The sequence below is a fragment of the Talpa europaea genome (assembly GCF_964194135.1).
Source record: "Talpa europaea genome assembly, chromosome: 9".
NCBI lineage: Eukaryota > Metazoa > Chordata > Mammalia > Eulipotyphla > Talpidae > Talpa > Talpa europaea.
The window spans coordinates 64,343,672-64,487,850 of NC_140076.1; the positions used below are offsets into that span (position 1 = coordinate 64,343,672).

General features: G+C 43.6%; 1 protein-coding gene across 1 annotated transcript; it reads left to right on the forward strand.

Moving 5' to 3' along the window:
* Positions 1–9,590: 9,590 nt before the first annotated feature.
* On the forward strand, positions 9,591–86,101 carry PLPP3 (phospholipid phosphatase 3; the record flags this gene model as incomplete). Its single annotated transcript, XM_084242214.1, has 6 exons — positions 9,591–9,729; positions 48,440–48,597; positions 62,383–62,663; positions 63,053–63,110; positions 74,047–74,223; positions 85,976–86,101. The coding sequence occupies 6 exons, from the start codon at positions 9,591–9,593 to the stop codon at positions 86,099–86,101; spliced, it is 939 nt and encodes a 312-aa protein (XP_084098340.1).
* Positions 86,102–144,179: the final 58,078 nt, after the last annotated feature.

Genomic DNA, 144,179 nt, shown 5'->3' on the forward strand with positions numbered 1-144,179 from the left:
TTCCCCTATGCACTTTAAAACAAGACAAAGTTTATACATCTCTGGCAACTAAGTGGTATCTTCAAATTCTTCATTATCAGACACTGCCAGGAAACCCAAGCTTAAACAGATCAGAGGATACTTTGTTTCATCCCTTCAGGAATCCAGAGTCCTCACTCACCAGAAAGCTCAACTTTCAGTCATCCTGGAATCCTCACCTGCACAGCCATCACCCTGGAGGGCTGGGGGGCTCTGACCCGTGTAGGGGAGTTTGGATGTGGGCACCACCTCTCTCCTGCTCATTCTTAATTTTAAGACATTTCAATTTGTATGACTTCTTTTGTCATTCATACTTTTTATTCCTGTAGAAGAAATCTTTGTCTACCTCAAGGTCATGAATATGTTCTCCATTCTAGAAACTGTATTTCATCATTCATGTTTATGTCTAGGATATATTTGGGGTTAAGTTTTGTATATGGTGTGAAGTAGAGACATTATAGTTTTGTTGCTATATACTCAAGTTATTCTACAACTTTTCAGACTTTCTTATGTTGCTATGACTTATCTGTTCTGTTATGACTTTATCTTCCCCAATGTAGAGCTTCTAACTCTCTGTTAGTCATTCACCCAATGTAGGGTAAGGAAAAATGTCAGGCTTTTCTGCCCTCCCGCCATCAGGATAGAGGATGGATCCTTGCGGTCCTGAATGCATGCCTGATGGCGGGCACCTGGAATAGGGTGTGGGCATAGGTAGATGGGATTCACCTGGGCTGAGACTGGGCTTATAAGGGCAGCGTCACAGGGACGCCAGCAGAAGCCAAGAAGAAGCCAAGAATGAACGAAAGCAGAGAAAGAAGCAAGAGAAGCAGAAGCCGAGAGAAGGCTGGAGAGCCCAGAGTGAAGATCTGCTGAGGGCTGGGAGGCCTGCCACCCTCCTGGCCCCCCAGTACCCCTGCCTGCCGTGTACCTGGTAATCCCAATAAAAACCTGCAAAACCACTGAGGACTTCTGACTCCTCCTTTACCCGGTCTGTTGGATTTTAGAAAACCTGCTGTAGGGTAAGGTAAAAGGTATCAGGCTTTTCTGCCCTCCTGCCATCAGGATAGATGAGGGAACCCTGTGATCCTGAATGCATGCCTGATGGCGGGAACCTAAGTGGTTACACCTGCGCTAAGACTGTGCTTTTTAAGGGTGGCGTCACGGGGACGCCAGTAGCAGCAGAAGCCGAGAGAGAAGCAGAGAACACCGGAGAGCCCAGATAGAGTGAGGATTTGCTGGGGCCTGGGAGGACTGCCAGCCTCCCGGCCCCCCAGCATCCCTGCCTGCCATATGCCTGGTGAACCCCAATAAAAGACCTGCAAAAAACCACTGAGGACTCTGACTCCTCCTTTACCTGGTCTGTATGGGATCAGAAAACCTGCACTGTGGCTTGTCTGGCCCCTACATCCAACAACCACTTTCTGAAGGTCCTTTATGAACTGTGTTTGGCACAGATGTTTGGGTTTTGTCTGAGGCAGATTGTGGTCTTCTTGAAGAAAACGATTAAGTCTTTACAATAAACTGTCATAAGAGCATGACAATTTTGCAAATACTTGTTTTTCTTGTCCTTAAAATACAAGTCATTTGAAAAAAGGGATTATACACATTAATTTGATTATCTCTAGGATCTGATATTAATTTTAATACAGAATAGGGGCTTATGAAAATTTAATGCATGATTAACTACCCATACAAATCTCATGAATAAATGTACACATATGTATAGGTGAATATGTTCATAGAATAATTATACACATGAATTCAGTGTAATAACACATATAAATGTACACACACTTTGTATCCCTTCCTCCCACATGCACACAACTCGAGTACCACTTGAGAAACTACTAATCATCCCCTTGTGCACCTTAAAAAGAAGACAAAATTTATTCAGCATAAATGTATGACTCAGGTCTTCATGGCTCTTTTGTCAGACCGCCTGTCTTCAAATCCAGGTTTGCTATTTAGCAGCTGTGGAGTCAGACCAGTTAACCTCCCTTTGGCCCAATAATTTCATCTGTAAAATGGGAAAACCTTCATAGGTTTGCTTCAAGTATTAAATGATTAATAGATATTAAATAGAGGCCTAAAGTCTCAATGAGTCTAGGATTTTTTAGTCTGCCTTCTTCACTGTTTTATAAATGATAAATAAATGCCTTAATCAGGGAAACCTCAATTACTGTTGGCTATTATTATTTCATGTAGGATATAAAAATTCTGAATTTCCATTTCATCCATCCCTACCCCTCAGTTAAGATTAATTTCGCTCTCTGGGACGCAGAGCATTTTTCTTCTATGCCACGAGGTGGCAGCATCAGACTCCTTTTGAGTTATGAGCCAAGCTGGTTTTACCCGTTCAAGAGGGAAACTCCACATCTGTATTTGCAGGTTCCTCCACCCATTCTTCAATAGGTCCTGCTTTTTTTGATAATGAGCAGCAACTGAATTATAAGGTTAGCTCGTCATTGCACTAATATCTAGCTAAAGAAAAGATCTCTGGATGTAGGAAGGTAAAAATATTGACTTTGTAGTAACACTACGATTTTGTGTTTTGTTTTGTCTTTTCCTTCATTTTATTTCATTATTCCCACCATAATAATGACTCCTTTAATTTAAACTAAAAACCACAGAAAGTTCCTGAAAGGGTGAGAGCCTAGGAATGAAGGTGCCAAAGACTGAGAGAAAGGTGGAGTGGGAAGCTGCAAATCCTCTTGACTGAACCCCTGAAGTCGCTGGCTACTTGGAGCTGCAATTGGTTGATGTTCTTGAAACTTGAGTTTTTGTAATAAATAATGGCTTGACAAATAATGAATCCAGATCTTCCCTTTCAGTAACACAAGACACAACATGTTGTTCCTTTCCCAGATTATACCAAAAGACAAAAGAAAATAAAACTTAGGGGCCTCCCCGGTGGCGCAGCGGTTGAGCGCTGGGTTGCGAAGCTGCCTGCGGCCTCTGCGGCGCCGGTTCGATCCCCGGCTGCTCCCCGGCCACCGGAGGAGGATCCCACATGGTGCGCAGACCTCTCCTGCCGCCCGCTGCTCCCCTCAGCAGTGTACTTCAGTCCCTCTGCCTGCTCTGCTCCCCACTCTGGCTCTGGTGAATTCTCTCACCTTCCCGCGCTTCTGACTGTGCCCAGTGCATGTATAAACAAAACAAACAAACAAATATAATAAATAAATAAAAACATGCCTCTATTAAAAAAAAAAAAAAAAAGAAAATAAAACTTAGGTGTTTTTAATAAAGATGCAAAATTAAAACCTGCAGTTCCTAAAAATTGCTTTGTGAAATGCCTACTGAGAAGCAGGCACTTGTGAGCACATTTGAGGGTAAGTTTTGTGTTGTAAAGCCAAGAATCTTGGTTTAGAAATTAAGAGGCTAGGATTCTAGTAGTGCTTCAGCAATCTCCTTCCCTCCAACTTGATCAAATATCTAATTTACAAAAATCAGTACCTTTATTTCTAAAACAAAGATAAAAATCTTAACCTTGTCTAACCAAAATGAGGTCAGTGGCTGCAAATATCTTTTTAGCTGTAAAGGAGTCTCTTTTATACTACATGAGCTAATGTTAGAATCATTTCTATTTAAAACATGGGGGAAACTAGTTCTAGCCAGTTAAATGGGCTTGCCTCAGTTTTTTCATATATAAAATGGGGCTAATGATAGCAACCCCACCTACTTCAATGAGTTGTAAGGATAAAATAAGATAATAGATGTGAAAGTGTCTTCAAAATGAAAGTGTTCTTTGTGATACAAGATGATTATTTTAAGCAAATGGCTTTTCTTGAGTTTTACAACAATCCTGAGTAAAACAACATGTAACAAAATTGAAAAGCTACCTTCAGAAACCTCAAGTAATTGCACATTAAAAAAAGATAGGAATAGAGAGGCTGAAGGCGTTATTGTATTTAGGGAAGGATAAATATAATTAAATGGTATATTCAAAGTTAGTACTTGATAAACATTTTTTAAGATTTGTTTTTATTTATTTATGCATAAAAGAACTGGGGCATAGGCCAGAGGGTGGGGGCGGGGGTGGGGGGATGAGAGTATTCACCAGAGACAGAGTGGAGAGCAGAACAGGGGGGTGTACTGAAATACACTGCTGAGGGGAACAGCAGGCAAAACTAAGGGGTCATGCTGTGCCATGTGGGTCAGCTCCATGAATGGGGATTGAACTCATATGGCAGTGGCTGGTGATAGCTTGATAGCTCTGAGACTTTAACCTCTGTGCCACCAGGGAGGATCCTTGATAAACACTTTTTAAATACCTGTATTTAAATTAGTTGTATTGACTAAAATCCATATCTAATAAACCAATTTACTTCAATAATTTTTTAAAAATAAATCAGGTATATTGTAAAAACAAAGTGTTCATTAGGAATATTAATATTCAGCTGATATTTGTATACCAGGTATTTTTAAATGTATTATTTAATTTTTTAGTACCCAAAACTGGGGTAAAATGTAAGCCCATTTAAAAGTTGAGAGAACTGAGGTTCAGAAAGGCTGTTTACCTTGCCTCAAGTTAAACAGCAGATTCAAGATATTCAGATCTCAAATCCCCTCCTCCTTCCTCTCTTTTCTCTGGAGTGTTACTGAGGAGGCCTCTATTCAGTCCTTGGGGGGATACTGAATCCAACACTTAAACCTGTCAGTCAGAGATTTTTGTTTAGTAAAAACCAGAGGTGGATTGCAACATTTTTAAAGAATATGGATAAACCAATACCTCTTAGCCAAAACTTACTGTCTCATGAATGAATTTCAGTGGCTTCAGAAATTTGGACTCTGACCTTTGGAACATACATTTAATGTAAAGGGACTAGTTGCCTTTTCTTAAATGTTTCCATAGCCAATTTATTCCTTTCCAGAGAGAGAGAGAGAGAGAGAGTTAATTATGAAATGCTAAGGGTTAAAATAAGAGAAAAAAATTGAAGTATTATGAGATCTTAGAAATGAAGACCATTCAGATCTCTTGAGAAGTATCAGTTATTTAAGAGTGATGTATGGTTGTTGCCACACATAATGCGGTCATCTTAAAAAACTTTTATCTCTTGTTGATGTTATAATTTTTATACAACCTAGTTTAATGAACTTGGTGTCATTTTCAGGTTTGAATTTTGGTCAGCTCTGTTTACCAGGAATTTTAATTACTTAATTACTTTGAAATCTAAATTATCAAGTCTGTTTCATTGCCTTTGACATACTGGTAAGATTGTTCAACATTACAGTTTGAAGTGAAGAGACCTTCAAATTTACATTTCTGATTAGGCTGTTTTATTTCCCATTATCTACATTGACAGATATTTCCCAGAATGACATTGACATGCTACTTATGACTTGTCAAGTAAGTTTTAATGAGTATCTGTAGTGTTCTGTTCTCTTGAAGAATTATCTAGGTATCATACTTGTTTGCATACAGTTACATGCATCCATTAAACTATGATCTTTTCATGATTAGAAAAGTAGCATTGTGGATGGAAATATGAAACTCTTATTTAAACATCCATTTATTTTTCCTTTTATTTGCTCCTGGAGTAACAGATTTTTATCCTTCTTAATAAGTAGCTGAGTTTAATCTTGAGAATCTTTAAAGCAAACTAGTCTCCCAGTGTTCAATCTAATGTCAACTGAAGTTAACTATCTAACCCAGGAACTTTATTATTTTTTTCTTAGCAAGATTCTCTCCAAGAGAATTCTTTTTTTTAATATATATGTTTTTTACATCATTTTTCAATTTTGCACAATGTATGCATTTTCATCTTAGTTATCGTCTCCATATAATTCCCACCCCAGCCCCCCTTGTTTTGATCCTACTCCTCCTCCCTTCCTCCCCCCCAATATGTCTCTGGTTTATAGTTGCTTGTTGATTTTGATTTTTACTTTATTATAATTAGTCTTTTTCTTGGTCCCTTATTTAGGTTTTCTAAATTTGTGCTATGAATGAGGCCATCTGGTATTTTTCTTTTTCTTTCTGGCTTATTTCACTGAGCATGATCCCTTCTAGCTCCATCCATGTTCCTGCAAATTGCATGAATTTATTTTTTTTGAATGCTGAGTAATATTCCATGGTGTATATATACCACATCTTCTTGATCCACTCATCTATTTTTGGGCATTTGGGTTGTTTCCATAACTTAGCTATTGTAAAGAGTGCTGTTATAAACATAGAGGTGCAGGTGCCCTTTGGAATTAATGTTTTTGTGTCTTTTGGGTAAATACCTAGGAGTGGAATTGCTGGATCATATGGAAGCTCTATTTTAGTAAGTTGAGGAATCTCCACACAGCTCTCCATAGTGGTTGGACCAGATTGCACTCCCACCAGCAGTGCAGAAGAGTTCCTTTTTCTCCACATCCTCACCAACATTTGTTGTTGCTAGTTTTTTTAATATGTGCCATTCTCACTGGTGTAAGATGGTATCTCATTGTCGTTTTGATTTGCATTTCCCTGATTACAAGTGATGTGGAACTTTTTTTCATATGCCTCTTGGCCATTTGCATTTCCTCTTTGGAGAAGTTTCTTTTTAGCTCTTCTGCCCATGATTTTACTGGATTATTTACTTTGTTTTTGTTGAGTCTCATCACCTCTTTGTAGATTTTTGTGATCAGTCCTTTATCATTAGTGTTGTGTGCAAAAATTTTCTCCCAGGCCTCCTGTGAAGCTGCCTGCAGCCTCTGCAGCGCTGGTTTGATCCCTGGCTGCCAGCGAGGGTCTCACATGGTAGGACAGACCTCACCTGCCACTTGCTGCTCCCCTCAGCAGTGTACTTCGTCGTCTGCCTGTTCTGTTTCCCCGCTCTGGTTCTGGTGAATTCTCTCACCCTCCTGCGCTTCTGACTGTACCCAGTGCTTGTAAATGAATAAATAAATCTTTAAAAAAATACAAAAAACAAAAATTTTCTCCCAGTTGGTGGGGTGTCTCTTTGTTTTTAACCCAGGAACTTTAAAGAGACCAGTGATGATTGCTGAGTTATAAGATCATTTTAATACAGTAAAAGTCTGGCTTTTAAAATGTTTATTCTTAAATTAATAAAATTCATTTAACAGATGAGGAAAAGAAGACAAGAAATGTAAAGGGAGGTAAATATAAAATCCAAATAATACGACAGAGTAGTCCAGGGTGGAAAAGTAAACGGCCAACTGAGCTCCACAAGATGTCAAGGACTTTTGGAACTCAAAAGAGGGAGAGATCAGTTTCAACAAGGCTTACAGTTTCTTGTACATTGGAATTTCAAAGATAAGGTTTTAGTGACTTAGAACTTCAAGATTGGTTATTACTACAGAGGGTTGGTGTGCAAGGGAAGAAGACATTGGAATCACTAAATTTCTTTTAGAAGCTCAACAATCATAAAATTGGCCTTGTATTGTTTCTGCTACTTTTAATATTTTAAGACAAGCTATTCTGAAAAACTATCTAAGAAATCTATTTTCTTAATCACCCTGGCTTTACTTGCTTCTTATCTGATCAGTACTGGATGCCTCAGTTCCAAAAGCGCTCCAGAGGACTGCAATTTTGCCTTTCTTTGCCAATCCCATTTGTCATCTCCAAGCTGGACTTGAGCTTAATTCAGCAGGCACCAAACCCTGTGTTAGTTTTGAGGAGATGTTGTGGAGCTGATAATCTAGAAAGCAGACTAGTTTTTACTAACTATAACACCAAATCAGACTGTGGTAAGTGCTACAAGAGTGTTATAAACAAAGTGTTGAAGGTGAAGTTAATTCTGTCCAGGGGTCAAGAAAGGTCTCAGAGAGAAGGTGACATTTCAGAGGACCATAAAGCAAGAGAAGTATTTTGCTAGCTGGAGAAGGATTGGATGTGATTACAGGCAGGGGGAATAGATGCTCAGGGTTATGGAGTGGGAATGGACTGTGGGAGAAAGGGCAAGTTGTTGAAGGTGGTTGGGTATAGGGTTACTGAGCCCACTAACAAGTCGGTGTAAAAGAGAACACAATCAATATAATATATCCCAAAGCTGCAATTATTACAAGTTTTAGATGCACAAAAAGAGACATCTGCAAGAAATGTTTATTTTTTTTAATTCATTGTGTACCCAGTACTCTGTTAGCCACCATTGAAGATACGAGGGAAACCCTTACCTTGGAAATGTTTACATTTTATCTGGAAGAAAGATTAACTCATATAAAAAATTAAAATAACATTTGAAGGCAAGGCATTAGCGTGCACCAAAACTCAAGTTAAAGATAAGATACCACCAGAGAGCATTTTGCAGCCCTCACACCCCCCTCCCCTCCCCCCCATATTGGTACAGGCAGTCTTGATGCCAGGTGAACTAGCAGAGGGGCTGGAGACTTGGGATCCAACCACAGGAACATGAATAAAGCTAGTGACAAATCCTTATATAGGACTTAATATGTACCTGGCACTGTTTGACGCACTCGCATGTATTAACCAATTAAATCTTCAGTTTCTCTATTTGGGAGAAACAGTTATCTTCAGTTCACATACGGGGAAACTGAGGCACAAAGTCACAGGCAGGACTCAAACCCACGAGGTCTAGCTCGAGTCATGCACTCTGGTCATGTTTGTATTCCCAGAATCTAGCGCAGTATCCTGTGCTGGATGTTAAGATTTAAAAAAAAAAATTAAAAAAATTAAAAGAAACCTAACACACCTTTCCTTGAATATTTTCAGGATAACACGATTCAAATAACATGAACGACTTCGAGGTCCACATTTGCAAATGAGAAGCAGCGCCCTGAAGTGCACAGCCAAAACTTTTGCCTGACCCAAGGACAGCAAGAAAAATGTTTTTTATTTTTTTCATTTTGTAACAATTTGGTGTTTCTGAACGCTAGGGGCTCCCGGAATCTCTGGTTTGAAGAGTAACTTTTCCTTTTAGGACTTTTTTTTTTTTTTTTGGAAGGGGGTGGGGGGAAATGTGGCCTTAATTATCCTACGTCTTAGGCTGCTTAAGGAAGGGGCTGTGCTTTCGGAATCTCTTCGGAGCCAAGTAAGGAGGGCCCTCTGTTTCTCCCTCTCCCTCCCCCTTCTCTCTTTTTAAAGGACCTCGTGAAATAAAAGTGCAGAAAACAAATCCAGGCGATCACAGCAGCAGCCGCAGCGGCAGCAGCAGCAGCAGCAGCGGGAGGAGGGGGGAGGAGAGGAAAAGTAGGAGTGGGGCCGGCGCTGCGGAGTGGCTGAGCTCAGCGCAGCTCCCATTCATTAACCAGCTGCGGAGGAAGGTGGCGGAGTGGCCGCGCTGCCCACTCGCGAGCTCGCGCACACAGACGCGCGCCAGCCCAGCGCGCCCCGGGCACAGCAGCTCTGCAAAAGTTTCTGCTTGGGGCTTGACGCGCTTCTCTTCTTGGACTTTGGCACGATTTGGAGTTGAGGAAGGGAGAAGCAGAGGAGCACGCGGAGGGCTGAAGACACCCCTGTCTGCAGTGGGAAGCAGGCAGCAGGGACTGCGCTCTCGCCTCCACCTCGCGAGCCGCGGCCGACCCCCACTCTCCAGAGCGCCTCGGCCGAGAGACAGCCCGGGTATCTGGGTGTGTGACTGCTGTCCCGGGACGACTTCGCGGGGCGGGAGGCTCGCGGCGCAGCCAGCGCCATGCAAAACTACAAGTACGACAAGGCGATCGCTCCGGAGAGCAAGAACGGCGGCAGCCCGGCGCTCAACAACAACCCGCGGAGGAGCGGCAGCAAGCGGGTGCTGCTCATCTGCCTGGATCTCTTCTGCCTGTTTATGGGTGAGCCCCGTCCCGCCGTCCCTCCGCCCTGGGCGCCCCGCGCGCGCCCCAGCCCGATCGGTGCTTGCGCGCAGGGCTCTCTGCGTCCTCGCTGGCGCGGGGCCCGGGGCTGGACGCGGAGTCTCGGGGCAGCGCCGCGCCGCGCCGCGCTGTCAGCCGCGGGAGGCCCCCGAAGCTTTCTTCGGGAGCCTTCGCGCCGCTTCTGACCCCGAGGCCCCCGCCCACCCCGATCCCAACGCCGTCCTGGCCTGTAACTTAGTGTTTGGGTGTGCCTAGGCTTTCGCGGGCAACTGGAAACCAACTCCTTGAAAGCCGTCTCCAGTTGGAAGCCTGGGCGGAATCCCTCGGAAGGTGTGTAGATTCGTTCTTTTACACCAGGGGAAGCTGAACCCTGACCCAGAGACAGCACAGAACTTGTTGCCTTGCATCCAAGTAAAATGGATCTCCTGGAGCGCAGGGCTCCCGCCTGGAGCCGAGCTGCCTTCCCCTCGGCTGTATGTAAACATCCAGCCCTTCCGCCGTTGCTGCCTCGGCCCGGCCAGACTAGTAAACTGGTCTTTTCACTTGTTTCTCGCTGAACCTCCCCGTCTTCCACCCTGCCCCAGGGTGCTCTCTAGGGGCAAGATGCCAGGTGGCGATTAGGCAGGCATTTTCTTAGGCACCTACTATGTGCCAGGTGATGGTTTTAAGTAACCCTGTCCCTGAGTCGGTGCAGATCGAAGGAGGCGCCCCATTTCACCGACGGGGAAACTGAGGCACTGGAAAAACAAACCACCCGTCCTGGTTTTGGGGAGCACAATCAATTGGGCTCTCAGCAAGATGAGGCGATAGTGCCCTTCTGTTTACCAAACTTGTTAGAGGCCACAGCTAGAAAAGAGTGGTGGGAGTTAAAGGAATTGCAAGAGGGAGGGTAAGGAGGATTTATGAACTCGGTGGGGGGAGGGAAAAAGCTATTGACAAGAATCCACAGGAGTTCCAAGGTTGAAGTCAGCGTAGAAATTTTTTTTAAAGCCAATCTTGGTGTAATGGGAAGCCTACGGGACTTGTCATCAGAAACACTGCCACTCTGCCCCTCGCTGGGTGTGCCACCTAACTGCCTGGCTGGCCTCAGTTTCCTCATCAGTTGAGTGAGTGGGTTTGAACTAGATGCTCTGGAAGGCCCCTTCCTGCATTAAGAACTCGGATTTGGTCCAGGAGCTGTTCTGCCAACTCTTTAACTCAAGAAACATCTGTGTTCCCAATTCAGTTCCCTTAAAATAGAGCTCCTGCACGGAGTCTTAAGTCCCTTGGAAATGGATTTGTCTATGCAAAGCATGGACATCTTGGGCTGGAGATCTACACCTCTTGGGCTCCCCACTCATTCTGTGGCAGGGCCCTTCCTGAGGTCCATCTGTCCGTCACTTGACTGTCCATGGTAAATTTTGAGAGTCAAAGAGGGGTGTGATTCTTAGAGTTTGAAAATGAAAATGGCCCCTTTTAGATCAGGAGAGTTAGCCCAGGTAAAATTGTGTGGAAGGGCAAAAGAGGAACAGGAGTTCTGGTAGCAAATCCCTTCCCCACTTCTTATAAATTTAGCATTTAGATGCTATGTAAAGGATTTGTCACTGGGGGGCCTACCTTCCTGGTGGTGACTGGCTTATTATCATGCACAGTGGGAAGATTAGTACTGAATGTCCTGCTGCCTGCTATTGAATTTTTAAAAGACCGTCCCTGGTCCTGGGGGAGTAGGTGGAAACACTAAACACGTTGAAGCTGTTTGCTGTAAACTTGCCTGGGGCTTCCAGCAATCTTGGGAGTTGGGTGGTGGGGAAGGCTCTTTCTAGACTACCTGCAGAGAGTGGCCTCCTACCTCCTCCTTGGTGATTAGGAAAGCAGAACGTGCTGGACAGCCTTTGCACAGTTTCATTGTTCTCCTGCCCCCCTTCCACACTTTGATTCCAGAAGACAGTCCCAAGAGATAGTGTATTCCTAATAAAGAAAAGGAAGTGTGGAGGGATTTGCAAAAAGACACACCGATCAGCTACAGTGCAGCCGGTGATATGGAAACCCTCGGAATCTCTGTTGTCCACTGAGGGTGTAAGTAAGGTGTCTGTTTACAAGTTGGTCATCTGCCTCGCTCCCCCAATATTCTAAGCCAGCATATTTATATTGTTTACTCACTGTAGGTTTATTTGAACAAATGGCTCTGTTTACCTCAAAAAAGTAGTAAGATGACAGGACTCTATATTTTATTATAAGAAGCACATAGCTGTTCATTTTAAGGGTATGTGCCATGCCTTTATAACTTATATCAGCAAAGTCATTATCAGTCTCCCCTCTGCACAGACCAAAACACAATGTCACAAGTTTAATACCTCTCTCACATGTTTAATAAGAAGAACTGTAAGGTAAATGTTTACTTGAGAAAATTGTGCAGGAGAACTCTATTTGGCATCCAAAAGAAAATTAATAGCACACATGTGATTTTAATATTCCACACACCACAGTCCTAAAAAATTGTTTCTACTTGCTTTGCTTTTTGCTAAGATTGTCAGTATGATTTAATTTTCTATATAGTTTATTGATCATATGGTCTGGATTACATGGCACTAATATATTAAAAAGAGACGTAGCTTTCTGTTTATTCTCTCATAGGAATATATACCAAGCTTCATCTCCTTGTATCTGGAAAAAATAAAAGCTGATGTGCTATATAAGTGTTATATAAGTGGAAATATGCAAGCAGTCTAACTTATTTCACTTACCTCTTTGGAATGTTAAAAAATTGGTGGAAAAAAGCCAAAAGTCCTCTCCTGTTTGAAGACCAAAAAAATCTGGTATCAAAAAAACATCCATGGGAGTTTGCCTCCCATCTTTGCTGACTAATTGCTTTTATAAATACAGTTATGAATCTTTGCATGGTATTTTTTTCTGGTGTTGATTTTGTTTTCTCTTCCATGAAGTAATGTGCCTTGACCTCCTGTCTTTTGTGCATTGGCTCTAGGTCAGGAGGCTCAGAACCACAGCATCCACTATCTTTCCAAGCTCTCTTGGCTTCATTTTATTTTTTTTACTTAAAAATTATATTAAATATTTATTAAAGCAACATAGAAAAAACATAGACAACATAGAAAAATTATTCTGCTTAGGACACACTTGGGAATAAACCATTGTATAAATTATTGCACAACTGAAACCAGAGTACATAATGTTTGCCCCTTTTTAATGTTAGTTTATATACTTGTCACTGCAACTCAGATGAAGAGATTATCTCCATTTTATAGATGAGGGAAAAACTGACATAAGGCAAGGCTGAGGTTTAAGCTGTTGATTTGGGTCAATCCCTGGTTTTCAGCAAGCATGATGGAGTCCATCCCCCTTTCCTTTCCTATCTGAAGAATCCTGAAACTAGATTCTCATCAGAAAATCCTGAAGCTCAGTTCACAAAAAGCACTGCTTCTGCATTTCCTAGTTACCCATTGGAACCAGAGCAGATGGACAGGAATGGTCCAGTTCTTTCCTGGTGAGTGACATGGTTTCCTTGCTCCATGGCTTTGTTTTGATTTGGGGCTACTTCTGGTATTAAGTCATTCCCAGGTTTTGAGAGTGTCTCTTTACTGCAGGGGACATAGCCCTTCATGGGTGTAGCAGAAAGGCGGAGATTTGGTCAAACATGCTGACCTCCTATCCCTGCCTTCCACCTTCCCTGTGTCCATTTCTGGATGTTTATGCAGTGCCCTCTTCCATCCCATGCACTTAGATGGGACGGCAGTTTTAGCCAGGTCTGGCTCTGGGTCCTGTGGACTTTGTTCAAGGTCCTTCGTCTTCTGAGTTCAGTTAGCTCATCTGCCAAATGGTGATCAGGGTGACCACTTTGTTGCATTCCTGTGAGGAGAAGAAATATTGGATGCAAAAGTTATTTGTCATCTTTCAAGACTTGGGCAAATACAAGGGGTTTAGAATCTGGATCCCTGGATAAAGGTTTTATGATCTGCTTCATATATTGTGTCTCAGAATCATAGGTAGATGAGGGCATGAAATAAGTACTTGGTAATCACGCTGCAATGAAGACCATAAACCATTCACCTCAAATAGGAGAATGTCACATTTGCCCAGTAAGTTGAAGACATGATTTCTATTCATTGTTGATCTAAATGTTAGCTGGGAGAAGGCAGCCCATAAAATTCATCAGACTTCTTAAACCCTGAACCCTGTTCCTCATTTGACTTTCGAGGGTGGAAGGATTACAGTCAGGGTGGGAGTTATTTAAGGAAGCAGGTGATGGTCAGGTTCGACCTGAATGACCTGACTCCTATCCCATCAGAGTCAATGAGGCAAAAGGAAAGATGCTCAAACGGGTAAAAATATAGAATTTGGATGATCAGTAACCCTGTGGTTCCAGGATGTTTGTGACTCCAGGAGGTTTTTGGACATTTCTTAACTTGCAATGAAATCATTGAGATAAAATTCTAGAACTCTTTCAGTGTAATGGACATATAAGATTGCCGTGTGCTATTATGAAACTTTTCACTTTCAGCAGCCGACAAGGGGGAGGAATGAGGTGTAGTGAAGAGAATGGGAGGCGTGGAGCCAGAACCTTCAGGTTCCAGGCTGCCGTTGCCACCACCCTCTAGTTGTGTGATTGGTAAAAGGAGTGGTTGAGTGGGATCTTGAACATGCTTGAGGCTGCCACGTGACATTCTGTGGCCGATTCCTAGGAATGATACTGGTTGAATGTCTCCTTCATGCATGCATTCTTGCTTATTAGTTAGCTCTTTCTCATCTCTTAGCTCAGTGAGACTTCACCACAGTGAGGAGCTTGCACATATGAGTTCTGGTCTTGTATTGCCATTTTGATGCTGTGTGTCTTGGGGAAAATTCACTTGAGTTTTCTGGGCCTCACTTTCTTTATCATTGCAACAAAGGGAAGGGATGGATCATCTCTGAAACCCATTCTGATGCCAACAATTTTATGAATCTTTGCTGGAGATACTGTGATAGATAAAAGCAAGTCACTGCTTCTCTTAGATCAGTTGTCATCAATTGAATTGTTACATATTTTTTTACCAAGGAAATAATGCGGACAATTAGCTTGTTAAATTTGTTCATTTTGGAGGAAGCGCAAGTACCCTGTTTTACTGCATGGAGTTAATTCAGTATGCTGAGAAAATGGCTAGATTTTCTCTTGGCTAGTTGTGTCCTTTCACCTGCTTCCTGAAATGTGGTAATCACAAGCAGGCAAGTAAGCAGGCATAACCGGCAATTTTTCCCTTCTTGTGGCTGTTATTATATTCACTAAGCATGTGTTTTTAATAACTCAACATATATTGATAACCAACTCTACCATGTGAACTGCAAAATATAGAAACAAATTTTTCATTAGTTAACTGGTGAACCGCTTAGTTTACTAAAAAGGGAACCTCCATTTAGTAGGTAAGGCCTGCTGGCTTTTCTTAGATGGTTGAAAACCTCATTGTCCAGAATGGCAAGTTATTTTTTTTTTTTTTCTCTTTGCACTTTCCTCCCTAACCTTCTCTCAAACTTTAGAGATATACCTTAGGGGTATGGCTGCCTTTCTTGGTGAGTGCTAATGCCAGGGTTGGTGGCCTTTTCCACTTTTCCACTTTTAGCCCTTTTGATCGCCTGTCAATTTTGGCCTCTTTCTCCCCCAACCCCCCCCCTCCTGGGCAGTTGTTTGGGATGGCAAGCCCAGCTGGTCACAGCATGATGCTAATGAGACTGTAGTCCAGCTTCTTCCCTGTGAAGACAGTTATATTTATGGAGAAACCCTACCCTTGTGTCTATTCCACCCAGTGCACATTGTTTGAGGAGTTAAGAATTTATTTTGGGGATGCCTACTATGTCAATATTTCACAAGGTCACCTAATAAAGAGACCCCTCTGTGTGAAACACACAGATTCTCCTTCCTGGGAGATTCAGATTCAGTTTTCCTTGGGCCAGGCCCCGGATTCTGTATTTTATGAAAGCTTCTGGTGATTCTTATCAGGGCTATTGGAGAACCACTATGCTGTTTATTATATACAGTTCACATCTTCAGGGCAGTTGAATTATATCTAGGGCTTTTTGTCCCTGCACTGAATGTTCTGGCACTTTCCACATTATCAGGTTGTCTGTTTGTGGCCAGTGCACCTGTCTTTTTCAGTAAAGATAATCAAGCTTGTTACAATTCTTTCAAGATGAAAAATTACCCCTGGTGCCGGACTGAAGGTCTGTGATTTTTAGTGCAAGGACTTGGGTGGTGTCTCCTAATTGCTGGAAGGCTAGGACCCGTATTTGTTTCCACATTCCAACTGAGTTCTCTATAGTTGAAGTTGCCAGTGAAGTGACTACTTTGGATAAACGAGGTGCTAACTCTATAAATATTTTCTTCTGAGATATTGACGTGTATGTGAGTGAAGAGTGAAAGGAATACATTAGATTCCTCAATGGTGCCTTCAAAACATCAAATTCAGCTTGGCAAAATATTGTAGAAACAATACAAGCTTTGGATTTACCCAGCTCTGATTTGAATCCTGACTTAAAACACTCATGCCCATAGGCGACAGCAGCAAAAAGTATTTAACCATTGAAGACTTCAGTTTCCTAAAGTTAGAGAAACTGGTGACACCCTGGTGTGGCCTCACATGAGATCATAAATCTGAAAGCAAAGTTAGAAAGTACTGTCATTATCAGGTATTATGTTGTTATTATTGTGCAAGTAATAGTGTTCTTCAATGGTTCTATGAAATCCTGTTATATTTTCGGCAGCAAAGGTGCCTGAAACACATTAGTAGAAAAAATGGTGAAGAGACTCTTAAGAAAATACCAGGCAGAGTGAACACAAATGTTTTCCATTAGCTGAAGAGAAGCAGGGGCGGGTTTTCTGACCCTGTCTGGAAAAGTTACAGTGCAGGAACCTCAATAGTCTTTGGTGGCTGGATTCTTCCTCTTTGAAAGGGAGATGTCCGTATCATCTTAAGAGAAAGACAAATACACCTTAGGAAGGGTGGGAAGGAATTTGGACAAATGGTGTGATTTTGGGTCAGTTCTTTTTTGTGTCTTGACAGCCTAGCGAAAAACCTACTAGAAAGAATAGCTCTGATTGAGAATGATCACAGTGTTTGTCATCTAGGGCACTCTATCTTTATTGAGGAAGGACTAGTTGTGCTAGTAATTATGTTTACTCTTCGGGCCAACCATGTGATATAGATATTAGATACCGTAAGTAGATGAGGAAACTTACAGCTCAGAGAAGTTAAGTAACTTGCCAAAGGGTACCCAGCTAATAAAGTAGTCATGGAATTTTCCAGAGCTCTTGTTAACTTTGCTTGCTGCCTACTTTTTAATTTAGTGCCACATAGACTCACTCTTTTCTATGTCATTTATTTTAATTTTGTAAAGTTTGAATAGGGACAGTATGTTCTGTAGAGCTCAATATAGGGCACAGATGAGTCTTAACTCACCAACTATATTGGTCAGTGGAGGAGTCAGTGTTATACATAAATAAATGCAGAACAGCATAGCATATGTTGAATGAACCTCTCTATGGACATAATAAAGAAAATACCACTGGAGCAATTCTTCATTGTCTAGATTCATGGAATCTTTAGAATTTGAAAGTGCCGTGGAGATTTCATTATCAACAATACCAAGGTCATTTTTTATCTCAGTCAGAAGAACAGGCCTCTTTGAACAGTGGGGGTTTGGGTGGGAGGTCTGAGGAGGGAAGCACAGTCTTCTGAGTCAGATATGGGAGTTTGCCTACATGTATTAGCTCTGGTAGCTGACGCAAGTTACTGAATGTCTTTGAGGTTTGTTTTCTCTTTCATGAAATGATGGGATGCTGTGTGCTCTGAAGTTATGATGCTATGCCAGGTGTTTGAGGTATGTAGACAAGCTATGTCCTAGTCAGTACTTTGATTTGCCTCTGGGGAACCTGAGGTTTGGAATGACTAGTGCTTGTCCAGTGATCTGGGTCTAGAACCCAGGTCTAGAACAAGGTCTAGAACCCAGGTCTTATCTTTATACCATTTTACTATTCTGGTTTTTGTCAGTTTGAAATTTGTTATCATCCGTGAAGTAGAGTTCTCCAGAGAACTCCATTCTCTTCTTTCTCTTGTCTGTGTCAATCAAAAGAGGAACAAGTTAAACAGGTTTAACTTTTAATCCAAATCAGTTGATGGTTAGTTGTGTGAGGGCAGAGATACATGGGGCATGAGATACAGCTTTTTGATATATTACCTTTCTTCAAATTGGCATTTGTTCTAGAAAGTGCTTACTACCAAAGATCACCGCTGACTGATGTGGATGAAAACGTGCGCCATCTTTTTAAAATGATGTATCCCGGCAGAGAAGAAAGACAACATACATTTTAAAAAGTTTTGTTTTTTAAAAACCTCCCAGTCACTTCTTGAGGTGAAAATTATTCCCAATTGACGGAGGAAGAAACTGCGCCTTGTGTTAAATAATTTTCTAAAGCATTAATTGGCAGTCCCAAGTTCAAAGGCAAGGTCAGATTCTTGAATATCCTTAGAAAACTATTCTTCCCTAGATCTGGGTTCAGTTATAAATTATGATCTGCATTAAAATACCCAAATTTCAAACAAACCAAACAAACAACACACATAAGTCTCAGTTGGAAACTTTTGAAAGGAATTTGTTGATTTTTGTATGCTTTGAAAGTATACATTGCAATCAGAGTATTGGTGGTGTGTTTTTGAGGTTTGTCACAAATTAACAAAATTATATGCCTAGAGAGTTTTGCAGACAAATGCAAATCAATGTAAGCGCCTTGTCATAATAAGCAGTATGCTTTGGTTCCTGTTTATGTGTTCCTAAAGCGCATAGAATACACATGATTACATTGACACAAAGGAAGCCATTCTCATTGACAGTTTCTTTGTACCTGGCCCCCAGATTAGCCTGTGGTATCAATCAGTATAATTTCTAGAGAACCCGTTTAATTAGGTCTATGTCTATACCTGTCTTTCAAGTATAAGTCTAGTTTTCTGCTATTGTTGCTTATGCACCTACTATGTGCTGGGCCCTTGGAGTTCCTTGCCCTTTAAGACTTCCTAGACTGGTGAAGAGGAAACAGACTTTTAAATCATCACACACTGTGATGTTGACTTTGGAGTGGTGAGGGCAGGGTCTGTAGCTACCCTCTGTAGAGGGATGAAGTTTGCCTGAGGGCATGGAGCTGGGTCTTGCTAGAGAAACAAGAGTTATAAGCTGAGGAGAGGGTATTGCATCAGGTGCTGAGATATGGAAAGGAGAGCATACATGGAATGGTGAGTAGTTGGAGGTCAGGGTGTTAGTATTATGCACTTGCACTTGTGGGGGAGGGGCTGTAAATGAGCAACTGAGAACATGAACTGCCTTTTGGGAGGATCAACCAAGCAAATGAAGTTGTATTTTGTTTTGGCTTTATTATGGAAAATTTCATATAGAAAGCAAACATAGTATATTACTAGGAATGGACTTGCTGGGTCGTACAACTCCATAATGAACTTTCTGAGAAACAGCCAAATTATTTTTCTGTAGTGGCAGCACTGTTTTATTTTAATTTTTTAAAAGATTTATTTTACTTATGCATACAAGAGCTGGGTTGTAGGCCAGAGGTGCTGGGGAGAGGGGGTTGGTGGTTGAGAGAATTCAGCAGAGACAGAGTAGGGAGCAGAACAGGCAGATCAACTGAAATACACTGCTGAGGGGAGCAGCGGGCCAGACAGGAGAGATTTGCTGCCCCATGTGGGTTAGCTCCCTGGCCGGGGATCAAACTCATATGTTGCAGTGACTGCTGATAGCTTCATAGTGTTGAGACTTAATCCCTTGCACCACTTAGGAGGCCCTGCAGTGTTTTAGAAGTATCGTAAGATTATTTAAAATATGTAAGGGAAAAATACAGGTTTTACAGATGATTTTGGAATGAACATATTTGTCAAAAGTCTTTAAGAGGGTACAAATCTGATTTGTGGTTTGAGATTGTTGGGTTTGGAGGGAGGGAAATTGGAGGTGTGAGGCAGATGAGAGCTATACCTGCGGCACTGGGGACCTGAAAAGAAGGATGGGTAAGAAAGATTACAGGTCGTTGCTCTCTCCATGGGCATCTCTGAATGGTGGTGTGCCACTGCCTCCACAGACATTTTAAATAGTGTCTATGGAAGAGGTAGGAAATCCATATAATAGAATAGTAAATGCCTTTTTTATTAGTCTTATTAGAAAATGAGACTGTAAGCTATTGTTATTTTCTTGCTCTGGAATTTAAAAATTTCTCAAATGTCCCTTAAAATAAATGGAACATGGTGCCATTTATTGTTTTTTTTTTCCTTACATATTTTAATGAACCTGAAGATATGTCTAAAATGGTATAAGCCACTGTGGAAAATGGCTTGTCAGTTTCTTAATGAGTTAAACATAGAGTTGGATTAGATAGTTTTTCTTGGGTTGTAATGCCATATCAAAAAACAGCTATGGTGAGATACAATTAACCTACCAGACAGTTCATCCACTTAAAGTGTACTGGCAGAGTATTTCATCACTGCAAAAAGAAACTGACTCCCAGTAGCTGTCACTGCCTACTTCCTACTGCCCTCCAGCCCATGACGGCCATTAACCAACTTTCTGTCTCTAGGTTTGCCTGTTCCTGACACTTTATGTAAGAGTCAGCATATAATCTGTGGTCTTTTGTGACTGATTTCTTGTACTCAGCATCATATTTTAAGGTTCCTCAGTGTTGTAGCATGTGTCAGTATTTCATTTACTTTTACTACATATCCACACAAAAATCTGTACCAGAATGTTCCTGGCAGTGCTATTCCCAGCAGCCAAATGTGGAAATAACCCAAATGTTCATGAACCAATCAATGTATATATAAACTAAATGTGGTATGTCCATGCAATGGACTTTAGAAGGTCTGTACCATAGGCACTGAGTTAATACAGAATTTCTAGGGTCTGGCTGGGAAATTAAAATACACTGGGGCAAAAGCATTCAAGAAAAACAGGGCTTTCAATTCCAGCAGAAAATAAGCCACTTTGGTTTTAGATTAAATTTTCCTAAGGCTGTTGATGGAGCTCGAGAACTTCAATTATGATTTTGCCTTAAATTCTTCATTTGTCATTATGCTGTCCTCAGTGAAGTCCAAATATTTATTATTAACTAATAATCCCATTCACTGAATAGTTCTTACTACCTGTGTGCATTTCAGATTTCAAATTTTAATATCCATTTTTGCCGCAATTAATCTTTCTCATGCTAATCTCCAACTCCACAGCCCTGAAAAGCCAACAAAACAATATTCCAAAACCACCACACCCAGAGTATCATTTTCCAAATGTCAACCGGAAAAAGACTGGGAAAAGAACCTTTTTGAACTCTTACACTGTAGTCAGGCACATTCACTTACCTCACGAAGACCTTGAACCTTGAAGGGTAGAGAATGCTGTAACTGAATAGTTGGCTGTGGATTCTGCAACTGGAAAATGGAGCATCTGGGATAAGAACCAACCAACAGCTGTGTCTTTTCTCCAACCATGGAGAGTGGTATTGGAATTTGTACTGACTTGCTATTTTGAATAATAACCATGTGAAGCAAGCTAACCAGTTTTAAAATGAAATTGAGGGATTATAAAGCATTCAAGTTTGATTTGCCCGTTTTAAATCCTTTACCCATTTTAGTATTGCCTGCTTCTTTGTAAATTTGTAGAGGCTAGAGATTAGATGCAAAACCTGTCACCTACAAGAAGGCAGGGCATGAACTTTCCTGAATACCTCTCTGGCAGGCAGTCATGCAGGGGCCTTTACATGCATTATTAACTTACTTGAATTTCACAGCAACCCTATGAAAGAGGAGGAGGTTGAAGTTCAGTTCAGTTTTCTCAGAACCTGGTCAGCCAAGCCGTTCTCAACCCTTTTTGGTGGGTGGTGACACACTTTATTAATAATTCAACTAGTTAATCATTAGCAGAGATTGTTTACTATGACTCCAGGGCAAATGCTTTGCTAAAATCTGCCTTGAGCTTGTGACTTGGACTGTGCATCCACATTCACTGAAAATATGTCAAGGAGAAGCTCAGCTCCAATTCTGTAGCATCTCTGAAGAAAGGGGCAGTGGGCGTGGTGGAAAATACTTGGCCAGTTCCATATAGAAATAGAAAGACATTTCTGCAGAGGGTAGTAACCTCAGATTACATTGTTAATTCTTCTTCTCCAAGCGAATTAAAAAGCCAGGAGAATGCAACGTTTTTAGCAAAGTAGCCTACACTTGGGTAAAGGCTCTGTGTATTTCCCAGGCTATTGTAAGTCTTCTATTCAGTAGGGATTTGAATGGTGGTGTGATTAGCATGAGAGCAAGTGTATAAAGTAGGCCTATTTTCCCCTTTCGTGAAAGAAGTTCTGAGGCATTTCTTTTTCTGACAGAGCTGGCATGGAGCTTTGACAAACACAGACCCATGGAAAAGTTAAATAGGAAGGACTTAGAGCAGGCCCATTTTGTACAGATCCTTCACACTTAGAATGCAGAGTAGTGAAGCAGCTGGCAAGAGGCACCTCAGATCATGGGAGTCATTGCAAAGGCCGTTTGTCCCCTGTGGCCAGTGATGAATGGAAATACCCATTGACCAATGGGCAAGTGTGTCCTTGGCTATTCACCATTCCCGCTTGGCAGAAAAATACAGATGGGGACATCTTATGGATCCCTCAGTATTTATTGCGATAGATACAAAGCACTGAGGGAGATACAGGAAATACAAGAAGTGGATCTTGCCCTCAAAGGGGCAGGTGAGCAGATGAGCAGATGATCCATGGCTAGAACAAGACCAGGTGTCTTGAGCTGACAATTAAGTGCAATTTAAAAAAATACAGAGTTTAAGAGGCAGCTTGATGCTGATCTGGGCCCTGTTCCCAGCTTTGCTGTATTAGCGTGGTGGCCCTCCAGCCAATCATGGCTATGTTAGGAGTGATAAAATGGGGATGATGAGTCATTTCTGGCCTATATCATAGAGCTATTAGGCCAAAGGGTCTGATAGCACATATCTATAGAAGAACGCTTTGGAGCTATAAAGTCACATGTATTCAATGGAGGGTGTGTGTGTATTTTTTGTCTTTTGAATCCACTCTCCATTCTCCACATTTCCCACCCATTTTCAGTGCATGGTCGATCTGAAGACATTTGTGTACATGTTTATTTCTATGGTGGTAGTCTCTCCCCGCCCATATATCCTTTAAGCAATTCCGAATACTGGAGTCATTTCTCAAAACTGCAATTCTGATCTCATCTGCATAGCAGGACTTTAATGGCTCCTCCTTGACTAGTGAATAAACTTAGCATATTTCACATCCTTCAGAATCTGGCCCCAACCAACCCTTTCCACTCCCTAGTTCCTTGCATCCCATCCTCTCCACTCCCTGCTCCATCCTCTTGTTCTAGGCATCTCAGCCCTGTGGCTATTCCAGGCACTTCCCACCTCATCATTCCTCTCTTTGCTTGGTATGTGCTACTTACCTCTTGATACTTAATTCAAGTGCCATTCCCTCTGTGAAGCCTTTCCTGATTTCCTCTGGGCAGAATTAATCCTTTGGGCTCCCATAACACTTTGTGTTGACCTTTCTTAGGTCAACATTTTTGGTTTGTTTTATAGTTTTGTACAGTTCCATCTTAATAGATTATGACTTCCTTGTCTATAATAGATGCTCAAAACTTTTTATTAGAAAAAATGTCAATAAAAGGTTATTTTAGAAAATATAGACTAGAAGCAAAATTAAAAAGAACATTTTTGTTGCCCATATACACCCACAATCCCGAGGTAGCCACTGGCACTGTATCTTTTTCTTTCTATAAATAACTGAATTATTATTAAGTATAATTATGAAGCTATACACTGGGTGCTTATTAATACTTCCTGCAAGTCAGTGTGATGAAATGGAAAAATCCTTTGCTTGCTACAGTTTGTAGTAGCCCATAATAAAGTATTTATTAACTTGAGGGGATTAGGAGTATGTAACAAACTTAAGAGCAGCTGGGAATTTAAGTTCAATTTTACATTCACTTGGTATTTTTAACTTGGTCAGTGAACTGAATTTGTGCTATGATAATTGCTATTAAAAATAAAACAATTTAGTAACTTAACCTGAAAACTAGGGCTGTATTTTGAAGAAGTGATCTTTCTCATCTTAGTTTTGCCTTCTCTGAACCGAAAGAACAGAAATCTCCTATAGGGGAAAGTTTCCCAAGCTCTGGGAGTCAGAAAATCTGGTTCATCTCCTCACTCCTTTACTAACTACTGGCTCACCTTGGCCTGTGACTGTTGCCTCCTCTGTGAAATGGGACAGAGACATTTTCTAGCTTAACAAATTCTCTAGTTTTTTTGTCCAACCAGGTACATCTTCTGGAATCTTAGTTCTTGAGGGGCCTCCCTGGCGGCGCAAGGGGTTAAGCACAGCACTGTGAAGCTGTCCACAGCCTCTACAGCACGATTTTGATCCCTGGCCAGGGGGATGACCCACATGGCACAGCAGACCTCTGCTGTCTTGCCCACTCACCCCTCAACAGTTATTTCAGTCCATCTGCCTGTTCTGGTCCCCACTCTGTCTCTGGTGAATCCCCTTACCCCCCACCCCTCTGGCCTGTACCCCAGTTCTTGTATGCATAAAAGAAATAAATCTTAAAAAAATATTACAAAGTTCACACTGAAAGGGAGGAAGGGAATGGGAATGATTTTTTTCTTCAACCTTTTCCTATTTGATGATATTGTTACACTTATTACTCTGTCAGTTCAAAAGTATAATTCATTACTATTTACCTATTTGAAAAACTTTTAAAAGCAATCCCTCAGCATACTAGGAGATTGCATGTTTGTCTTTCTAGATATTTATTTGGATTAAACTTGCTTCTCACAGTTGTGAGAGGGCTGATTGGCCACCCAAAATGTCTGATTCAGAAGAAAGAGAAACTTAACCGTAGAGTCACAAATATATTCCTGCTACTTCAGTTGTTCTATTCAGTCCTTGCTATGACCTTGTGGAGTATTAAATTGTTCCAATTTTATAGATAAAGCTGAAGCCTACAGAGATTAGGTGTTAGGAATCCCTCTCAGAATTTATACATCATATTTTAGAATTTAGGCTTCAAGACCATTTAATCATGCCTCATCCAGGCATGTCCTCTCTAAACCTTTTTTTTCTTTGGTATCAGGTCAGTATTTGCTCAATATTTCCAGTGATGGTGAGCTTATTTATTCCTTAGAGGCAATTCTGGCTCTTCTAAATGTTATGTTAATAAAAGATTTATCTTCCTATAATTTTAGACCAGTAGCAGCTCTTTGGGCAAGTAATTAATAGCATTAATAACAGTATAATCAGTTTTATAATTAAAAACACCTGAATAAATGGTGATGATGAGTCATTTCAAGGAGCATTTACTGGGCACCTTGAATGAACAGATACTGGTCTAGGTATTGGGATCTAATGGTGTTTCAGGTGTGGTCCCTGTCTGTGAGATTCTGGAGCAGACATTGGACAGGATCAGTTTAGAAATATAGCATGGACACTGTATAGAGGTAGCAGAATTCAGCTGGGAGCCCTGGGGGGAGGGCTAATAGCATTGTTGTTTAGGTGGACAAATCAGAGAATGTTTTCAGGCACCATTGTCAAAGAAGGCTTGGCACTGAAGCTCTTTAGCAAGGGGTGACTCTGCCCAACTAAGACCACTACCAGTGCCCGTCCTTCTTAGAGGATTCCCCTGCCCACTTCCAATTTATAGATAGAAAAAATGAGACAAAAAAAAAACTATCTTAGAAAATGGGTAAAAGTCAGAGGAAATGAAACCCTTTGTGTGGGTTCAAGTTTAAATCCAGTAAATATCTTCTTTTTAAAGCGTCCCTTCAAATAGTGGATGTGATTATTCTGCAAATCAAATACTGGCCCTATCTGTTAGTAATCTTCAAAGCCCTTTAAACCTTAACAGCATCCTAGAGAGTAGTAATGTAGTCTTACAATAAAAAATCTTCCAAAAATATGAATATATTAAAAGGGAATAGGCACTTTGACCATCCTCCAAATTTCATTCCCCAGTGGCATCTGTCCTTAACAGTCTGTAGTTTCTACCAGCCTTATTTTGAATCTACAGGTATTCTCACAGGCATCCACCTTCATCTGTATTGGTCCCAAGACACACCACACAAATGTTTGCCTTCATGCCTTCTGTCTTGCTCTTCAAGGTACCCACCCTACTGCTTCTTGGCTTTTGGTAGAGTTTCCATTCTTAAGGCTGGTGTTTGCTCACCCCATTCCCTCCCTGCTCCAACCTTTGGCTGCTTTTACCCTTTCAAGTCATTCCTACTCTGGCACTAGTGAACCTTCCACAAATCACACTCCTTTGGCCTATGTTTCCTAACCCAGGTAATGGGGCAGTCACATTAGATGGTCTTTAAGATCTGCTCCGGTCATCAGATATAAAAATCTCTTTACCCAGGACAGTTCTTGACAGTTGGAGTCTTGACCGTGTTGAGTTGCTGAAACCTGCATTTAATGAGAGGTTTCAACATTTGATGTGAGATCAGGTGGCTCACTGTCAAGTTTGCACAGTTTGAGCTTACAGTCAAAAAGTTTTAAACTTTGAGAGACAGTGGGATACAATGGAGAGAGGATGTCAGGCAGTCTGAACTGAAGTCTTGGCTCCATCATTTGCTAGTTTAAACCTGAGGCAAGGGTGGTAGCCTCTTTGAACTTCTGTTTCCTCATCTGTAAAATGGGACAGTGATTCCTATCTTTAGGTTGCTGCAAGGTTGGAAGGTGTCTGACAGACAGTAGGCATTTCCACCTTCATCTCCTCTGCCCCCTAGCAACTTTTTGTGGCAACTGTTGCCTGTCATCAGTAATTGGCAAGCTTCAGAACAAATAGGTGCATGAGAGATTTGTGGCTTGTGTCATATACAAAGGGTGGATCCGATGCTGTTTACCTGGTCTTTGGAAAGTCTCTCTGGACCACTTCCAGGGAACTCTAAGGTAGCTGCACAGATGTGTTTGCTGCAGGAAGGTGCTTTCCAATTGGTAGAGAACATGTTGGAAATTTGTCTTTAATACATTCCAGGGTTCTGAGGCAAAACTTGCCTGTGAGATTGAGCAGAGCATATTAACCAATATCATTTAAAGTTGATTAAAACTATCATCTTAATTAAATACAAGCTAACAAGAAGTTCTCAGTCTTTTGGTAGCAATTAAAGACTAAAGAGTCAATTTGAAGTTGTTTTTGCAACTCTTAAAATAATACTCCCTCTCTCCCCCTCCCATGAAAAGAGTTTCTTAGCTATAGACATGCCCTCACATTGAGGTTTTTGAAAGCTGTTAGGACCACAAACCTGCTGGCAAAGCCTTCTGCTGCCAAGGCATCGGAGTTCTCAAAAGCAAGAGGGTTCAAGCTCAGGATACGCTGATTTGGAAAGAGAGCCCAAACAAAGGGCCTTTTGAGGCAGGAAACTGGGCTTTGGCTTCAGCACAGAGCGATGTGGGATTGGAAAAGCGCCCTGGGACTTGCTGAGGAGAGGAGGGACTAGGAGATGGATGAAGGAAGTATAAAGTTTCTCCATATAGTGAGAGTTTATTTCAAAACCCTCGAAAGTTGGTTTCAGAAGCTATCTTTCCTCTGTCAGTTGATTTGGCATACGTCTAAAATGTGGACTTAACATTATGTGTCTATGAGCAGAGCAGGGAAACAACCCACGAAAGTCCACATAGTCATAACCATTCCAGCAAAGATGCCCGAGCTAAAGACCAGTGGTTTCCTTGCAGGACCCAAAACAACCACATGCATTCATTCTTTCATTCACTTACTTAATCATGCAACATTTACCGGTCACCTGCGTTATGCTTGGTTGATGTCGCCAAGAAGTTAAAAGTATAATTCCTACACAAGGGATTCAAAATCTAGTTGACCAAAACTTGAAGAGCTGAAGTGAAGGGGCCAATCTTTCTTGATAAGTACTTGCCAGTGTGTTTACATACACATGACGCTCATCCATCCAAACCAGGTTTTATATTTGACCTTCCCTGAAGTGAATCTTCTAATAGTCACCCTCCTAGATGGTCTGAATAACAGCAAAATGACCAACAGAAGGAGTGTGGAAGGGGCACTTGAATAAGAGATATAGGCATAGAAGAATACATGATGATGTAACTCAAGGAGGGAAAATAATTTAAATTCTGGTGGATTCTATTTTTCATTCCCCACTCCCACATTCTTAATGTTATAGATCTAAATTTCATGTATTAACAAAACTTCTATGACCAGAAAATACCCACTTTCTTTCAATCTTTGGTAAGATTGAGAGGAGAAAATAGAACCATAGAATCTACAGGAGGAAGAAAAACTTCTGACAACAGAGCTTATGCTGGAAGGAGCTGGGTCAACCCAGCCCGTCATCATAGAAGAGCATTGGCTTTGGCTCACACATTTAGCAAACTGATTCTTCTGGAACAGATAGGGCTCAGAGAAGTGAGATAAGAAGGAACACCTTTTATAAATTAGTGACCTTAAATGTATTCTCTGTGTCCCAAATGTTTATTGTTCATGTAATCTATACTGACTGTCTTATAAGAGTCAAGAACCTAAACTAAGGTTTTTCTGTCTCTGCCATGTTGTGTTATTTAGATATCAGTTAACTATTATTATTTCTTTGTGGCAGTTTTACAAACATTTGCTTGATTAGCACATGCAAATACACTTGAATGCAGAGGTGACAGGGCCTTTGAATCTGCAAGCAGTTGACCCTAACATCGTTTAGGTGATTGTCATGAGGTATAGGGATGGCTTTCCCTCCTCTTTGGTTTGCACTGCTGATGGAGTTTTTGACAATTGTACCTAACCAGAGAAGTTATAATGACTGATTGAAAACAACATTTAGAAGAAATGCTTCTGTTGTGCTCATATAATTCCTGGGCCACACATCACATGCATCTTTATTCTCTTTTTGATTAAAGTTTGGAGGAAATACTGTAGTTCTATGCATATTTGGAGAGGTATAGCGAGTAATAAATAAAGGTTTATGTAGAATCCTGATAGAGAAATCTGCAGCAGAGATGTGATCTTTTCACTTCTAGTGATTAACTACAGGCCTGGTACATACAAGATATTCAGTAAAAATGGAACAGAATTTAAAACCCAAGTCATTTTTGATATTACTGTAAAAATTGTAGTCTTTTCTCAAATTGGTAAATTTGTTTTTCATTTTCAATGTTTTCGACAATACCATGCAAAACTTAAGTAAAGGGGTGGGGGAAACCACTCATATTATAGGCATTATTACCACTTGTGTGTGCTTCCTCTTGGTCATTTTTACTTAATTTTCTTTCAGTTTTTAGATATACGTACACATTATCATTTTCGATGTTACTGGTATTGTTGTGATTAATTTTTATCTTTACTCAACTAAATGACTTTTACTGTCAATCAGAATTAAGCCAACCATTCAATCACACACAGGTTTCTCTTTTACTCCTTTTTGTTTTCCTTTGTCCTGCTCCCAGACATTAAAACTCTCTGGGGCAGATACTATCGCCCCCTGTTTGCAAGGGCTGCTGTGACAAAGTACTGCAGACTGGGTGGTTTAAAGGCAAGAAGCTTCCTCTCTCAGCTCTAGAGACTAGGCGTCAAGGAGACGCTAATAGATTTCTTTGAGGGTGGTGGGGGAAGAGCTATTCCGGTCTCCCTCATCAGCATGGAGGTGACCATCTCCACATATCACATGGCATCCTCCCTAAAGGCCTGCCTGCCTGTCACTGTCTCTAAAATGTACCCTTTTAATTATAGGCCCCTGTCAAATCAGACCCCATCCTAATGACCTCATTATAACTTGATTACCTTTGTAAAGACCCCATTTTCAAGTAAGATCATACTCTGAGGTACTGGGGATAGAACTTCAACTTAGGAATGGTGGTGGTGGTGGTGGTGGTGGGAGGGGAGGCACACTTCAGATAACCCACCTATTTATGCAAGGAAATTGAGGCCCGAGCCAAGTAGTTTGGGACTTAAATTAAGGCCTACGTAACTTTGAAATGTTGCATTTTTATCACATCCTGTTTTTGAACCATGAATTGAAAATACCATGAACAAAAAAGGGTCCTTCCTTGATCTGAATTTAATTAATGTGAGACAATGTTTGATGGTTATTTAGTGCTCACTTGAACTGTGCTCACTTGAACTAAGTTTGACCAGAAACCTGTATGGTCATGTTATTTAAAGACAAGGTTAAGTATAGCACAGTATGCTTAGTTGAAACTTTTTATTGCTTTGACACATGTGCTAAGCCTGTTGCACAGATTGTTCCATTCTTATTGGAGGGTTACAAGAAACACAGTGACCTATAGTCTATTGGACATCTCAATAATTCCTTGGTAATTAGATCACATTCCATAGCAAAACCAATCGTTATTAGGTATTGCTCCTCTATTTCTCTCATCTTTGTTAAATAGATTTCTTCCAGTTTTTGTTTTTTTTTCTCCTGCATAAGTGACTATGGCAAACTATACATGCACTCACACACACACAGAGAAAGAGAGAGAGAAAGGCCTCTGGATAGGCTAGAGCCAGTATAATCATAATCAGCAAATGTTGCCAACCATGGTCCTTAGCGTGTCCATGTTCACACTTAAAATAAAAACTCCTACTGAAGCTGTTGAGCAGAAGAGGTTGTGTGGTGCCTGTACAACCTTCTCCAATACAAAGTAGTGAAAATGGCAATGGCCTTAGTTTTAGCCCCAGCTGAAATAGAGACTTGTGAGTAGTCTTCCCTGGAGTAGTGCAGGACATAAATACCTATGTTCACTTTTCACTTTGTGCCCTTGGGCAAGTCACCATTCTGCCTTAATTTCCGTTCATGAATACAAAATCAACAGTTTGACCTCTCTGAAATGTTTACAAATGTGATGTCTGAGATAGCTCCAAAATTCGGGGGTAGGTTAGAAAGGGACACGTAGGTGTCCATAAAAAGGAAAGCAGAGTTGATCATGGGTTATGAACTGTTAAAGCTGAGTAACTAGAATTATCATTCTGTGTGGAGAACTATACTGTGCTTCCACTTTATGTTTGAAATATTCTAAAAGATGTCCAAACACTTTATTTTTTTTTATTTTTTTTTTTTTTAAGATTTATTTATTATTTATACAAGCACTGGGTACAGTCAGAAGCGCGGGAGGGTGAGAGAATTCACCAGAGCCAGAGCGGGGAGCAGAGCAGACAGACCGAAGTACACTGCTGAGGGGAGCAGCGGGCGGCAGGAGAGGTCTGCGCGCCATGTGGGACCCTCCTCCGGTGGCCGGGGAGCAGCCGGGGAACGAACCAGCGCTGCAGAGGCTGCGGGCAGCTTCGCAACCCAGCGCTCAACCGCTGCGCCACCGGGGAGGCCCAGATGTCCAAACACTTTAAAAGGGGATTTGAACTATGATCAATGCTGTTCCCCATAAATGTGTGCTTTGTTTATTGCAGCTGCTTAATACATACTTATTGGATAAAAGGTAATGACCAAAAAGTGGACAAATACTATCATGGTGCAGAGATGATACTGTTATTTTTCTTTAGCTGAAAATAACCATACAGTGAAAAAAACATTGATATTTAAAAAAATCCAAACAAACTCTAGATGCAGTGTTGCTCTTGCCTGCTTGCAGGAAAGGAAGAACTGTCACTTGGGGCCAACAAACCCTAATGTATCTCTCATTCTGATGTATCTTATAGACGAGGCTGTGATCATTAACAGTAGCTTCCATGGATTTGAGGCACTTAATATGTTGTTCTGTATCTCTAACCTTCACAGAAACCCTTCAGGACTGACTGTACTTACCCCATCTTAACATGGTCTAGAAAGGTTAGCAGCTTGCCAGAGTCACAGGACTAAAAAGAGGCAGATCCAAGCTTCAAATGCAAAGCATTCGACTTCTAAGCTTGTGCTTTTCCTGAAAATTCCTATTGTCAGTCACCCTCCTTCTCAAGTCTCATGAAAAAGCTAATGGTGTGATGACTGTTATGATATATAATGACTATATGTGAAGTATACAGTGGATTTTTTTAATGAGTCGAGATAACACCTGTCTCTCCTTCCCATAGAATATCATCCCATATTGACCAAGGGAACTTTCACTGACCATCTTCTGTGTGCTGGGCATGTGTGTGAAGCACCTTTGCATACGATACCTTCTTCCGCTCCATCACTGCGAGAGGGTAACCGACTTATTTAATTAAGGAGGAGACTAGGACCCAGGTGTGTCTGACCCCAGTCCACACTCTTAGGGTGCCACCATGCCTCTCTGCTTCATTGCCAACAGATGGATTATCTCCTGTCGTGGCTCAGTTCTAGAACCTAGCCCTAGGTGTGCTCCTGAAGAGTGCTATGTGTTAAGATAACCTGAGCGAGGGGCCTTCCTGGTGGCACAAGTGGTTAAGTCTCAGAACTGTGAAGCTAACTGCAGCCACTATGGCACAAGTTCAATCCCCGGCCAGGCAGCTGACCCACATGGCGCAGCAGATCTCTCCCGTCTCACCCGTATTTCAGTCACTCTGCCTGTTCAGTTCCCTACTCTGTCTCTGGTGAATCCTTTCACCCCTGCCACTTCTGGCCTGTACCCCAGTTTTTGTATGTTTAAATAAAAATAAATCTTTTAAACAAAAAAGATAACCTGAGAGAGTCTGAATAGGGAGACCACAGCAATCAGTTTCAAAGAGGTGTTTGAAGCGGAGGGAAACAACCCCAGGTTTTCCTGGGGACCAGGGAGTGTTTATTTGAGTTGTGCTGTCCAGGACCAGGCTTGGCGTCATGGCTGTGAGAGGCCTTAATACATCTTATTCAGACTTGATGGGGATGTGTCTGCAAAATGCAGATGACTGTTCCTTGGGAAGCTGGTTGGTCACACCTCAATGAGCAGGGAGCTTTGTATAGAACGCCTCTGTGCTGTGGTCCGTCTTCCACATGACTGCCAGAGTGCTCTTTCTAAAATACAGCCTGGCCACGTCACTGTCTACCCCGGACACATTCCTTTATTTTAAGTCTCTGCTGCGTAGCCAGTGCTATATAGAGGATAAATAAAAAACATTGTCCCTGCTGACCGGGAAATCGGTCTCGTTTGAAAGCCACACACACACGTAACCTTGTTAGAGCTGGAGAGAGATCATCTCAGCCAGCTTTTCTTAGAGTGTTCTGGAGAATGCTAGTTCTCCTGGGTCGTACATCTACCTGTTGAAACTTAACAGTGAACTTTGATGGAGGCTCCAGGGAGAAAGCTCTAGGTTGAATATGCTTGTGGAAACCAAATAATCCATCTTCCTCTCTGATAGATAAGGAGGCTCTGCCAAGAAAGCATCTAAGGAATCTAATCATGGGCTCCCCTGAGACCCAGCCTGAAGCCTTTTCTGCTGCACGGAAGGACAAAGAACCCCACTAATTTGACTCCCCACTCTCAGTTTCTGTCTTGAAACCAGGCGTTCCTCAGGCATTTGTTTTCTCCTGTATTGTGACCCATACATTTTTCTGGCTTTTCCTCCCCTTCTGTGATAGGTCTCTGATGTTTTGCACCTGAATGAACGTTTCTTTTTTGGAGCTGTCCAGGCGAGGATATTGGAGAGCTAACTCTGACAACCAGGCAGAAGAGAAAGTGTAAGAACTGCAGGTTTGAGTTCTTATAGGACTCCTACACAGGAAAGACTGGCTTTTCTATTAGAATTTTACTACACCTTCTCCCCCTCCCAGACAGGGAATTCTTTGTGGGCAGGAACCCTGTTTCATTCATCTGTTTCTCGTCCTCAGAGTGCAGTAAGTGCTCAATAAAATTTCTGATACTTGGTGTGGCTTAAAACAGTGTTTCGTAGTGTATGCGTATGTAAATTACATTTTATGCCTCTTGTACATCAATTTCTTTAAAAGGTCCTTGCATTCAAAAATGAAATTGTTTTTCTGTTTAGAGCAGTAATTCCCAAATTACCTCGGCATAGAGTTGCCTGATGGTCCTGTGAAGGATGAGAATTCTCAGGCCCTCGCCCTGAAAATCCTGAGTAGGTCTGGGCAGAGCCTGGAATGTATTTTTCAGTATGTGCCCCTGATGATTTTGATGAACTGCCAAATCTGAGGATAACCTTGCCCAGTCCCCAGTTTTACCCTTAAAGATTGACCTCAACATAAATACTGATTGTCAGACCTGGAACCTTCAAACAATGTGCCTAGGAATGCAGAAGGGATGTGCTAGGAGTACCAGGCCAGCATTCCTGGTGTCCAATTGACAGGGACATTGGGGAGAAATGATGTGCAAGCCTAATTAGACCTGCTTCCCAGTTCTCAAACCTGCAGCTCTCAGCCTCCTGCTAATTGGCAGTCCCTTAATAGATTAGGACTTGGCATCAGGTTTGCATGTTATTATAAACCACACACAGAAAAACCCAGTGGCCGAGGAACTCCTGCCAAGCTCAGGCCTGGGTTTTTGTGAGGCTTTTGAAGTGCATTGGTCTTTCAGTATTTTGTATAGTTAGTGTACTGAAAGGCATCAAACCATTCCTTTGGATGGGATTTGTGAAGGGTGAGTTTGTTGAATAATTAATTCCCCAAGACCCATTCTGTCATCTTGATGGACAAAGCAGGAGACCACATATGCAGTTTTGTTCTCAGTGCTACTTGTAGCCTGATAGGAGAGATTATTTCTCACGGATCCTGTCCTATTCTTGGGAATCCACCCCCCGCCCCTTCCTGCTTTGGGAGAGAAGGAAGAAACTCTGGATGCCTATGCTACTGATTCTGCTCTTTAACATGGCATCTCAGGAGACTGCCATGCCCCTTCAGGTCACAGGGCCTGTTTTGCCCATTGTGGGGGTGGGGATGATGGCTGAGAATGTATTAGTCTCATCATACATGCCACACCTGGCAGACATGGGAGGGACTCATACCTGGGTCTGCTCATTCCAAACTCTCACCAGGCCAAACCCAACCCACAAAAAGCATTTTTGATTTTTCTTGGTGCTCTGTTGATGAATGTGTGCTATGAACCGTGTTTCTGCTGTTTACATCCTGTGCAGGGGATACCTGTTTGCGTCCGTGGATAATATGTGTACTGTAAGTGCTCCCCTCCTCCTCCAATTATACACAGGTCCCTACTCTGAGGTGAGGCTGCCCATTACACAGGGCTGCATTGTGCGGGGCCTGGAGAGAGAGAACGTGGCTTTGGAGAGTGTGTGAAGACCTGTTCCAGGCTGCCAAAGGCGCAGTCAAGGAGTCCTTGGGCCTTCGGGCCTGCTCTTGTCTGCCCAGTTAGCTTCCAGTTGGGGATCCTTCCATTTCTTTCCAAGTCCATTTCCACAAAGGGAGAGCTGTCATGGAGGCTGAGATTTTTTTCATGAAAACCTTCCATTTTTTTTCCAGGCAAACATACCAGGCAGTTCTCATGGCAATACCATGGTGAAGGGGAATAATGTTATTTGGCATTTTGCCCCTAAAAAGTGTGTGTGTGTGTGTGTGTGTGTGTGTGTGTGTGGTGTGAGGTGGGCGGAGGAGGATGGTCACAGAGAACAGTCCCCGCTTTGTCATTTACTGCAATAGCGAGGTCAGGTGGGCAGGGTCATGGGGGAAGGGGTGCAGAGAGAGCCTGAGTTCCCCCTTGGGCTTCTATTCCCTCTTCTCTCCCTCTGCCTGATCACACATCTTGAGAGGTTGTAAAGGGGAAGTTGGGGAGTTTTTATATTTTCATTTGGAAGGACTCTACACATTCTGTCCCTCTGAGAGAAGCTGGCTCCTTGCTGCTTCACAAGGATTAAGGGCCTGGCTTCCAGAATCACTGAAGAAATATCCCAGGAACTACCCTTTTCTCTCAACAGCTGAAAAATGCATCACAAGAGCAGTGGCTTCCTGGAGAGTTTTGGCAAAAAGCGCTTCCCTTTGGAACAATAGGGTTCCTATAGCAAACCTCCCAGGAGTTATTTACTGCAGCCAGTTTTCCTACGTGTTTCTGAATGCCCACATTTTGTTTTCCCCAGCCTGATTCTGGAAGGAAAGGGGTTGCAAAAACAACTGAGGGTGGGCCTGGTGCAGTGGGTTTCTATCCACAGGGGCCAGCCAGTTTATAGGAGGCGCTCCTCACGTCCATTTAGGCGCACCGAAAGAGAGGGAATTGGATGACCGCACAGGACCTAGGAAAGCCAGCCTGACCCAGCCAGGCCGCTCTGCTGCTCTGCCACCTTGCTTCTGTTTTTAGTTCTGGCCCTTGCAAACTCAGGCTCTCACTGCATACCTGGAAGGGATTACTGGGAGGAATAAACGAGGCCCAGTTCTAAAGCACCCAGGGTAATGCCAAGTTTACAGCAATCTCTGATGTTAACTTCCACCTTCCTCCCACCTACACCACATTTTGTCTACACCTCCTCCTTTGGCAGAGTCGAGAGCTGCCATCATTAATTCAGTTTCTAGCTGAAGGTCTGTTGATTTCTGGAGTTGCTTTATAAAGGAACAGCTGGGAGGGCTTTGCATGGCCCTTGGCACAAACTTAAAAGGTAGTTGCGTGCTCTTCAGTTACCCAGCCAAGCCAGTGGGCACAAGGTGAAGCCCATGTGCTTGTGAGGATGCCATGGAAATGAAGCCTTCAGTTTGTTTACAAAACACTCTGCACTCCTTGGATAAAGGTGAGAACTCTGAAAACTGGAAGAGACTATTCGATGCCTGTACAACCACCGCTTTCACGTGAAGAAATAGAGTCAGAAAGAGCACACTGTGATTTATATAGTTATTGGCAGAGGTCACACTGGTGAATACAGGTTATTATTATCAATAAGCACTGGTTAATATTTGTTTTTTAAGGTCATCTTATTGGGGAGAAAGCTTTGCTAATATGCCCACGTTGCTTGTGTTACCGTCTTAGTGGTGTGAGGCGTTACTTCACTGAACCAAAAGCTGGTGTTGAAATCATTTTACTCTCCAGGATACTGGGTGAGCTGATCCAGGTCATACTACTTGACACTCTTTCTTACACAGCAGGTGAAAGGGTGGCTAGTTGGCTAGAACAGACGCATGGAATGTCAAATGACCCCCTCGCTCCCAAACCTGTATGGCTTCCACATTTTTCAATTTATAGTAATCCCCGTGAAGATTTAAATTAGAACCTCTTTTTTCTCTAAGTAAGGAATTTCTTCTGCATTAAATACACTTCTAACAGCTACTCTTTCCTTCTTAGCATTTTTTAGGATTTATGTTTTAGAAATCAGATGGCTCCCTCAAACTACTTTTCTCATTTTCCCCTCAGCAGTAAAGTTACGTAGGGGATAAGGGTAGAACACTGAGGGAAGTTTTGTTAACTTTGAAGAACCTAGGAGGTACTTACAAGTTCTGGACTCTTCTTTTACAGCCTTAAATGTGTCACAGGCATCCAGATGACAGCAAGGAATCTTTGAAATGCATTTACCTACCAGGTAGTCAATAAACTGGTATTGCACACCTACTGGCTGATGGGTCAGGTGCTGAAGGGCGTCCTCTGCTCTCCACATTCTAGAAATGCCTCTGGAAGTTCCTGTCACATCACCTCATGTAGCCTGACGGTAGTTGTCCCCTGAGTATGAATTCTTAGAGGGCAGGGACCACATCTTAATAAATTCTGTAGCCCATAATTCTCACAGCAAATAGTTTCCTCCTTCAAAGCAGCCCTTTTTCTCCTTTCTTGCCACCCAGTGCAATTTGGAAAGCTCAGTGGAGCATGGAGCAAGCCTCAGATGTCTGGGAAAGAAGTTTGACTTGTACTTTAATCAGGTGTTTTATAATACCATTCACTCCCAGGATACTTCTAAAATAAAAAAATGTAGCCTCTCAGGACAGCACATCAAGAGGAAATAAACTACAAATTAAAAAGTGATTAGTGAGCATTTAGGCAGAAGGTCAAAGGGACTATTTTGGACTTAAAACTTTTCAGCTTTCAGGGGCCTTGTATTCAATTACAAAATTACATCCCCGAATTATTTGTGCAGGTGGCAGCTGTCAGATTTGAAGAGGGTTTCTGTGTTTTACAAAAGGAACATTGACAGGGTTGGGAATGGGGAGTGTGCTCCTGGAGTGAGGGTTGTCTTCTCCGCAGCACACTGCGATTGCTCCAGTCTTGCTCAACTCCAGTGACAGTCCTAATCTGAGCCAACGCGGCCCTGTCCAGGTTAGCCCGGCCACGGTCTTGAGGAAACCAGTCAGGCCAGTTGATTGGCATCATGTAAACAGCTGGATAGTAGATTTTCAAGACTGAAAGGGAGGAGGACTAATCTTTCAAAATACCTACTACCAGATGATATATCATCCTCACAGTTCTTCAAAGTGGGTATTGGCGTTTGCTTTTTACAGCTGGAACACAGAGAAGTTAGGCAGCTCTCTGAATGTGGCATAGATTATAAGTGGCAAAACTGGTTTTCAAACCCACAGGTCAGAGTTGGTTGTTTTTTTGAGATTTGTGCTCTTCATTTACTGGAGCTTTCTTCATGGCAGAGATTCCCAAGAGGATCTAAGCAAATGGGCTTGGAGTGTGCTGAAGGTGATCTTACCCCTTGGACAGCTGGACAGGGTGGGGCATGGCAGCTGAGTGGGTGGGCAGCAGCCACCGCCTCCGTGTGCCCAGCAGTGCCCTGCAGAGGCTTTTCTTATCATTTCAGCAGGTCAAAAGGCTGGGAAACTGAAAATTATTAAGGGTTTTAAACAACCCATCTGAGACGGGAAGCTGGTTTGGTTCTCCATATGTAATTTCTGATGGAATTGTCTGTTTTTCATGTTACTTTGAGGGATTGCATTAGAAAAACAGTGGTTGAGATATGAGATTAGATTAAAATTTCGAAAGAAAAATAAGGATCCACAGGTCATGGAATGTAGGGGGTGGAGTCAGAGCTTCTGCATTTTCATTTGTTCCCTAGATATTTGCTCAGCACACATTTGTCGAGAACTTATTAAGTGCCAAAGCATTATTCTTTGTGCGAGGGAGGTAGAGATGAGTATAATATAAACCCTTTTCTGTCAGCTAGTCCAGGAGACTTACAGAAAAAAAAAATAGTTACAAAGCAAGAGTGTAGTCTCAGTTCCCATCTATTAAATGGAGTAACTGACATCTAAGATAGCTCCAAAATTTTATCATCCCATTACTGAACATACCTAGCTCCCTTTAACTTGTAATACCAAGAAATACCTGATGGATTTTAATTCTTTAATTTCCTTCTCACTTGTCTTTTACTCTTTAGAATTAATGAGTTTCTTTCAGAAGGACACTGCTTTGCTTTTATTTTAATAAGTTTTACTTAAAAGAATAAAATTCTCTGCTATATCCACTTAGTGTTACATAGAGGTATGTAAGTTGGGTCCGTTTCTTTATTCTAAAGTATAACTATGTAATTTATTAACTCACATTGTTTAACTGGCAAATAAGGCAGATTCGTTCTGGCCCCAGTGCCAGCCTCATGGAGTGAACTTGCTAAGGGTTTTGTAGTTCCACAAGCCTTGGCTTCAAATCCTCAGTACTTTCACTACCTATGAGATGCTGGGTAAAAGTACTTTACAGCTGAGCCTCGGTTCCCCCTTATCTAAAATACAAATATTATTAACTGCCTTTCAGTGGTGACCTGACACAGCCTTTGGATTTATAATTGAAAACATCGAGAGGAAGCACTCTTTGGTTAAGAGTGAGATCTATGCATAAATGTATGCACGTAGCCATATACACAACACACGTGTGTCTAATGTGGCTATACCGTGGACGTCACTATTAAACCACGAGTTAGTTATTTCTGTTTTTATGATTTCATTCAAAGACTTCCATATTCTCTAGAGCAGAGATAGAAAACTCAAATATCTACCAGGGCTGGGCAGTTAATGTGAATGATAGAACTAGAACAGTTATAGGAAAAATGATGATTCTCGCTGAATGAGAATGCAGCTGACATGCAACCTTGGTGTCAGGGAGACCTTGGGGCAGGGTGGCACCCTGGAGAATGTGTGCGGCCACAGTTACCACTGCCTTTACTGCCGCAGGGTGTGAGAGCTGGCTTAAGCAGCTGAAAATCTGGATTTTGTGAGACCTCCCGTTAGTAAATGTTAACGAGTAATTAAAAAATTTTTAAACACTAGGTGGGCCAAACAGAGCATCTCTGCAGGCCAGATTTGGCCCTGGGCTGCTGATTTTGACCCTTGACCTAGAACTTGGACTGTGTATCTTAATGGGTTACTTTGGAGTGCTCTGATGGCCTCGCATGCCTACCAGCACCATTTGTTCTCACAGGGCCTCCAATAATGCTTCATCTCTTCATTTTTGGCACTGCAGCTGGCTGCAGTTTAGGCTTTTGACTATCTCGAACTTTGGCCCTCCCAGGGTTCTGATGTCCTGCCAGTCCACATGTTGTTTATTTTACTGGCTTGTGAACCTGGGGCTTTGTGTACACCTGGACAGCATGGCTTGGATGGGATCATGCATGCTGACAAATGTATGTTTAGCTGTCAGAAAAATAAAAAGGAATGCTTGCTTTCACCCTTTTTATAGACTTATCTCCTATTCAGCCTCGTGTGATCTTTTGCGAATGCATGGCAGGGTGCCTGTTGTGATATTTCTTCTCTGCATCAGGGTGTCAGCCTTGCTAACCACTGTCAAAATCCATCTGTTTACACAATCCCAAGAAGTCCCTGGAATTATAGGATTTTATGAGCAGGCTTTTCTCTTGGGATCAGGTTGCATCTGGGAAGTGACTGGCAGGCACGTGATTGCTTGAATGCGCTTTTGACACAACTCCGATCATATGTTTCCCTGCTTAAGCTTTCAGAGGCTTCCCGTCACACACAGAAGCAAGAACTAACATTTATGGAGCTAGGCAATTACTGGATATCTTATAAACTGTGTCATGGTTCTCACTCTATCTTGGGAACTGTTGTGGAGGGTCCTGTTGTACAATGATGGAAATGAAGTTCAAAAAGGTAAAGTGACTTATCCAAGGTTGGACAGTAAACATAACAGCTGGTCGAAGTGGGATGTGAAATCCTGGCTGCCTGGCTCTAAAGTTCAAGGGTGAATTGGAAAAATGAATTCTGTCAGAGGGGGTTATGGCTCGTTGAATCCTTGGTAAAAGAGATATTTAAGTCTTAAAGGATGAATAGGAGTTTGCCAGTGGTACTTTAATCCTGACATTACTTTATAGAGTTTTTAGGAAGATCAAATGTGATTATTACATGAGCGCTATAAAACCCGTGCATGTGACTTTTTCTGTGTCTTAGTTCCGGACAGCTATATTGCAAATAACATATTTGGGTCATCAGGGAGACTATGTAGGAGAGTGACTGAATCTGTCTAGGTCCACACCCAGGGAGGAGCTTGCCTTTTTATCCTGGCTCAAGGTCCGTGTACACTTTCCAGAGCTTTGTAGGTTTGTTAATATTACAAGACATAGGTCATGCGTATATAGCTGAAATAGCTAACTTACCTCATCTCAGAGTGAAATTAAGAGTCACAGTATTTTATCATATATCCCAATTATGCCTCTTATCAGCAGAGTTGACACAGGTAAATTATAATCCTTTGATCCCTGGTTCTTTGGCAATAATTAATTTAGGGGATTGTTTGGAGAGTTAAATCAGTTAACATATGCAAAGCTCCCAGCACATAATAAGTGCCCAGTGAATGCAAATTTACTCTCGTGGTTATTTAAAAGAGGAATCAAAGAGAGGAGTGAGGTCTTGGGAGATGACCCAGTTTTACCTGGGGCAGAGGAATTCTAAGACCTGTTGGTTCTGGTAGTGTGTAAGACTAGAAAAAAATACCTCCTTTGTGAAATATGAGAGAGCGGTCTGGAGCTTTTCACTGAAAGATGTGAATCAGGGACTCCTGGGCATTTTGTTTTTCAGTTCCTTGGTTGTTGGTGGTTGTAGCAACTCGGAAAACCCAACTGAAAGACAAAGCAGTCTAAGCTTGGGAGGTTTATTTTATTTTATTCTTTTTTTAAAGATTTATTTATTTATTTATACAAGCACTGGGCACAGTCAGAAGCACGGGAGGGTGAGAGAATTCACCAGAGCCAGAGCAGGGAACAGAACAGGCAGACTGACGAAATACATTGCTGAGGGGAGCATCAGGCGCGGCAGGAGAGGTCTGCGCACCATGTGGGACCCTCGCTGGCGGCTGCCGGGGATCGACCCTGCGCTGCAGAGGCTGCGGGCAGCTTCACAGCCCAGCGCTCAACTGCTGAGCCACCAGGGGAGGCCCGGTTTATGGGTTTAAAATGATTGATATTAACTTTTTTTAAAAAATAAAATGTTTTCACTTCAAGAAAAAGGCAATCTTATGTTCTTTTTCACATTCACAATTAGAATAAAAACAGACTTCTCTATCATGGAGTTCAAGTCTTTGCAAAGATAGAGAACCCCAAAACAGCACTGACACAGCTCATGATACTCAGGCATTGTACCTACTTGTGGAACTGAACTAAAGACCCCGGACATGAGGATCAGGAGACCCGGGCACAAGGGCTATATCTGGCAATGATGTCTTCATTCCTATCCTGTAGTTGCCTTCAGTTCTGACAGTCTTCTTTGTGAAGAAAGGATGTGAACTTTCTAGTCCTGAAGAATGAGCATTTGTCAAGGGAACCTCAAGCCCGGGAACATTGCATGTTCACACCAGCCAACAGCAAGTGTTTTTCATGGCAGCCCATTTCAAAGGTGGAGAAACGCCTTCATAGTAAACTTAGTTTTGTCTCATCTGGATTGTGTCCAGTCTAAAAATCTGGACAAATATCATAAACCAAAGAAAGTTTGCTCACTTCTAAGACCAGTAGCAATTAATTACTTTAAATAGAAACCCTGTCACTTACAAGCAACATAAATATTTATATTTTGAACCTCTAAGTAGTAGCTGGGTTGACCATTCTGGCCTTAAGTGATTAAAAAAAAAAAATCAGTTGGTCATATTTTAACAGTCAATACATTTGTAAAGAAAGGGAAGGTCAGGTCATGGAGTAAGAAAACATGTTGCAAAACGAAGAAAGACCTGGATTCAAATCCCAGTGTGCAATCAATTCACTTGAGAACCTTGAATAATTTATATAGCTTCTGGCCTCTGTTTCCTTTTGGGTGAAAATAAAAATAATAACATGTAACTTTTAAAAACTATGGTGGTGATTAAGATACATTAATTCTGAGCCTCTCTGGTGGCACAAGGGGTTAAGTTTCAAAACTGTGAAGCTATCCATAGCCACTGCGGCATGAGTTCGATCTCTCGCGCATGAGTTCGATCTCTTGCCGGCCAGGGAGCTGACCCACATGGCGCAGCAGACCTCTCCTGACTCGCCCGCTGCTCCCCTCAGCAGTGTATTTCAGTCAATCTGCCTGTTCTGCTCCCCACTCTGTCTCTGGTGAATCCTCTCTCCTCCTGCACCTCTGACCTGTACCCCACTTCTTGTATGCATAAATAAATACATCTTAAAAAAAAGATACATTAATTTCTAAGCAGAGACTAAACTCCTTGAAATTAGGAGCTCAGCGTTCCACCTTCTCTGTTTCTACATCTGGTTTAGATTGTTTTTTCCTAGCTCTGAAGGTCGAGTTGAGTAACCTTTCTGAGCCTCAATTTTTCAATCTGTAAAGTGAGCAAGACACTAAAGTGAGTAGGACCCACTACTGCAGCAAAGGTGTATATATTCCCATCACAGAGTCCCAAGAGCTGCCTGGTTTTGGCAGCTGTGCTACTCTCCATACCTCTAAACCTTGCTGGATACCTATACATGTACTATCCAGTATTATCCTGTGGGTACATGTGTAGGCTTTCTGCTGATATAAGTTTAATTATTACTCTCACAGATCCTGTACTTTGCTTATTTTAAAGTAATTACAGATCAGGGGAAGCAGACAGTTGGGCATTTCTGGGAAATGCACTTAAAGGTCTTGGTACCTGGGACCTCTGGGAAGCCACTTCCAAAGCACTGATGTCCAGGATGCAAAAGTGCAAAAATTTCTCATTCACCCCCACTCTTCCCTCCCCTCACCAAAGGCTTTCTAAAAATCACTTGGCAAGCAGGAGGCTGTGTTTAATTTTGTGCAAATGTGAAGCTGTGGCTGGAGGGAGCAGGCTCTAGGGCTGGGTCACTTTGCTAACACTTCCCACATGACTTTATCAATGGGTGGGCCACGAAAACTTATCCTGTGTTTTTTTACACCCACCCCCAGCTGCCCAACCTGTCCAAGTGTTAGTTTTTCAAAGCCCAAGAAGTTTCAAAGGCCTGAACCCAACACAGAGGCCTTTCTTCATGCTTTGATTTTCTGCCCATTAAGTGTTTGTCAGTGAGTTCGTATTTCGCCTCCTCTGCAGCCTACACATCCCAAGAGGTCCCTGGAGCTATAGGAAGTTAATTGATCCTTGATTAAAAGAAGGAGAAGTGTTTGAATCTGGGGATAGTATCACCGTGTGTGTGTGTGTGTGTGTGTGTGTGTGTGTGTGAGAGAGAGAGAGAGAGAGAGAGAGTGTGTGTGGCTTTTGGTTCTGCTTTGTAGAACGCTTGTAATGTACCTCATTATAGATAAATCTAAATTCCAGAATAGTGGGTTTAGTTTTTTGATTGAATTAGATACGAGCACGTGTGTGGTACACCTGAAATTTCAGTGAACATTATTAACCAGCGTTGTTACTTGACTGTTCCTAACAAAGCAATTTTTTCTTCAAAGGCCACGAGATTTTGCTGAGCTTCAATTAATTGATTAGTACTCTTGGGGCTTTCTTCTCTTTTGGGTGACTCACTTACCTTAGAAAGCACCCAAGAATCAGATCATTTGATTCCCAGCCAGCTCCGCCATTTACTTACAGTGACTCTAGGGAGTCGCTTTAATCCCTTTGAACCTTAGGGTGACTTAACATGTAAGTTCTTAATGACTGTTTCTACCCTTAGCCTTGAAGGTTGGGACTTAACCTTCTTTATCCCAGTAGCCCTGTCAGTGCCAGATTGTCACAGCTTATGTGGGGACCCTCCACACAGTCTGTGCGCATAATCGTTGTGTAGTAAGTGCTAGTAGTTACCAATATTCTCAGTTGTTTTTCTCTTTCTTCCCTCCGACGTGTACCTGGGTTTCTCTTCCAGCTTTGTAGCAGTTTAAAACTGCCTTCTCACATGACCATAAGTTTTGTTGACTGCCTTGTTGGAATCCCTACACTCCTGGACTTTTTCATGAATGTACTTAGCCCCTGGCGCCCAGGAAGGAACCTCAAGCTCACATGAGAATCTGCTCAAGCTGCCCGTCCTCTGTGGACATTGTCAGTGCCTTGGCTGTGCCCAGTGCAGCCATCTAGTCTCAGGCATCATACTAGAAATAGTTGTGATTTTTTTCACAATGCCTTGAGCCTCTTAAAACAGGTACTGTGTTGTTTTCACCTTTAGATTCCCAATGGCAAGTGCTGGGAAGTTTCTTGAAATGGAATGATGGGGGACCACGGTGGTTGGTAATAAAGATGATGCCAATGTTGGTGATGGAGGCGCTGCTTTGGAAAAAACATCCTTTTCTCTGTCCTGGAGAGGCAAGCCATGGTTTTTTGTCTGTTGAGGACTTGCTGCTCCATGGGGGGAAATGTTTATGCTTCATTCCCATCAACTGAAGGGAATCTGAGGTTATTCTCTTCCTGGAGAAAAGCCAAGATTTGACTGGCATCACCCCCAATAATACCACAAGTTAGTAGGGGAGACAGAAAAAGCCATTGGGTTTTCTAAATGCTATCTCCATGCCTTTCAAGAAAATAAACAGAACATATTCAGATCCAACTTCTGGTCTCTTTGTGGTCATCATCCACATAATCAAAACCGGAAACCTCCCCAAGCCTTAGGCAAGGAAGGAAGAAAAGGCACTTGGATGACTCCCAGGTTAGGAGATGGCAAAGGGACTGATGAGACAGATTTTCTTTCCTAGCCTTCTCTGTGGGACTTTCCCCCTTCTTCCTTTTTACATTTTCTGCATGTCCACAGTGCGTGCTAGGATCTTTGCTGACCTTACCCAATGCTGTTGCCTGGTTTCTTCCAACTAAAGCAACTTCCTGTACTGATTTTATTCAATTCTATGAGTCTTCGTTTCCTAGATTGTGAGCTTCCTGGGGACAGGGATTGTGTCATCTTCGTATTGCTTGTACTTAGTGGGCATGGATAGCAATAGATATTGTTAGATACATGAATGCGTAAATACATTAACTTATTTTACATCATCCCAGCAACCCCAAAGCTAGATTTCATCTTTCCCACCGAGCCGCTGAGAAGGAGAGTGGGGAGCTGTGACATCACTTGCTCAAGTAGTAGGGAGCAGAGTTGAGATCATTAACCTAGTTCCGGCTAACTCCACAGCTCTTTTATATGTGTTTTATTGTCCTTAGAAACATATGTTTTACAGGCCTATCATGTGAACACTATTAAAAATAGAAGCCGGGGGCCTGAGCGTGTAGCACAAATGTAAGGAACTCGGGGTCTGTTCCCTTCCTGAGTTTATTAGCAACGCTTTGGCTCCGAGGCACCGCAGAGGCTGTGGCCGGGCTCCGACACCACGCTGAATGTTTTTATCACGATGTGTGGAACTTTAAAAGTGGACTATTAATATCATACTGCTGGCTTCTCAGCTACATTTCATAGCCAACTTGGCCACATTTCAAAATGTTTCGGCGGTGAAATGAAGATGGTGCGGGACTTTCTCTCCCAGCCCCCATCCCTAGGTCACTTAACTAGTCTCCTCGTGTCTAAGACAGGACGTTTACCCACTGCCTCCCTTCACCCACTTTGCACCATTGCAGAGACAGAATTTCGAGAGCTAATGGTTATTGCCTTGCAGGGCCCTCTGTTTACTTTGAGAAGGTCAGGCACAATGCCGTGGTGTGTTGCTGTTCTTTCTTTTCAAAGCACCAGTATGAATTTGATAAAGTAAATTGTTGTTCTAGCAGGAAGCAGTTAGGGGTCACAAAATAAATAGCCGTAGAATTCAAATAAATCCAGAGAATAAAACCAAATAAATCCATGTGTGTATGCACAGTGATACATAAATACACTTTTTAGAAAGTGAGCATTTTTATCGCTGCCGGTCTGGACCAAAGTAATTGAAAAATTGTGGAGTTCATGGTACATTTTTTTAGAGGCGGTCTGGGGCTCTGAGCAATGTGACATGAATTTAATTCTTTTTGAAAAACACGAAAATGGAATTTTATCTTTTAAACAACTGCTTATCTTGGGATTTTTCAGCTAATGAAATTCACATTTGGATGAAACCAATTTGCAAAGTTAAATTAGGGATTGAGGCATTTTGGGAGTGGACTAAGACTCTGAATGGGCTAAATAAATATTTTGAGTCCCTGTTTTCCACTTGAGCTATGGTAGTGCTTAAATGATGCTTGAAAATGACCTCTCAGCTTTGTTGGAAGATTCAATGCAAAAAATGGATATAAAATACTTATATGTTGTTGGTGCACATCTCTGGTGACTAATCACTAAAGAGGTGTTTTGGTTGGTCTCCTAATGGTCTTAACATTTAGCGGCTCACCTTTTCTTTGTGAGGTGGCTTTGGAGTTGGTATTAAACTTGGGTGAGAAGGAGCAGGTCAACCAGTCTAGAAGAAGAGCATGAACTAAGTTGGAATCTCTGGTATTGTTTTTTTGAGGGTATGTCTGGTGTGGGTAGCAGACCATGATTCTGGACAGGGGAGGTCAGGTCGTTGGACTCCACAGGTCATACTTGGAGACATACCTTTCCTGTTCAGTGGGGAGCCACTGGAGAACTGCAAGGCAGTGACATGCTCATGGCCAGAAAGTAAACTGATGGGGATGTGGGGATGGGTGAGAGGCAGTGAAGGCCGGGAAGCTAATTTAGAGGCTACTGTGATGTCCGAGCAAGAGATAGTGCGGGCCTTCACTTTTTGCTTCAGGGTAATGAGGCAATTTTCCTGGCAGGTGATGGAATCCATTTACCATGACCTTTAAGGGAATGACATTTGAGCAGGCCACTGATAAACCAGTGGCAGCTGCAAGAGCCTCCTAGTGCTCCTAGATGCCCTTGGGCTCCCTTCCAGGCCTCTAGGCAGCATGGGCCTTGCTCTGCTCTGCTCAGTCTTGTCAGTGACCCTTTGAGCAGTAAAAGAAAGGCAGTGAAAATAGCATTGATTGAGCAGCTACTGTATTCCAGGTGCAGTGCTAGAGGTTTTACGTGCTTTGGTTGGTCATCACCTCAACTCATTTACCTGTGGGGAAACTGAGGCTTAGGAAGTTGGAGTGAGAACTAGAGGTCACTGTGCTAGGATGTGGTGGATCTAGGATTCCAGTTCAAGTTACCTGACACCCAGGCCTACACTCCCTGTGGCAGAGTCTTGGTTGAGTCTCACACTGGAAAATGAACAGGAAGACATAATGAGACATCTTTAGATTTGGGGCTCTGTTAGTAGTTATTACAAATTGGTCTTTAATTTTTAGCAGGGTCTTGTTGAGCATGGAAAAGCTGTTTCCTGGGCTCTTCCCCTGCCTTCTTCTGTATTCCTGGGCAAGGTCAGAGGATGATGCTACTGTCTTCTGAGGGGTGATGAAGGGGGGGAAGGGGCTGCATGTAGTGAGAGTTCGTGTAGGTAATAGATGATGTATACACGAGGAATTACTATCACATCGGGCTTGTTAATTGGGGGAGATTCCTTGCTGTTCTTTGGGCTCCTTTCCTTGCATTGATGTTTTCTCCTTTGTCTTGTTTATTTCTGGTATATGTGATGGTTCCATCTTGACCAGCGGGCCTGCCCTTCATCATCATCGAGACCAGCACCATCAAGCCTTATGAGCGAGGGTTTTACTGCAATGACGAGAGCATCAAGTATCCACTGAAAACTGGGGAGACGATAAATGATGCTGTGCTCTGTGCCGTGGGGATCGTCATCGCCATCCTTGCGGTAAGTGTCCAGGCTGCTGTGCTCAGCCTGTCTGACTTCCCCGACCCTCACCCCAAAGCCTGCATTCTGAGCCCCAGAGGAAGGAGTCAGGCATTTTCAATGCTCTTTTCATACCATGGCCATGCTGATATGATCGTGGTGATGCTGAGGTGTCTGCTTGTTGATTTCTCTCTCCCAGAGACTGTGGTGTCAAAATGAAAATAAGATGGGACTTGGAATTCAGAGATCTGGGTTCTAGACCTGGCCCTCCACTAATGAACCTTACATCTTAAAGACCAAGAGCGACCATATTGCTTCACAGCACTAAAGGGAAGAGTAAAAGAGATCATGAATATGGAAGCACCTTGAAAACTCAGAATTGCTGCATATATTCCTATTCAGGTGTAAAGTTCAGACTTACTTCCATGTCTTCCTTTAAAGGATAAAGTCCTTGTTAAGAAAGCAAAATGTGTCATTGACTTGGACAAGGTCCAGAATTATTTTGAGCAATGGAGTCTCGTGGAAATTGGGTTTAGCCTAGCTGGGCCCCACTTGGAAGTTCACTGCCCTCTTTTTGATGCATCCATTTGGGGCACGGGAGGGGAGCAGTAATTGAGGGTAATCCAGTCTTGTAATTTGTGACTCATATATTTTCACAGCTGTCCATTCCATACCTCCAGCATTTTTTAACTTTGCTCTCTTTGCCCTTGAACCTGAGCCACGTAGGTGAAAGGGATAGACATCGTGTCCACTAAGATCATATATTCTTTCTCACCAGTCCTTGGATTACCTTTGTATTTGCCATCATCTGGAAACTGACCTATATTAGCATGGCAGAAGAAAGGAAGTCCAAATTAAGGAGCTCTAAATGTGAAACAAAAACATTATCTCCATTGTACAAATGGAGAATCAGAGGCTCACAGGGGTTAAATGATAAGCTTAAAGGCTACAGCTACTAAAAGCTGGGGTTCAAGCCTGCACCTGGTTTCTTTCAAGTGCTCTTGCCGTCTTGCAGACTTGACTTCTGATTGGCGCTTGGCTTCCCATCCCTGTGACCTGCTCCAGGGGATAGGCAGTTGGCTAATCTTGCCTGCTCCAGATCAAACACGAGCTACTGATGGCACAGGAGCCACCTTTCATGAAGTTTTTCTTTTGACTTCCCCACTCTGGGGGTTAGTTGTAAACTTTGAGACCCCCTCTTTGTTTTTTAATAGCATCGTAAACCAGGCACACAATCAACAGTCTGAAATTGGGGAGGGGGAGGGAGGCTAGTAGAATTCTTTCCAACCTTTTAAAGAAAAACAGGCCATTTGGCAACTGTAGTCGTTTCTTAAAGGTGGACTAGGGATCTTTGTGCTCAGAAACTGAGAAATATAAGATCTGATTTTACATTTTCTTAATTTTTACTCCAAATTGACAGTGAGGTTGAACACACTAGGAAGAATGACTTTGTCTAGAAAAGATGTTTGGAATGGAAGGCAATTAATTGCACAGTATCTTGCACTAAGGTTTGAACAGGTGTTTTTGTCCTCTTCAACTGTTAACTGGAGGATCAGTTAATTGAATGGTTTGGGGAAGCCTCAAAGTGGTTTAGATAAGAATAGTACAGGGATAGGCATATCACATGCTCTTCACACTCTTGACCTGGGCATATTCCCAGCTCGCTGGTGGACTGCTCCCAGACACTGCAGTGAGGACTCTTCAGGGGCCTTGCCACTCCTTAGCTCTATACATTAGGTGATTCGCTGGTTTTCCCACCTCCTTTTCCTCACCTGTAAAATAAGAGTGTTGTCTGCACAATAAGAATTAAATGTTGCCATTCCTGGGAATGTACTTTGCACTGTTAGTCTAGATAGATTTGGGTTTTCTAGATAGCAGAGGACCTAGTTTCCCCACCTGGTCCCAAGAGGGGCAAAGGAAAGTGCTAAAGTAGCTTCTTTAAATCCATGCTTCTCTTCCATTCTCCACCAGAACTCCTGGTCAGCAACTCTTTTCCTGTTTGTAAGAGCCTTTTCTTCCTCCTCACTAGATGCTGGCATTTCTAAGAAAAATCTGCTTTTAAAAACAGCCTGATGTGGCTTGCCTCTCTCCTCCTGTCATGTTGATGTTTTAATTAAAATGTTCCCTGACCTCTCAGGTTTCCTTGAAACAGTCATGTGCCATGACATTGGATATAATATGAGCATTGCTTCTCCACCCCATATGGTGTCAGCAAAATAGCTTGGATAGCGCTTTCCTGTAATTCTGAGAAAGACTAGGTAAGCAAATAGCATAATAATTGGTGTCCTTTGTCAGGTGTTCCTGTGTGCCCTAGAAACATGAGAACCACGTAGAAGCATTTCACCCTCAGAAAAACCCCCCGATAGCTAAGTTCTTCTTAGCATGGTGTTAAAAGCATAAGCCCTGGTTCCTGCCTGAGGTCCTCTGCTATGGGACACGTCACCAGTTAATTGGCCTCATTCAGCCTTAGTTGGCTCATCTATTAAGTGAGGATAACATCTACTTACTATAGTTTTCAGAATTAAGTGAGTTAACGTATATAAAGTAATTCTGCCTGACACATAAAGTCTATTCAGTATATGTTAATTATTTTTTATTATAAATGAATTAACAGTCAAAAAGTGAAGTGACTTATCTGAGACTTTCTGTCTGGGAAAATAGAAGTGGACAGAACTCCACTCCTCTACCCTTTGGACTCATCCTATCATCTGTTCTTTCCTTGTAGTTATTTAATTAGAACCCACGTCTCTGGACTCTCACTCCTATGTTCTTTGTAAAAGGATTTTTCCCTCCCTACTCCTCTGGCCTTGCATTTCAGCTGGAGACGTGTGGGATGTGGGCATCTAGTGAGCCGGCTGGCCACTTAGCTGCCGTTCACTACCAGGGCTCACGGGAGAAAGTGAAAGCTGAGTATGCTTTGTTGTATTCAATTCTGGAAAAGCTGCACAGCTAAAGTAAACAGCAACACCTTTTCCACTTTGCCTTATGACTTGTCTTGAGAACCTGGCTGGCTCCACCCAGAGTCTGCTTCTGATCAGAGGGCGTGACTGGCAGTCTGGGAGTGGCACCCAGAGCTGGAGCTAATCGTTTCCCTGCTGCTTCCTCCTTCTCCTGCTGAATGTCAGGTTTGTTTAAAGCAAAAGAAGCCTTGGCCAATGTGGATGCCCTCGCTCCTGTTTGAATAGTCCCCACAACAAAGGACTAGAATGTCGTGGAGTGTAGAGCACCATTTAGAGATGCAAAGCATCAGAGGTTATGGGGAAAGCAGACACCTTTCTGTGGCAGGAGATATGGAAAAATCTAGTCATTTTGACCTCTTTTTCAGATGTATCTCAGATTCTGGAATTATAGCATAATATAAATTCCTTCCAAATCCACAAGGCAGTGGTTCCTATGCCTGCCTTGTAAAGTCATAATGACTCTAGCAGCAGTGATATTAGGAGCAAACAGTCAAGTACCATCCCTATCTAGCCTCCTCTCAGTTGCTTGCACTGCGCTGTGAAGACTATTAAGAGCAATGATTTCAATATGGAAAAAATGCGCAGTATTCTTTCTAAATAAACATGTACTCAGGGCTTGCCTTGATCAGACCCTGAAAGGGGTTTATACAGATTCTCAGTATCTAGGAGTTGACACATGGATGAGTCATGGGTCAATCCCCTTCTCTTTCTGGCCATAAAAATGTCACTTTTTCTCTCAGATCCTATTGAATCTGGCCTCTGTGATAATATTTCTACATGTCAAATCTCAGACTTCAGCATCATCTGACCTAGGTTCATGTTCCAACTTTTCATGCTTATGTGTTTTTAAATGTTAAGCAAACCATCGATCTTCTTGGAGAAGAGCAATACTTTCGTTTTTTTTAAGTTGGTGATCAGAGTCCACCCATTCCATAGATTTCTTTTGGAGGTCAGGTCTAGCTACATTCTGTGTGACATCAGTGAGAAGCATCCTTTTCATTTCTGTCGTGTTAGCCAGTGCACCCAGTGTCTTCATTGCTTGCTCTCTTCATTGTACCAGGTTGTTATCCTGGGAGGTTGACTGATACAGCTGAGCCAAAAGGAGCTCACGGATATTAAGTGACTTTCCCGTAACTAATTAGCGGCTGGACCAGCCCAGGAGTCCTCTGATTCTAAGGACAAGGCTTTTAAAATAATGATATCTCTACAGCCTTGTAAAGCCTACCTACCTTGCACAATTATTTATGGAGCACCCATGGTGCAGCAGGTGCTGGACAGAGTGGTGAACCTCAGCCCAACTAGCTACACGGTGCTCCGATTTCAAGCAGACAAATACACTTTTACTACAGTCAGCATTGTAATGTGATGTGTGTCAGGGCAGGTGTTGTCTCTTCATGGAAGGCTGAGGCCAGGCCTTTTCCTCTTGTATGTACTAAATAAACCTTCTGCATCTCCTCTAGGAAGACTTCCTTGACTGCCTTCTCCCCCACTTCCAAATATTACAGAGAACTTGGGGCCACCTCTCTCCTTACAGTCCCTGAGCTGAATGGTTATGTCTGTTTACTTGTCTATTTATTTTCTGGTTACCCTTTTGGTCACATCAGAGCAGGGACCAGTCTGATCTGACTGTGTATATTGCTGTTACAAGGACAGACTTTGCAGCTCAATATATATTTTTAACAATGACAGAGAGGCTGTGCATTTGGGGCAGAAAATTATAAGCATTAGGCTAAAAGGTGTCAGAGGATCTATGGAGCAGGGAAAAAATAACCTGTTTGCTATCCTAAAATCTTAAATAGGGCCCATGATGTACATGGGCATATGCTCAATACCACATGCAGATTTTTTGCTGGAGAGACAAGAAGAAGAGCTTAATGCTGCCTCCAAGACTTGTTTATTCAGGCTCAGGCTTCGGTTTACCCACATCTGGACTTCATTACTTCTCCCCTACCCCCATCTCCCTTTATCTGAGAGCACACTGCCAAGAAAACAAGGTTCCCCAAGATTGCCTCCTCATTAAAGGTTAGTCAAGTTTTCAACGCTGAAAAAAGTGAAGTCGTGCTGGCCCAGCAGTGCCTTAGTGGGAGACTCAGTCCCCCAGTTTACAATCCCCTACATCTGTGCAATTACCAAGACCACCAACAGAGTGGCCACGTTATCCTTCAATGGTGTCATCCCCCGATCGGATGGCTACATAGTTCTTTGAAGACCTTCTTATCCCTGGGGGATGGTGGAACGGGCATCTATGTGTGATTTAACAAACACAGGCATTGAGATTACGCTGTCTAGGATTTAGCTAGTTGCCTTTCCCTACCTCCCATATTCTCAAGTCCTGGAAAAGTAAGAGTTGCTTGGTTTTCCCCAAGTTACATGATTGTCAATGATATTTGAAAAATAGATCTAATTTGAAAAATAGATCTAATACAAAGGTGTAAGTATTCCCCATTTTTGGTGATCATGCTTAGGAGGCTGAGAAGTCAATTCTGTGCAAGTTAGTGTGTATTAGGAGATGGGGGAGGGGAGGTGGGGCTACGGAGTTAGATAACATTCATGAGCTACCTAATGGGCTAGAAATTAATATGACGTATCTTAAATCCTCTTCAACAGCCATGTTAGGTGGGTATGACTTACCCCATTTTCCAAAAGAAGGAGGTCCTGAGGCTGACAAGGGTGATGTGACTAGTATGAGGTTACTCTGCTTAGAGATTGGGGGAGCAGGAATTAAAACCTAGGTCTGTGTGGCTTCAAAGTCCTAGCACCTGGACTGACATTTATTGAGGGCCCACTCTGTGCTAAGTGCTTTGCAGTGTGTTCTTTATTTATTTAGCTATAAAAAGCTTTGGTTCCTAGCATGGAGAGGTCAGTGTCTGGAGGAAGATAAAACATCTACAGACCACTGGGCAGATGACCACCTAAGGTTATGGTGAACAGTAGGGGTTCATGTGAAGTGGTTTGTACAGATGGCCGTAACCTGCTGTAGGAAGGTGCTTGGGTGACCTCCCTTTATACGTGCAGACACTGTGATGGGCACCTTGGCCTATACGCAAATGTATAAACACAGATCCTGTCCTCAGAGCTTATGGTATAAAGGGGAAGCAGAGCAAGTATAAGTGGGACTACATTGTTAGACCCTCAAGGAGACTAAATAATTGCTCAGAGTCAGGATTATACAGTAAGCCCTAGAGAGCCAAGAGCTTCAAGAAAAAATGACTCCAAGTGCTGTTGATGGAGTGAGGTGAAATAAAGTGTTACAGGAATTCAGAGGTACATCACTGAAGGTTATTTACATTGGCGAAGGCTTCATCTTTATCAGCATCCACTGAGTGCTTGTCCCAGTAATTATTGCAATAGGCCTGGAGCTCTTGGTGCTGTTGTTATCCCTGTTTATGTAGCTGGGGAAACTGAGACTTGCAGAACTCAGTTACCCAAGACTCATAAGTAAAAGAAACAAAACTCTCACCCAATATACTTGTTGGCACGTGAGGCCTACTTTGAAGGATGGGTGAGATCTTCATCAAAGATCATGACATTCCAGAGAGAAGGGATTATTTCAACAATGGTAGAGATGGAAGCAAAGTTTTCAGAAAACTGGAGAAATAGAGACTAAGAGAATAGATGAAGTTAAGGTAGGAAAAGATTATAGCAAGTTTCTGAAAACCCTTGAATACTGAGTTTTCATTTCAGCTAGTTGACTTGAGATTGATGAAAGCTTTTAAAGCTACCTTGGCCAATTTTTATAAAAAGGTAAGGATGAGACCTGAACCACAGTGGCAGATGTGCAAGGGGAAGAGAGAGAAAAAAAAAAATGGATATGAGACACAGAAGCAGGATGAACTAAAACTGATAACAATGGAATAAGGGAGAAGGAGGAGCCCAAGATTTCATGCACTTACAGGTCGTCCACTTAGGATGGGATACATTCCAACAAACCATCCTAAGTTGAAATTAAACAATCCTAAGCTGAAAATGCATTTAAGAGGCCTAACCTACTGATTGCCATAGCTTACCTAGCCTACCTTAAATGTGCTCAGGACAATCATATTAGCTGACAAGATAGGCGATATCATCTAACACAAAGTCTATACATAACACAAACATCCAACAAACGCTGGCAACGTAGTTCACTGTAAAGAATCACTTGTTCACCTTTCATGGTTGTGTGGGAGACACAGCGTATGGTTTCTACTGAATATTTGTCACTTTCCCACCATTGCTAAGTAGTAAGTCTGGACTTTCTGTATATATTTGGTGGCACCTTGATAAGAAATGAAGGGAAGAGAAGTGAGCTTTGGGGTAGAAGTTGGAAAGAATGTGATCTTAGCCTTGGTTTGGTTGACATGCTAAATAACGTTGGTTTGATATCCAGTTGGGTGATTGGGAGTAGAGCTGATAAGGGTAAGGAGTAAGCTGGAATTAGACAAGGGTAATGCCCTTTTGGAGGTCTTCTCACAGAGATAAGACTTGAAACTAGTCACAGATGAGATCATAGCAGAATGCCAAAGAGACAACCCCAGGGAAGACCTGTATGTATCTAGTAGAACCCAGAAGTGGAGCCATTGGAAGGAGAATCAGATGTTTGAGAAATGGGGAGAAAAGTATGATTTCATGTGAAATTAAGAAGTTCAGAAAATTTGAATCTGATTTTTTGGAAAAGCATGGTGGTTCCTGGTTCAGACCATATTCTTTATAGTTTGTAGGCATAGGGCGACCACTATAATTTCAACCATAAAGACTTTATGTGGCTTCTGTCTGGTCTCTTTGCCATCCATATGCTGCACATAGGAGTTTTGACTTACTCATAGAGTCCAGAAACTCTGCTGGTGACCTTGGACAGACCTAGATCCTCACTGCTTTTCTCAGAATGTGAGGCACTGACCTTCTGCCAAGAGGTTGAAGACAACCAAGTGACAGAATAATCAAAGATTAAGTTTCTCATCAACTATATGTCACTAAAGACACTGCATTTTGTTACAGTCCATAGAGCATTCAACTTCAGAGCAAATACAGTTTACACTCCCATTCCCATCCTTACAAGATTACTTCTTCCTTTCCCTTGTGACTGAGAAAAGTGATTCACCCTTCATTACTCTACATCATCAAATGTTTGTTGAACGAATGTCTTCTGGGCTGAAAGAAGCTCATTAATCTGTGTAACTGAGAGGTGAAAGAACTATGTGGCTCTCTGTGGCCAGCGGGGCCTTAGGTGTGCAAGTGCCTTATAAGATTGCATAACCTTGCCAGCGCTCTATGAACTTCTATATCCCCGAAGACACAGATCCCGTGGCTGGCAGCTCTTTTAAGAGAAAGCCAGCTCTGTGCCCTCAGAGCACATGATGAGGGGGTGCAGGCTTCAGTGACCAACCTGCCACTGTCCTATTTCTGATCATGGGTTATTCACTGGTCTCTCTGGCCTTCACCATACTCACTTACAAAGTGTTGATAATAATTTAGTAATTCATAGGGTGTTGTGTGAATCAAATAGTACAGTGGATGTGAAAGTGCTTTTGTAAGCTGTAAAGTGTTATACAAATATTATTATTATTAAAGCAGATCAAATATATAGGGAAGTTTGTCCTTTGAACTCGGCAGGGGGACATGATGACTTCCCAGTCTCTAAAAGAGGGATTGTTGGGACACTGCAAAAATCTTACTTTTGAAGGGATAATTTATAAATAGCGTGGAATGTTAAAAAATAACATAAACAATTCAGTAGGGATGCCTGTGCTGCCTTGGGTTTAGACTCCTGCTTCGTCCCCTTGAAGAATCTTAAATAACACGGGCAACACCAACATCCTTTGACATATTTTCTGTTTCTACCCTGGAGGCGGCAGCACTTCCAGATTCTGCAGTTTGGAGTGTTCACTTCAAAGGAGCTTGTGTCTTGGAAGTGTCTTGGAAAATGTATTCTCTAGAAGCATTGGTTAATTTTTTGTTTTCTTTTCTCCATGGAAGGAAAGAAAAGTTAACTTTTGGAGGGTTGCTGGACTAGGGGATGGGTATTCAACATATCACCTTTTTGAGTTCCCTGGCAATCCTAAAGGTAGATATGATTAAGCTTATTTTTTCCCAGGCTTTAATTTAGTAAAAGAATCACAGGTTAATATGATTAAAGATATAAAAGTGTTAAATTCAAGATTGCTCATCGCAGCATTTTTTATAATAACCAATATTTAGAAATAGTATCAATGGTCAAAAACTAATGACTCATTTCAATCAGAGTGTTGCAGATTGTATAGCTGTTAAGAAACCGTCAAAACAATCTTAGATGACAGAAGCAAAACACATGCTTTATTCTCAATTTAAAAATAATTTGTGTGTATTTTCCTATGTATCTATAGAGATGAACGAATATTTTATTTATAAATAAACAGCAATATTTTATGTATATTCTTCTCAATATCAAATATATATTACTATAATATGCTTTTGTGTGCTATATTAACATGTAATATATACTTACGTGTGATATATTACATGAAAAGCATAATAGATTTTATATATAGTTCATGTTGGAAAAATATATGTAAAATGTTGCTAAAGTCATTTTTTTATTCAATTTTTTAAAAAGTTGCATTGTTTTTGGTAAGGTAATGTTAGCTTACAACACTGTATATGACTTAGGAGCATAGATTCATACCTCTTCAGATATGTGTTACCCCATTAGGCTCACCAAACCACCAGTAGTTCTCCCAAAAGAAATCCTAGGAATATGACTGATTAATCTCATTGTATAGACAAGAAGACCTTAGCCCAGAGAGGTGCAGTCACTTGTCTAACTAAGGTAACAAGTGGGATTCAGATAGGTTTTTCTAGCGCCAAAGCTAGTGCTTCTTTGGCCATCCTATGCGCTCTCCTTTCCAAAATGTCTATCCTAATCTTTCTCCAAATTTCTTCTCTGGAACTGTTCAATATTTGTGAATAGATGGTCAGTTGAACTCCTTTTTCACCAGAAAAGACAGGAAGGGGAGCTGTCTTAGAGAGGAGACAACCTTGCTCAGTTCTTAGCAGTGCTCAGGCAAGGACTGATCCCTTTCTGTCCCCTCATAGCTTAATTGCAATGCTTTCCCACTTTATTAGTTTCCAGATTCCGTGCCAAGTGCTTTAAAAGGCAGGTAGGGGAGAATTCTCCTGTGTTCGCCTGGCAGCCTGCCATCACCCCAGAATCTGTTGCTTGCTGTTTCAGAAAGAGATCAACATTGAAGGCATTTTTCTCAGCAGTGAAATTTACATATCACAACCCTGCTGACTGAAGCAGAAATGCTGGCTCCAGGGGCTGGGGTCCAGGGGTGGGGACAAAGCCTTTGTCGGGTGGGGGCAGGGGGAGGAATGGAGCTTTTATTTTATTACTCTGGAATAAAAACATTGTGAGTAATGAATAAAATCCGAAAGCAGTAAATCTAGGACTCCAGTTAGGTGTGTAGCATGTCGGAGAACAATTTAAGCCTTCGCCTCTTCTGCAGAGGTGAGGCATTTGGACTGCCTTTCACAACCAAATTTCATTAAATGGTCTTTTAAGGGTTAGGATTACAAGAAGCCAAGTCCGCCTGGTTCATAATGATGATTTATGACTGTGTTGTCGACTCCCCGACCTTTCTGTACAAGGGGATGGAGAAAATACATAATTTGTTGCTCATTAACTCCCAGATCTGTCAGGGGTGCCCCAGAAGCCATGTGGTCCTAGAGTCATATGTCTGCTAAATGGCTTCAACCTGGGCCTGCCCTTGAAAATATGCAATTGGTATTCTACAGTGGAAATTGCTGTTAATAACAATAGAAATAATAAAATTATCACGATGTCGTCCCCTGTGGGATTTTGAACTTGAGACTCAGACTGTCTGAGCTCCATGCTCTAGCACTCACTAGCCTTGAATCCTCCAGATATCTTGAGATACCTCTCAACCAACGTTAGTACCCCATCTGTGGTAGGGGTACATCTTCACAGAGTTGCAGATTAAGGGGAACTGAAAAGAGCAAAATAAATGTATAAGATGGCTACTATTATTAGCATTGTTCTTAGGAATTTGAGGCACCATCTCTTTATGGCATATGAGAAGAGGAAGCATTTAATAATAGCAATTTACTCTTTATAATCTGTGGCATTAAAAACTCGAAGTTTGAGAAAGAAGGGATATTAGAGCTAAAAGGAGTTCCTGAATGTAATCAAATCCTTTCTCCCTAAACCATGATTGTACCACAAGGTACTTGCAATTAATCAGTAAGTTCTTGTAAGAGATGCTAACTTGTAGTGCAAACCCACATGTTCTCGTTTAGCATCAAACAGGAAGTCACACTCAAGTCAATTTAGAAAGTTTCAGAGTCTGTGGCCGTGGAATGGCATGAGGACTCAGGAGCAGTGCGAGGGCAGGGCTGTGCAGGGGACCTCCACTCTGCTGCTTGTCTGGGGTGTCCCTGGGGTGTCCTCTCCGAGGACTCTCCCTCTGCTGCTATGTATTGCCTTTGGCTGCAAGGCAAGTGGGGAAGATAGCACAGAAGAATTGAGAAGAAAAGTCACAGCAATTTTGAAGGCTTGTATCATGGAGTCTAGCACCCTCATTTTGCAGAGACTCCAACTCATCAACCACATTCATTTAGTCAGTAGGTTCTCCAACTCTGGCCCTTTGACACCTAGTTAGTTTTCTCCCCCCTGCATCTGAAGTCCTGTGAGCATGATTTATATAATTTTTTTTATATAAATAAAGAAGAGTAAAAAAGAGAACATAAACATTTGGTAATAAACATTTGGAACTTGTTAGCCTGTGAGGTTATATAGGGTAAAAATATAAACAGGTTCAAAAGGGGAGTTAGACCACGAGTGGTAGGAAAGAATGCTGGGCGGGGAGTCAGGACACCTGTGTCTAATCTTTAGCTGTGAGTTAATTAGGACCTCAGTTTCTTCCATGTATAATGGCCCCTTTCATTTCTTACTTGCTCTGCTTCTCAGATTTTAATCTCTGTAACGTGTTATCAAAGGGCTCTCGGTAATGTTTAGAGGATATTTCCAATTTTGCAATAAGGCAAAATTGCTCTCCTGCTCCCTTTCATTCATTCCTTCATTCAACCCATGGAGTCTGAGCCACCCCTGCGGGGCCAGCTCCTGTTCTCTCGGGGAATGGCCAAGCCAGGGTGCTAGACCCAACGGGCCCGTGCCATCTCTCTCGAATCCAGAACCATGCTGAATATGATCTGGGAAAACAAAGTGTAGCATTAGGAATATCAAGCATTTGTAAGCACAGAATTACTGTATAAACGTTGGCTGTGGTGGAAGCTGGTCTCCCTACACACCTGCTCATCCCCTGGCTCTGCTGACACTTCCCACCTGCTTGGCCAACCATCCTAAGCCCAGACTTTGGAGCCCCCGAGGACTTGGATTAGACTCCACACCTTGATGCCTTCCTCTGTTGTCAGTGAATAATGGGGGACTTAGAAAAAGGATGTCAGGATGTGTGAGTCTGTTGCTTCCCTTGTGCTGGGGAACATGCTCTTTGCTCCCTGAAAGGGCAAGTGTGGCTCATCATCCTGTGCTGGGAGGAAGGGTGAAAGGGGCATTGTGGTAAGTGATGAGTTGAACTTCTCGGTCCCTAGACTGTGGTTGCAACCAGGAAGTGGTCAGGCTATGCTGTGGAGTTAAGCCAAGGGCAGCAGGCCATGTGGTTAAACATCGTCCAGCCGGGCTGGTCATCTGCTGAATAGACATTGTAAGGGCAAATGTAAGGGAATTTACCTTGCATTTTTAAGTGCAACTGGGCAGTTTGAGTTGCGGTGTTTCCCCTCTATGAGCCTTAATCGTTTGTATCTTTATGGCAGTTGTGAGGATTTCAGGAAATCAAGTCTATAAAAGCATGCCTAGTATGCAGTAGGTCATCAATAAGTAACAGCTTTCTTTTTTTTAAGTAATAATAAATGTCCCCTAAGCATCGAGGAGTAGACACAAAGAAATGGAGAAAGACTCACTTCCTGGCACTCCCTATCCTTCGGGATCAAGGAGACCACGCAGGCAGGCTTGGGGAAATTCGCGAGCACTGAAGGCCATTGTGTTACAGGTTCCTTGATTTTTAGACCAGTGTTCTTTTCATCATCCCACACTTTTAGAAGTAAAATGAAAAGAACCCTTTTCCTAAGCCAGGTCATTTCCCATCCCCGGTACCGCATTTAAGCCAACAACTCAGCAAACATGGTAGCCTCCTCCCGTGGAGGGGACGCTGAAGCTTGGAGAGGTTTAGTCACTGCTGACGGACACCGGGTAGGAGTCAGAGCCCACTCCAAACCCACAATTTGGTGTGTAGCATTCACTGTTTTCTACAGAAACTCCAGCTGGCTTAACATTAGCACAAGTCTGGGGCCCTTTGTAGAGTTAGATACTTGTTGGTGATCCTTTACTCCAAATCCCAGAAGCCTCAGATTTGCTCAGATCCTGTCATCCTGGCCAATTGTAATCATGTCCTTGATTCTTCCTCTAACATTTTTTTCTGTAGCTAAATCCTTATTTGATTCTCTCTCTCTCTTTCTCTCTCTCTCTTGTGCGCGCGCGCGCATGTTTGTGTGCGTGTGTGTGTGTGTACATACAGTGTATATCTACATATATTTGATTGTATATTTTTCTTGTTGCAAAGGTACTAAATGGCTATGCAGGACTTTTGAACAAAGGAAATAGTGACCATGTTAGCACTTTTTTCTTTTCTCACACGCCTATTTGTATACTTCTTAAATAGAAATTGGGATTTTATAGACTATACTCTGCAGTTACATACTGAACATTCTCTTATATCAGTAAATACCCTATAGAGCAGCAAGCAGTTTTGATGACGGGCCTTGACACCGCTTAATTCCTTTATTGGTTTCCTTTCAGATCATCACAGGGGAATTCTATCGGATCTATTACCTGAAGGAGAAGTCTCGGTCTACGATTCAGAATCCCTACGTGGCAGCCCTCTACAAGCAAGTGGGTTGCTTCCTCTTTGGCTGTGCCATCAGCCAGTCCTTCACAGACATTGCCAAAGTCTCCATAGGACGCCTGCGTCCTCACTTCTTAAATGTCTGCAACCCTGATTTCCGCCAGATCAACTGCTCTGAGGGCTACATCCATTCTTACACGTGCAGAGGTGATGACAGCAAAGTCCAGGAAGCCAGGTGAGATACCTCCTCCCGTGGCCACCCCTTTGATTCGGGTAGTTCAGTGAGCATGTGCCTACCATGTGCCAAGCCCAGTGCTAGGCGCAGATTTACATGGATGAATAACGCATAGTCCTATTCTTGAGTTATGGTCAAATGAGTGAGACAGATATGTAAATAAACAATGATATAGCATCGATAAGTCTGTCCATTCATTCTTTTGTTTATTCATGCATCCAAGGGTGCCTGCTATGTTCCAGTCAGTGTGTCCAAAGCACTACCAAAGATGCAAAAATGCACACAGCAGTCAGTGCTGCTCTCAAGGTCACAGTCTAGGGAGGGAAAACAGTCAGACGTTTATCAGGGATGTGAATGTGGCCCTTCATGGCCCTCTCTTGCTTTTGCAGGAAGTCCTTCTTCTCTGGCCATGCCTCCTTCTCCATGTACACTATGCTGTATTTGGTGGTAAGTACCTTCCCTCTGATATCGGGAGTCCAGCGTCCAACCCCAGCTCAAATCCCCTCTGTGCCTAGAGCCCTCAGAGTGGTTAGGGACAGCCTTCTCTGTGAAAACCTGGAAAAAGAGATTAGCTGGAAAAAATTGGTTTGTTCTGAGCCTTGCCACTGCCTTAGCAGAAACTGTTTGACTTTCCAGGCTTTTCTCATTTTTCAAATAAAAATAATATTTACTGTGCCTACTTGGTAAGAATTGTGGCCCATTTTGAAATTATAAAGTGGATAAAGATCCATGATGACATTTTAGGATATCAAGCACTGTTTTCTGAGAATCCATCAATTCAGTTGATCCTTGCAGGAACCTTATAGTCTAAGTCACATTATCTCTACTGTTGGAAAGGATTACTGCAGTGAGGCTCAAAGAATTCAGGTGAACTGCCAAAGATTACCTGAACCCCAGAGCTGGCACTCAAATCCTAGCCTTCTGATCAGATTTCTCTTGTGATCACCACACCAGTCCTCCTCCATACTCCACTGGTGAAGGGATTTGGAAAATCATCATTATCTGACTACACCAGGTGATTTTGAGTTTACAATTCTGCATCCGTGAGCACAGGTGCCTTGTCATCGAAGTAGGAAATCCTCATCTCTCCATTTCTCACATGCGGAGCCCCAGACCCAGAGAGGCTGAGCAGGGTGGTCTTGGAGGCCTTTCCCTAATGGGGAAGCTATGGCCTCCCCATGTTGCTGTGTCCACTCTGACTTCCTGAAGATGCTAGGGGTGCAGGTGATGTGCTCTGCGCTCCCCTCTCTCCTGCCACGGACAGTGGCTGACCACTTTCTCTTGTGGGTGCAGCTTGGTCCCCCTGCCTTTTCTCTTTTTTTGAATGAGACCCACGTGCCAGTACTTCCTGCTTTCGGCTGCCCTGGTAGAGTTCAGAGCGAAAAGGCACTGAGAGGTCAGACATAGCTCAGATGAGCATAAGCTGTTTGGAAAATGAACGTTTTACTTTCGACTTACTTTAAAAAATATAATTCAGAATTGGAAAAAACAACAGTGAGGTTTCTTGTTTGTTTTCCCCCAATCCTTTCCCGTTACCTAGGATGCCTTCTAACGCAAGGTGGGCCGGACCTACACAGGGATGTCATTTATTTACGAATGGGACTTTCCTCCTTTCTCCGTTTTTTTGGTAGTTGTTTTTGTTTTTGCTTTGCTCCTAGGATGGGTAATTTAACAAAGATATTTAGTTTCTTGTTCCATTTTTATATTTTACCCAGGACTGGAAACAATTTTGCAAATGTTACATCAGATTGCTTTGTAAAGGTGCTGGGAGGAGCGGGTTCCTTTTTTATCATGTTCCTTCATTTTCTTCCAAGAGAAAAATGCGGGATAATTTGGAGCTAGCACCTTGCACTGTGTGCCCCCGGCCACCCAAACCGTAAAGGCTCTGGTGTGTTCCTGGTGCTTTCTGGGTGCCAGGCACTGTTGAACTGTCACGTTCCATTTTCTTCAACATCCTGATGAGAGGTATTATGATTGCCCTGTTTCCAGCTTAAAACAACCAAGTGTAATCTAAGAAGTGAAGGAATAAAAGTTCTACATCCCTTAAGAGACAGCAAAGTTACTTGAAGATTAGTGTGCATGATTCCAGCATTGTTGTGCATTCTTTACATTGTAGTGCACTATAATCAGCAAAACCAAAGAGAAGATCTCTGCAGGGTAAACTTCAAGAATGGAAGCTCCTGAGACCATTTTCAATTTCACCTGAAGGCTGCCTGCCTTTCTTCAGATCTGCTTTAATGCAGGAGATGCCCCCCACACCCACCCCATCACCTCCTTACTAGCTGTGATTACAACAAAAGATCTCTGTGGGGATGATGGGTGAGGAATGGATTTTGATTGAATGTTTATTAGCGTCTCTCTGAGGGAGGAAAAAAAATTATAGAGCTTTCATATTCCTGGAAGAAAAGGAGGAAGTTAGGAGGAAAGGAAAAGGAGAAAGAGAAGATCCTCCTTATTCTTTCATCCCTGAGTATATAGTTATACATATACACACATGTACACACCACTGGCTCTTAAGAACTCTGGCAGACATGTACACGCTCGACATTGGTAACTCATACACACCCAAACACAGGGATCTATTTGTAGCTCTAAGGTTCTCTTGCTGTGAAACAGTCTCTGAAGCTAAGAGCCAAGAAGTAAGGAGGACAGTGCTCTTTGTTAGGGCTGGTTCTTATATGATATTATACAAAAATCTCAGACTTTTGTCCAATGAGCAAAACTGTCTGACGGAAATGTGGAGAACACCATCGCTGCCCAGGTTGCTGGGTGATACTGCATCAGAGAAGGCTGTCGATCCTCCCCCACACCCCACTCCATGTGTCTCTGTCTGGTTTCAGGAAGTGCCAGACCCGAGCAGGAGAGATCTAGTCTCCCCTAGGGCAGCCTGGGCTCTGTTGGTGCAGCCTGTGATTCACAGCTTCCCTGGACCGTTGGGGAGAATCACCTTTAACCAGCTGGTGTAACTTCACCAGCTTTGCCTTTGGAGTCCAATGTGTCTCTGGCCATGTGGAGCCATGAAGGGCTACTTAGCTTTGCAGCCTCGTTTGTAAAGTGGAGACAGTCATCTGTTTTGCAAAATCCTTGCACTTTTCTTCTCTAAACCCCATTTTCCCCATCTCTGTCAAATGCAAGAGTAGAATTAGATGGTTTGATCTCTGTGGTTCTATTTCAAAGATGTTTGAACTTCCTAAGGGCTGAAAGAGAAAATGGGAAGCCGTCAGGGACTAACTTATGCCCACATAACCATGGAGTTCAAAGGCAGCGGCCACCAGAAGTGCCCGCCACTCCTATTCCAGGCCTTTCAGCACCAGCTACCATCTGGGGCCTCCCACGGCTTTGAAGGCATTCCATATTGGCTTTTGATTTGTAAAATGGTTAGCTGGGAAAAGCCATGCCCCAAACACCAAATTATCTCTGGGCAAGGAAGCTTAAGGATGAGGTTAAGGCTTGTTAGAGATTAATGCAAATTCTAATAAGAAAAATTCCACAACATGTATAAACAGTAAGCAATGCTTCCTACCCCCGAACCCTGGCCTAAACCCCAGAGGACTGCATCTGGATTGACCCTGCACCTCCATGGTCAGGGAAGTCTTGGCTGCCTAAATGAATGGTTCTTCCAGACCACACACTCTGCTACCTTCTGCGGCTATTGTGATATACCACACCTGGGCCCTGCATTCAACTCAGTCCACATTCAATGCTTAGCTCCTATTAGTGAGTAACTATTATGTACCATGTGCCATGCTAGGGTGGGAATATAGAGATTAGTAAGGCATGGCCACCAACCTTGGAGAGTTCCATCTAGAGTAACGTAGACAGTGACAATAGTCTGGTGCGCTGTGCAGGAGGGACAAGGAGGTTATTATGAAAGCATAGAATTGTGGCCATCACAGTAACTTGAATGGAGGGTGGCAGAAGCCAGGAAAGGCTCGCTGGGAGGATGAGACACATGAAGATGGAAAGATTGGAATAACTACCTGTGTGCAGGTGAACAGGAGGATGGTGATTTGGGAACTGCAGGTATCAGTGCAGGACAGCTCTGGTGGCTGGTAGGGAGCAGTGAGTGGAAGTTACAAGGGGGGAAACCTTTGTGATTAAGCAAACCTTTGTGATTCTCCATCCCAGCTCTTCCTTTTGCAGCTCAGATTAGGCAGCACAAAGTCATGTCAGGAACATTACTCCTTTCCCAGGAGCCACTTGATAGGATGGTGAGAGGCTGGTGTGTGGGAAGATCTCTGCTGACTCTGCTGAACTGTTCACCTATGGCCTCTTGACTGTGGCGCCTGTGAGAACTGCCCATGTGTCAGTCGGAGGGCTCATCGGGTACCAAGGAAACAGGGAAGTGGCTGTACTCTGATAGCCATGCTCTCGGTCCTGCGGTTGTTAGTCATTGAGGTTTTGTTTGACATGTTTAGAGTCCTGAAGCAGTGGGATCTGGTATGCCCATGAGGCATACCCACAGATCCTGGGAGTGTCTGGTGAACCCTCTGTAGGAACAAGATGGTTGTTTCCAAGGGGAATAAACCACTGTACCAGATGTTTTTTCCTCTTTCTCTTTATCTCATCCATCCATCCATCCATCCACCCGCCCACCCACCCTTCCACTCATTTCTAATATTTGTTCTGCTTGATCTAGTGTGAGCACCTAGGACCTCTGAAAGAACTCACAATTTTGTGTGGAAAGTCTGAAAGTAAATGCACTTGGCTCTTGAACAACGTGGGGGTTAGGAGCACAAACCCCACAGTTGGATGACCACCTCTAATTTTTGACTTCTAAAAAATTTAACTGCCACAAAGCCTGCTATTGACCTGAAGCCTTACTGATAGCATAAGTCAATTAACACATATTTTGTGTGTTATATGTATTACATGCTATATTCATACAATGAAGTAAGCTAGAGAAAAGATAACATGATTAAGAAAATCATAAGGAGGGCCTCCCCTGGTGGTACAGTGGTTGAGAGTTGGGCTGCGAAGCTGCCCGCAGCCTCTGCAGTGCCAGTTCGATTCCTGGCCACTGGTGAAGGTCCCACATGGCACGACAGACCTCTCCTGCTACCTGCTATTCCCCTCAGCAGTGTACTTCGTCGGTCTGCCTGTTCTGTTCCCCGCTCTGGCTCTGGTGAATTCTCTCACCCTGCCGCGCTTCTGACTCTACCCAGTGCTTGCATGTATGTATAAACAAACAAACAAACAAACAAATAAATAAATAAATCTTTTTTAAAAAAGAAAAATCATGAGGCAAAAAGGGAAAAAAAAAGAAAATCTTAAGGAAAATATATTTATGCTTCTGTACTATATTTATTGAGACTGTAGGTTTATGTTGTCTATTTACAAGAAATCTACCTCTAAGTGGACTCATGCAGTTCAAACCATGTTGTTCAAGGGTCAACTGTAGTTGCAAAACAGTTGGATAAGGCCTCTGGGTTGGGGGGGGCGGGGCGCTGGGGGGTTGGCATTCAGCAGAGAGGGCTGTTCCTGCTGCTGTGAGGTGTGCTGAGCCAGTTCACTGGCTCTCCTTAGCTAAGATTGATTTAGAAAATCTCCTACTCTCACTCTTACAAAAACTGTGTTTCTGGGGTCTCCCCGGTGGTGCAGCGGCTGAGCGCTGGGTTGTGAAACTGCTGCAGCCTCTGCAGCGCCGGTTCAATCCCCGGCTGCTCCCCGGCCACAGGAGGAGGGTCCCACATGGTGTGCAGACCTCCCCTGCTGCTCACTGCTCCCCTCAGCAGTGTACTTCATCAATCTTTTACAGGGCAGAGAGAGGGGCAGCCTAAACCCCGCAAACCTGCCTATTCTATATAGGGTTCTGCCATCCGCCGCATTAACACAAAACATGAAACTTTAATGGGAAAGAACTTAATACAATTAGGAAACAATACAGGAAAGGCAAAGAATCTAGTTTCTAAATCAAGCACCCAAAGATACCCGTCCCCTCGTGGGTAAAACTCCATCCAAATGGGATTGGCCCAGAGGAAGGCCCCAAAGCCTGCCACAAGTCTACTTCCAGTGGGGACCCACAGAAAAGGGTCAGGAACAACCAGACAAGCCCAGAAGGAAAAGAGCAAAATCAAAATCAAGATAAAAGCTGACATTGTCACCTCCCCACTGGTCTCACCCACACCCTTCTCCATGCTCTGTAACAAGACTACCTGTTCTGCTCCCCGCTCTGGCTCTGGTGAATTCTCTCACCCTTCTGCGCTTCTGACTGTACCCAGTTCTTGTATAAATAAATAAATAAATCTTTAAAACAAAACAAAACAAAAAAAGCTGTGTTTCTGACATGGACGTTAGCGTAGTATGACTGGTGAGTTAGAGGAGCCTAAAGTTCTGCATGTCCCCTGCAGTTTATTGACAATTGCCTAATCCCCATAAATTACCAAAAGAACCAGTATTGTGTGCAGAGCACTGATTCCCTAATGAGGCAGGGTGGTTCTGTGGTTAGAGTGTCGACTTAGAAAGAGGCAAGTCATTTTCCGTGTTACTCAGAGTAAGTGACATGGCCTCTTTGGTCCCTGATCATCTGTAAAATGGGGACAGTGGTAGCCACCAACAGGAGGATTGTGACAAAGCAGGGAATGTCACTTACAGCACCTTCCACAGTGTCTGGACCAGTGATCACCAACATGGCACTTTCTTTTTCCCCTGCATCAGAGACAGAGAACAAGATCTAGTTCCCCTCTAAAGGTGAAAACACTCAACTGAAATTTCTGTTGTGTCCTTTAAGTTGAATTACTTGTCAGAGACATTCTAGTTTTGCATCATATAGGCGTATCACCAGCTCCTGAGCCTTCAGGCACGGGCCACGAAGGTGCTTAGAGGAGGGAGACACTTTTCCCGGTGGACCAGTGCTCTGGACAGATTTCCAGGAAGAGACAGGCAGGGACACATGGAAAGACAAAAAATCTCCTTTTCAGTCTTAGCAGCAGGGTCCCAGGGGTGATGGAAATGAAGCCAGAGGACAGTACAGACCTGTTTCACCAGTATGCAAATCATGTAATGAGACACAAATGACTTAGCAAGAAGGGAGGGTGACTCACCCCGCATCTGACTGTGCTGGTTCAGGCCCTACGAGCTGGGTTGGATTCAGCCAGCCCTTTCTAAGGAGGTTTTGTTGGAATTCTACAGAAAGGAGAAGAGAACTCCATTTTTGGAGCGACATCATTTTGGGGGTAAAGGTGGAGGGGGCAGACATACAACTTTCTGGAATCTTTCTTTCTACAATACAGCATTTTTATTTCACAATTTGAAGAAAAGCCTTAGTCCAGGAAAGGGATTTTATGTTTCCTTCCTCTTTTTAGGGAGGGGTTGATTTCATTCATGCCTGTCCTTCAGAGTTTTGAACAACTAGATCCTTACCTGTTTTACTAATGAACAAACCTCTTTCCATTATGTAAGAGTAAACAAATTCCAAGAAACAGAGTGACTTTTCCAGGGTCACATAGCTGATATGTAACAGAGAGAAGATTCAAATCTAGTTGCTCAGACCTCAGATCAAACACTGTCTGCAGCGGCCCATGGATACTTAGGAAGGGATTCCTACCGCTGGCTTCCTGACCCAGAGGCCTTCGAGCAGATGGGGCAGTGAAAACAGATATTATAGGACCACTGGGTGAGGTCAGGGTGATTTAAACTTTCTGGTTTCATCCAGCTGTGTATTCATCCCTTTCCTAACTACCTTATCCAGGACGACTAGGACTTGTCTGAAGCCCCTGCAGGCATTCTGATTCTGGGAAAGTCTCTGTTGTTTGGCCCAGGATAGAGACATGGCATCCCTGTGGTCAAAGGTCTGACTTCCTCTGCTGAACAAGGTGTCCCCTCCGCATGGAGAAGGAATGAATGGAGCCTCTTATCCCACAAGGTGTCCTAGGCTCAGGTTTCCAAGGGAGCTGGCGTTCTAGAACATTTTCAATAATTCTGGGGAGGCCCGGGCCTTTAGCCCAGAGTGGCTCATGCAAGCTGAGCCATGAACTAGCAATACCCAAACCAGTTAGCAGTGAGATTGATGTGGGTTTAGAGGGAGGTATCAGATCATTTGATCAACCTCAAAGCCTGTTGCCACTAACTTATTTCTCCAATTAGATGAAGCCACTGGGTGGAAGGCCATTGTGTAATAGCTTTCTTTAGTCATTTACATGTTGTGGTCCAATCAACAGTCAAGAAAAGAAATCTCATTCACTGAGGCTAAAAGGGGCATTAATTTCTGAAGGGCGCCTGTGGGCCCATCTTAGTCCAGGCAGGGTCTCATTTGTGTTGTCTCATTTGATCCTGCCAATTTGAAGAGGGAGAAACTGTTCACGTCCCCATCTGTTCACACATGAGGCGACTGAGGTTTACAAGTTAAGTGACCACACACTTAGTAAATGACTGAGCCAGAACTGGCATCAGGGCCTCACCCCAGATTTCACTTCTGCTGTGCTTTCCGCTGAATCCCCTGCTACAGGCACCAGCGCCATCCTGAGATCTCGAAACATTTCACATGAGCTGTGTTAGTTACTCATGGAGATGGAGGAGCAGGTTTCCATCTGATACCGTGATTCTGTGGCCAGCTGCTTCCCAAAGGGAGTCTTTTCCCATGGCCCCCTACTCCTTTCTCATTCATAAGCACTCCCTTCCTGAAGCTATTCTAATGACTGGTCCCTTCCTCTCTCCTTTCATGTATTTATTTTTTTCTTTTCTTGAGCTCCAGCTTTAAGTGTCTGAGTCAGTGGAAGGGGAGATGTGTGCCTTGTCCGGGAGGGAACACTCCCTTCCTCTGCCCCACCCTGATTTCCTAGGCCGGTGACCTAAAGGCCACATGCAGGGGGCAGGGGAAGAGTTGGAGGTTTTTCAGCAAATCTTTCTGAGGACCAGCAGATTTTTCAGTTGAGAGAAATGAGAACATCTAGAGGCTATTATGTCCAAATTAAGAAAAGTGGTTAGAGAATAAAATCATCTGTTTATTGAGCAGGTCAAGGTGCAGATGCTTGATCCACAGGGTCTGCAGTCTATGCCACAGCCTGTGAAACAGCGGTGGTTATGCTTCCTTTAAGTATGACCAAACTGAAGTGCAGCCAGATGTTTCTGATGAAGATTTGCTCTTTCTGTTACCCACCACACCCCTCTGCATTGCCAAGACTGGCTGGAGTAAGGCCAGGCCGTGGTGGGCATGCTGCAGGCAGACTGCCCCTTGTTCTGGGACTTGGCTTTCTCCTGAAGACCTGTGTTGAGTTGCAGCTACACTAACATCATCTCCATCCCCACTCCCAAAAGGAAGGAGTCTTTGATTCACGATTGCACTGTTGGGTCATTTGAGCAGAAACGGAGTAGCCTTTGATATGCTGATTATTTTTTCTGGTACTGAGTGCCTTCCCTAAAATCACTTACTTTTTGACCATGACTTTTAGCAATGTTTCCCAATTATGACTCAAAAGACCCTTAGCATTCCAGGGAGCATGGCTTGGGAAAGACTTCCTGACTAAGTGAAGGCCAAGTTTATTAGTTTGACATCCAGCACCCTTTGTGAACTGCCTCTGCTTCCACTGTAGCCCTGTTTCATCTCTCACTCCTTCTCGACTCCTCACCCCCACCCCCATGCACCCTCTTCAGCTGTACTGAACTACTAAACTAACTCAAATTCTTTGAGTCCTTGATTGCTGGCTTTTAAGCCATTGCTCTGCCTGGAACACACACCCCTCACTGTCATCCCCTTAAACTCCTAGCAAATTCAAATTCATCTTGATGATTCAAGTCAAGTATCCCTTCCCCTTGCTAATTGACCCTGGCCCCACAACTTCTTTCCTAGTTCTCATGAAGCCCTTAAGGACACTTGTTTTCATGCGTCTCGCCCCCACCCTGAGACTGTATGCTCAATAGGGCAGGAATTATAACCTCTCATTTTTGTGTCCTTAGTACCTATCAGTGCCTGGATTGTTTGCTTATGTATTTATTTCTTCTGGCTAGTTTGATCTTTAGGTTATCTTTTAAATTTTTTTAGAATTTTTTTTAGAATCGTTTTCCCAACATTTTCCCCCAAATCTTTTTAAGGTGTCCATGGGAATCTGATTGAATTCACATGTCAGTTTATGTGTTTATAAGTTGAGTGTCCTTATAAATGAACGTTCTTATAAATAAAAATGCTAACTATCCAAATTGTCCTTTACGTCCCTTACTTCATAAAGGCCCTATGCAATTTTGGTAAGCTAATTACTATTTATTTAATCATCTTTGTTATTATGATGATTTTAGATTTTAGCTCGTTATTATTTTTTATATAGAAACCCATTAATCTTGGATTTCCCAACAATGCATTCATATAATTTCAGAATGATTATGAAGTTGGCTGCTGTTTCCATGCCTGGGATTTTTGAAATAGTTTTTCTAGTTGAGGATTGATTCTATGCTAGACACTATTCCTATTCGGGCAAGAGTGACTCTGGAATCTTCCACTCTTCTGTCTCCTCTGGACCAGCGGCTGCCTTGCTCTGTACTGACCACGGAAAGGAAGGTGTCCATTTGTCTCAAGAAGGGCAGAGTCACCCCTTTATTGTCACAGGCCTATCTTTAGGCCTCCAACCCCGCCTTCTGCTCTCTTTCCCTTTATCCTGGCCTCTCTGCCTCTCCAAGTGCTTTGCTTTGATTTGTAGTCGGAAGTTCCCCTTGTCCCATCGCCTCTTCCTCCTCATTTTCCAAGTTCCCACAGGAACCTGGGAAGTAGGTTGTGCCCAGAGGTTAGAACGGAAACTGTAACAAGATAACTCCGAGGGACAATGCCCAGTTGACGTCATTTCAACTTAGTGGCTTTGGCTGAGGGTGGGTTTTTTTGCTTCCATTTTTCTTCAGGTTACTTTTTACCGACCCAATTCCAATGTCTGTTAACCTCGATTGGAAAGCTCTGTCATTGTATGATTGGGTCGTGTATTTCCTTATGTTCTGATTCAAAAGGCATAGTTTCAGGCGATGGTTTGTCTTTTGACAGCATTGCTCCTGTAACTGGCGTGATCGCCTCCCTTCTTTGTCATGTATTTTATTTCTATGGCAGTCTGGCAGTGGAGAGGCAGAGAAAGTGGGGATTGTGTAGCCGTCACTCTGGGAAAACACAAAAAATGTGTTAACTGAGTTGTCATCAACTGTAAAAAAAGAAACCTTTTCCTGCCCTGCTTGCTGTTCTTTAATTAGTTCTAATCATAAAAGACATAAAAGGGAAGTGACATTTGTCAAGCATCTACTGTGTGCCAGGCAGGGTGCAACTCACTGGCTTGTCCAAGTTGAATGTTCTTTTTCTATCATATCACCCAAGATATCGAGATGGTTCCATTTAGTGAACATGTAGCCTGTGTTGACCTGGTGTCACCATGGCCTGGCAAGTCACTTAGCATCTGTTCATTTTATCTCCCTCCAGCTGTACCTGCAGGCCCGCTTCACCTGGCGAGGGGCGCGCCTGCTCCGGCCCCTTCTGCAGTTCACCCTGCTCATGATGGCCTTCTACACGGGCCTGTCCCGCGTGTCTGACCACAAGCACCATCCCAGCGATGTCCTGGCAGGATTCGCACAAGGAGCCTTGGTGGCCTGCTGCATAGTAAGTAGGATATTGTCCTCAGTATGCAAGTGGAGTCCTGGCCTGCTTGCTTGTTAAATGTTTCCAGCTCAATAACCAAAGCTGGGGCACTCTCAATCCTCTTCTCTGCTTGGAGAACCCCTCCAGTGGAATGAGAATCGTTCTTTTTCTTTCCAGCCTGCGAGTCTTACTCCAGCAGGGTCTATAAATCCTCGTCTCCTTAAACACAGCTTGGGCTCACAGAATGTTGCAATGGGAAGAAATTTTAGATATTGTCCAACTTGCTCACTTTATGAAAGAGGACATTGAGTGTTCAAGAGAGGAGGGAACTGGCCTTGGGTCACATGTTATGTCTACTGACTCAGTGTTCATGTACCACTGTAGAACTTCTCAGCTTCTGGGAAGATACCCTGCTCGCTGTGACCTTTAGAGTGACTGGGTCAGATCATGAATGTGATAGCGACTGGAGAAGAGGGGAACTCTTCCCCAGAGCAGGACTTTGCAGTTACAGAACTCCCTAAAGAATGGCCTTGGGCAGGGCCACCTCCTGATTTGCCCCAAATGAATGGTTGCCCTCCTCATAGACTTTCCACAGACATCCTGCACTCCCAGTGCAGGTGCATAAGGCATTCCACTTCTCTGGGCTGCCATCTCCTCAGTAATCTCTGCCTTTCCCACCTACGAAAGTTTAAAGGGGCTTATTCAGCAAACGTAACAGAGTACCTGCCCTGGTAATGTGCCTTCCTGGACCCCCCTCGGAGCTCATCCCAGTCCAGCAGGAGTCCAGACACGTAAAGGCTGGATGTCTGGCCACCACACAGTAGGTTGCATTGTTTGTCTGGGCACCACACAGTAGGCCCTTAGTCCCTCCCTGATTTCTAGGCCTAGCTGCAGCTGCTGCTCATCTCCCTGCAATAATCCCCCTTCCCCTTGCGTGGTATTTCTCTGGATTGAAATTATAGATGTGTCTCCCTTTAGACTGTGACTTCCTTGGGGGCAGGGACCATGGGTAGCATGTGTTGTTCTTCTGCAAGCTTCACCAAGGCCTCTTAGGGATCCTAGCACTGAGTGAGTGCATGTATGCTTAACCAGCCAAAGCTAGAATGGATGAGTGGATCTAACCCTTCTTGAGAAAACTAATGAGACATTCTCTTGAAAGCAAAGGGATGAAAAGGGCATAGGCCAAATGCAGAAGGTACAATTTGATGTGGGGTCATGACTGGGACGTGGACAGACAGCGTAGGCCTGACTCTGTGCAGCAGGCACGAAGAGGGAGAGCAGCTGGGGTAATAGAGTGGGCTGCAGGAAGAAGGTGGCACTGAGCTGTTGCCAGCCTTGGCCTTGCAACCCTAGCCCAAGGGACTGGCTATTTTGATGGCTCTGTTCTTTAGTTAGTTGTTGTTTGGGGAGGAACAAATCATTAATGAGAACAGCTGTCTCTGACCAGTGTGTTCTCCAGTGCTGGCTCGTCAGTGTGAAGTGACAGTGGGAGGTGGGGTTTATACCAAGGGTAACCTCTTGCTCACTGTGCCCTTCTGGGTTTTGCTCTCGACAGGATTAGGCCCCTCCCTGCCTTTGGAGCCAAGGTTGTACTTCCTTCTCGGTGCCATTGCCTAATTGGAGTCTCCTGCACTTGTGATTAAAAAATTTAAAGGTGGGGGATCCTTGGTAGCCTTCCTCTCTTTTATATACTAGAAGTTGGCCTTGCACCATTAGACAAAGAGTCTGGGAAGACCGGGGTTTATGTTCAAGCAGGAAAGTGAGGGGTCTGACTATACTGTTTCTCTGTGGCGAGTGTAACACTGGACTGGAATTAGGTGCTAGCATTGGTAAAGCACCTAGTCCCTGCGGCATCCTTTCAGATCCTCTACCCATTTTCTCTTTGTCAGCACCCAAAACCATTTAATAGATGCAGTAACTCAGGCTCAGAGAAGTGATTCAAGTCATCCAAGGTCAGAGCTAGTGGACAGCTGCTCCCATGAGGCTCCCAGACTCCAGAATGTTGCTTCCAAATGTGGCAGTCATCTTAGAGGGATGGTCTGAATTAACTAAGGCATCAACAGCATAGACAGCTGCCCCAAGAGCATTTAAGGGTCTCACAGGAGGCTTCCCAAACCTTTGGGCGGATACAGTCATTGCCTTGAGGCTTGAAGCCTCCACCTCCTTTAAATTGTCTAAGAGGTCAGGGCAAGAAGCTGCACCGGTCAGGACAGGCGCTTGAGAATGGTCAGCTTGGAGAACAGATGGCAGTGGGTCCTTTGTCATTTTCATCGTCATATCTGCCATCCTGGTTTTGATGGTGAGGAAGACAGAAGCACAGCTCAGGGCCCTGGCCTGAGCTGGAGATGGATCTGGGGAAACAAGAAGTCATCTGAGGACAGTGGGTGCTGTGCAGAGGGAACTGTAGGGAGGACAGAGGGCAGCTGCCTCATAGGTTTTGCAGCTTTATCAAGTGCCTTCCCTGACTGTGCAGCTTACGTAGCACTCACAACCCAGGCAGGCCCCTGCGGTCTTGCTCTGCTCTGTCTTGTAGAATTTCCCCCAAGAGTCAAGACTACCTGTCTTGGCAAATCCCAAGAAAAGCCAGGTTCTTTTCTCACCCCTGAATGTGACTTTATAAACTGGTTTTTCGAACACAGGCATGAGCTGGTGTGAAGAGGACCCAAAAAAAGACAATACAGTGGGACACAGGGCCCCTCCATGGGACCAAGAAATCCCCTGCAGAATTGATTTTCCACTGTGCTTGATAACCTCCCAAGCCCAGCTTCTGTGGAATGAACTCCCCATAACGTGACAGAGAAATAGTCCTCACTCAGCTGGCCTGAGGGCTCCCTATATACCAGCCACTGTGTTAAGCACTTTGCACTGATCATCTTTTATCCCTCAAAAATCCTACATAAAATCTCACATCCTTTATTGTCCTTGTGGAAGGGATGAGGACTGGGACCATGAAGGATGATGGCACATGGAGGAGATGCAGAGGAACCCGGTGCACCCCTGGAGGTCTGACCCAGCCCACATGTGCTCCACCACTGACTTCTTTTAAAGGCCTCACCTCCGGCTACCTCCTGCCCCTCACATTTAGGCATACCTGACACCTCAGTCTTTCCAGTGTCCTGAGCACCTGTCTGACATTGTGGTCCTCTAGCTCTACCTGCTTGGGGCACGTTACCTGCCTGGGGCACACTACCTGCCTGTTTCACCTGCTCTCCATGGGGCCCTCTGACAGTTTTCCATGTTGCTGCTGTAACAATTTACAAATTCATTGGCTTAAAACAACACAAATTAATTTCCTTACCATTCTTGACTTCAGAATTAAAAATGAGTCTCAACTGGCCAAATCAAGGGGTTAGCAGGCCTTCTGTCTTTCTGGAGGCTCCAGGGAGAATCTGTTTCCTTGGCTTTTGCAGCTTCCAGGGCTACCTGTATTCTCTGGTTTGTGGCCCCTTCATCTTTAAAACCAGAAAATCTGTTTTCTTTCTTTTGCTGTCTCTGGCCTTTACTTGCATGGTCACATTTCCTTCTGTCCCTCTGGCTCCTACTCATTGGGACCCTAGTGATTACATTGGGCCTCCCTGGATAATCTGGAGTGATCTCCCCATCTTGAGAACATTCACTTATTCCTCTGCAAAATCCATTTTGTCGTGTGGGCATATATTTGCAGGTTCTGGGATTTAGGGTTTGGACATCTTTGACATCGTATCTTCTACACCTTCCCTGTCTTTTCTGAAGATAAGATTGTCTCACTGTCTTCTAGTCTCCTTGGTCCTTTGTGTGTTCTTCCTGTGGTGACAGGATATCTTAATAGCAGAATCCATGGATTAACCTTCTTGTTGTTCATTTTCATGCTTAGTGAAGTGGTTGACACACAACAGATGCTTAACAAGCATCGACTCGAGAATACATGATGAGTAGTTTGTGACCACAAACAAGACATTTCCCCTTTGAGCCTAGTTTCCTTATCTGAATTGATCTCAAGTGCCCTTAATTTGTCCCCTCCCACAGAGATTCTGTGGCACAGATGACTTTGTAGTAACTGAACTGAACTGGACCTTCCTTCTCATGGACACATCTCATGAAGGTGGCCTCAACTGGGGGGTCATAACATGCCTTTATGTCCCCAGTGGGTGCAGCACATAGAATATTGACTTAGTCACTACAGAGCCTTGGGCAGCAGACAGTGACAGCCAAGCACTTTCACCAAGTCTGCTGAGGTTAAGTCCTGTCATACAGCAAGCTGACTTGTCTGGACAAAACCCTCTTGCCAAACAGGAGCGGGTCCAGTTTCCTCCCCCACTGCTTCCTGGTTGAACCCTTTTGGAGAAGGAAGACATTAGAACCCAACACAGACAGACAGTCTACAGGGCTGCATAGCTCCACACAAGGGCATGGGCGCTGGAACCTGGGCAGACAGGCCTACACACTGATGCACACCTGTGGATGGAGGTATCAAGACAAAGGAGGAGAGCCACAGCCTGGCCAAGAAGAACATGGGCAAACCCAGTCACACTCAGAACACAGACATCCATCCCCACCCCCCTCTCTCACCATCACTCAGACACAGACAGATACAGATGGATAGGCCAATGTAAACACAGGCACATGCTGACCCTCACTGTCCCCCTCCTGCCTACACACACACATAGTCACCCCTACCAAGAGGTGAGCTCTGCATCTGGGCTCACCGTCCCCACCCCCAGAAGTAGCCCAGGGAATCGGATGAAGAGACAGACATCGGTTCATTTCCTGTCTGGTGACAACTTGCCTATCTGGTCACCTCCTCCCTGACCCTCCAACAGATGGCAAATTGTGCGGCCCTGGGAGGGGTCAGGGCAGGACCAGGCCGCCATTGCTGAGGGTTCAGCAGAGGAAGCAGCTGCTCGAGAATTTCATAAACACTCTGCAGAGTCTTTCCTGATTTTCCTCTCCACGGGGGTGTGGCGCGGCCAGCAGTCCTCTTTTGTGTGCTGCTATCTTCCTCCAGGATGTAGGGCAGGGCGAGGGTATTCTTTGTCTTTGCCCCAGTGAGATGACCTTGGGAAAAGAGACAGGCAAGAATGCTCATGTGAAGAAGAGTTCAGGATGGCAGTTCCCTCAGGAGGAAAGCGGGGCACAGAGGGGGTGTGCCGTACCGAGAACAGAGGGCAGTGTAGGAGCAGTGCCCGCTCTCTTGATTAATATCTCAAAGGACTAAAACTGTAAGCTGCAAACAAACTTGGTTTGGGTCGAGAATTTACAAGAGATCCTTCTTCTCTAACAGGGCGATTCCCATCTCTTGCCATTAGATTTATTCCACTGCTGCCTGGACACAGGGGGATGGATGAATGACTTCCTAGAACTCTTCTGCAAAGCCTAGCTCTCTGCACAGTAGACTCTGAGGTTGACCTCAGTACCCCTGCAGTTGATCCCAGGGAGAGAGAAGGAAGCAAAAGCGGAGATGTACTTTGACCCCCAATTGATGATGTTGATAGTGTCTGTGTAGCACGCCATAGTTTGCAAAGTCCTTTTAGAAATCTCCGTTCTCATTTCCCTGCTGAGCTGAATGGATGGACGGTGAGGCAGAGACTCTGAAAGGAAGTTCTGTTCCTCCCGCATGCTGACTAGCAAGTCACTCTTACTCCACCTCCTTTTCCCATTCTAGGAAGTGGGGTTGATAGTACCTCAGATGCGCTTTGGATTGAGTTCATTGAATAAAAGATGTGTCATGCCTGGCAAATGCAGCACACTGATTGAATGTGCATTGTCTGTCTAGTGCTTTGCTTTGTTTTTAAAATAGGGAATTAAAAACAGTTGTTCCTTAAAGAGCTTACAGTGCGGTGGACTAAGATTTGACCCTGATTTATAGTAAGACATAAGTTTTACATCATAACCTGATAGACACAGTATTTCCCAAAATAAAAATGCATCCTTACTGTGTGCAATACATTTTAATGTTCTTTATGTAACCATTAAAAATGCTGGTGGTAACTACCCAGTAAATTGATTTTGTATCTTGCTAATGATTTGTGACATGCAGATTGAAAAACATGGATCTAGAGGGGACAGTTGTGTAAGTAGATAAGCAGGATGTCAAGCAGTTGGATGGGATCCTCTACTGGGACAGTAGGGGAGGTATCAGAAGGCTAGAAAGAATTCCCAGAGGAGGTGATTGTTGAAAGATGGATCAACATTTTGTAGGAGATACCGAAGATAAGGAAGAACTCTTTACGGCAGACGGAATCTTCATGTAGAGGAATAGCACCAATATTTGAAGATGGATAAGAACATGGTAAATCTTGTGGCCTCAGGATGATGGAACTTGTGGGACAAGGGGTCGCACTCCATAAATCATAACCCCACCCCTTACCTTTTCAGCTTTAAAATGTAAGGTTTCTGGGAGTGGTGGCCTCTGCCTTTGTCCAGCCTTTATCATCTTGGGGAATCACATTTCTGACATCCAGTTCCTGTTGCATGGGGAGCCACCCCCTTGTCGGAGCTGTGAACCCTTTGGGCCACCTTTACTAGAAACCCCCCTTCATGAGAAACAAGAAGGGGCTTCCTGTAAGTTTCTTGGCAAAGCACAGACCCTGATTCTCCTTCAGAATTGCCTGAATTCCTCTACTCTGCTGTAAAAATGACTTTTCTTTAGATGACAACTTCCTATATTCAAGAAATGAGGCAGAGCCAGGTTCCAAAGCTTTCTCCATAGTTTGTTCTTCTTATGTTTTCTAGAAGGTTAAAAAGAATTCCTCTAGCAGGCAGTTCTTGAAAGATGAGTGGACAAAGATTGTTGAGTATAGTAGAGTAGGATGCCAAGGCCAAGGTGTGGGGTGTATGCAATAGGAGCAGTGCATGTGTCTATACTCACACAGGGTGGGGGTGGGGGAAGCTGTGTGTACTGAAGCCTGTGGATGCATGACTAAAATGCAGATTCCAGGGAACCCTTCCAGGAATGGGCCCGGGAATTCTCTTTTCCAAGAGGTACCTAATTGATTCTGAAATAGATCTAAGCATTATACTTTGAGAAATACCACATTAGGCAAATCTCAGTTTTCTTCTGGTTCTAAGAATCCATAATTCTGCTTTTATATTTATCTGCTCTACTTATAAATTCAACAGAGGTTTATAAAAATCCTAGTGTGTAAGAATGTGATTCCTATCTTCAAGGGATTCACTTACGTACTCTCAGGAGCTGAAGCACTCAGGGACTCCAGAAGCACGTAAAGGGTAATATTGTCTTAATCTGCCCTTACTGACCCCCAGAATTTGCTGATTCAGCTTTTTGCCACAACGAGAATGGAAACCTGGCTACCAACCAGGCATATTGCTTCTGGCCAGCTTGATTCTTGGTGAGCTCTAGCCAGGCAGCAGCGCAGCAGCCCAGCAGCTCTTGCTGTGTGTGCTCAAGGGGACTGGCATCTCTGCAGCTGGTGAATGCCAACAAGAGACAAGGGAAGCATCTTTTTTTTTTTTTTTTAATTGTGCTGAGTCATCCCCCACAATAGCCCCAGAAATGATAGGACTTTTAAGAGTGGCTTCTGTCTGTTCTGCAGAAAACTTCCATCCACACGTGGTCACACATGGTCTTCATGTCTGGATTCCATGTGTTTATTCTTATTCTTGTTTTTCCCTTTTCCTTTTTTCTAGTCCCTTCTCTTCTTCTCTTTCCATACAGGGGCAGGAGATTAGAAGGGGCTTTGTGTAGGAAGATACTGAATGCACTAGCCAGTGATAATGACCCTCACGTGTCACTCTGTTACTGGGCACTGGACACTGTGCTGCCGTGCTTGAACCTTTTATCATACTGTATAATCTTAGAGTAACTCTCTGAGGTAGGTCTTGTATCCCTCATTTAGGTATTTTTCGGAAAATGGTAAAACTAGGATTTGAAAATAAGTTCTAAAGAGCAAAGCTTGTTACCAGTGCCGTGTGTCTTGGATGGGGAGTGGGAGATGGTAATGCAATGGTATGATAATGAGAGTCATATTTGTGGGGAGGAACCCTGTATATGTATTAACTTCTCATCAGGAGTTAATCAACTGGGTTTTCTCCCACCTGGAATAGCTTTGTACGTGTGTGCTGTCTTGCTCTTGATGAAAGCACTACCTTGCCCAGAGTGTTTGGGTAAATCAAGTCATGGGCTCAGATTACACAATTGTCTGCCATCCTGACTCAGAGGGAGGTCACATCCACCTCTTTAAGACAGTATCAGTGGGAGCTAAAATCTTAGAAGGCAGAGGAAAACAAGAACTGACACTTTCACCCTAGCGTAGTTATTCAAACTGCTAAGAGTTTTGATGGGAATAAGTACAAAGACTTTTGAGAGTTGAAAGCAGAGCTAAGTAGAAAAGTATGATCCATCCCTGCACGTATACCCACCACCTCCATCAACTGGCTTTCCTTTGTCTTCACTCCATGGTTATGGTTCAGGACTCATTCTCTCTTAGATTCTACAACGGTGTCCCAACTGGTAGCCCTGCCTTCGGGCTCTCTGCAGAAGGAATCGTCATGCAGAAGGAATAACATAAAGACTTGGGGACAGATAAGCACATAGTTTATCTTGTGCCTCTAGGAATTCAGGTCTCCCTATCTTAACACAAGTCTTCCCAATAGGCTGCTTCTCTGCTTCAAACTTGTTGGCTCCTAGGGCCACAAGGATAGGGTTTGAATTCTTTAATGAGGCATATGGGGTTCTCACAATCTGGCTGTCTCCCCTCCAGCCTCATTGACCACTTGGTCCTGGTCATCCTGAGCACCCTGCAGCTCCTGAACACACTGTATTGTGTCCGTACACACTCCTCCCTTGCCCTTGGACAACATTCCTGCCATTCACCACCTGGCTGACTCCTACTTATCCTTTAAAACTAAACTCAAACACATCTCCTTTGGGGGAAGCCTTCTAAGGTCCTCTCTCTCTCCTCTGTCTGAGTTAGATCCACATTCTCTGTGCTTTGTTAAACACCGTGGCTCCCTCTATCATAATCCTTAAAACACAGTATTGTAGTTTTCTGTTTACCTGATCTCTTTCCTCATGAGTTCCGCTGTGAACTCTTAGGGCAAAGGACTCTGTCTTATGTATATTTGCTTTTATAATCTTAGCACTTGGCATACAGCAGATTTCACACTGTTTACTGATGAAGGTTTTTTTAAAAAACAATTTATAAGATGCAAAGAATTGGAGAAAAGGACTTGATGAAAAATGTTCATGGCATTTATAACTTAGAATATTTCTTGGTGTTAGGGTATAGATTTCCTGCTTGCTAAGACCGTATTCATTGTTTAATGTGTTCTTTCACATAGAAGAGGAGAGTCATAGTGCTGGGACTATGGGCTTGGGAATGGGTTTGTTTTATAGACCTAAGATAGCTGCTTAATCAGTAGAGACTCTTCCTAGCCTGGGCCTCTGGGTTCTCTTTTTGGTCAGGGATCATCTGTAGTAAATGGAACTGTTCCAAGTTCAAAGGTATCCCATTTTACTAATCTGTCTTGTGTTTCATGATCCCAAAAAAAGTGTTTGTGTAACCTCAACCCACGCTGAACATGAAATACAACTTAAAGGGAGATTCTGCTGGACTTGATTTTACTTTTCTTCTCGCCGCTGGGCTACATGCGTGCGGTGCGTGCAGCTCCCCCACAGGATGTGCGACCATCCAAGGCCAAGGGTGCTTGCTTCCAGTAGAGAGGAGTTTAGAAACTCAACAACAAATGTTTTTTGAGTCCCTGACGTGTGCAAGGCACAACCATAATTGCTGTGGGTGATACAGGCTGATTAGGGCCAGAGCTCCTTCCCTAAGAAACCACCGTTAAGGGAGACAGGCTGATCAGCAAGGTCTTGGAGACACGAGAACGTGACTTCCTTTAGCATGACCGCTCATTGTTGTGGTTCCCCGAGCATTACAGAAAGGAAGGCCTATCATTAAGCTTTGTACTAGACACAGACTTGGGTCTTCTCAAATACACTATTGCCTTTGACCTTCATGTTATTCCTATCTTGCAGTTAGGAAACAGATACCCAAATGTATAGTGGATATGTGCTCAGGAAATTAAGTTGGGAGATAAGCCAGTAGATGAAGGTAGTGTCAGGATTGTGAAGTGGGGAGTGCTTGGGGCATAGGACTCTCCTGCTGTTTTCCCATAGCAGATTGGAGGCTGGGAGAAAGATCTCTAAGAAATTGGGCCCTTAGAGCCCTTACTTGGTGAAGCCAGCTTCAAGGCTGGAAGAAGTGGAGTTGAGAGCCAGAGATGGAGGGACTGATTGAAACCTTGCAAGGTTTCTTAAATGGGAAGGGTGTTTCCAAGTAGAGGTGAAGATTGGACTCTGCACCTGTCAGAGAAGAATTGAAAACCTTAATGATCTTCACACTTAACTTTAATCATCGGGGGCACTAAAGACCCCTTCCCCTGTGGTAATAAAGGGTTTCCAAGCAGGGATCCCTAGAGCCTCCTGGGAAGGCTGGATCACATCTTCTTTCCTGCTTCTCAAGAAGACAACCTTTTCTGTGCTACAGTTCTCACTGTTGATGTGTTACTATTGTCTTGGCCCCCAGCTCTCCTGGGTCACCAGTATCACAGGCAGTTACTTTTGTGATGGTTGTGGTGCTGTGTTGATGGCTGCGTTACTGCACAGGGAACATTGTGCTGATTGGGTCAGCGAATCATCCCAGTCCTTACAGTGGCCAGACCCCGGCTGCTAGAACCTTGGTGTTGGTGAAGTCTTATTAAGAACTTCATTATCCTGCCTGTAATATGCGGCAGAATGAATTAATGGTGCCATCATTATTAGTGAGTGCATTGTTATCCGAGGACGAAGACTTCGTCCAGAAAGCTGTTCCACGTAGGAAATGTGCATATGTTTCATTCCCCCTTTAAAAAACCCAGCCACGTGTTTTCTATTAAAGTACATGACTGATAGCTGCCGTTTATGGTTACTTAGTGCAAACTCCTGTTGCTAAATGGCTCAAGTGGATGTCTGTGTGTTTGTTTTGCCATCTAATCCAAAGCATCAATTTTTCTTATTCCAGTAACTCCTCAGGGTTTTTAATCTTTTGTCATAAGCTCATTGAGACAGGAAATGTATACCCGAGCCATCCTTATTCCCTTACAAGTGGGTGTTCTGTAAACCTTTCTTGATGACTATATGAAGGACGCAGTGTGGTCACATGCTCAGTAGGAGGAAGGACATTGGGAATGAGCGATAGGAGAGTTTTCATTGACCTTTCCTCCCTGGTGAGTTGCTGACTCCCACAGCAGTGAGACCCTGGCTTCTTGACCTCCATCAGATTGTTGATATCACTGCGTTTTCAGGAAAAAGTGGTCACAAGTGCTTCCTTGCTCAGGCTCTTGCTGATAGGAATGCTATTGGCTGATCTTTCTTGGCTACCCCCTGGATTCCTTTGTGGGGAAAGGGAAAGTATGGAGTAGTGACTGTGACTAATCATGAGTCCTTGCCACCTTTGTTTAAGAACTTTGTTTAGGGACTTCTTTTTCACTGCTATTCATCTGCCCGCCAAAATAAGGAAGGGAGGCGTGCAGATTGGGAGCAATGGACTGACAGCCCCAAGAACTGCCTTCTACTCCTACCCTAGCTGTGCAACCAGGGGCAGTTACTGTCCTTCTCTGGGCCTCTGTTTCCTGAAATGAGCAATGAGACTTGGTCTCCATGGTCCTCCCCTATTTAAAACTCTACGGATTGGGCCCATTTTTCCTAAAGGCTGGGCTCCTATGACGTGGCTTTTGCCTGTCCCTGGGTCCCGAATGTCAGTTACTAATTTGGATCTCTGATTTGTGTTTCTAGGTTTTCTTCGTGTCTGACCTCTTCAAGACTAAGACAACACTCTCCCTGCCTCCACCAGCCATCAGGAAGGAAATTCTTTCTCCAGTGGACATTATTGACAGGAACAATCACCACAACATGGTGTAGGTGCCACCCACCTTCAAGTGTTCTTGTAAATGACTGCTGACAGCAACTTCTTGCTGCTCTCCAATCTCATCAGACAGTAGAATGTAGGGAAAAACTTTTTGCCCGACTGATTTAAAAGGAAAAAAAAAAGTCTTACTTTGTGGCCTTCCAAAATAGGTAGTGTTCACCTCAGTGGAAACAACAAACTAACACCAAGTGCTGGAGTCCTGGATGTGCAATTGGTTTAAGTGTTCATGTTCTAGTGAACACGGGCTTGTTCTGGAACACACACTAAAATGATTTGAGGTGAGTCTGCTGGTCACCTCGTGAGAAAAATTCAGATTCACCTTGTAGCACAGAAAGCCAGAAATAGCACTGAATCAAGAAAACAGCCATGGGGGGCGCTCCCCTGGTGTCTCTCAGCCTACACCACTCTATTCTCTACTGACTTTGGTTCAGGAAGTTTTGTTTTGTTTTGCTGTCTTTTTTAAATGGAACAAAGAGCAAGTTGGCTCCGTCCAGTTTTCAGACCCTGAATCGAATTCCCTGTCCTAAGGCCTCATCACTCACTCACTTCCCCAACACTTAGGTCAACCACCACCGTCCCTCACTTTAGTGGCTAGGAGACTCTTTGTGGATGAGTGAATTTCACAAATAGCACAATTTCAGAAGACATCGAGGGTCCAGGCCCTTAGGTGTCTTCTTTGGACGCATCATCCTGTGATGTTGACAAGTCAGCTGGGGATGCTGAAGTCGTGCACATCAATCACTGGGCGCTCGCACGCTCTTCGTATCGGTTAGCTTCGTCTGCTGCTTCCTTCCTTGAAGTCCTTGCTGTGTGCCCACCAGGATTTCCTTTCGAGGGCCTGGAGACAAGCAGAGGCGTGGGCTGCCGCCACCCGTGCAGAGCAGCCTGCCGTCTAAGAGATGAGGGAGTGAACGGGCGAGAATGAAAAAATAAACCAAACTTTTGGCTACTTAAAGTCAGAACGAGCCAGAGTAGCAGATGGTCTCATGTCTGAGAGGCTGCCCTTCTAGATAATGGAGCTGGCAAGGGTGGCTGTCGGAGTCACTCTTGCTGAGCTGGTAAAGCACTAATGTCTTGGGGTTGATCTCTAGGGCAGTTCTTGGTAGGTTCTGCTGGGCAGAACACACGGTTTCAATCTCTGTTGAGAGTTTTCCTCACCTCATCCTCTGTCCATAAGTGTCCTTCCAAGCAAGGTCCTACTCCAGGCAGTAGACTGGGAACCCTTCTACTGAACCTTTGAGGAGAGGAGGAAGGGAGACATGCTTTCAGATCTTGAATGCTAAATGTAAGGGCTAAATATAACCACATGGATCAACCACATGCACATCCTTACTACAGAAACTGTCCTTTCATTTCAATTTATAGCAAGCTATGATTTTTATATATAAATATTATATAAATAATGTATAAAACATTAAAAGTTAACTATGTAAAATATTATTTCTGAAACAATTTTAGCTATATCCACTATGATTATAAACTGTGTCTCGACCTGTGTTATTTACATTAGCTGCTTAAAAAAGCATCAAGTTAATTTTTTTAATATCAGCTAAAATATAGTTCTGTGGTAGACATTGTTTTACAATGAGAGGAATAACTGCAACTAGAGAAAACTGTATAAAAGCATTAAATTGTCAGTATTTTTGTAAGGTTCCATTTTGTAAAGAAAATAATATTCAAAGACTTTTGTAGAATACAAAGTGAAAACTTGTATCTGCGAAACTATACTTGTATTAAATGTGCTTTTTAAATAAAAGCTCATAACACAACTAACTAAGCTGGAAGTGTCTGAGGGATGTCTGTCTCTAGTATGTGTGGGTAGAAGGATGGGGAGCTCAGGCCTTTCCTTGTGAAAGGACTTGCCTTAGTTGGGGGCACTACCTCTTGATTCTTTCAGTGGGCAATATGGTGGCCAATGCCCTGCAGATACTGATGTCTGAGCTGGCCTTTCATCTCTGAAAGCCTGTTTGCAGAGTGAGACCCTGGCTGTGTTCTCACCTCCAAAAGTGCCTTTGTATTTTAAAGGGGGTATTCCTTTGGGAAGGAAGGGCCGTGGTCCCCACAAAGCAGATAAGAAGCAGTGCTGTAGATAAGGTATGCTTGCTAAGGGAGTCTTTTATCCAGGCCCCACATCAAAGAAAAGGAGGGTGGCCCTGAGGATGGCACTGGCTCCTGCTTTCCTTCCCTGTGTTTCCCCACCCTGGAAAAGAGAGGAAGCTGGACGTTCACATTTATTTGGATGCCTCTGTACTAAGCACTTCTACTTGTCACTTATCCTCGCGGCAGTTCTTATTTTAATGACTATTAAGGAATGCAAAGATGAAACTACTTAAAGATCCCTCCAGAGCGCATCGCAGGCCAGGACTAGCATTCATTTCCTGTGGTCGCTCTAACAAATTACCACAAACTTGGTGGCATAAAATAGCACCAACTTATTATCTGAGAGTACAGGAGGCTCCGGGGGAAGAAGCACTTTCCTGTCCTTCTTCAGCTTCCAGAGGCCACCCGCCTGCCCTGGTTTGTGAGCCTCTTCCACTTTTACAGCCAGCAATGTTGGGCTGGGCCTTCTCACTGTTATGGCTCTTCTCCCCTGCCACGCTGCTGCATTTAGGACCCTGCTGACTTAATTTCACCTGCTCAGATAACCCAGGACTGTCCACCTCACCTATTTTCTTTCTTTCTTTTTTTTTTTTTTTTAACATTTTAAGAGGGCAGGTTGATTAGGAAAAGGAGAAATAAAAAAGAGCTACCTGCACAGACACAGGTGGGCAGAGGGCAGCCGCTTCTGCTTTGCGAAGGGAAAGCTTTGTGAAAACAAATGATTGCATTGTCCCAGGTGGGCAGGAGAGCTGCCTTTTGCTATTGCCTGTGCGAATCTCTCTCCATATGCTTATTCTGGGCTTTTTCTGGCATTCTCTCATGTTCACTTTCTCTCACAGCAGCCGCTTATCCTCTCATAGGATCTTCTGTCTGAGTTACTCCACCTTTATATCCCCAGCCTCCAGGCTCAGCGTGCCCACTCACATGTGCCCACATCTTATTCCAGGTGTCCACCATCAGGTATGCGTGCCCTGGGCCCACACTCCCAAGTGCCTCCTTCATTAAGCTGGCAGGTGATAGGCCCACAGGCCAGCAGTGTAATCTTCATTCACTCTACACTCTCCCACCCCCAAGGATTCACATTCATTTCACGTAAGACACCTTCACCCTATCCCAATGTCTCTAAAGTTTCAGCATATTACAGCATTAAAGTCCAAAATTCTCAACTAAATTTTGTCAACTCAAAAGTCCCGAATCTACCATCTAAACCCCATCCTGTAAATAAGGGTGAGATTCTGAGTTTTCTCCATCCTGAGGTAAAATTGATCTCCATAAGTGAACCTGTAAAACTCAAAAATATAAAACAATCACACACATATGTCATACACAGGAAGTTCCGTGGGGGCTGCAAATGCAATGAGTCAGAAAGATATTGGGGTCCTCCATGTGGACCTTCCTGTAAGCATTCCTTCTAGAACATCCAACCCTGAGGGGAAAATGCCAGCTTCTGCCCAAACCCTTGCAATCCTGATAGTTAAGCCTTTAATAGCATTTTGCAGTTTTTGACAATACCCGTGTACACACAATCACACCTGACCCCCCACCCCCCCAAAAAAAAGATGTAGAATTGATCACCCCGGCTACTAGAGATAAATGTTAAATATCAGAATCTTTTGATCCAAACAATTTGTAAATAATAATGAATAAGAAAAAGAGGAAAAAAAACTTTTTTTGTGTGTGTGTGTGTGGGACCCTCGCCAGTGGCAGGGGATCAAACTGGCGCTGCAGAGGCTGCGGGCAGCCTCGCAACCCAGTGCTCAACCACTGCGCCACCAGGGGAGGCCCGAGAAAAAACCCTTTTTAAAGACTCCATCGCCAAATGAGAGGTAAATATGAAAGCAAGATCGGCAATATTAGTCACAGGGAAATGTAAATTGAAATCACAATGAGATATCACCACTTAGCTGTGACACCCATGTCTAAATTAAATAAACAACTCTGATCATATCAAATGCTGAAGATGTGAAACAACTGCCTTTCTTATTCACTACTGGTGGGCATATGAACTGGGACAACTGTTTTGGGGAAACATCGGCCATATCTATTTAACTGAATATTAAGCATATCTTATCTCCCAAAAATTCCACTCCTAAGAATACTCCCAAAAGAAGGTTATATATATGCTGATCAAAGCTCATGGTGGCACTATCCAAAATGGGAAATAACCCAAATCTCCATTAATATTGAATGGGGTAGTTCAATAGTGGAATTAAATGTTCACACAAGGGATACCATTCAACAATGAACACCAGCAATCTCCTGCTCTGCAGCAATACATGTGCGAATTTATGGAAAAAGCACTGAGCAAATGAAACTGGCACAACAGGACACATACTGTGTGAATCCATTTTTAGAAAGTTCAAAATAGGCAAAGGCATCCATGGTGACAGAACTCAAGTTTGTGGTTCCTGGCATGGACCTGTGGACAGCAGAGGACTTGGTCTGCGTAGGAGTCACTTTGTAAAAATGTATTAAGCATCATACTTATGATTTATGCACTTGTCTATTGCTGTGTCAGACTTCAACTGGAAAGGAGAAAGAGGGACCTTTGTAAAATATAAAGAAAAAAAGAAATACCAAAAGAAAAAGAAAACATTGACAATATAATGCAATTTTATCTCCTAAATAGCTTTCAAACTTATTTCTTCCTTTTATTTCCAGACCACTGTAGGGTAATGAATCGGTCAGGCTTTCACCCCACTAGCCTGGGTGGCTATCACCTGCGGCCTTAAATGTAGACAGAGCTTGGGAGCATGGGCCCGAGACATGTGTGCCTGATGGTGGATCCCTGGAGGATGGTGTGGGCATGCGTAAATGGGCACACGCCTGAGCCTGGAGGTTGAGGCTATATGGGCGGAAGAAAACAGCTATGAGAGGACGAGGAAGAGACCACAAGAGAACGTCAGGGAAAGCCAAGAGAAAAGAGTGCATAGAGATTCGCAGGGGTCTCAAGTTGCTGTCTCCCTGCAGGCTTGTTTGCCCTGCTTACCATTAAAACCTGTGGGGATGATAGTGGTTGGACCAGTTTGCACTCCCACCAACAGTGCAGGAGAGTTCCTTTTTCTCCACAACCTCGCCAACATTTGTTGTTGCTAGTTTTTTAAAAATGTGCCATTCTCACTGGTGTAAGATGGTATCTCATTGTAGTTTTGATTTGCATTTCCCTGATTACAAGTGATTTTGAACATTTTTTCATATGCCTGTTCCATATGATCCAGCAATCCCACTCCTAGGTATTTACCCAAAGGACACAGAAACAGTAATTCCAAAGGGCACCTGCACCCCTATGTTTATAGCAGCACTATTTACAATAGCTAAGCTATGGAAGCAACCCAATGCCCAAAAATAGATGAGTGGATCAAGAAGATGTGGTACATATACACAATGGAATATTACTCAGCAATCAAAAAAGATAAACACATGCAGTTTGCAGCAACGTGGATGGAGCTAGAAGGGATCATGCTCAGCGAAATAAGCCAGAAAGAAGAAAAAAAAGAAAAAAAAAGAAGAAAAAGAAAAAAGAAAAATACCAGATGGTCTCATTCATAGCAGAAATTTAGAAAACCTAAATAAGAGACCAGGAAAAAGACTAATCAATACAAAGTGAATATCAAAATCAACAAGAAACCATAAACCAGAGACACACTAACGGGCGTGTGGGGAGGGATTAGGGCCAAAATAAGGGGGGGTGGGAATTGTATGGGGAATATAACCAAAATGAAAATACATACATTGTGCAAAGATGAAAAAGATGTAAGAATTATATAAAATAAAATATTTAAATAAAAAATAAAAAATTATATAAAATAAAATATTTAAATAAAAAATTAAATAAATAATAAATAAATAAATAAAACCTGTGGGGATGATGCCAAGGGCTCCAAGGTTCTCTTTTAAGCTATCTGAACCGACCAGTAACTTACTCCAGGCCTTATGAACTCATTCTTAGCCTAGTACAACAGCCTCTCTACTAGGTAGCCCTGCCCCCATCTATCTTCTTATAAGAATTCCACTACACTGGAGTCCGAGCAAGCTTACCTTTCCAAAGCACAAATCTAACCATGTCACTCACCTGCTTAGGGAATAAAATCCTTCACAGCATATTTATTTCTACTTCAATATTTCAATTTGTTCCAAAAATACAATACAAAAACTAACTTGAGAACCATATGCCTAACCCTCAGATTTAACAGATAGCATTTTGTCCTATTTGTTCCAGATTAAATAATGTTGTTGTTAAGAAATATGCTGTTAATATACAATAAAAACCTAGTCTCTATGATCCACACAGTCCCTTCCCCAGGTAATTATTATCCTAGACTTTGATGTGTGACCCAACATATGTATGCATCCATGAGCTATGTATATAGAGAACTGTTTTATACATGCATATGTTTAAATATGATCAAGTAGCATGATTCTCATAATCTGCTTTAATCACTCTGTGTCATTCTTTCACAACTTATACATGACCATACAGAGATCTAGAATATTTTGACCACCATGCAACATCACTGTATGTATGGGTAAATCTTATTAATCCATTATAAAATTGAAGACTGTTTAGGTTGTTCCAGTTTTTCACTATTATAAATATTTCAGCAATGAACACATATATCCCTTGTTCAAATGAATGTTTTAGCCCAAAATATGTACAGAAGTGGAATTTCTGGATGGTAGAGTGTATATATTTTAATAGCTATTTTTAATAGCTATTATTGCCAAAATGCTCTAAGAAGTAGCTGTAACACATTTAAATACTAATATTAGCGACTGCATGTGAGATTTCCATCCTCAGTAATTAATATTGTCAGACTTTTCAATTTTAACAATATGATACATTTAAATAAGTAAAATCCCTCTGGGTTTTGTTATTCATTTTGGGTACTGAATAGATTGAGTTGGTGTGGCCTGTAATTTTTTTATTGTGAGCTTAACTGTAGCAGAACTTGTGTTTTCCATGAGAGTCCCATGTGCCCTGGTATCTAAAAAGCATTTTTGTTTGTTCCTGCCAGGAAGGAGTTGCAGGAGGTTTACAGGTCTTGGACTATGCAAATCTAGTCATGTTCTTGTCTTTAACTCTCTAAAGTAGGATTTCAGAAAATAGTTCAGACTTCTCAGATATACAAGAAGGCATGGCAGTGTACCTTTCCAACCTCTACTTCTGCCTAAAAGCATTACATAGGTTTTATATTAGATATACGGAGCTCTTTTGAACCTGGCCCATGTATTAATGGGAAAGGGAGCTGTTACCTTTTATTAAGTCGAGGGAGTTGTTATATTTTACTCAATGTTTCTACATGTATTTTTTTCTGCGAGTGGTGCTATAGTGAAGTCTGCCATGTTACTGAATTTGTAATTTCAGCATGGGGTTCCTTTCATGGTCTGATACTTGCCTTTCTCTAGATTCCCATTTCTTTTGCTGCATCTATATTTTCCCTTGTTTCTGTAAATCCAACCAGGCTGACCGTTTTTCTCATGTATATGAAACTATTTCCATACCATCTTCAAGGATCGAAAAGATCTACCTCCACCTTCATTGAGAAATGTCTAAGCCCACAGTGACTTTGCTGCCTTCTTATTCTGCTATTGACTATATGCCTACCTATTTCACCTACTGATTTTCACCTACTGGCTGTGACAGGATCTTATCTTTCATTTTTGTCTTAGCTTGGGACATAGTGACCAGAACAGAGTGGGCACTTGAAAATATTTTTTGATTGAATAAATGACTAGGGAGTCCCTCCTTACCTTATATATGTAGAAGGATATGTGTATTCATATATACAAGTGTGTAATATGTATTTCTCTGGCTAGGTCTGCAGTCTGTGTGTTCAAGTATATGCATGTATGTACACAGTCACTCTGCTTCTTCTGAGTAGTGACGCAAACCTTAGGTGGCATTTGTGGAGATGCTGTGATGTTTGCGGTAACAGTGGAAAGGGGAAATAAAGGATAATTGCCACTTTGGTGACCAAACTGTGGAACATGTGGTTCTAGCAGCTCTCAGTCAGAAAGTCTCCCAAAGGAAGGTTCTTGTTATGGGAGGTGGTACCCATTGTACCTAAGTGAACACTGCTCTGCTCTTGGGTGCAGGGCATGGGAAGGGTGGGAGTGGAGTGCGTTTTGACATCAGTGGGACCACCTCTGTAGACAATATTCCTGTGGACCTTATCTCTTTGATTCTAATCGAAGTTTATGTGTCCAGTTTGTCCTTTTCATTTTCTTTTTAGTCTTTCAAGGCCAGTTCCTGCTGTACACAGGGCCCCCTTCCATCCCATTAAGCCTCTGCCTTCTATTTCTGTGTTTCCTTCCCTCTCATTACTTTGGCATGTGGGCAAACAGAAACTTTCTACCAGGGGTGCTCTCTCTCGACATCTTTCTCTTTCTGCTAGATTCATGGGCTGCTGTCTGGGGGTCCACCTTTATTGGCAGAGGAGTGCCATGACCGTGATGTCACCCCTGGTCTGTTGGAGGACCCCAGCGTGAATCAAGACATCAGAGGAAATGAGTGGTGATCCCCCAAGGAGACAAGCTAATAAAGTCATCATTGGTGACAGCAAAGGAAATGAAGGAAAACCAGGATCAGAGTAATGAGTGCAACCAGTGTTTGTTTATTCATTCCTCATTCATTCAAATAGTAAATATTCACTGAGCTTTTCCCTGTGAGTAAGACATAGTTCTTGCCCTCAAGGGATTTACAGTCTAAGGAGGGCATTCTATCTATAGACAAAAGAAACACAAAGGTAAGCTCAGGATACGGAGGAAACCCAGAGAAGAGGAATGTAAATGACAGGAAGTTCAGAGAGGAAGCAAATCTCACTCATACACACACTGATAAAAACGTGGGTGTGGTGTCAGATAGACTTGGGTTTAAGTCTCCCCTCTGCCAATTAACTACAGAAGCCACTCACTAAATGAGCTTCTCTTTCTTCAGTGGGACATTGAAGATAGCATACCCATGTGAAATGGTTGTAGTGATTAAATGAAATGAGTTTTTAGAATAGAGTCTGACTCACTGCAAGCGTTTACATCAAAGATATATTACATCTCAGATAGGTGATGCTTAATGCTAAGTTTTGAAGCAACTAGTAGGAGTTGGTTAGATGAAGAAAAAGGAACGTGATGTTCTCGGCAGAGAACACAACCACGTCCACAGGTCTGACACGTTTCACGAGCTGATATGTAGCGCGTCATCTGTTTGATGTGGTTGGAATAAAAGGCTGTTGTGTGGTTGTGGTGGAAGCTGAAGTCAGGACAGTAGTAGAGGTTGTGAAGTCTTGTAAACCTACCAAGTCTAAACTGTTTTCTGATCTCCACATTTAAAGACCTTAAAAAGAGAATCATATTTTTTAAAAGTCACTGAAGCAGCTGGACATAAATGCCAAGAAGCATAAGCACCTTCATATAATTTGATGTAATAAACATTCTTCTAGTAATTTATGATAAGGAAATAATCAAAGACAAAAATTATGTGCAAGGATGTACACTTAAATCTGTTTTTTTTTTAAATAATGAAACTGGAAATAATCTAATGTTAAATAATTGGAAAATGATTAAATACATTCTGATACAACCAACTGATGTGATATTTTAAAATAGTCAAATGTATTCAACAATATGTAAAGGATTAGAAAGGTATTTAAAATAAATATCAACTCAAAAAAAGGATTTCAAAGCTTACATGATTCTGATTTTGGTTTAAAAGAAATATCTATGTGCACAGCAAAACTATTAGAAGGAACTGTACCAAAAAACAAAACAAAACAAAATACAAAACACACTATCTCTGCATAATGAAATTATTTAAGATTCACTTTCTTTTTCAAGTTTTTTCTGTACTCTGCTTATTTTTAGAATAATTATGCAGCTTTTATAATTTAAAAATATCTTCCCTTTAAGCATTACACAGAATACAGTATTATGTAGGAGAGACAGAAAGAAATGAGACAATTAGATGACTAGTATAATAATCCAGGAGAGAAATGAGGAGACTTTGAGCCAAGCCATATCCACGAAATGTAGATTCTAGAATATAGAGAGATTTCGAACTGGGAAACCTTCATTGCCTATTACATATGGGTAGAACAGAGAGACGAAATCAAAGATGATGTCCAATTTTCTGACTTGGGACGTCAAGTGAAGGATGTGCTGATCTCAGAGAGAAAGAGAAAAGAGGGAAAGAGCAATTTTGGGGAGAAAGCAGCTGGAATGAAGAATTCTGTTTTGGATATGTCAAATTTGAGGTGTCAGTGAGACATTGAGCTGGACATATCCAATATAATTGGATATTGGAGAGTTTACTCATTCTTTTATTCAACAAGTATTTATTTACTATCTATGATGGGTCAGATAATACTTTGATTTTGGACAATATAACAATGTACAAAAGAGATGAACCTGCTTTCTAGTTGGGGACTAGAATTGCTAGGTCAGAATACCCTTCTGGGCTGGAGATATTGTAAAAGCGTAGACATTTAGGAGTCAACAACCTGGGCAGGTGGAGATGGAAAAAGCCACAGGAAATAGATGAAACGGATGGCCCATTGGGGAGCCTGGAATGAGAAGGGCTTATTTTGAACCAAGTTCACTTAGACTATTTCTTTCCCATAACTTAGAGTGATAAATGTCTACAAACCCCTCAAATATGATTATTTTCTGACTGTACTTAACTCCCAACCTAGACACTCCTGTGAGAGGGGGACAGATCATATTCTCTCTCCTAGATTTGGTAGTCTTATCTCTAAAATAGAAATAATGTACTGGAACCCGAACCAAAAAAAACTTTCCTTCATCAGAACCTCTGTTCCTTCTGCCAAGAATGCCCTTCCCTATGACCACCCCCTCCTTGGTTCCTTTCTGTCAAATAGACCACTGCTCAACTAACTCTACTTCAGAGAGAACTCCACTGAATCTCCATAGTAAATTAGTATAAACCCAGGTCCTTGCTGCTGCAGCACCCCCTTTTTTTTTTTAAGATTTATTTATTTATGCATACATGAACTGGGATGTAAGCCACAGGTGCGGGGTGGGAGGAGGAGTGGGGATGGTGGAGAGAAGATTCACCAGAGAGAGTGGGGAGCAGAACAGGTAGATGTACTGAAATATACTGCTGAGGGGAGCAGCGGGTGAGACAGGTGCGGTCTGCTGTGCCCTATGTGTCAGCTCCCTGGCGGGCTGCAGTGGCTGGCTGACAACAGTTTGATAGCACTGTATTTAACAATCCCCGTGCCACCAGGGAGGCCCCTCCAACACACCCTTCTAATCCCTGCCTGATATTTCTCTTATTTATTGTTGATTCTCTTACCCCAACCAGAATAAGTCCTGATATTATAGATCAAGATAGTCCTAACCTTTATAACAGAGCCTGACACATATGAGGCAAGTACTGACTTTTTAATTGTTTGGAGTTTGCATTTTGGGTCATTTCAATGATTTTGAACAAATAAGGAATATTCCAATTTTAGAAGTAAACATTATAAAACAATTATGGAACATGTCTATGTCCCTAGAACCTTGTCAAAGTGCTGAGGATATAGAACTAAATCTTATTTTTCTTGTTTGCAAATACAGTCAGTCTCCAGAGAGATACCAACACCTACACACCTCTTATAAGGGAGTGAATAAAGGCGGGGTGGATAATTGAGTTGGTGTGAGGAAGAATCTGGAGAGGTGTTGTAAGCATGGAGGCTGGAACTAGGTAGTCTCAGCGTAACAGTGCCATCTCCATAAAAGGGGAGGTACCATGTCTCCCAACCCCATTTACCTGTAGCTGCCCTGGACTGGCACTGGGAATTAGGGCACAGAACTTAGTGGCCAGGTAAAGCTATATAACATGGAAGGTAGGTGGGCTCTGTGGGGAAGGGAGTCTTTGCTTCTCAGCTTTGGACTTGCAAAAGGGACTTAGGGGACTTGGAGAAGACACATGGAGAGAGATAGAGAAACTTAAAAAAGAGACACATGGGGAGGCTGACAGTGGTGGCTGTTATCTTGATTTGTACTTTGATTTTTCTCCTTTTGTCTCAGCTTTCTGGGATTTGCTTCAGAACCCCTTTCTGATGGTTCCCTGCTATAAGGTGCTTTAGGCTTGTGGCAAGTGCTCAGGCCTCAGTAGCCTTGGTTTAGGTCAACCCTGTTTGACTGGGCATTTACCCACAAGGGGGTGGATAACTTTGTGTGTTTTATTGGAAAATAATTATTATCTCTCCTCTCTCTATGTGCACCAATTCTATTAAAGAGTTTTCATGCTGAACGTAGGCTTTGTCTTTGTGTGCATGGTCATAGTGTGCAAGTTGGGGGTCCTGGGGTGCTCCTTGGTCACACACTAACATCAAGATTTCAAACTGGAATTCTGGGATTGTGCTACCAACTTGATATTCTGACTGATAGGCTTGGTTGATGGTTAAAGAGATGAGATAAAGGAACGGGTCCACTTTTAAAACTATACTGAGTTGTGAACTTTACATTTGTCTGATTCGCGTTGTCCATCACCTACAGATGTACATACGCAAATGTAGTAGGTACTCAAGAAATATCTTTTCAATTAACAAAAGTCCCATCTTAGTATAAAATAAAAGGGGGGAACTGGCTGCACAACAATGACAATATACTCAACACTACTGAACTATACCCTTAAAAATGGTTATGCTGGTAAATTTTGTGTGATGTGGTTTTTTACTACATTTGAAAGTGAAAATTATATGATAATAAGATTTCAGAGTGAGTGATTCAGCCATACCTGAGTGTATTCCTGAGAAATCAAAGTACTCAAAGCATGTTTGTGTTTCCAGGGAGAGTTGCTCCTGCCTTCAGAGTCTGTGAACCTGCATGAAGAGGGGAGGGAGATGCTGAGGCTCAGAGAGGTTTAATAACTTGTCCAAGGTAACACCGCCAGTAGAGCAGGTCCCATGACTAGCACCCAAGCCTTTTGACTTCAGGATAGCACTCTTCCTACCCCCCTGGGTGCTCAAGGGCAGGAGCAACTGTTGTAGCCCCCTCTCACATCCCATTCCCATCTGGGGCATCCCCCCTCCTGCCAGAGGAGATGGACCAGGCAGTCTCTTGACATTTCTCATGAAAGGAATAGGCACCTTATGATTAGCATGCCCTAAACTGAGTTTCGGGTGTATCAGTTATTTGAGGATATGATGATATATTCTTTTTTTAAACATAATTTCTTTCATTATATATTTTTTACATCATTATTCATTTTTGTACAATATTTGCTTTTCCTCTCAGGCATAGTCCCCATAGAATTCCTACCACCGCATCACCTGTGCACCATCACCATAGTCCCTTGGGCTCTTCCCTCCCCTGTTCTGATCCCTCTCCCTCCCCCACAGAATGTCTCTGAGTTATAGTTGCCTGTCAATTTTCTTTTTATTTTTTTCCCCCTGATCCTTTATTTGGTTCCCCTATATTCCTCCTATAAGTGAAACCATCCGATATTTTTCTTTTCCCTTCTGACTTACTTCACTGAGCATAATCCCTTCTAGCTCCATGATGATATATTCTTAAAAACAATTTTTGGTGAGAGTTCACCATGTAGCTTATTGAATATAATATAGAAGGACTTTGAGAACTGAGTCATATCCTATAACAAAACTCCTTCTTCCCTGCATACTTATTTTTGAGAATATGGTTTTCCGGTGCTGACATCTGTAAATATGCAAAATAGGAATAGGATTGATGCTTAACTCTGTGTTGTTCTAGCATAAATATATATCAGTGGATACCTGAACTAAGAAAAGTTTTATTTAACTCATTATGAGATGACTTTCCAGTAAAGTTTTCTTTATGTTTAGGAATTATTTTTTAAAAATTCATATTTGTTATTTTGATCAATTTTGTACTACTGATAATTATGATAACTCAAGTCAGATGAAATATTTTCCACTTGGAACCATATGGTTACAGGAAACAAAAGATTTACATTTCTATATATATGAGGTATATGATATGATGAGAAATAAAAACTTTTAATCATAGAATCTACAGTAGGCTAAGTCTGGAGAGGAGGTAAGTAGAACAAAAATATGAGTTCAAGGAATAAAAGGAACTATGTAAAGTTTCTGGCTGTATGGGCAGGAATTGACACAGTGCAGGTTTTCTATGATCCAGCAGACCAGGTAAAGGAGGAGTCAGAGTCTTCAGTGGTTTTGCAGGTTTTTATTGGGATTACCAGGTACATGGCAGGCAGGGGCGCTGGGGGGCCAGTAGGCTAGCAGGTCTCCCAGCCCCAGCAAGTCTTCACTCTGGGCTCCGGCCTTCTCTTGGCTTCTGCTGCTCTGGCTTCTCTCTCGGCTTCTCTCTCGGCTTCTGCTGGCGTCCCCGTGACGCCACCCTTAAAAAGCACAGTCTCAGCCCAGGTGAATCCCATCTACCTATGCCCACACCCTATTCCAGGTGCCTGCCATCAGGCATGCATTCAGGACCACAAGGATCCATCATCTATCCTGATGGCTGGAGGGCAGAAAAGCCTGACATTTTTCCTTACCCTACACTGGCTTTTTCGATTTCATACATTTTTAAGTAAATGTAAACATCAGGATGTTATAATTAAATGCAACTAGATGCATTTAAGAGTGATTTCAAAATGTCAATCTTTACAAATTGCCATAAATTACATTCTTTTAGCTACTTAAGCTTAAAACGTTTTAAGACATTAACTTAAAATGTGTGCACATAATATTTTGAACATTTTTAAGGGCGTGACCCACACAAGTTTGGGAACCACTGGCAAAGATTGTTCTTGATGAGTGAGTTGTACTGTTAAGAGGCACTAACAAATGGGTAGGCAACTGGAGGAAGATAGGCAACCAAAAGAGGTGTTTGGTTTGGGTTTGGTTTTAAAGATGGGAAAGATTACAGGTGATTTATTGGCGGAGAATGACTTAGAGAACAGGGGAAAAGTGACAGGCCAGGAGGATGGCTGTCACTGTGGCAATAAACACCATGGCCACCGGATACCAGATAGGTGAGGCTATTGCAGGGAAGAGAGAGAACTGCAGAGATTCCCAGGAGGGACAGGCAAGCTCACATGTCTGTGGGGTGGGCGCTTCTGGTCTGAGAGGTTCTATATCACTTAAATCAAAGCAAGATTAGCAGCTGTCAGGACTGGGGAGGAGGTATTGGCGCTGAGAAGAGGTAAATAAAATAAAATGTTCACAGGAGTAGGAGAGCGCGCACTTGGGAAATGTAGTAGGACTTGGGTGTGGTGTCAGGGATTTGAGACCAGTCAGCAAGGCGGTGTGTTTCTGAGCCATGTTCCTCCAAGTTCCTCCAAGTGGCCGCAGGTGAGGGCAGGCAGGAGAAATGTGTTTAACCAGCTTGGGATGAGACAGGTGTGCACGGGATGGGTGCTCAAGTAATTCAAAACATGCAGCCTGAAATTGAAGCTACGGGAGAGAAAGGCCTGCGTGGGGCCGGGTGATGGGCTCACGGTTTATTAAATCCCTGTGAGTTAGCCAATTGCTGGGTTTGGAGTACTGATTTTTCTCAAAATTTCAGCCGTCAGAGATATTTTTCCAAGGGCACATTCTAACTCCCAATTTTCTCTTCCTTTTTCTTTAATAGCCTCTCGCACCCTTTGATGGGTGGATTATCTTACTTTTCGGAGGAAACGAATTGAGGCTTCTTTCAGCGTTACAGCCCCTTGCCCGGCTGGCGGGCTTTGTGGGTCTCCTCGGAGCTGGCTGTTCTGTTTGTTTTGGTCTCAGGCTCCCGTCCCGCGTCTGCTGATCCGGGCCGGCCACTCCTGTTGCAGGGGAGGGAGAAAGCGCGGGGCGGGGCCCTGGCCGTGGGCGCTGGAGAGGCGTCGCCTCCCCTCTGCGCCTCCCCGGTGGCTGGGGTTCTTTCGGCCGGCTGGGTCCCGGGCTTGGGTGTCCAGGGAGCCGCGGGAGGGGCAGCAGCGTTCCTCAGACTGCTTTGACCTAATTCCCTTGGTATTTTGCCCAGCGCGGACATTTTAGAATGCAAAGCAGAATGCCTTGATAGCTGTGCTTTTGTCTGGAAGAGCTATTGGAGTGGGATCACAGCAATAGCGTTTTGTTCGACTCCCCTAGCCCTTCCTCCCACCTCCACCCCCACCCCCACCTCTTCAGGTGGTAGGCAGGGACCGCAAGGGCCCAATGGGAGCTGTCCACGCTCCCCACCAGACCCTGTTTTGAAAGGAAAGGGTCAGAAGGGTGGTTGAACATTAACTCTTTGTGGTTGTGGCTCCAGGAGCACTTGGATTTCAAAGCTGCCGAAGCACTGTGTGAAAGTCCACCTATGCTTTATTGCCCATATTCTTTGTGCCACACCCTGGGAACTTTTCTAGAAAGAAAGGCAACTTCCAGGTCTTTCAAGTGATTGCCTCTGATTCTCAAGTCCTTGAATGGCGACAGTCCCTGCTTTGCATCCTCATCACTCTATGATATGGATATGACTGCCTCTGTTTTTTAGATAAGGCAAGTGACACTTAGAGAGTTGAAGTGAGCCCCATCCTCTAGATAGTAGGAACAGAATTCAGTTGTTTCTGGACAGGGTTTCAAAGTCCTGGCACTTTCTGTTATTCCACCGGGGCCATGCACACCAGGGGCACTGGGTTTGCTTGGTGGGGAGAGAAAAAGAGAAACTAACACTAAATAAAGGAGGAAATGCTGGACCCAGATGAATGCTAAAGCAAGGGAAAAGGTCAGTGGGCTTTGTGTGTTTGCTTGTTTCTGTGTGATTCTGGAAAGTTTCCCCAGAGGAAGTGCATTTTAACCTGACCATCAAGGATGAGTAGGGGGATGCACAGGCATAGAGGGACTTTTGAGAACTAAGGAGCAGAAGGTTTAAAGGGACAGATTCTGGTATCCCCAGAATGTAAAGGATGAGGCCCTTAGGGGACCCATACCACTTCATTTTTGGAGGAAATAAATGGAGACTCAGGGAGGGTAGGCAGTTACTTAACACACAAAACAAGTAAATGACCAAACAGGCTAGAACCCAGATACTCTACCCTTTAATCTCTAGTCTTGCTTCATAATTTACTGTTTAGACATAGAATGTAAGAGCAGTTCACACTTGGTTAGCACTTACCAAACAAGCGCTTATGCGTTTATTTCTTTTAGCTCATGTAATAATACTTCATGAGGTGTTGGAAGTGTCTTGACATCCTGAAAATTGTCTTCCCAAGATCACCACCCCATGCCCCACAACTGGACTCTTTCCTCCTCTGCTATTGTAATTCTGCAGTAATGACTTAAAAGTGGGTAAGAAGGACATGACAAAATATCACTCCTTTCAACCTAGACATTTTCCTCCCCCTTTTTCAGACAAGGAAACTGAGTCTCAGAGATGTCTACTGATTTGGCCAAGGTCACAAAATGGTAATGTTGGTGGAGTTGGCACTGGAGACCAGGACTGTATTCTCTCTACTCCAACTAGCATGGTGCCCACCTTGGATAGAGAAGCCATGCATCCTTCCTTTCTCTTGATAGTTTCAAGTCTTCCAGACAGCAATGCTGGGGGACTGTTGGCTTCTGCAGGCAGTTTGGGCCCCAGCATTGTCAAATCTTCTTCAGGGGGATTACCTGCCCAAATTCCTCACTGGGTGAGTGGTGGCTCAGGGATCAGAACTTGGGTCTCCCAGCTACCATTGTGATTTTTCTGCCCTGCCCATGTCACCTGAAGGTCTGGATCACATTACCCCAAAAGATCAAAAGGCGACCCTTTAGAGAAGCTACTTGGTAAAGCAAATTTGGTTTGGATTTGCAGGATAACAGTCAAAGGGCCAAAGGCCTGGCGGTCAGGATAGCCACTGGAGGCATGGAGCCTGCTTGAAATTGGTTAACACCTCTTAAATCTGGGTAAAGAGTGACAAGTAGTCAGAATTATGACTTGGGGGTGGAAAAATGAGTCTCCCCAAATATTTCTGTTCTCCAGTAACCCTCACTGACTGAGTGAATAAGATGCATGAGTATTCAAAACTAATTAAGTTCATCTGGCTCGTCTTTGCAGCAAACTAAGGTGTCTCTGAGGGCGGGACTTCCGGAAGAGATGTTTGGAAGGAGGGATTCCGTTGATGGAGGAAGCTCTTGAGCTTTGTGGGACTCAAGCCAGTTGTGCCAATTACTGAAGGTCTGACTCTGGAAAAAGGCAATTTTCTTCCATAGGCCTCAGTCATCATTCATTCATCCTGCCATCCAATAAACATTTCTTAAACTCCTTTTGTGGATCTGGCACCATCCTAATGGATGAGACAATTTCTAATAAGATAGTCCCTCTAGTGAAAGAACTCACAACTCCAAGGGAGAAACAGACAAGGCCAGAGATTGGAAGAGATTCTTACTGACTCTTAGATAAGTGAGAAGGCCTCTGGAAGAACTGATGTCAGCAGAACTACAATTAAGCCTTATGAACTTTTGTGAAGCTTTGAAAAAGGTGTCCCTTTTTCTGGGTAAATGCAGGCCATCTGTGAGAGGAACTCCGTGGCCCCTAGTTTGGTAGTACAGCAGAGGGTTCTTGGCCAGATGCTATTTAAATTTTGAAACCAATGCCAGTTTTGAAAACACACCCATCAGGTTTGGAATCTGCACTTCTTTGGGGAACAAAGAAAAGGAGTGAAGGGGACCCTGAAAGCCACAAAATGTGGGTCAGCAGATGGATTGTAACACGTTCTATCCTTGCCAGGGAAGACCTTTGCTTCTGGTCTCCAGTTTGTCACTTCGAATGGCCTGAGCAGTGCTCCTGCCTCTGGCAGGACCAACACCAAATTCTAGAACTGTCCTCTGCTGCCTGGTCCTAGACGTAGCCTGCACCACCTCTAAAGCTGTCTCCTGTTGCCCAGCCAGCCTCCAGAGTGCTGCTACTGGCTGCTGTGGTGATGCCTCAGGGTGTTACCTGGGATTACCTCCAGCTGCCACTGTGATTTGGGTCCTGGTCCACTCCTTAATGAGTGTGCCACCAGCTCCAGACCCTTATTGGAGTGACAATGCCATCTTTCATGAGCAGGTTTTGATTTGGACTGTTGAACATTGGAGAAACTATCTAGAATAAGACAGACGTCCATTTTTGCCCTTGAAAACTCTTTCCTTTTCTCCTTTTGCTGTTTGTGAGTAAACCCTGTTGTTACACTCTGAGTTGAAGTTGTGTCTCTCAATTACGCATGACATTCCCCAGGTTTGCATGGTTTTAATACCAGGATATACAGCTCAGTATAGCAAGTAGAGACTAAGCAGATAGATTGTCCCTAGTTACCCCCCTGGACCAATCATTTTTGTTTAGTAAATAGTCTCCTATGTGAGCACAGTAACCATTAATGTCAAGATTGAGACATAAAGGTCCAGTAGGAGGCAAAGGTGAAAGAGTCCATTTCAGGCTGAAGAATGAGGACATCCTGGGGAAAGAGCTTCCTATACATGATTTAATAGGACTACGAGAGAGCTGAGGTTGGGAAGACTGACAGAAATGGTTTACTGTTCATTCGTTAAACAGATATTTATTGGGCATCACTCCAAGTTTAGTGCTATAAACACTAGGGAAGCAGTAGTGAACAAAAAGACACAATCCCCACCTTTGAGGAATTTATATTCTAGTGAGATCTTAATGGGTCTCCAGTATCAACTGCCAAATCATAAGGGCAAATTGATTTCTGTTTTACCTTTCCTTTGACCTTGTGTGAATACCCCAAAGAGATAAAGTACGTAAGAGCTCTTTGAAAACTGGAAACTTCTGATTATTTCTACAAATAATCCCTTCTAATTTTAATTGGAGTGACCAACAATAGTGCCCAGGAAATTGCTGACACCGGGCACCTACCTGATCCTACCTTCTGGGAAGAGGAGACCTTTGGACCAGTGCTACAGGAACTGTGATGCTATTCTTCATTCTGCCCTCAAGGCCCATCCTGACCAGTAAAGAAATCCATCCCTCTCTGGGTCAGCTGAGTGGCCTGTTGACCTGTAACTTCCGTGGGATATATAGAAATTCACTGACTCAACTTTAAGCTATGGTACCTGATGTTGCCCCTTTTCTTCTGGTTGAAATACTAATGAAGACCAGAGAATAACCTAAAATCAAGAACAAAAAAGGGAAATTTTGTCTCTGATAAGAGTGGACTGAGGGGCCTGGAGGCCTTGTTAGAAGCTGTGTTTGTAACTTATCAGTAATTCTGATGCAGGTCAAAGAGGCTGGTTCTTTTTTTTTCTTTTTCTTTTTTTAAAAAATATTTTATTTTATATAATTCTTACATCATTTTTCATTTTTGCACAATGTATGCATCTTCATTTTGGTTATATTCCCCATACAATTGCATCCCTCTTATTTTGACCCTAATCCTTCCTCTCCCTGCCTCTCACCCCCAGCCCCCCACATTGTGTCTCTGGTTTCAGTTGCTTGTTGATTTTGAGTTTTACTTTGTATTGATTAGTCTTTTTCCTGGTCCCTTATTTAGGTTTTCTAAAATCCAAAGAGGCTGATTCTGAGGACTGGGAACTTGGCCTCTCACTCACTGTGTGACTGTGGCCAAGCACTTCCTCTTTCTCTCCTTAGTTCCTTCTTTTTTTTTTTTTTTCAAGATTTATTTATTTATTTATTTAAGAACTGGGTACAGACCAGATGCACAGGAGGGTGAGAGGATTCACCATAGACAGAGCAGGGCCTTCTTCTATTAGCCAGGAAAGGGACTTATTAAAACTTTTTTTTAAGATTTTTTAATTTATGCATACAAGAACTGGGGTACAGGTCAGAGGTGTGGCAGGTGTGTGTGTGTGTGTGTGTGTGTGTGTGAGAGAGAGGATTCACCAGAGACAGAGTGGGGAACAGAACAGGAGGAGTGACTGAAATACACTGCTGAGGGGAGCAGCGGGCGAGACAGGAGAGGTCAGCTGCACCATGTGGGTACCTCCTTGGCTGGAACGCAAACTCATGCTGTAGTGGCTACAGATAGCTTCAGAGTGCTGCTTCTTAATTCCTTGCACCACCAGGGAGGCCCTACGACTTATTCAAACTTAAACAGCAGAGTCCTTTGAATTCTTCTGTAGAGCCCCTAATGTAGTTGACCTTGGATCCTGGTTCTTACTGTTCTTGTGTGGCCTTGGGTAAGGCATTTCATCTCTTGGCTTTAGTTTTCTTGTGTTTATGAAGATGATAATATCTACTTCACAGGTTTCTTCTTTCCTTCTATCCTGTTCTTAGTCTTCTTCCTCCTTTTTGTTCATCCTTCATTCTCTCCTCTCTTCTATTTACTATTCCTTCCCCTCTCTTCATGGTCTGCATCATGGAATGAATGCCTGAAGGGGCCTGCTATGGCATTAAGCACCCAGAGGTGCTTAATAAATCACCAAAGATAGTTGTCCTTTCTTCTGTCCCTTTTCCACTTCTTTCATTTTTCTTTCTTTTTGCAGTCTCATATAATTTTATATTTTCTTCTCACCAGACTTAATCACTCAGAAAGCTGAATAAATTTGGTGCCCAGAAATTGTTTGCCCTGACTGGTGAACTTCTACTTCCTTTTAACATTTTTTTGCTTGTTTTTTTAATTGGACAAGGAGAACCACAGCACTTCTTGGGTTTCCCCCTCTGACTATCTCATCCCCAGACCCTGATATGGCTGTTTCCCTCCTTTCTCTACAGACATCTGATCTCTTGAAAGTATCTATGTAAATATCATGCCTACTGTGGGTTTCTCTCTTTCTTTTCTTTAGTTCCTTGAGGACAGGACATGTACTTCTGAATATCCCTGCAGCAAGGCCCAGAACCTGCCCAGAAGAGCTGCTTGCACTTTGGGTAGAATACAGGTAAACACGCATGGTAGCTGAGAATTAGCTCAGGGGGCGTAGGTCTGGAGACACCTTCATATTTCATAGACGTGAAAACTGAACCTGCATGGAAAGGATCTTCCTTTGAGCAAGGGCCCTGTGTTACACTTCTTTGCATTCATTATAGTACTTATTAAGAGCAAAGGAAGAAATGAGTGGATTTAAAGAAAAAGAAGGAAGGAGAGGGAGGAAGAAAGAAGGTGAGAAACCAACACTTACTAAGCACCGAAAGTATCAGATTTTTAAGAAAATGCTATCTCACTTTATCTTGACAACAAGCATCTGAGATAAAAGCTTTTATCACATCCTGCTGGGGATGAAATTGAGGCACAGATGGTAGAGTCACTTGTCCAAGTTCCCATGAACATGCAAAGCAGAATAAGAAACTGAAGCAAGGTCTGTGAGGTCAAGGCCATGCCTTATTTTTGGGTGAGAATTACCACCACGGTTAAAGTGTAAGAATCATATAGGCTGTATTGGAGACTAGATCAGTGTAAAGGGTTCCTTGTAACAGTAAAAAAAAAAGAAGTCACTCGATGTGAGCCTCAGTCTCCTCACTTGTGATGAAGGGTGCTCTCTGTAGTTCTGAGGCCTCTCTCAGGTCTCTGCTTCATCTAATTCACTAGGAGCCATTTTTAAAAGATAGATTCTTCCAGGAGGAGTCATATATCTTTAGCTAGAAATGTCAGAATCAGGCCAAGCAAACTTATTTGTGGGTTTTGATGGGGTTTCACTGAATTGATTGGGGTGAAGAGTTCAGAGCTAAGTTGTTTGGTTTTTCAGCTCCAGGGTGGGAGAGACTGGGGCCTGACATAATTTGAGGTCGGCTGGCGACAGCTCTGCCTGCATGTTTTGAACAGCTGATCTGAGAGGGCTTCCTTCAGACCCAGCTACACTCTGTTCCCCCAAGAGGACTAGGAAACTGTTGAACTATGAATTAAGATGCTGTCTTGGTCACCGGAGTAACCATGTCAAATTTCTGGGGCTTTCCTTTTTTGACTCTGCCTTATGCCTGCAATGTTTCAGTGTTAGTTTTGATGTTTTGCATGTTCTTCATCTCTCTCTCTCTCTCACCTCTTCTCTTTCCTTCCTTCTTCTCTCCCTCCTTCCAGATGTTTGCTATTCTAAATTTAAAAACATTTAGAATAATAAGATATTTTGGCGATAATGCTTTCCAAAGTCTAACTGACAGTGGTTTTTTTTGTCTTCTGATAATTGGTATTTTCTGTCTCTTCCTTATTATTTACCTAAGATTCATTAATAACAGCAATTATTACATTTGGGAGAACTTACGGACCAATGGATACCAGGAATTGTTCTTTCATGGACTTTCAATCAACAAATATTTGGTAAGCACCCAAGAATTTCCAGACACCATCACGGAACGCCAGGCATTCAGCAGTGACCAAGGCAAAGTCCTTGTCTTCATTGTTGGAAACATAGACAATCAACAAGTAAACACATATTTAACATATTTTTAGGCTATGTATACCTTTAAAAGGACTTCACAGAGCAGGTGCTATAAGCCCATTTGCAGAAAAACTGAGGTTCAGATAATGAAGTTATTTTTCCAAAGTGTGGAGTGTGGCCCCATTTGTGGTCTTTCTAATACCCGAGGAGGTCCTTTATTGTGATACAGCTTTATTGAGCCCAGACATTGGTTGGCTATGATGCTTATAAAGCTTCAACTCTAAGACACTTTACTTGCATGTGGCCTTTCTAAATTCAAGGCCCACCACATTTTATAAACCTCAGGCCCCAGGAAACCTGGACTGATAATCTCACTGATAACAGATTCAGTGACAATTTTTGATTCTCTCAAGAACTCAAAAGCCAGGAGGAGACAGACATGAAACAAATAATGTAATAAAGAGAGATAAAGAGCTATGAGGGTGGTGACCTCAATTGGGTCCCTTTCTCCCAAATTCACATATTGAAGCCTTTTTAAAAAATAGATTTGGGCCTCCCTGGTGGCACAGGCGGTTGAGCGCCGCACTGTGAAGCTGTCTGCAGCCTCTGCAGCAGGGGTTCGATCCCGGCCGGTCGGCGAGAATCCCACATGGCACAGCAGACCTCTCCTGTCTCGTCCGCTGCTCCCCTCAGCAGTGTTTCATAAGTCTGCCTGTTCTGCTCCCCACTCTGTCTCCAGTGAATCTTCTCACCCTCCCGCGCATCTGTCCTGTACCCCGGTTCTTGTATAAAAATAAATCTTTAAAAAAAATAAATAAATAAAATAAAAAATAGATTTACTTATGCATACAAGAGCTGGGGTACAGGCCAGAGATGCAGGGGGTGAGAGGATTCATCAGAGACAGGGCGGGGAACAGAACAGGCAGACTGACTGAAATACACTGCTGAGGGGAGCAGCGGGCGAGACAGGAGAGGTCTGCTGCACCATGTGGGTAGCTCCCTGGCAGGCCAGGGATTGAACTTGTGCTGCAGAGGCTGCAGATAGCTTCACTTGTGCTGCAGAGGCTGCTGTACTTAACCCCTTGTGACACCAGGGAGGCCCGATATATTGAAGCCTTAACCTGTATTTGGAGATGGGAGCTTTGGGGAGATAATTAACATTACCTGAGGTCATATGGGTGGGACCCTAACCCAACAGCATCGGTGTCCTTATAAGAGGAAGAGACTCCACGGAGCTCTCACATTGTACACACAGGAGAAAGGCTGTGTGAGGCCACAGTGAGAAAGCAACTACCTGTAGCCAGTAAGAGAACTCTCACTAAAATTGTCTCACCTCCAGGACTGTGAGAAAGTAAATTTTTGTGGTTTAAGTCATCCTGCCTGTGGTGGTTTTTTTTTTTTTTATAGCAGCCAGAGCCGATTAATCTAAGAGGGCTATACAAAGCAGATGGATTTAGGGAGGGAGACGCATTCCAGACCTAGGAAATAGCCCAAGTGAAGACCTATCTGTAGAATAGTAAATAATAACCTTGCTCTCTTGAGGAGTTGGAAGGCAGAGATAGATAATAACATGTGGGTGGGGGAAATCACAAATGGTGTGGCACGCAGTACTGAAGAGTTGGGGTTTTATCTGATGGGTGTGGGAGTGCCCCAATTTGCCTTTGAGCAGGGGAGAGTCCTAACCGTCATGGCAGTGGTGTGGAGAAAGGTGGATGGGAGCCTAGCTAAGTGACTGTTGTAATAGCTCAGGTGAGAAAGGGGTGGCACTGAAGTAGGTCAGTGGGAGAGGAGAGAGTGACATGCTTTGGAACTGGGGGGAGAATGACACTTGGGTTTCTCCTTTGGGTGCCTGGGTGGATAGTGCTTGGGATATTCTGGCTATCTGTCTAAACTGACTTCATTGTATCTGTAGATTTAATTTACTTATCACAAAAAGTGTTAGGAGTTCTCATATTTTCAAGAAATATCAGGGAGAGGTGCGCTGTAGTTCTTGGTGTGCAGGTTTGGTTAACTGTGTGCTCTGTGCTGGGATCCCGCAGAGTGGAAGCATGGTGGCCAGAGGCGGGGAGAGCCGCTAGCAATCTTCTTCTGAGCGCTAAGCTTATTAACAGACTGCTGGGTTTGCTTCCTGTAACTTTTTTCTTCTTTTTTTAATACACCTGAAACTTAGGTTAGGGAGGTTACAAGGTATTGGAGGGAGTTGGAGTCAAGCTTGGTAACTAGCTGGCTTGGGCTAAAGAACACTTGTGTTCTGGCCTGTGTCTAGGTTCTGACCCTACTACCATATCTCTTTGGCCATTTGTTTGTTGTTCAGGGCCTTGGTCTCATCTCAGAAATGAGCCACTTGGGTTAAGTGACCTATGAAAAAAAGGTACAGAAATCAAGATCCAGGGGGAAGATTAAAGTCTAATTTCCTGGGATAGTGCCCAATTCAGACCTGATATGACAAACTTTAACTTTTGTATCATTTCATCTCAGTCTGGGCCCATAGACTCTCAGAGAACTCTCGAGAGAAGAAGATATCTGCACGCCATTCAGGCCAGCTTCTCTATTCTATGTTTGAAGAGACTGAGAACCATGAGGAGCATCACCCAAGGTCGTAAAGCTATTTAATAGCAGAGACAGGTCTGGAACCAAAGTCTCTTTCTTGAGCAGGGCCACGAGGGCCATGTAACGACCAGGTTATGCACTGCGTGACTCTCTGGACTCTGGTGTGAGTGGTACCCCTGGAATTATGTAAGGCGGAGGTCCTTCTTGTGACTCCCATTTCGACACTCCTCTCACTCAAAACATCTAATTATTTAAAATGGCTTCTCCACCCCCCTGGATAGCTGGCACTCTCACTTTCTCCCTTTTCTTGTTCGGTGGAATTCTATTCATCCTTTGAAGCTCAGTGCAAATGTCATCTCCCCAGCCCCCTTTCTTTTCTCCATGCATACTTCTATGACTGTATTTACTTAACACATTGCATGGGAATTAGTTTCTTACTACTCACTCTACAGTTGACCCAATAAGGGTGGCGACGCTGTTTCATTTATTTCTGTACTTCTTACACCTAGCCCAGGTGCTCAGTCCATCAATGAATGGATATAACAGATAAATGATGGAATGACTGTCAACTGAGGTCTGCTAGAGAATAGAGAATCAAAGAGAAAAGGCTTAGGAAGTCATGTCCCATGAGGTGTGAATGAAACTAGGGTTTCTCTCTCATCTGCTTATTTCTTGGACCTACAGGTCATCACCCTCATTAAGGACAGCTCCTTGAAGCTGTAAGCAGGAAATACCTCGCTATCTGGCCCAATGGCCCATATTGAAGACATAATCCTTTGGCTTGTGACTCACCAATGGATTCCAGAAGGCTCAGTGTGGGTGGCCTTCCTCAATCAATCATGATTGGGCGTCCCAGCTTGGGATTGGATTCCCTTCCTGCCACCCAAGCTTATAGGTCTGTCAGATGCAGCCTGTATGGAGACCTCTGGCCATGAGACCTGCTCAGCTCCTAACCACCCACCAGGAGATGCAGGAAAGCATCCATAAAAGCTAGGCTTTATGACCACTGACACCCCCTTGAGTATGGTCATTATGATTATTTAACATTTATGAGACACCCTTGGTGCAGTGGGGGCAAGGGAAAGGCAGTTTGGCAGCCTCAACACAAACGGATGTTTCTATATAACCTCATGAAGGTGCTCCCTCCCACCCAGATTAGTTCATTTGCAGCTACATTCAGGAGCTTCTACAGGGCAAAATGCACTCAATGCATCCTGTATGATATTAACTCAGGCATTTCCAGGAGAACCTCAGCAAATCAAAATCCAATGAAGGAGATTCTTCAATTAACCACATTTTGTGTACTTCTATTGATTTGTTCTCAAAAGTGATGTTGATATGCAAAGTTCTTCATTCTTTCTCATTCAACAAAATATATGACCTTCTGGCTTTATGCCAGAACCTGTGTCTGCTCCTGGCATTATAGAGATAAATCAGATACACAGTGCTCCTAGACAAGTCAATCTTGTGGAGAAAATAGCATGGGAAAAAAAATACAATGGTATGGGGATGTGTAAGAGGCAAGTGCACAAAGAGTGAAGGTCTAGAGGAAGATTGAACAACTTACTCCACTGGGCAGAGATAGGTTAGGAAGGCTTTACAGGAGGAAAAGCTCAAGATGGCTTTGATTGATGGCAATTTTGGGGTGGGTGGATATACGATTTCCAGGGAAAGGGAATGACTGAGAAAAAGTATAGAGGGCAAACCCTAGCCATGTAGATAGACTGGATTCTGTATTGTGTGTGGGTAAGTTGGGAAATACAAGCAAGACCTAGATTGAAAGGGCCTTCCTTGTCCAGAGTTTAAGAAGTCTGCCCATGACCAAGAAACCCTGGTCACTCTTTTGGAATGCATTCCCTTCTTGGTTTGGGTGATGTCACTGTGCTAGATCAGTGCCTTCCTATCTGGCTACTCCCCCTCTGACATTTGCAATGGGGTTGTCTTTCTTTGCCCACACTTTATTTATTTATTTATTTTTAAAAGATTTATTTATTTATTTATACAAGCACTGGGGTACAGTCAGAAGCGCAGGAGGGTGAGAGAATTCACCAGAGCCAGAGGGGAGAGCAGAGCAGGCAGACTGACAAAGTACAGTGCTGAGGGGAGCAGCGGGCAGCAGGAGAGGTCTGCGTGCCATGTGGGACCCTCGCTGGCGGACGGGGATCGAACAGGCGATCGAACCGGCACTGCAGAGGCTGTGGGCTCCTTCGCAGCCCAGCGCTCAACCGCTGCGCCACCAGGGGAGGCCCTCTTTGTCCACACTTTAATGCCAGTGTTCTTCAGTGTTCCCTCTCCTGTTTATCTCACTCTATTCTCCTCTCTGGGGAATTTTCCCACTGGAGCAATTCCCCAAATGATGTCTCTCACCCAGTGTCTTCTTCCCTGAACTCCATAGAGTGTGAAGTCTCTATCTGATAGGTATTTCCCATATTTATGAAAAGCATCAATATCTAGCCACCCAAACTTGGAATTATCTGACACACCCTTCTTTACCGAATAAGTCACATCATGCCCATTAACCATTCATTCAATCATTAGACATTTATTCAGTTCTTACTTTCTGTCAGGTCTTTAACTAGCATCGGGTGATGTAGAGATAAGGGGAGCAGAATGCTAACCCTTGAGGAGCTCACAGTTAAATGATGAGTAAGGCACAGGAACAGTTGGTTGTCATGCGGGTACACAGTGCATCAAGAGAAGGCCGTGGACCATGGAGAAGGCACCTACCCTAGCCAGGGTGGCTTGGTGAGGGGTGGATGGGGGCAAGTGGGAAGTCTGGCAAAGCTTCCTCAAAGAAGGAGTAGGAGTTAGGTAGGGTGGGGGTAGGGGAGATAGAGAGGGAAGGGAGGCATTCCAGGAAAAGTGAATAACATGAGGAAATGAATGGAATGATAAATGGCAATATATGGTTTTAACTCCAAGCAAGTTTAGAGTAGGGGACTGACCTGATCAGTTTAATTGTTCAGGAAGATGATGTCAACAGGTAGGGTGTGTTGGCATGGGGAAGAGGGTTGCTGCAGTAAGAAAATCATGAGAGACAAAAGGGCCTGACCTGGGGCAGGTGGTCAAGGGAAGGAGAGAAAGCAATAGTGGGGAGACATTTCTCAAATAAAGTCAACAGTCTTTGCTTAACATTTAAATGTTAAGCATTTGGAGTGATACAGGGATAGACTGAAGAGACGTAGCTTTTTTTCTAGCAGAATGATAAATGAATATTGGTATTGTTTATTGATAACATAGGAGTGGGAGTAGGTTTATGGGGATAAGAGTTTTTAATTCTGTATCAGTTTGGATGTATTATACCTCAACATGCTTTGTAAACATGTTCATGCTTACAAAGATTTTTCACATGGGGCACTGGGATTGAATACAGATCCTGAATCTGACCTTGACCTCTCTGGGTCAAATGCAAGCTCTTGAATTGGGCATAGAGGCCCAGGACAGAATAAAGTGTGGTTTCGCAACATGGACAGCCGTGACTGAAGTCACGTTAATCTTCAGGCCTAGAGGAGGCCTTTGTTACCTTTTCTGATCCAGTCTGTGGCTGACTTGTTCTGTTATTTCCTGCCAGGAATGCTGGGCCATTGAGATCCAGAACAAACCCCCATCCCCACCAGAAAGGGGGGGATCTCTGCCCATCCTCACCTTCATTCTCCTCCACTTCCACCTGTTTCTCATTAAAGGGCTGATGGCAGGGACTGCTGTGGTTGGTGGATTTATCATCACTCTATCATCACTCTGTCCTCCTCCAACTTAATCCTCAAGAAAAGCTTATGGTCTTAAAGGGAAAGGAACTTTAAAGACAAAACTGTAGTTCACAGGGATTTTAGGGCTATACTTAAAAATGTTTCCTTTTTTTTTTTTTAAAGATTTATTTATTTATGCATATAAGAACAGGCCAGAGGTGCATGGGGGTGAGAGGATTTGCCAGAGACAGAGTGGGGAACAGAGCAGGCAAATTGACTGAAATACACTGCTGAGGGGAGCAGTGGGCGAGACAAGAGAGGTCTGCTGCACCATGTGGGTCACCTCCCTGGCTGGGGATAGAACTCGTGCTGCAGTGGCTGGTGATAGATAGCTTGATAGAATTGTCTTTAACCCCTGCACCACCAGGGAGGCCCAGTTTCCTTTTTTTCCTTTGCTTTGCTTTTTGTTTGTTTTGTTTTAAAGGGCAGGTGCTTCCTGTTGTCTTTGGGCAGAACATCTTCTGTCATTTGTTTGGAGCAAGTGAAATAGGACCAACCTGGGGGGTGAGGATGGTGACTGTGGACTCTTTAACCCTGAGCCATTTCTTTATCCTTAAGAGGTTGAACTGAATGCAGTCAAAGATCCTTGGAGCCATGGTTCCTAGGGGCAGCGAGGTGTGGAGGGAGCACCATGAATGGAAAAAGCAGCAGGTCAGGAATCTTTACTCTCTCACCAGCACTGAGACCCTGGGGGCATTCTCTCCACTATCTGATTCAAGATTTCCCTACCTGTCAAATCAAGATAACTATCCTGTTTGTGTTCTCTTCAGGCTATTGTGAGGGTCAGATGGAAATGTCCAAGTGAACTCTGTAGTTATGTGCTTTCGAATAGCATGGGTATGACTGGTGGTGGTTCAGCTACTTCCCCAATTTGGGCCAGTTGAATTGCAGCCTACAACATGGTCAGGGATCCCTCCTCAGTGGGATCCACATTTCCTCAACTGTAGATAAGCACATTTCCTGAGGGTACAGTGAGAATAAATTGCATGATTCCACTCATCTCTTCCTCTACCCATCCATCTGACAAGCTTACATTGGACTCCTTGTTCTTCTGTGTGGAGTGGTAGAAACACAGAAATGAATAAGACATGTCCTCTATGAAAGCACGATCTAGGCCACAAATGGAAAACTAACAAAAAAATGACAAAACAATGTGGGGGTTCAGGAAACCCTCTACTAGAGGTACTTGAAAGCCAGAGGAGAACTACATTTGGTTTAGCTTTGAGGCTACCAAGTCTCCTTAGGGAAGAAGCCACCTGAACTGAGACTTGGAGAATGACCCTGCCCCATACGAAACTTGGGAGGGTGCCTAGGAGAAGCTGGGAGAGGGCCCAGTGTCCAGCTGAAGGGGCCAAAATGAATGTCTTACTCCATAACTTCACATGACTTGTTCCTGTACTTGTTTCAGACCTCTGCTCAAGATGCCATTTCACCACAGGCATTTTCTCTGAGCCTCTTGGTCATTCTCTACCCATCTAATCTGCTTTAGTTTCCTTTAATTATATATCATGACCTAAAGTCATATATATTTGTGAACACTTACAGTTCATCTTCTTGTTGGAATGAAACTCAGTGTTGACAAGAGAGCTCATCTGTCTTGTTTGGTGTGGGATCCTGTGGCCTCAAGTCTAGCACCCTGCTAGTTTCCTAGGGCTTTTTTTTTAACAAGATACTGCAGAATGGGTGATTCAAACCAGAGAAATTTATTTTTTTATGTTTCTGGAGATCAGAAGTCTGAGACCAAGTTGTCAGAAGGGTTTATTCCTTCTGAGGCTGTATCACGTCAGTCTTTCTCCTGGCTTCTGGTGGTTTGCTGGCAACCTTTGTTGTTCCTTGTCTTCTAGACACATTGCTCTGTTTCCTGCCTTCAACTTCACATGACATTACCCTTTGTGTGTCCAAATTTCCCCCTTTTCAAAGACACAATTTCCATAAGATAAGAGTCTCTCTTATTTCAGTATAACCTCTTATTAACTAATTATATCTCCAATGTCCCAGTTTCTGAATAATTTCACATACTGAAATAGTGAGGGTTAGGACTTCAAGAATTTTGGTGGGAGTGGTAGTGTGCAACTGAAGGGTACTCAGGGATCCCAAAGTGTTAAGGCATGCACATTCTAAAAAGGATTCGGTGATCTAGGTATAAAAAGGCAAAGAAAGCATACTCTTAGTGTGATAGTTTTAATAGAAAAAGTTTGCATAGGTGGATAGAGAAGAATGGATTTCATATATTTTCCCCAATAAAACTCCCCAAATTCCCCATGTCCTCATGGGAAAATGTCCAGCCAAATAGTCTCTGCCTGAAACAGAGGTGCTGAGGCCTGAAAACTTGTGACAAGTCTAAGGAACCACAAGAAAGGGGTTAGGCAAGTCCCAGAGAGCTGGGGCAGAAGGAGGTACTCAAAATTCAATATATACCACACCAAGACAATGGCTGCCATTGTCTCTGCCAAGGACAACCAACAGCCTCCCCACTGGCTTGCACCCACTTGTCTCTTCCAAGTATCTCTTCTAAATATCTCCTCCAAGCCCCCTGCCAGCTGTACCAAGGTGCAAGTTGAAGCCAGAAAGAAAAGAGAGCAAGAGCCAGGATGTACTCAGTTAAACGCCAAGTGCGTCTGCATCACTCTACCCCTAGTTCCCCGTGACCCCCATTCAGAAAGTCAGATTCCTGAGATCTCTTCAGTGTGGAGATATGAATGGGGTCTTCGAAAATGTCAGGGGGTGGAGTTCATTCAGGACGTCATTCATGGGCTCGGAGTTTGCTCCTTACTGTTCCTCTAACAGGAGGAACACAGTTAAACCCATAACATTCAAATAGTAGAGTCAAAATATAATTTGCTTGTGGGGGAACTTTGGGTTGTTTGGGATTCTTTGATCTTCAAGAACAAGGCATCCTGGTTAGAGGTGTGTGCCTCTTCCTTAGCATGTGGGAAGCACTCAGGCAGAGATATGGCTATGATTTGAATTGCTACTGGTTGTTAGGTGGATGCATATTTATCTCTATGGTAGAAATGGCCTGTTCTTAGATGACTCAGTTCACAGCACAGAGGGGCTGAGTGTCAGCAGTTTGGGTTAGCACCATCCTGTTTAACAAGGGCATCGGCTTACTCAGCATCTTATAGGGGCCCTATCTTATATGGGCCCTCTAACCTGGTCATCTTTCCTTTATATCTCAACAACAGTTAGCCTTCTGCTTGCTGATAAATGGCCCATCATTTACAAGCTGAGATCAAGGACAGGTTGGTGGGGATTCTAGAACATTTCCTTTAGGGTCATAACCACTGAGACACAATTTCTGATTAATCAACTCTTGTGATACAGCATGGACAAGGTAACAGAACATAAATAGCAAAGGAAACCAAGATTAATGTGGAAATGTCTGTGAGATATCAGGATAGGAAGTTATGAAGGAGTCATGGGGTTTCTTGGAGAAGGAGCTGGAAGTCAGAGGGAGATAGTCCAACAGTGGAGTGAAAGGGGGTTCTGGTGTTGACTGCCTGAAGTGAGTCCAGCCTCTGCCACCTACTAGCTGTGGGATTCTGTGGTAAGTCATCCTTCTACTGTGAAGCTTACCTGTACATAGGTACACATATCACCCACATCAACTGAGAAAATGAAAGAGAATGCATAAAAGATTAACACAGAAGTTTCCTTTAAGCTCTTCTGCCCCTTTTTTACTGGATTATTTTCTTTGTTTTTGTTGAGTCTCATCAGCTCTTTGTAGATTTTTGTGATCAGTCCTTTATCATTAGTGTTGTGTGCAAAAATTTTCTCCCTGTCAGTGGGGTTTCTCTTTCTTTTGGTTATTGTCTCTTTTGCTGTGCAGAAGCTCTTTAATTTGATGTAGTCCCAGCTGTTTATCTTTGCCTTCACTATCACTGCTTTGAGTGATGTATCTGTAAATGCTAATGGCCAGCAGGCATATGAAAAAATGTTCAACATCACTTGTAATCTGAGAAATGCAAATCAAAACTACAATGAGATATCATCTTACACCAGTGAGAATGGCACATATTAAAAAAACTAGCAACAACAAATGTTCATGAGGATGTGGGGAAAAAGGAATCCTCCTGTACTGCTGGTGGGAGTGCAAACTGGTTCAACCTCTATGGAGAGATGTGTGGAGATTCCTCAACCTACTAAAATAGAGCTTCCATATGATCCAGCAATCCCACTCCTAGGTATTTACCCAAAGGACACAGAAACATTAATTCCAAAGGGCACCTGCACCCCTATGTCTATTGCAGCACTATTTACAATAGCTAAGCTTTGGAAACAACCCAAATGCCTAAAAATAGATGAGTGGATCAAGAAGATGTGGTACATATACACAATGGAATATTACTCAGCAATCAAAAAAGATAAACTCATGCAGTTTGCAGCAACATGGATAGAGCTAGAAGGGATCATGCTCAGCGAAATAAGCCAGAAAGAGAAAGAAAAATACCGGATGGTCTCACTCATAGCAGGAATCTAGAAAACCTAAATAAGAGACCAGAAAATAGACTAATTATAATAAAGTAAAAATCAAAATCAACAAGCAACTATAAACCAGAGACACACTATGGGGTGGAGGGGGGATGGCGGGGAGAGGAAGTATTAGGGTCCAATAAGAGGGGGTGCAGTTGTATGGGGAATATAACAAAAATTAAAATGCATACATTGTGCAAAAATGAAAAATGATGTAAGAATTATATAAAATAAAATATTAAAAAAAGATTAACACAGAGCTTGGTATTTAATAAGAGCTCAATGTATGGTAGCAATAATCATCTCACACAATATAAGCACACAAATTGGGTGCTTATATTAGATGAGACATTATTCTAAATGATTTAACCCCATGAGGTAAGGATGACCATAAAACTCATTTTCCGGGCCTCCCCTGGTGGTGCAGGCGGTTGAGCGCCATGCTGTGAAGCTGTCAGCAGCCTCTGCAGCACCGGTTTGATCCGGCCGGCCCGCGAGGGTCCCACATGGCATGGCATGGCAGACCTCTCCTGTCTCGCCCGCTGCTCCCCTCAGCAGTGTATTTCGTCATTCTGCCTGTTCTGTTCTCCGCTCTGTTTCCAGTGAATCCTCTCACCCTCCTGTGCATCTGGCCTGTACCCCAGTTCTTATATAAAATAAATAAATAACTCTTAAAAAAAAAAACAACTCATTTTACACTGAGGAAACTGAAATCCAGAGGGTCACATTGCTAAGTGGTGCAGCTGAGATTCAAATGCAGGCAGTATCTCCTATAGCCTTTGCTTTTAACCATTATACTATGTAAGTGTTGATGTTCATATTCTTTAACTATAAGATAGAGTTGGACAATTTCAATCTTGAAAATTGGAAGAAAGATGAATATCAAAGTGACTCAACAATTCCCAGGTGCCAGGTGATAAAATATTTACATTATCTCAAAAACCCTCACATGAAGCCTAGAAAACATGTACTATCACCTGCATTTTAGGAATAAGGAAGTCAAGACCTAGACATACTGGACAGCTAAGATCCCAACCCAAGTCTGTGGGTCCAGACCCAAGCTCCCTCCACTGCAGTTATCTGTTAACCGCACCTGTTACCCGCAGAAAATTCACTGGCGGTGTCATGGAAGGGGCTGCATGACATCCCACTCTTGAAGAGTGACTAAAACACAAAGACTGACTTACAACAGAGCTGACAGGTAAGCAGACCATTAACAAGTTCACAAGACACTGGATCCTAAATGAGTAATCATCAGACTCCCAAAGGAAGTTAAGAGGGCAATAGGAAAAATACTGCTGGGGCTTGATGGTCCATGGAGTGTAAAGGAAACATCAGTGAGTAAGGAAGATGGATAGGAGAGCCTATATTTAAAATAGACTGGAAGTAAGGAAGGAAGCCATCAGCCTAATTTTAGAAAGCCCCAGACTCTAAGGCTCCTAAGGTATGAGACAGGGAACTCAGTGAGGTTTATTTGTCATTTATCATCCACTGGCCTCCAGTGCAGGGGTTGGGGCTGATTCAGCTTGAAGATGTCACCCCAGAGAGAAGAAAAAGAAAAAGGATGGACTCTGAAGTCAGATAGATCTAGTGTTGTATGGCATGTGGTCAAGTGACTAATTTCATCAATCTGCACCTTAGTTTCCTCATCTGTAAGATGGGGCAATAGGATCTGCTTGGCAGAGTTATTGTTAAGTATTAAATAAAAAATGCTGAGAGCACTAATAAAATGCCTGGCTCATCATCGTAGGCATTCAACTAATGTTCATGGAATGAATCTCCTGGGGAGATGAAATATCCACAAAAGGAAGTCTTCATTGAATCACAAAAGGAGTTTTCAGTAGAGTCTCATTTCTTTATTTCAGAAAAGAGCTTATCTTCTCTCTCTGACCTCGCCTTTACTCAGTTCCTTCCACACTCTGTAGGCTCTAAGAATGCTCCATAATAGGTATAAGATATTGTCACGACTACTGCACTTAGAAATTTATTATACATGACTTCACACCTTTCTCTCTTCTAATAATTCCAATATGGGGCCTCCACCCTCATGACCTCAATCTAAACCTATTTACTTCCCAAAGGCCTCATTTCCAATACCACATTGGGATGAGTACTTCAAATGAGCTCCTTCCTCTTTAACACTGAGATATCTCTGTATTCTTTTCCTGATTCTAAAAATGATATCATTTATTTGAAAATAATTTATTAATTCAGGATGATATGACGTAGGAAGTGAAAGAATTGACTTTCCAGACATAACATTTTTTTGTTATGACTGTATATGCCCAGATTTTATTGTGTACTTACATGAACTTACATGTTAAATTCTAGATACACACACACACACACATAATTTGATGCAGAATCTTGATTTTTAGCTCAACACCCTGCCATCTGGAATAAAGACTATGTCTCCCAGCCTCCATCCCTGTGAGATATGTGCTTGTGGCTAAGTTCTGGCCAATCACCTATAAGTGGGCAAATGTCAGACCTGAGAAGGTTGCTAAAACTTGGCTAATTCACATGGGAAGTGTGTCTTTGTCCTCCTTCTGGCCTACAGAGCAGATAGGAAGGTTATTTGTCCAGCAGACATCTTAAACCATGAGGGACCCCAAGGATGAATAACATTCATTGGGACCCAAAGAAAAAGAATATCCACCCCAACCCTCTTTGTCCTTTATCAGATCTTATTTAACACTGGAGACTAATTCCTTATGATTTTAAGCAACTATAGTGAGGTTTTTGGTTACTGGTGCTTGGGTGCAATTTATAAATGATACACAATTTCCCCTCTCCCCCACTTTACTTTTCTATTAAAGGTATTTTCCCTGTCAATGCATTGAAAAAAATCTACAATAGTCTTTTTAATGACTACATAAATATTCCATTGTAAGGGTTTATCACAATTTATTCAATTTCATAATGATAAAGTGCCTAAGTTATCTTCTATTTAAATTAGAAATTTTAAAACTTCAATGAAAAGTGGGGAAACTAATTTTTTGTGCACATTTTAATGGTTTCATGGACTAAGAAGAAGAATCTTGGAACTACAAGATCAGTGTACTTTAGATTAGCCATTCAAGTAATTAAATTGATAAATGAGTTTGTGCATTATAATCAATATGTATTGTTGTCTCTAGAGAAGTGATTCCAGGTTATATGTTTTAGGTAGAATGAAAATATATAGATTGTGAGATCTTGCCTACAGGCAAGGCAGAGACTGGCATCACAAACACCCACATTCCCACTGTGTGGCTGGAGTTCTGTGTTTTTCCTGGTGTGTCTGGGGTGTCTTGGGCAGCTCATCCCAGGGCATCATCAGCCCTTGCCACCAAACAGCCTAGTGTGACTTGATCTTTTTCAGTAACTCTTGAAGCCAGTGGGTAAATCTGTTGAACTCTTTCACTTGCAAGTGATAAATACTCTTCCCTACTCAAAAAAAAAAAAAAATTGGTTCATATAATTTAAATATCCTGGATAGGGCTTGCTGAAGAGGCGGGGGATGGGGGGGTCAGATGATGACATGCAGGCCCCACTTCTCTCCTCTCAGGTCTCCTTTCCCCCTGCTGGCTTCATTCTCAGTTTCCGTAGTGGTAAAATGGCAGCCAACTCTGCTAGGCCTACATTCTCTGGGTTCACATCCAGCAGAAAAAAACGCACTGTACCTTCCTGGTAACTCCCACACAGGACCTGAGTCCACCTGATTAGATTAAGTGGGAGACATGCCTGTACCAACACCCCTAACTCTCACTGTATCATTTGACCTCTGTCAAACCCACGTGATGTCCATTTATATTTGCTGCTTGTATTGGGGTAACAAACCCCAAGGGGGGTGTGATGCGCTAGTGTAGGAAGCGTGTTTCCTGGCAGAGGACAGGACCAGGGAAACCATCACTAACATTCACGGATCAGGGCCGCATAACTCACTCAACCTCCCTGATACATCTGAGAGTTGGGTATGAGGAAAAGAGGACTGCAGAAAGATAAATAACTGGCATGAGTTCACTGTGCTTGTGCACGTTGGGCTGGGATCCAAACCTGGGTTTACCTCACTCAGCGTCCAGTGGAGACACAGCCAGGTCACGCTCTGCCTTTCTTGCAATAGCGTGTTTACCTCACAGGGCTGTTGTGAATGCAACGTGAAAACACTGTGTAAACTGAAGTGCTTCCCAAACATGAGTTCATGGAACTCATTGATATGTCCTAAATTTGCCTCCCCAGGGGCACCAAGGGGACAGCTTGGTCACTGGCCCAGTAATCCTGAGGTAAACAGATTAAGTAAGGGAAGAGGGAGACATGTTATTCCCTGAACTCTTTTTCCTTATTTCTACAAATATGTTTTTGGAAGGACACATACAACTGTTTAGGATTTTAAGCATAATATGAAACTCTTAGTAAACATTTACTCTGAGCAAACCAAATGCTGGAAAGACCCTTTAAGTTACAGTGGGAAGAAGAGGAAATCAGAGCACACAGGTTGGCTTCCAACTGGCCTCTGACTGTTGCTGGTCTTACTTTGTGTCTTGGGGCTGGCCTGAGCTCTGTTGACCTCAGTTTCTCCATTGGTTAAATGCAGAGTTTGAATAAAGCCATCCCATCATCTACAGAATAATTATAGGGTGAGAGTGATTAGGATGGTCATCCCAGTCTAACCAGGTGTCATCCCTGAGTCTCAAAGAACAGAAAATGTCTTCTATTGGTTGCCAAGCTGGGGAATGGGACCCTAGGGGTTTTCCTGCCACTGGAAATAGTTGGCTTTGGTTATTCCCTGGCCAAAAACCTTGCCACCCCTGAAAGGAGTTGCTTGGAGGACCTGGCCAAGCTCCAGTTTGGATGTGAGGAATATAGGTCATTAGCAAGAGACTTTAATGTCCCGTAAACTGGCTTCCTGGAGGGGAGTGCTCACCCCAGCATAATGGAGCAGCTAGAGAGGAACTTAGCTGTTTTGTCCAGGGTGCACAGAGCTGCAGGAGGGAGGTTGGAGAAGGTACAGGCCTGGAGGTGGGACAAGCACAGGACTGGTCAGGTGTTCTGCTCCAGGCACCATCACCGACCTGGGAAAATCACTCCCACTCCCTGAGCCTTATTTCCAATGTGGTATTGGATGTGTTGTGGGACTTTCTAGAGCAGACAAAATGCATAGGAGCAGGTTCAGAGAACCGAGGCTGGAGGCCCCCGGCTGAGCTCTGCCCCAGCCTAGTTGCTCGCTTTCTGCTTTAAACCCTTTGTGCCTGAGTTGTCTCCTCTCTAAGATGGAATTGCTCATAGTACGCACCCTGTGGGGGTTTGTGTTGATTAAAGGTAAAACACTTCAAATAGCCCCAGTGTAAAGCAGATAGATGCCCTGCAGGTATAAACCATTGCTGAGATCACACCTGGCCTCACAGCAGCAACACCCTCCAGATAGGAGGCACGAGGAGCAGACTTTCCGCCACTGTGATCCCAGGCCACCAGGCTCCAGTGCTGTACCAGGCTGCCATGACAGAGGGAAGGGGGCTTATGCCCAGCTCTGTCTGTGGAGGACCCCACAGGGGAGTATGCCTCTTGACAACAGGTCAAGTATAAGACTTGGAGGTCCTGAGGCTGGGAAGAGGGGTGGGCAATGGAAGGAGGAAAATAAGAGGGCACCGTCAGGGCAGGAGGCTTCCCCTTCCTCCATGAAGCTGTCCTTGAATCCCCAGACTTGGTTGGAGCTGGCCCCCTGGCTCCAGCGGTCACCTTGTTCTCCTTGTAATCCCGTACTGCATCAGTTTGCTGACTTGTCTTTCATTCCTACCACCCTCATCTCCTGAAGCTAGGAGCTGTATGTTCCCCTTGGAGGGTGAGGTGGTACATGGGGAGGCTTAAGAGTACGCTGAAGCGAGGTCACCTGGGTGCATATTCCAGCTCTTCATGTATCCGCTGAGCCTGTGCAACCTTAAACAAGTCACTTAATCTCTATGTGAACATTTACTCCATCTATAAAATGGGGCGACAGAAAATATCTGCTTACGGTGTTGTGAGAATTGAATTAGTTAATATAGGCAAAATGAAGTGCTTTACAAATATGAATTTAATATATGGAATGATTAAATTAATACATGGATTTAGTACCTAGTAAATGTTGGGTATTATAGTCGATTGGTGACACAGTGTCTCTAATAAAGAGAGAATGGATGGCTTCTATCTGATAGGTATATCATTGCACAATATTGTACTTTCCGATTTAGTTTTTATATCAGGCTTGACAGGAAGAGAAATTCTATCCCCAGTTTACACTGAGCTTGGAGGGACTTGCCCAGGGACCTACAGTTGACACAGAGCTGAGGGGTTCATGGACTCTGGCTGTTGGGGCCCCTCTTTGATACTCTCTCCCTTGGTTGCTATGGAGAGAAAAGGAGTGTGTGCATCAGTGCAGATTTGGGAGTGGTGTGGCTACAGATCTGGTAGAATCCAGGGGCTCTACAGACTTCTATTTTGGTCACTTTCCCTGAAATCTCTGAGTCACCTTTGGGATTTTCCTACAAGTTCCTGGAGGATTAAAAAAAGTCCAGTGTGTGGCAAGTTCTGAGCCAGCTGCACATACAAGTTCTGTTGGCCTGGGTCTCCATCTGAGGAATGTACGATCTAAAGGGACAACCCCAGGAAGAGACTCAGACAGAAAGTAAGCTTTGAATGTTTCAATGAATAGCAATATTAATAATTGACAGAAGGGTCACCAGAGTTTCTGGGTGTGCAATCAATTCTCCAGCAGTACTTAGCCTGCTGTTTTTTGGTGACTGCCTCTATGTCTGTTGTCCTTGTCAGTGGAGAGTCCTATTCAGCTCCAAGCCCCAGAACCCAGCTCAATGGCTGATTTGCCACAGGAGCCCCACAGTGGTGTGGAATGCCTGACTAGATTCACGAATGGATCTAGTCTTCTTGTCCGCACCCTCCATTTTACAGATAATGTAATTAAGCTTCGGAGAGGCTAGACGCTTTGACCAAGGTGGTACAGTTAAGAAGAAGAAAGACTGGGAAGTGGATGCAATTTCACTACAGGCCTCATAGTATAAACATAGATAGCAGCCAAAGGCTGCAGGTCAAACACACCTGGTTCACATCCTCAGTTGGCTAGCTACTTGCTGTGTGATTTTGTGTGTTACTCGATCTCTTTTAGTCTCAGGGGGTCATGTTAGTGAAATGGGTATAGCAGTAGCAAGTGTCTTCTGGATTTGTTGTGAGGAGTAACATAACACATACCCTCTGCATAGAAAGAGAGTTCCATATGGGTTGCTTACTGCTATCACTTTTCTTATTGTACTTATGCTCTTTTTTATTATTATTTCTCACTGTTATATAAAAAATACTGCAAGGACAGTTATTTTTGTTGTTGACTATGTACTTGGTCTACAGTAGACTGTAACCTTGTGAGTTCCTTGCCTCTCAGGGGGTTAACCTGTTGTTAACCTGTTGTGCCTCTTTTGTAGCTGGCATCTCCAAGACTGAATGTTTGCAAGGGGTTTGTGAAGCCCTGACTCTTGCTGATGTGGGGGCACAACATGGAGTGAAGACCTGGGAGTGATAACCTGGGAGCACGTTTGCTATAGACAGGTTGGCAGAACACATTACCCTGTGTCTGATTGTATAACCCCAAATCACCTACTTTTCCCGCTCTGCTTGATTCAAGTGGCTATGTGAGCTACTTGGGGACTTTCCAAGGATTTCTTGAAGATACTTGCTTCTCCCAAATACTCCCACACCCCAGACTCCCTTCCAATTTCTTCCTTGTGACTGGAGTAAGCTCTTTTGGTGTCTTCTGAGCCATTTCCCCTCCACAAAGACAGTTCAAGGGGCAGCAACTTAAACAATATTTATCTATAATCCAACTGGGAGCCAGGTCTTCTCTCCAACATGTAGAGCCTATTCTGCTGGGCCACTGTTGTCTCCTGTTTATGAATCTGGGAGACATCTGAAGCCTTTTTATGATACAGAAGGATAAACTGAGGTTGAGAGAAGCAATTTAGTTACTCAAATCTCATTCTGGTTAGTGGTAGGATTAGAAAGAGATTTAGACTTTGAGACTCATCAAAGAAGCAGCACGAGGGGGTGGGAAGTGAGAGCCAGCTTGGGCTATACAGCCTGGTCCTGCTATTTATGAAATGCCCTTGGGAAAACACGCTAATACTCTGAACCTCAGTTTCCTTACCTGTGAAATGCACATACTCATACTTTCCTCACAGGAGCAGTGGAAGGAATAAAAAGATAATGGAGAGAAAATCACCTTGCACTGTGATTAACATAAAATTAGTACAATTTCCATCCTGAAATGTACAGAGGCTTTAGAATCAGACAGTCCTGGCTTTGAATCCTGTGTGAACTGGGGAAAAGTATTAACATTTCTGGATTTCTGTTTTTCTTATTTATAAAATGCCAATAGGAATGACCCCATGGAGGGGTCTTTGGGGGAACTCATAGAAGTCCTTCGAGGCAAAGCTTCTCTTTTTCCCGGTACCCTTCTCTAGGACTCCTTCTGCCACCTCACAGCCTGGATCCCCAACCCCATGCTAAGGCAAGCTGTGTCTGCAAGTCTCTGGCTCCTTCCCCTCCAGGCACGGAGCAGCCCTGGCTCTCTGGCAGGCACCAGGTCAGCCAGCAGAGCTGATAGCATTGGGGGACAGCAATATTCCATCCCAACCCTCAGGCCACTTCAGGACACAGATCCCCCGAGAAGCATCAAACCCAAAGAGAGTCACTGCAACAGCTTCCCGAGGGGGTGTTGGAGACCAGGACACGCAAATAACCCCGATGAGACAGCCCCTTGGCACCGCTTCTTGGTAAGGAGTAAACATTACGTTATGCAGAGAGACACTTAGGTTTCAAACCACTTCATATTTAATCAGCAATCATGCTCCCTTCCAAAAGCTATTCCAGGAAAAACACCACTTTAGTTTTTGACAAGAAACAAAGCTTTCTGAAAACTTGTGCACACAACCCAGGCCTCGAGGGACCAACTCACGGCCCTGTTTTGAGCCAGAGGTGACGCCAACATAGGACATTGTGGCCCGGACAGTGCAAATCTGTCTAGTGTTTCAGCTGTCCCAGGGAGCAGTGGCAGGAAGTTCTGGAGCAGAACCGGGAACAGAGAGGCCTACATTCCAATCCCACCTCTGCCTTCCACGGAAGCCATGTCCTTCAGCAAAATTTCATGACCCCTTGGAGGCTTGTGTTCTTTGCCTGAAATGGAGTTAACTATGCCTACCTAGAAGGTAGCACTAAGATTGACATCAACTACACCAATGGATTAGTTTGAACCATATGTATGTGATTGCACTTTTATTTTATTTTATTTTATTTTTTTGTGGGACCCTCGCCGGTGGCTGGGGCTCGAACTGGTGCTGCAGAAACTGCGGGCAGCCTCGCAACCCAGCGCTCAACCGCTGCGCCACCAGGGGAGGCCCTTGATTGCATTTTTAAAGGTCAAAAATCGTTGCCTATTGACACTTTCATATATTTTGAGCTACTATATAAATTATCGGTCAAGTCTGAATAGTCCCTAAATTGGGCTAAAATTTACATAGTGAATCTCAAAGCTTAGGAGTTTAAGGTTGGGAGTGGCGGGAGAGGGAGGAGGGTCAGGAGGGGAACATGTGAAAAGTAGTTTGGTAATCTCTACTCCAGATGATTTTGATGAGGTGATGCATAGCTCAACTAGGTTTTGAACAAAGAAAACCCTGAAGAGGATAGAAAATTGCAATTACCTTTCTCTTGCTTTTTTTTCTTGTTCATATGGGTAACAGGATTAGCTCCGTGTGTTTGTGTGTGTGTGTGTGTGTGTGTGTGTGTGTGTGTGTGTGTGTGAGAGAGAGAGAGAGAGAGAGAGAGAGAGAGAGAATGGGAAAGCAAACTTGAAAATCCTTTCTCTATTAAAAATTCAACCCTAACATTTGGGATTTCTTTTCCATTTTGAATCCCTGCTCTCCTAAATCTTTGCAACATGCTGAAGTTGGGTGGTCAGTTCACATGTGCTTTACCCCCAGGAGCTGCTGCTAATGATCTAATATTCAGGTCACTATTTCAGCAAGTTTTGAAAATGTCCTTAAAAATTGGAACAAGAAGAATGAGCTAGTGGAGAAATGTGAATATCGAATCCAGGCCTGCCGTGTGAGCTTTCCTGATCTGCCTTCCTGCATCTCACGCAAGGACGACATGACCCAGGAAGGAGAGAGCACCTCCAGGGTGGTGTGATGTGAGTTGGGACGGAGGTGGAACTTGAACTCCAGGCCTGGAGGGCTAAACCTTTGCTCTCCTGGGAGTTTGTGACTGACCTTTACTTTAGTTTCCTGGTGGCTGCTATCCCTTACCAAACCCTGGTCAGCAGGTTCCACATTGTATCAATGTGAACCTATGTGATTGTCTCCATTTCTCCTTCCTACTGCAATTCACACTGCACACACACCCTGGTAGGTGAGACAGCCTGTGCACTCCTCTGTTCAGTGAATATATCTGCGCCGAGGATACAGTGACAAGCACCTTAGACCTCACTACTATCCTCAGGAATTCTATATTTTCCATGTTTGCACTGTTTGAGGTATAAGTCAAATGCAGTGGGACTTTGAAGATGAATAATAGACAAGGCTGTAGTGGAGGCTGGTGCACAGGGCCTGCTCCTTACTTTATGATGGGAAACTGGTAATGAATCCAGGCTCTAAATAAAGGGGATGGGAAGAATCTGCCTTGTAGAAGATTTTACCTTGCAGTGACTGAAGAACATTCATTCATTTTTCCAGAAAAACTTCTCCCCACAGCTTAGGTGCTCCTTGTCATGGGCAGGCTTTGTTCGCTGCGCATGGCTCCTAGTTCAGAACCTCCCAAGCCCCTTAGGCCATGAGCAATCTTCAGGATAGGTGGTGGGGAATTCCAGAAGACCCTTGCTTCATGTGACAAAACTGCTTTTAGGTGATGAATAATGGGGGGAGGGTGTTCATAAATGTAGGGGTTGAGGAGGGAATGAAGATTAGAGGCCAGAGTCTCTCTTGTTTGGGCTATTCCATGAATCCAGTCTAGAAGAATACTCCACTCCTGAACAAGAGTAGGCAGAGATTGGGAAGGACAGTCATTTCCCCCACCAAAACACTTCGTGGCTACCTTGTAATTGGAGCCTGGTTCTGATGTAATTTGTGAGGCCCGTCAGCTGCCCCTGCAGCATCTGCCTCAGTTTCCTCTTGCTGCTCTGTTGACTGGCAATTACACTGCCCAAACTTGTGAAAGGCGATGCGTCAGATGCCAACTTTAAATTGCTGCCACTCAATTCAAGTGGTAATCATCCTGCCAGCCAGCCGTGGGGAACAATGGCAGGGTTGCTTTTCATGCTAGGACGCTCCAGATATTATCTCTTACTCTTCCAGCAACCCTGAAAGGTGGCTCTTATTATTTTTACTGAAGCTGTTTCCTTTCAACAACATGCCCAGGAAACACAGTTTACTAAGTGAAAGATGAAGAAGATAGCTCTAGCCTGCTCCGAGTGTGAAACCCATCGCTTTCTTCTCAGCCACATTTGAGATTCAGAAAAGCTGAGTGAATTATCCAAGAGTGTGCATCTAGCTTAGCTGCTAAGGAACAGCCAATGTTTGCAGCCTGTTTGCTATGGCCCAGGCAGTGGGCTAAGGTGTCTAACAGACATTATCTCATTTTACCTACTTAACAGCTTGCCTTATGTCACAAGTAAGTGCTAGAGTAGGTATTTATGATCAGGTCTACCTGCCTTCAGAACTTTCAACTCCACAATTCTGCTTTAAAGAGATTGATGGGGGATCGATATAAATCCTGTTTCTTTGATGGAGGGAAGGTAATGTTGGCTAAGAAGACACCTAATCAGAATTTATGGGGTGAAGCTGTTACAAGCCACTCTTTCCCTGAATGCAATTTCTGTCTATTCCTAAGTGATGGATGGAGGTCTGAGCACTGAGGATCAGGAATGTCTGGTCTCCTGTAATGTGCATTTGAGTGAAGGGCACTGGTCAGTTGCTGTGATCAATGAAGAGATAAAATGCTAAAGACACCTGGGATGGCTGTGATCAGATGGATGGATGCAAGCTGCCTTGCTGGGATCTTTCTTTCAAAGGAAATTGATGGAAGATGTGTCAGGCTGAGCTCACTGCATTCCAGCCCAAGGGTCAATTGTCCCAGACCTGTAACTATTCCACACCCAGAGGTGAAGGGGCTGGGGTAGGATGCTCTCAGTTGCCTGCCCAGTCCTGGAAAGGAGGCTCTGTCTGATCTGTAAATACTGCAGACATTCCTGGCTGATGAAAGATAGTTCCACAGGCAGAATCTTTAGATCTCCACACTCCAGGTGAGCACTGGTCCTCCTCACCCCTCTTTCTTTAAACAATGGAATAAAACACAGTGGTTGTAGTGAAGGGTAGTGGTGGTTGGACTGCATCTGCAACCTCCTGAGAGTTATTCACTTGTTGAATTGGAATTTTAAGCATGAAATTAATGGACTTTTATGAAAAAAACTTGTATTTATATTTCATGCTGTCACATCCATATTTTCTTCTCTCTCCTGGTATGCCAGTGAGAAATGCATTGTTCTTATACCCATTTTTTTAAAAGATTTATTTTATTTATGCATATAAGAACTGGGGTGTAGGCCAGAGGTGCGGAGGGTGAGAGGATTCACCAGAGACTGAGTGGGGAGCACAACACACAGATCCAATGAAATATACTGGTAAGGGGAGCAGCGGGTGAGACAAGAGAGGTCGGCTGTACCATGTGGGTTCGCTTCCTGGCCGGGATTGAACTCCTGAGACAGTAGCTTGTGATAACTTGATAGCACTGACTTTAACCCCTGTGCCACCAGGAAGGCCCTTATACCTATTTTTATAAACAGGTGACTGATACTCAAAAAAACATTTGTCCTTATGCCTCAGCTGCTAATAATAGAACAATGTCTTCTGTTCAGAGCTCCCACCTCTAGCTCACATTGTCGTACAATGTGACTTAGAGGTCACCTGGTTGAACCAATGACTGCCTCCAACATATATTGGACATCTCGGTGTCTCAACTCTGCTTGAACATCCAGTGTGGACAGCCATAACCTAGTGTTAATAACAGTGGCCATTTACTGAGCCCCTGCTATAGATATTAAATATACATTACCTCTAATCCTCGAGTCAACATTACATGGTTTAAATTTGTGGGAATTCAATTTCTTAGAGTGCAAGTGACTTCCCCAAGGTAACACAACCAATAAATAATGAAGAAGGGATTCAAACGTGAGTCCCTCTTATGTCTAACCCACAGCACTTTCTCCTTATGTTGAATAGAAATCATCTTTTAACTTCTCTATGGATAGTTTAGTTCTGCCCTCTGGGGCTGCAAAGAGCAATCTTGCATTGTTTTTCACCAGTTATTCTGGCTGATGCTGGAAGATATATTTGCTTTCTCTGTCTTTTTTCCTCCAGATGCAGAGTTCCGATTCCTCTGCTCTCCATGGCGAGGTGTAGCTGGCAGGTGGCTCAAACTCCTGTCACTCACTTTTTAATATGAAGCATAGATTGACAGAAGAGACATGGGATTTGAGATCTAAAATCAAAGATCTTTGTTTTGTTTCTGGTTTTACCAGCTGTGTTTCATCACTTGCCTTATGGGGCCTGCATCTCTTCCATGTGAATGCTACCTAATTCTCTGAGTTGTTTTAATAATACAGCACGTGAAATTACGGATGTAGTATTTCCTTACGAAAAAAGTTGACTAAAAACATAGATGTTGAAGGTAGTATTGTTTATAACACTAGAACAGAAAAAAGGGAAAAAAAATCCACAATAAAAGAGAAAATAGTACTAACTTAAACATTCACAGCATGAGAATGACTAACTACCTGGGGAACATCAATTTAAAGAATTATTATGCAAGCAGTTTTTCTTGAAAAAATTCCTATGATAAAATGCTGAGCAAAACAAGCAAGATATGTCAATTAACCTCAATAAAATTTCAAAAAATGATTTAAAACTTTATCTCTAGTATGATCTCGATTCCACAAGAAAGAGGTCTGGAGTAAAATGCATCCCAACTCTAATAGCAATTATCTTAACAATTATCTTAAGATGACAGGTTTATGGGTTATGCATGCATGTAATGTGTGTGGGTGCTTCTTTACATTTTTCTATTTTCTAAATTTTCTGCAATGGGATATGGGGTCATTTTAAAAATCAATACAGAACACAGAATGGACTACAAGGAACTCCCTTCACTTAGGGCCTCCCTAGCCTAAATATCAATTAGTACCGTTTCAAAATCTTTTTCTTCCTGCTGTGTTAAAGTGCCATTTCAGCATCTCTCCTCTGCTCACTCATCTCTTTTGGCGCGACAATCTTGATTTGACTGGGTTCAAAGAGGAAGCAAATACAATAGACTAAAGCCAGTCTTTAGGAACTGCCTGGTCTCACGTTGCAAATAGGATGTGCTGATAAAGTCTTAAAAAATAACAAACCAGTTACCAGTCCCTGAATAGGCACATGAAGGGAAAGCTACCTCAAAGGTGATATTCTGGCCTTGTCACCAACTCCTGGGGGTGCCTGTCCTCTCCCTGGGAACAAGGCAGGTTGCCAGATGAATGTACCTGGCTTAAGATACCAGTGGGTGATGTGGAGACAACTGAGTCTTATCAGGATGGCTCCTGAAATTATACCTTCTGTGTTTGATAATATTATAATTGATTGCCTCTAGGAAAAGTACTGTGTCTCATTTGCTGGGGGAGGGCAGAGGGGAAGGGCAAGGAAGAGAGTGTTTTCTGGAATTGCTTCAGCTGCATGTTCAGAGCAGCAGCAGGAAGCTGAGCCCTCTGAGCATAGGTGTGGCTAGTTCTAAAATGGCAGAACCTCAGCCTCCTTCCTGCCTTGCTCTTGAGTGGCCAGTGCTGGGGTGTTTGTTTTCTCTATTTATATAATAGAGAACTAGGTGAGAAAGAAAGGAATGTAGATTTACTGGGGGTATATCCCCTTTGTTGTAACTGAGAAAGCATCAAGGTCATGCTAAGGTGATCCAGGCAGCAAGGAGGATTAGAACCTAGGGCACCTCAAGGTCCCTGTTTGTCCATCACAACACATGAGGGAGAACTGGTAGTCATCTGCCCTATGACATCTCCCCATGCTACCAATGCTGACGATATCACTGAGCCAGGCTCTGTCATGTACCAGAGATTTAGGAATGTTAATCCATCTGTCATGGGCTGAATTACATTGCCCCCAAATTCATGCATTGAAGTCCTAATTCCCAGTACCTTAAAGATAAAATCTTTAAATAGGTAAAATAAGGTTGCATTAGAATGAGCTCTAATCCACTGTGACTGGTGTCATAAGAAGAGGAAATTAGGGCACAGAAGCAAGATCATGTGAAAACATCGGAAGATGGTCATCTACAAGAAGGAGAGAGGTCTTAGGAGAAACCCTCTCATTGGCACTTTGCTCTCAGACTTCTAGCTTTCAGAATTGTTTGAAAATAAATTTCTGTTAAGATACTCAGTGTGTGACATTTTGCTATGACAGTAGAAGTAAACTAATAAATATACCTTCCTATCCACAACCCTGGCGGCTGGAAGCATGTATTCTAAAGGATGAATGAGGAACTTCAAGCTCAGAGCGGTGAACCTTGTTCAAGATTGTAGATAATAAGAACTCCTTATAGTTAAACATTCCTCAAAATATCAAAATATTATAAGATATTATAAACAGAAATTACATATGACCCAATTATCCCACTTCTGGGTATTTACCTGAAGAATTACAAAAAATGAATTGAAAGAGATATATGTACCCCTATGTATATTGAGCAATATTTACAATAGCCAAGAGCTGGAAACAACCTAAGTGATCACTGACAGATGAGTGGGTAAAGACGTGGAGATACACAACACATATACACACACTGGAATCTGGCTCAGCTGTAAGAAGAGATGAAATACTGCCATTTGCAGCCGCATAGCTGGACCTTGATTTGTGCTCAGTGAAATAAGTCAGATGGAGAAAGACAAACACCATATGATTTCATTCACATGTTGTACATAAAGAAACAAAACAAACAAAAGAACTCAATAAAACGAAAGTACACTTTTAGACTGTAAGACCAAATTAGACAAGAGGCTATTTAGACTATAAGACCAATTAGTAGTTACTAGAAGGGAAGAGAGCGGGGCAGTGGGCCAGTTGGTGAATGGCTCAATGGTATGGTGAAAGATGAAATTGACCTTTCAGTGGTGAGTGTCATGTGGTACGTGCAGATGTTGATTGGCAATGATGCACACCTGAGACTTCGAGGGGTTGTAATGCAATGTTACTTCAATGAAAAAAATTTAAATGGAAATGGAATTTCAATGAAAACAGAAGACTTTTTGATATAAAATGGCTGCCCCTTATAGGAAATTCAAGGTTGAGTCTTGAGTCTGGTTGTTCAGAAGTTTGCTTCCCTGGGTTACTTGCTCTTTGACTCCAGAGCAGGAGAGGGGTCGCCCTGATCCATCTCACAGGTGTAGATCACTAAAGCAATAGACAGAGGCATGGCCTCAGAGCTCTGTTTCTCTCCACCTGCAGGTGGGTGACCTTGGGCAAACTACAAAATCTCTCTAGGCATTAAAGTCTTAACTTCACATAACCCGAGGATTGCTCCACCAACTTCTGCCACCAAGTTCTTTGTGGCAATTTCATGTCTATCATTTCTTATAGGCAACCCCAATCTATTGGCCATTAGAGCAAACATTTAGCCTTTCCTCTTTCTGCCTTTCTGTTTCTTTAATGCTGGCTCATCCCTTAGCTTCCTAGCTATCATTTTTCTCCAGGAAAACTTCCCTGCCTTGACCACTTTTCCCTGTTATCAGCCTGGGTAGCTCCATAATCGTCAGTATCCCTGACATATTCCTCCCAGAACCTGGCCCCCTGGCTGGTATCTGTTGGGCTCGCAACAGATGTTGGAATACAAATTAATATACTCATTTATTGTCTTGTCCTGTGCTTTCCCTTTAACACACATAATTTTTGATCATGTAGTTGGTCAATATGTGGTTCCCTGTCCCTGGCCACTAGACTATAACTCCACGAGGTCAGGGACTTGTTTCACTTACCATTCCATTCTCCACACCCTGCAGTGCCCTGAACAGAGGAAACACTTTAAAAACACTAGTTGAATAAAATTAAAATGAATGAAATTAAGAAATCAGAGTTTTGATTTCTTTAGACATGGTATTCAATTTCCAGGCTTCTGGAGAGCACACGACACCATTCATTGCTGTATTCATTCAACCTTTTCCTTTTCCTCCCCTTTTGAGCATTTACAAAATTGTTAAGAAATTGGCTTGGACCTTGCTTGGCCTCAGCTGGTTGGGGAGGCTGGCTTCGACTCTGGTAGTGGTAAGTCAGTGTAGTCTGCGCTGTAACTAGAGGCAGAATTCAGTTCCTGGCAAGTGCACAGCAGCAAGGTGCAGTGGATCCAGGGGGAAAGTCACAGAGGGCAGAGAGGAGTAGGTTTGGAGCTTAAGTGCCTGCAGAAGCCTGAGTAAACACACGTCAAAGGCAGGAGGGAAGAGACCAATAGGCAGAGGGAAAACCCAGCAAAGACCTAGCATGAAAAGGACCATGGAGACTGGGGAAGGCAATTAGGCTGCATTCCTGAAGTGTTCCATTGGGTGGGGGAGGGGAGAAGAATTGGGAGGTGAGGCTGGGAAGGTGGGATGGGCCTCAAAAGACCTGACTGCTTGCTCTCCAGAGACCTCTGTCAGAGGCAGAGTAGGGCAGGTTGTCATTCTTATCAAGCTAGGGCTCAGCTTTTGTCTTCAGTCTGGGCCCAGCTCTCTTTGATCCCCAGCAAGGCCATTGTTTCCCCAGTGTTGGCCTTTTTGCTTCACTGGGGAAAATGTGACCTTTGTTCTGAGACTTTTTATCCCAGTCGGCCTGGTGGGGACCAGCTGGGGAGGGGATCCATGTGAGGACCCAGTCCCTGGCAGCTGAGGGACAAGGGCCGCCTCTGTCTTTCTCCTCCCCCTGGCGTGGGTTGCACAAAGCTTTCAGGAAATTTCGTGCTCAGTACAAATCACGCTGTGTTGGGGGTGGAAAGGGAGTTCTGGGCAAACAGTTTCAGCTTCTTCCTTGAAAAAAATTGCCTTTGTTAACATTTTCAGCCTGGATCGTAATATAAATCTAATACAGGGGGAAAAACCGGGGTTGGAATCTGAGTCTACCAACTCCTGGTCCTGTGGGCCCGAGTAAGACTTCTCTCCTCCCCTCCCGTCGTCTCCATCGCCTTTCTGCAAAATAAGGGAAATGTAGTGTTCACCCTACAGCGTTTCCACAAGCTTGTACTTATTCCTCGGGTAGATATCTATTATGCACCTTCTTTTTTTTTTTTTTTAAGATTTATATATTTATTTATACAAGCACTGGGTACAGTCAGAAGTGCAGGGGCGGGGGGCGGGGTGAGAGAACTCACCACAGCCAGAGCGGGGAGCAGAAGAGGCAGACTGATGAAATACACTGCTGAGGGAGCAGCGGGTGGCAGGAGAGGTCTGTGTGCCATGTGGGACCCTCGCCCGGCCGCCAGGAATCGAACAAGCGCTGCAGAGGCTGCGGGCAGCTTTGCAACCCAGCGCTCAACTGCTGCGCCACCGGAGAGGCCCTATTATGCACCTTCCATGTGACAAGTGCCAATGTCACACTGAGCCATGAGGTAGTCTTGAAGGCGTCTTCATGAAGCTGCAGGGAGGAAAGACTTCAACCCACACGTGTAAGGATTGTACGAAGAAGTGCAGGTTACGAAGGGAGTGAGGAAGGGGACTCTGCCGAGTCTTGAAGAAGTCAGAAGAACAGCCTAAAACATCCTCATGCTGAGACTATACGTGCATGACAGGAGGCTGGGACTCGAGAGGTTAGTTCCTGTCTCGCTGCCTTGGGTCACATCCCTCATCCACACCTGCTGGTTTGGACTGGGTTTAAGAAACACCCCTCCCCTCCAGGGAACTGACTGCACTGAAGAAGAGAAGAGGATGGTGGGAACTGCTTCCAGGGGCTTGGAAAGTAATGAAGACACATACAAGGGAGCGGACGCGGGGCCAGCTGTGACATTTTCTGTGTGCCTTAATGAGAAGGGCTGGGCGTGCTACTCTGTGCTGCACTCTGGCACAGCTCACAAGGCTGCAGGAGAAGGGGGAGAAGCCGCAGACTGCAGCGCTTTGTAAGGGGAAAACAAATGGGTCTGTAACTTGATCAAGGACGGAGGGGAGGCTGCCAGAACTGTGAGGATGAAGAATAGCTTTTCAGAGGAGTGTCAGGAGGTGGAAGCAGCCTGGTCTCCTCAACTGGGACTTGTGCAAAGCAAAGCTAACTCTTAGGAGTGACCTACAACCAGGCAGAGGGGTGCCCTTCAGCTGCTGTCCTCACCTCTATCCGGTACTTCCTATAGGCCAGGGGCATTTACAGAGAGTCAGTGTTCATTCTTGCTGCCATCCTCTCTGGTGGAGACTACTTTTACCCCCATATTGCACATGAGAAGTCTGAGGCTCTGAGAAGCGAACTAATTTACCTAAAGCCACACAGCCAATATGTGGTGAAGATAGGATTATATCCAGTTTTGGATGTCATAAAATTCATATTTCTTCCACTCTGTCATGCTGGCAGATACTTTTTTGGCCAATATTTCCTTGTGAATTTTCTACATACAATAATGATCAAAAGAACCCCTTTCATGTACTATGTTTCATGTACATACTATGTATGTTTACAAAGAACGCTCTTCCAAAAGCCAGTTCACAGGGCCTTCTATTGCCTCCCCATGAAGTGACGCTCAGCCTGGCAACCACATTCCCAAATGTCACACAGTAAGGAAATCAGAGAGCTGGGGCGATGACAACCCTCATGCACTTTCTATCGTGGTCTTGAGACCCAGGTGGGCTCCTGGGCTATCTGGGTATCCATCTCCTGATTCTTAAAATAAAAGGCCTTGGCACAGATCTTTCCTGACAAGCTCAGAGCCTTTACTTTGTTTCTAACCCTTGATAAAGCCAGCAGCCAAATCCCCTTTCCCTGGGCCCCCTCCTTCTGAGGAAGGGATGGTTGGCCTTGTGTATTTTTCACTGGGGCTCCCACAAAGAATGTTGCATATAATATGAAACATGTGTCACTGGTGTGTACTGGAGTGCTCCTCCCCGTGCCCTTCCCTGAACAGCTGAGTGCCCCTTCTGCCAGAGCCCTGTGCAGGAGGACAGAGCCACACGCACCTAGAGAGGTGCCCCCCAGAAATGCCCATCCCCTCCTGCTTCATGCAGAGCTGGGTACTGAACTCTCTCTTCTCTGCCTGTGCTCCACGTTTCCGCTCTTGGCAGCGAGCAGTGGGCCTGGGACTCAGATGTGTCATGAGTCAAGCTGGAAGCATACAAAACTCAATACTTATCTGTAAGATAAATTACAGACTGAATTGGGGGTTAACCATCCTGCCTCTGTCTCCATGCAGTAGGTGCCCTCTGGGGTTTGTTGGAAAAAAAAACTAGATACGTGCCTTAGCACATATGATTGGAGAACTCTGAAGTGCAAGGAATCATTTTCCTCTTTTGTCTGTTTCTGCCTCAGAAGAGGACTGTTTGGCATGCTGGCTCTTAAACTTGCTTAGAACTGGTCCCATCTCTGGTGTTTCTGATTCAGTGGGTTGGGGGTGGGGATGACCCGAGGATTTGCATTTTTAACAGGTTCACAGTTGTTGTGATGTGCTGGTTCACACTCTGAGAACCACTGGTCTGTGGGTAGAAGGATGGAAGGGTGAGGGAGAGTTTGTGAGAAGGGAGGGTAGGAAATCAAACCCTACAGTGCTCATCTTGCTAAAAGCCAGACTTGACCACATGAGTGACATGCGCCCCTGTCTCTGAGGCTCCCCACTGCTTGCAGCATCAAGGCTCACCTGGGATTCTTGGCATGCAGGCCCCTTCTAGAGTGGGCTCTGCCTTTGCTCATTGCCTCCACTCCCCTATTGCCATGACCCTGAACTTCTCATCTTCCTCCTAAAACAGTGACTGGCCTCTTACCCCCTTGCTGCCTTTGCACAGGCTTCTTCACCCAAGTTGGTCAGTTCAGTCCTCTCTCCTAAACCCAGCAAACTCCTCCTTATCCGAAAGAACGCAACAGCTGCCACCTCCACTGAGCAGCCTGCCCTGACTCTCCCCGATGAAATTTTGGCTCCCTCCTCTGTACTTCTATAGTAATGGGGTTGTCTCTGTACCATGGCTTCATTCTCCTACATTGCAACTGTCTCTTCCCCCCACCAGACTGGTTCTTCTTGAGAGCAGGAACTGTCTTCTTTTTTGTTCTGTCCTGGGACCTAGCCCTGTCCTAGCACACAGTAGGCACTGGAGGCATTCTGAGGGCTGAATGGATCGATGGTGACATTGGCTGTGCATCTGTTTGAGTCCAGTGAAATCAGTTCAGGGCAGGGTCCATCAATGTGGGCCATTCCTGCACCTGCCCTGGCTAGGCACTGAGCTAGTTGCTGGGACGTAACTCTGCAGAACAAGACAAGCCCTGGCTCTGCAGAACAGGGCAAGCCCTGGTTTTCTGAGGGGCAGAAAGGCAGAAACTAGTTAATTTTAGCACTGAAAGAAGTATAATAGAAGTAGGTGCAAAAGGACTCATAGTGGATGCACATTATCTGAGCCAGGTTGCAGGCAAGGACCTAGGAAGGCTCCCAAAGGAGGGGACATCTACACGGAGAACTGAAGGTCAGAGACACAGAAGGCGAGCCCACCATGGCACATTTGGGGAACTGAAACGCCACGGCAGAGGGTACAGGCCAAATGGCCTTGATGGGGGCGTGAAGTCGAGACTAGATTTGGGAAGGGCAGAGGTGGAAGCAGAGGAAGAGTAAAGATATGGGGATGAATCAGGCCAGATGGTCCTGTCTGAGTAAGATGAGGGTGCAGCAGAATAGGAAACAAAACAAAAAACACAAAACTGTGCTGCTTCACAAAGGCTGGACAACGCTGTTTACTCCCTGATAGGCAGTGTGGTTTCTCTCTCACCTGGGTTTTTTCCTGTTGCACTTAGCATTTAAAAATGTCATCAACACGGAAGCTTCTCTTTCCTCCTAAACAACTTACCTCTGGCTGCCTCCTTTTCTGATTCCCAGAAACCTATTCATCTGTCTCCATAGCAATGGAGAAAGGGAGGCAGGCTGGCGAGGAACAGGACTGACAGTTCCTGTGTGCCAGGTCCTTGCCAGGCACATTTAGGCCGGACACCTCCCTTAGTTAGTACCACTTATGGCCGAGGGCCACTGCAGATAGGATGAGGAAGCCCCTTGTCTGAGCTCACACTGTAAAGTTACATTGCTGAAAGTGAAGATCTGTTTGAATTCAAATGAGTAGAATGAAAAATACCAGCTGGCAGAAAACTTTCAGAAACCGGAGCCTAACCCGAGGGCCAGTGTGCAGTGGGGAAATGTTTCTAGAACACGACGTGCTTGATCATAGGCTCAGTCCTACCCACATGCAGGAGTTTCCAGCCTCCTTGACCACAAGCTCCTGTTCATCTCCCAAGCCCATAGAGGCTGCCCTCCGAGTGAGTACCATCTGGGCAGGGAGATGGAACATGATACTCGACACAGCTTTGCACTGCGTAATGATGTTTCACTCAACAACAGGCCACACATCCCAGTGGTCCCTGTGGGTTATACCTATAGCCTAGGTGTGACTTTGTCATCTAGCTTTGTGTTGGCATGCCAACAAAACTACCTAAGACACATTTCCATGTTGTTAAGCAACACGTGGCTGGCTGCACTAGCTAGTGATCCCAAAGGCAGGCCTCACTTACAAGTACTTTCAGCTTGATATACATTTCCAGGATCCCATGTGTGGCCAGGTGTGGGAAAGCAAAGATAAATATGATGGGATCCCTGTTGCCAAGGAGCTGTGGTGAGGAGAAGAGAAATTGGAAAGATGAAGCATTTAGGTGGACTCCGATGTGGGGCACCATGGAGCACAGAGAGAGCAAGACAAGTTGGGAAGGCCCCTGATGTGGGAGGACATTGAGCCAGGCCCTCCTCCCAGCCAGGGGTCCTCACCATCATCTAGGTGCAGAGACTCTTTGAGGAAATGAGTGTTTGATAGGCGATCTCAGAAACCTTCAAGACGCTGTGAAATCTGTACAATGATCGCTGCTTTTCTGTCGAGGGAACTGAGGCCCAGAAAAGTGAAGTGACTTACTCAAAGTCACACAGCTGTCAAGTGGCAGAACTGGGGAAAACCCAGCTCTTTTGGCTCATGCTCTTTTCCAGACTCCCTGCTGCCTCTACAAATAACATCAGGGAGAGAGTGACAAGTGCCATGTGCCCATGTGCTGTCTACTTTTGGCTCCTTCATTGGACGGAGGCCCAGAAAGTGTCCTATCGTGTCACATCTGTTCAAGGCTGTGGGTGATCCATGGGCTTGGGCTTAATCTGGTAGGAGGATTTAGTAATACAGGTTGCCTGGCCTCTCTGTGGGAGAGCTGGTTAATCCTTCCAAGCCCCCTATTCTAGCTCCATCCCTTAATCACACTGAGCTGGACATGAAGCCCCCAGTTTGGAGTCTTTGAAACCTGAATGGCAGCAGTCACCCTGAAGATGATTGAAGTGCAGGGTGTACATGGGATGTGGGGCAGAGCTGCCTTGTCCCAGGCAGCGAGGCGTGCAAAAGCAGGTGGGGGCCCTTTGAAGCAGTTGCAAAAAAGGGAAGGAAAGGGCATCAACGCTGGCTGAGTTTGCACTGTGTTCAATGTTTTACATACTTGAGAGGAAACCCAAGTTACCAAAAGGACCTCAAATTTCTGCAGCAAGTTTTGAAGGGCAGTGTGGAGGACAAGGTCACCTCCTGTCCTTATTTTCCTGCTGCAAAAGCTATCCCCTTCAAAACCCACGGTGAGAGCATCAGGTCTGGCCTGATTTTGAGTTCTACCACTCCTGTCTGCAGATGAGAAGGGACCCAAGAGGTGGTTTGGGATCCCACAGTCAGTGATGGGTGCAGCGGGGATGTAAAGTTA